Below are 136,308 nucleotides of genomic sequence, written 5' to 3'. Positions count from 1 at the left end.
GCGCTTTTTTTCTAGACTGCATATTTATGCTCTTAAATAAGGTACATATGAGAGTGTGTGGTACGCAATATGCTGCAAAATCTGCTGATTGAACTTAACTTTTATATTGAACCTGGAATATTCCTTCAGTCTTTCCTCTTATTTGTACTAAAGTGCATAGAGAATGACTGTGTATTGCTGTTCTGTAATCATTTTTATATGAAGGGTAAAGTGCATATACAGAGGAGCATCAGTGGCCCAAGGCACCGTAGAGGAAACCCACTTATGCCATCTACTTACTCTGGCAGCTGTGCCCATCAGCTGTTACACAAAGATAAAAAAAAAAAAAAAAAAAATCACAGTGGTTATGTAATATCTGAATCTTACACCAGCCTCAACATGTCCTCCAACAATTCCTTTATATCTTTGTACTGTTTATTATTGGTATTGAGTTTTTTTTATATATATACAGTGGTGTGAAAAAGTGTTGGCCCCCTTCCTGATTTTTTATTTTATTGCATGTTTGTCACACTTTAATGTTTCAGATCATCAAACTAATTTAAATATTAATCAAAGATAACACAAGTAAACACAACATGCAGTTTTTAAATGAAGGGTTTTTTTTATGAAGGGAAAACAAAATCCAAACCCACATGGCCCTGTGTGAAAAAGTGTTTGCCCCCTCCCTGTTAAAACATAACTGTGGTTTATCACACCTGAGTTCAGTTTCTGTAGCCACACCCAGGCCTGATTACTGCCACACCTGTTCACAATCAAGAAATCACTTAAATAGGACCTGCCTGACAAAGTGAAGTAGACCAAAAGATCCTCAAAAGCTACACATCATGTTGAGATCCAAAGAAATTCAGGAACAAATGAGAAAGAAAGTAATTGAGATCTATCAGTCTGGAAAAGGTTATAATGCCATTTCTAAAGCTTTGGGACTCCAGCGAACCACAGTGAGAGCGATTATCCACAAATGGTGAAAACATAGAACAGTGGTGAACCTTCCCAGGAGTGGCCGGCCGACCAAAATTACCCCAAGAGCGCAGCAACGACTAGGCCTGTCACGATAACAAATTTTGCTGGACGATAAATTGTCCAAGAAACTATCGCGATAAACGATAATATTGTCGATCTGAGACCATTTTCATCTACAATAATGATAATGGCATAATAATGCACATACACCTTTCACAATTCAATAAACGTTTATTTCCAAAGACTATTTAACACTGAAAATGGAAAACATTTTACATATCCACAATAACAATGAACAAAACAACCAAAAACAATAAAAGTGTTTTTTAGGTGCATGTGCATGTTTGTTGTGTTACCGGTTTTAGTCGATACTGTTTTAAAACAAATGCGACATGCCGGCTCGCTCAGGTTAAGTGGTTCACCACGGTCATTCAGTTTGAATCCGAAGTGCTCCCACACTGCAGCTGTCGCGTTTGGCTTTGAAACCAATTCCATGTCACAACTTGCGTCTCGTCTTTTCGCTCTTCTCTGCAGTCGCCTCAAGCACTCCCGCCTTCCCACACAAAGTCCATGTGACTGAGAAGCGCCGCCTCCCCACACAAAAGACAATGCAACTGAAAAGAGGGTTCACTTCTACGCTAAGGAAACGAGAGTTGTCATTCAGTCTCGGATAACAAACAAGTATGCAAATGAAATTATCGCGGCCGGAAAAATTATCGAGGTCATTTTTTTTAATTGTGCGATTAATTGATTTATCGACTATCGCGACAGGCCTAGCAACGACTCATCCAAGAGGTCACAAAAGACCCCACAACAACATCTAAAGAACTGCAGGCCTCACTTGCCTCAGTTAAGGTCCGTGTTCATGACTCCACCATAAGAAAGAGACTGGGCAAAAATGGCCTGCATGGCAGAGTTCCAAGACGAAAACTGCTGCTGAGCAAAAACAACATAAAGGCTTGTCTCAGTTTTGCCAGAAAACATCTTGATGATCCCCAAGACTTTTGGGAAAATACTCTGTGGACTGACGAGACAAAAGTTGAACTTTTTGGAAGGTGTGTGTCCCATTACATCTGGCGTAAAAGTAACACAGCATTTCAGAAAAAGAACATCATACCAACAGTAAAATATGGTGGTGGTAGTGTGATGGTCTGGGGCTGTTTTGCTGCTTCAGGACCTGGAAGACTGTGATAAATAGAACCATGAATTCAGCTGTCTACCAAAAAATCCTGAAGGACAATGTCCGCCCATCTGTTCGTGACCTCAAGCTGAAGCGAACTTGGGTTCTGCAGCAGGACAATGATCCAAAACACACTAGCAAATCCACCTCTGAATGGCTGAAGAAAAACAAAATGAAGACTTTGGAGAGGCCTAGTCAAAGTCCTGACCTGAATCCTATTGAGATGCTGTGGCATGACCTTAAAAAGGCGGTTCATGCTCGAAAACCCTCCAATGTGGCTGAATTACAACAATTCTGCCAAGATGAGTGGGCCAAAATTCCTCCACAGCGCTGTAACAGACTCATTGCAAGTTATCACGAATGCTTTATTGCAGTTGTTGCTGCTAAGGGTGGCCCAACCAGTTATTAGGTTTAGGGGGCAAGCATTTTTTCACACAGGGCCATGTAGGTTTGGATTTTGTTTTCCCTTCATAATAAAAAACTTCATTCAAAAACTGCATGTTGTGTTTACTTGTGTTTTCTTTGATTAATATTTAAATTTGTTTGATGATCTGAAACATTAAAGTGTGACAAACATGCAAAAAAATAAAAAATCAGGAAGGGGGCCAACACTTTTTCACACCACTGTACTTTAGAAGAATATTAGACTTTTCCATTTTTCAGTATCCTTTATAAACGTTATATCTGTTTGCATGATTAAACTAGTAAAATGACTTAAAAGAATAATGTGTACAAAATAACCTGCTCCAAAAGTTCTGTTGACCTTAGGTCTGAAGCGCTACCAGCCTTGTTCTTTCAGGGAAACTTTTGAAAAATAATCACGCAGTGCGAACCAGAACCAGCCAAATACCAGCCATACATTTTTAGAATTCAGCAATAGATTAATGTCTGAAGGAGGTAGGTACTAGTTGTCAGGTTTAAAAGACCTGCTTTTGTCAGTGTAACCAGTAGGTTTTATTAAGTTACTTTTACAGTTAAAACTTGGAAAGTTTTAAATGTTCCAGCTGCATGCTACAACAAACGTAGACGTTCATTATTAAGAGGAAGCGACTTTTTAAATGTCTGTGCTTTGTTTGAGTTGTGAGCTGTAAGCTGCTTGCTGGTTTGTGTCAAACAGAAAAAGGGGGATGATGGGGAAAGATCAGGTTGCTGGAAGATAACTTGGAGCACCAACAAAGCCTGAATGGATTTTGTCAATGAAATATAAAGCTATAAATAATACTGGTCCTGGAGATGGAGAAAGAAGGAAATAGGATGCAATAAAATGGAATTCAGTGTGTCAACGATAAACAAACTATTAAAACAATTTGGATTTCCGGTGTTCAACATAGGGTTCAAATTTTTGAATGTGTGCTTATCTCATTTCCTTAATGTTGTAAGAGAAAGAAAACATGCTTTCCATAAATAATAAAAGGTTATTTGTTGACAATATGTTACATGTTACATGTGATTTACCATATTGCTGGTCATATTTGTTTGCTTGGTCAGTGTCATACTTTTCAGGTTTTTTTTTTTTTTTTTTTTTTTTTCCTGTTGTAGGCTGTAAGTTTTCTCTTTCTGCTGGTCTTTCATTCCATGTAATACTAAATATTTCTATTATTTTACTAACTTCCATAAATTGTAGTTTGTCATATAAATACATATAATAAAATGACCCAGTGGAATGCAAAGTTAGAAGAAGATTAGAAGGAGATATAAAATAGCAAATTACATTTGAATGTTTTTATATTCTTGTGTTCGCAAGGGAGTAGGTCTGAAAGTATTAAATAATTCATTCAAATAAACATTGTTGCAGATTATTAGCAATAGTTTGTCATGACACATTTTTCAACTCCAGGCTCCATAAAAGGAATTGCCACTTTAGTAAACTCTGTCTCAAAATATTTGAAATTATTTGCAATGATTGGCAATTAAATTTTGCTACTATGGTGATATTCCAACCACTTTACCTGCCTTCACCTGCTCCCTACCACACAACATGCACCCCGTCCCTTCTCCTGCTTTGAAATTTACTGAATTCATCAGTGGTGACATGATCCCAGCAGTCTTGCCATTTATAAATGGTAATTCCTAAAGAGATAAAGAGAATCCTGCCAGGGCAGATTGAGGATTCATCGAACAACACTGACTAGAATATCAATGTCCTTACTACATGCAGAGTCAATGTCAGAGCCAATTTGTCCACAGCTTTTAGAGCAGTGGTTCTTAACTCCAGTGAAACTTTGGTATGTGTCAGTTTGTATGCCTTATTTAACACACTTGATTCAGGTCATCACCTCGTTAGAAGAGAGCACCGTGAACTCAAATGAGTGTGTCAGATAAAGCCCGAAACACACTGCGTGATTTTCGGTTGTCCCCGACGAAAGATTGGCATCGTGATGAATCAGAAATCGCCACGATTGTTTCACAAAGCCAATCTTTCGTCTGGGACAGTCGAAATTGAGCAGTGTGTCTCGAGCTTAAGAGAGACCTACAAAATGTTCCGAGCAGTAGGTTCCCAGGACCAGAGTTGAGAATAACCGTTCCCTATCTGTCGGTCACTACGAGTTATGTCGTGACGACATAGGGGATTTACTTGGAAGCCCCAATCATCTCTGACTAAAGAGAAAACGCCAATGAAATTGGCTAGTGGATTTTGCATACCTGAGCCACTCCCCGTACATACGGGTATAAAAGGGCGACAGGTGCATCCACTCATCAGATTTTTGCTTCGGAGCCAAGTGGATGAAGACGGTTGTGCCATTCTCCACAAGCCTCATCTTTGTTTTTGTTCCTGGTTGGCGTCACGGTGCAAACAGCGGAGTCCCTTCTCCAGCGATTCCCCTGGGCACTTCAACTAAAAGAGCAAATTCTAAAAGAGCAAAATCACGGACGATCGCGTCTTTTTCAAGATGCCGTTTCGTCCGTGTCCTCTTGGTTGCGGTCGTTTCCTGTCCGTGGATGACGGACACGATCGTTGTCTTCAGTGTCTGGGTCTCCAGCACGCTGAAGCTGCGTTCGTGGATGACTCATGCGCCTGTTGTGGGCGTATGAGCATGACGTCGCTGCGATCTCGCCTTTCCTTTTTGAAAGGATTGGCACCCTCTGCCGCCACCCGCCCCGGTCTCTCTGGCTCGAGCAGAGGACCGCCGGTTGGCGCTCTGGGAGATCTGAGGGTCACAGTAAGAGCCTCTCCGCCGGGTACGTCCCCACGGACCTCTTACTCCTCACGCAGCGAATGTCCCGTCCGGTTCCCGGGTGATTTCGCTGGTCCGTCCCACGGGGCGCCCAGCATTTCATTCGGTGCGCCACCCGAGGATAGGATGTCGATCGCAGCATCGGGGGACGGGTTTACGTCCTCTGAGGATGAAGGTGCAGAGGGGCTGCCCCCTTCGGGTGTGGTCGCCTCCCCTGCACCGGACCCAGAGTTGACGGCCATGCTTGCCCGGGCAGCCTCGAGCATCGGGCTGGAGGTCAACAGACCGCCCAGTCCCGAGTCCTCGCGGCTGGATGATTGGTTTCTCGGAGTGGGTCGTGGCTCACAACCGCAATCTACTCCAGTGCCTTTCTTCCCGGAGGTGCATGAGGAGCTGACGAAGTCGTGGATGGCCCCTTTCACGGCCAGAAGCCGCTCGTCTGCCTCCTCCGTCCTCACTACCCTCGATGGCGGGGCTGCCATGGGGTACGTGGGCATTCCCCAGGTGGAGAGAGCAGTCGCGGTGCACTTGTGCCCGCGAAACGCCGCCACTTGGAGGAATCGCCCGCGTCTCCCGTCCAAAGCCTGTAAGCTGACGGCTGCTCTTGCGGCGAAGGCTTATAGTGCTGCGCGCCAGGCAGCCTCTGCCCTGCATGCCATGGCTATCCTGCAGGTTCACCAAGCCAAGGCACTCAAACAAATGCACGAGGGTAGTTCCGACCCGGGGTTGATGCAGGAGCTGCGCACGGCGACTGACTTCGCTCTACAAGCGACGAAAGTCACGCCGCGGTCCCTCGGGAAGGCGATGTCTACCATGGTGGTCCAAGAGCGCCATATCTGGCTCAACCTGGCGGTGCAGAGGCAGACAGAGGCGATCCAGCACATCCTGCCCCGGCGCGAGGCACCTGCAACAGCTGCCCCCGGGCCCAGGCCTCAGTCTGCTCGCCGCTGTGGGCGCCCCCCTGCGTCCTCCAGAGCTGCTCCGCCCCGTGCCGAATCAACACCTGGGCCGGCGCGTCGAGCCTCTCGCAGGAGGGCGGCGCCCCCCGCGTCCCAGCCGGGCCCCAAGTCGTCCAGGAGAGCGACGAAGCGGCCCTGACGCGGGCAACCTGGAGATGTTGGAATTTGCTCTTTCTCAGGAGACGGCGAGGACAGCGCCGCTCCTTCCCCCGGAGGAGGGCCGGGTGGAGAATCTTGTGTTCCCTTTTGTTTCTGTTCCGCCGTTGGCCCAAGGGCCAGCGGTACCCACAATGTCACAGAAAGAGCAATTTCCTTTTCCTCCAGGTTATCAGGTTCGCGGGTTGACAGTGTGCGACGCGCTGCCTCCTCACTCTCGCCCGCGACCCATCTTGCCAGCGGCCAGGAGAGTGCGGGTTGGGGACGCAGTGCCTCCCCACGCACCTCTAGCCAGTCCCCTTTGGGACCCAGGGAGTTCGGTAAGGGTGCTTCAGAACGCGCTGCCTTCTGTATCATCCAGCCATACTCCTCTGCGCTGCACCACCACAGGTACGTCGATTGTGCCGTTGGAGCCCCTTGCACGACGTCTGGAAGCGTGGCTTGCGCTGCCCAGCCCGTCTCGGTGGCTCACGCGTACAATTCGACTCGGCTATGCGATTCAGTTCGCCAGGCGACCTCCCAAGTTCAGCGGCGTTCTCGAGACCTCAGTGGTACCTCGGAACGCCCCTGTCTTGCGCGAGGAGATTGCTGTCCTCCTGGCAAAGGATGCAATCGAGCCGGTCCCTCCAGCCGAGATGAGGCAGGGGTTTTACAGCCCTTACTTCATCGTACCCAAGAAAGGCGGTGGTCTTCGGCCAATCCTGGATTTGCGAGTCTTGAACCGGGGCCTGCACAGGCTTCCGTTCAAGATGTTGACGCACAGGCGTATGATCAGGTGCATTCAGCCCCAGGATTGGTTCGCAGCGATCGACCTGAAGGATGCTTACTTTCATGTTTCGATCCTTCCGCGACACAGACCGTTCCTACGGTTTGCGTTCGAAGGTCGGGCATGGCAGTACAAGGTCCTCCCCTTCGGGCTCTCCCCTGTCTCCCCGTGTCTTCACGAAGGTCGTAGGAGGCGCCCTTGCCCCGCTACGGGAAGTGGGCGTCAGGATCCTCAACTACCTCGACGACTGGCTCATTCTGGTCCAGTCCCGAGAGCAGTTGTGCGATCACAGGGAACGGGTGTTACGGCACCTCAGCCAGTTGGGGCTTCGGGTCAACTGGGAAAAGAGCAAGCTCTCCCCTGTGCAGAGAATCTCTTTTCTCGGTGTGGAGTTAGACTCGGTGAGTATGACGGCGCGCCTCACGGACGAGCGTGCCCAATCAGTGCTGAACTGCCTGAGTTCCTTCAGGGGCAGGACTGTGGTGCCACTGAAACAGTTTCAGAGGCTCCTGGGGCATATGGCATCCGCAGCTGCGGTCACGCCGCTCGGATTGCTTCATATGAGACCACTCCAGCACTGGTTGCACTCCCGAGTCCCGAGGTGGGCATGGCGCCGCGGTTCACTTCGGGTAAGTATCACACGCGAGTGTCGCCACTCCTTCAGCCCCTGGACGGACCTTGCCTTTCTACGGGCCGGGGTGCCCTTAGAACAAGTGTCCCGGCATGTTGTTGTCAGATGCCTCCAGCACGGCTGGGGCGCTACATGCAACGGGCAGGCAGCCTCGGGGCTCTGGACAGGGCCTCGACTGCTTTGGCATATCAATTGCCTGGAGCTGTTGGCAGTACATCTGGCCTTGCGGCAGTTTCGGCCCCTGCTGCTAGGCAAGCATGTGTTGGTCCGTACGGACAACACTGCGGCTGTGTCGTACATCAACCGGCTGGGAGGTGTACGATCACGCCGCATGTCACAGCTCGCCCGCCATCTCCTCCTCTGCTGTCCACATTCCGGGGGAGCTCAACCGTGCGGCCGACGCGCTCTCACGACAGCTCACTTTTCCCGGAGAGTGGCGACTCCATCCCGAGACGATCCGGCTGATCTGGAGTCGATTCGGGGAAGCTCAGGTAGACCTGTTTGCTTCCCGCGAGTCCTCCCACTGCCAGCTATATTTCTCCCTGACCGAGGGGCCCCTCGGCACGGACGCACTGGCACACAGCTGGCCTCGGGCTTTACGCAAGTATGCATTTCCCCCAGTGAGCCTACTCGCACAGACACTGTGCAAGGTCAGGGAGGACGAGGAGCAGGTCCTGCTGGTCGCGCCGTATTGGCCCACCCGGACCTGGTTTCCGGAACTCATTCTCCTCGCGACAGCCCCTCCCTGGCGTATCCCTCTGAGGAAGGAACTCCTTTCTCAGGGGCTCGGCACCATATGGCACCCGCGTCCAGATCTGTGGAACCTCCATGTGTGGCTCCTGGACGGGACGCGGCAGACTTAAGTGGTCTACCACAGGCCGTGGTAGACACCATCACTCAGGCTAGAGCTCCTTCAACAAGGCAAGCCTATGCTCTGAAGTGGAGTCTGTTCGCGAACTGGTGTTCTTCTCGCCGGGAAGACCCCCGAAGATGCACGATTGGAGTAGTGCTTTCTTTCCTGCAAGAAAGGTTGGAGCGTAGGCTGTCACCCTCCACCTTGAAGGTGTATGTGGCTGCTATCGCGGCCCATCACGATGCAGTGGACGGCCGGTCCGTGGGAAAGCATGATCTCATCGTGAGGTTCCTGAGGGGTGCCAGGAGGTTGAATCCGCCTAGGTCACCCCTGATGCCCTCCTGGGACCTCTCTATCGTCCTGGCGGGACTTCAGAGGGGTCCCTTTGAGCCGCTGGACTCAGTCGAGCTGAAATTCCTGTCGGCTAAGACAGCGCTCCTGACCGCGCTCACTTCCATCAAGAGGGTCGGGGACCTCCAAGCATTTTCGGTGAGCGAAGAGTGCCTTGTGTTCGGGCCGGACTACTCTCACGTTGTCCTGAGACCCCGGCCTGGATACGTGCCCAAGGTTCCCACCACGCCCTTCCGTGATCAGGTGGTGAACCTGCAAGCACTGCCTTCGGAGGAGGCAGATCCAGCCTTGGCGTTGCTGTGTCCCGTAAGAGCATTGCGCATATACGTGGACCGCACCCGGAGCTTCAGAAGCTCTGAGCAGCTCTTTGTCTGCCACGGAGGTCAGCAGAAAGGGAAGGCTGTCTCCAAGCAGAGGTTTGCCCACTGGATAGTGGAGGCCATCGCCTTGACGTACCAATCCCAAGGTGAGCCGTGCCCCCTTGGGGTGAGGGCTCACTCCACACGGAGTGTTGCCTCCTCCTATGCGTTGGCGCACGGCGCCTCTTGGCAGACATCTGTAGAGCTGCGGGCTGGGCGACACCGAACACCTTCGCGAGATTTTACAGTCTCCGCGTGGAGCCAGTCTCTGGCCAGTCCTCCAGCACCCCCGGCAGTCAGACTGGGCGGAGCAGTCTGACGCCAGGCCCAGTACTGGTGCTAGCTCGCCCGGGTCTACGGTCAGCCCCTGTACTCGGCTAGGTGTCCGTATGGCCTGATTCCCTTCGGGTAATCCCACACGTGTATTCGTCCACGGTACGGTTTCCCTCACGGTAAACCCGTGTCTTCCCTTTGGCAGAGTTCTGTCAGGCCCTGCTGGCAGCCCTCCTCCCTACTCCTAGGTAGGATCTGCCCCAGGGTCCAGTCGTATGTAGTACTGCCCCAGGCCTGGGTCAGTCCATATCAGTGTCTCCACATGTTACCTCCCTTCGGGCAGGATGTGGCCTCCGTAGCGCCCTTCTTCGGAAGGCTCGCTTCCCCGTCGTTACTGCCAGGCTGTAACAACAAATAGGAAAGACTTGAAGCAGTCTTTCATAGAAGGTCGAAATCCCTTCCGATTTCTTGGGGAAAGGAACAGCGGCTTGGCTATCTCCAGCAGCAATGTACTCAGTGGTCCCTGCGGGCACCAAGGTTAGCGAATTTGCGCTGGGGCGATGGGAAGGTTGCGACCTTCGCATGGCATTTGTCTGTCACGCACTAGCTTGTCAACATCTGCATGCACAAGGTCGTGACGGGGTTCAGGTTGTGGCGCTTTCCATATGACCCCTATGTCGTCACGACATAACTCGTAGTGACCGACAGATAGGGAACGTCTCGGTTACGTACGTAACCCTCGTTCCCTGATGGAGGGAACGGAGACGTTATGTCCCCATGCCACAATCTTGAACCATCGCTGGTTGCCGAGGACTCGTTCTTGGCTCCTCAGCAGGTAGAAACCTGATGAGTGGATGCACCTGTCGCCCTTTTATACCCGTATGTACGGGGAGTGGCTCAGGTATGCAAAATCCACTAGCCAATTTCATTGGCGTTTTCTCTTTAGTCAGATTTGATTGGGGCTTCCAAGTAAATCCCCTATGTCGTCACGACATAACGTCTCCGTTCCCTCCATCAGGGAACGAGGGTTACGTACGTAACCGAGACGATCTACATGCCTCTCAATTGCTTTGCCATCGGTTGAACCGTATTTTAGACCAGTGGTTTTCAACCATGTGCCTGGAGCACCCAGCAATTCACATTTTGCATGTCTCCTTAATTAAACACATATTATTCAAGTTATTAGCTTAGTATTAGAAATTAGACCTGAAATGTGAAAGAAGGGAGACATTCAAAATATGCACTTTTGGTGGGCTCCAGGAAGATGACTGAACCTAGACCTTTTGAACTATACACAACTTACTCTTTAGAACTTGACTAAGTTAAAGGGATATTTCAGCCAAAAGTGAAAATCATGTCATGCTCACCTTCATGTCGTTCCAAAGCCATAAAACTTTGGTTAGTCTTCGAAACATGAACTAAGGTATTTTTAATGAAATATTTTTAATATTTTTATTCACACATTAACACACATAAACACGGGACAGTATGTGATGTGCTCTGTATGTGTCAGTCATTGTTTAGAAGTAAATAAATGCCTTAACTGAATCCTAAACTCTGAATTACATTAAATTTATAGTGATTAGTTTGCACAGTCATTAATGATAAAGTTTTGATAAAATCATTAGATAGCGATAGCGTGCAAATAGCGAAGTCACCACCACAGTTAACAATATCGACGAAGAAGAACAATATCGTTGGAATCACTTTTTATAAAGATTTTTTCCCAGTTGGTTAACATTAAAACATTGACAGCCAATCAAAATCAATCTGACTTGACCTTTTAAATTGGCAGATGCTTTGGTGCGTTCTTATAGTAAACAATCTTATCATTCATTGGTGTGGATGCTATATAGCCTAATTATCTTTATAGTCATTGTTTTAGTTATTGTTCTTGGTGTGAATGGGTCTTATAGACACAGATATTCTAACACTTCCTGCAATTTCCCATGAAAGTTATTTATAAGGCACACAATATCACATCAAGCCTTTTTCAGATGATTGTCCTGCTGTGAAAAGAGACAGAGTATTATGTCACTGTGTCTGTCACTCTTTCACTCACACAATTTTTGTTTTGATGTGTGTCTGTGTTATGGAATAGAGATAATTATTGTAATTTTAAAATCGGTTTGTAATAGTCTGTTGTCTTCCAAAAGTCAGAATGGAAGATTTTTTTAATGATACGAACATTTATCAAGAAGTATTCTGTTCTCTGGTGCCTCATGTAGCTACTACAATTTTTTGCTCCTAAAGCGCATTCAACTGACAAATACAATTTCCTCTCTAAAAAGACTAAACTGATAAACCTGCTCTGTGGCTCTCCTCATGACCATATGGCACCTCGCAGTTTGCTGGACAAACACTTGTCGTATTTGTGCTTCTAGAGACAGCTGTGTCCACACATAGACTCAGACCATCATGTTTTTTTCTCTCCTGATCTGCAGCCTTGGATCTAAGGCTTCTATTTGGATGTGTAGTTGTCACTCTCCATGTGGTTCCCTTTGCCCTTCTCCTCCAAGTAAACACAGCATCAGTGCTTCAGTCTTAAAAGGTCTGGTCATGGGCTGAACGCTGTGGGAAACCTAAGATTGTTTATCATGGCTACCTTTTAAGAGCAGAGGCTGGCAGCCGTGGGCCTTTTTTTTTTTTTTTTTGGAAACACATGACGTGGGGTTGTAACGTGGTGAAACGAAACTGTAATAAATCCCTCTTCTATATGTGTAAATTTTCCAAGGCATAGTAACAGCGGCACTGTACCATTGTAAAAGGGGGAATTAGCTTACAAGAGGTTTGGTTTATGTTAGAAATGTGTTGCAACTCATAAATGGTGCCTACATGTAACTGATTTGTTAGGGGGAAATGTGTGGTAAAGTAAGCATCATCTGATATATTGATATTCCTCTTCACTGCAGAGTACATTCTTCCATGCTAAGCTCAGGATGACCATATTAGGAGCCAAATTAAACAATGTAGTTTATTCTTTTGTTTAAACTTTGCTTAATTTATTAGAAAAACACTAGATGTTAATTTGTGAATCCTTTACACGGAATGGTGTCAATTTATTTTAGCTGCCCTGAGAAAAAAACAACATAAAAGACAGGTTACAATTGGTTCATTTGTTAACATCTAAATGGTTTTTAGAAAAAGTCAACTATTTTATTTAAAGGGATAGTTCACCCAAAAAAGAAAATTCTGTAATTTCATCATTTTACTCACCCTCATGTTGTTCCAAGCCTGTATACATTTTTTTTCTTCTTCTGCTAAACACTAAATAATTTCTGGATTCGGCGTATTTGAATAGAACTCGGCCTTGAGTGCAACTTGGCCCATTTTGGACTCAGACTTGGACTCAAAATCAAAAAAAAAAATATTTAGTTTTTTTTTATTAAAAAGGCCTAAAGATGGAGAAAGAGCCACTCTGGTCCCCTTCCTCAACTGTCTTTATTATTTAAGCTTTTAAATGTGTTTGTGATGTTTCAGCATCAGGATGCTCTAGAGGAATGTTTCCTGTGATGATCACTGCCAAGTGTCCTCACGTTATCTTCTGGGCTTGCAACTAAGCTGTAAAAATGTATTTTTTGAGGTTGTACATAAAACAAAGATCATTGTAATTTTGCAAAAAAAAAAGCTATTTGAGTCTTTTTTACTTAGAAATTCTAAAATCACACTCTTAATTCAATGTGTAACTTGCCATTCCTTTGCAATTATTTTGTGAAATTACTAAACCAGTTTCTAAACCAGCTGTTTTTCAGTGTGCTGTACAGTCATTTGTTTAAAGGATTAGTTCACTTTTAAAAAAAACTTTTGCTGATAATTTACTCACCCCCATGTCATCCAAGATGTCCATGTCTTTCTTTCTTCAGTCGAAAAGAAATTAAGGTTTTTGATGAAAACATTTCTCCATATAATGGACTTCATTGGGACCCAAACGGTTCAAGGTCCAAATGACAGTTTCAGTGCAGCTTCAAAGGGCTTTAAACGATACCAGACGACGAATAAGGGTCTTATCTTGCGAAACGATCGGTCATTTCAAAAATAAATAAAAAAGTTTAAGTTTTACAAGCACAAATGCTCGCCTTGCTCTGTTCTGTGATGCGCGTTCGTGACGTCACGTAATACACAATGACGTGGAAATGGTCACGGTTGACTTAGGCGGAAGTACCGAGTCAGTGTTTACAAATGTGCGGAAGGAGGACCATATACACATATTCAAATGTCTTTGTGTCAGTTTATCGTTTAAAATGCCCATTTCGTGTCCGTATCCTGGGTGTTTTAATATTAAAAAGCCTACTGACTCGGTACTTCCGCCTACCTCAACCGTGACCTTTTCAACGTCATTGTGTATTACGTGACGTCACGAACGCGCATCACAGAACAGAGCAAGGCGAGCATTTGTGCTTATAAAACTTAAACTTTTTTATTTATTTTTGAAATGACCGATCGTTTCGCTAGATAAGACCCTTATTCATCGTCTGGTATCGTTTAAAGCCCTTTGAAGCTGCACTGAAACTGTCATTTGGACCTTGAACCGTTTGGGTCCCAATGAAGTCCATTTTATGGAGAAATGTTTTCATCAAAAACCTTAATTTCTTTTCGACTGAAGAAAGAAAGACATGGACATCTTGGATGACATGGGGGTGAGTAAATTATCAGCAAAAGTTTTTTTAAAAGTGAACTAATCCTTTAAGGTTTACATATTCAGCACTTTGACTTGGCATTGCAATAAATGGTTTGGTAAAATGATCAAGTAATTTGAGACCTCTACAGTATGGGTGGTGGGAAAAAACAACTAAAAACTGAATTATTTGAATTCTTTTGTGTGTATGTGTGCTTAAACAAAGCTACTTTTACCACTACTACTGGTGCTAAAAATAATAACAGTCACATTGGTGTTATAATAAACTGAGCTGTCAGGGGCCAGTCTGCCTACAGCACATTAATTAAAGTCCTCATCATGCTGTTTTGCTTCTCTGAAGAATAAATGAGCTCCTGCAAAACTGACTGCACCAAGGGGCCCATAAACAGGATCAAAATCCATTAAAGGTATATGACAATATTTTAATGAGTGCTTTCAAAACATCAGTGTGTGATATGTAACATTGTGCCTTGTATACATCTGCACTTTCAAAGATGTGGTCAATCCATGCAATTGTTCTTCATTCCAGTGAACATATAAGCATATAAGAAGGGGGACAATTAGAAAGAGAAAATATTTCCTTGGAGAAAGAATATTTCAGTCATGTTATTGGACAGTCATGTTATTAAACATTTCTCCTGGTGGATGGTGTGTTGCTATGGCATTGAGCTATGACATTCTAGTCACACACATACACAAACTCCCAGTGCTGCTCGAAACCATCATTGCGTTCATAAATGCGTGACAGGATTACATAATGATTCAGGCTCTCTCCCTGGATATTACAGAGACTAATCTTGTGGAAGAGTGGAAGTCTGTAAATAACAGTTTTGCACTCTGTCAGTAAAGTTCAGCCACTGTACACAAATCTCTGATTGATTCTTTAAATAGTTGGTGCTAAAGAGCAAAATATTGACACAAATATACAGTAATCAATAAGATATATGTAACATTCATTATTTTGAAACATTTGAAATGCATTCTTGTTCTGTTACTTCTACAATCATTTCACCCTTAGAGAAGAGCACTAAATATCCTTTTATGCCACAGTGGGTATTCATTTCATTCCATGCTTTCACACAATTTCACACTAGTCCAAGGTCAAAAACACTGTGTTATGTGCTTGCCTGTGCAATCCACTGCTCAGTTTGTGGCTCATTCTCAAGAACGAAGAGATGAAATGAATGAATAAGCACGCTCTATTGGTTTGGAGTACCATTCAGAGTGCTTCATGTTCAGTATTGTTTTCTGTGTCATTATGGGCTCCTAATGGCAAATTCCCTTTCGACATAAATCCTGCTCAGCCATCCACACGACTTCGGATTATGAGATTAACAATCAGTCAGAACAAACATCATTTATGGCTACAAGGACCCTCAGCTGGGTAGAACTGGGAATTGAGGGGCAGAGTGTCGTGTAATTTATGGGTAGGTTGGAAAACAAGTTCAAGGGACTGTGTGAACACCTATGATGTTCTTTGAATAAATTCAGAAGAGGCAGACAGTGCCAGAGGGGTTTTTTATTCATGTTATTACTCAGCAAGTATGCATTAAATTGATCAAAAGGGACAGTAAATGTTACAAAAGATTTCTATTTTTAATAAATTTAGCTTCTTTTTATTCATTAAAGAATCCGGAAAAAAAAAATGTATCATGGTATCCACAAACACAAAAATATTAAGTAGCACAACTGTTTTCCACATTGATGAAAAAAAGTAGAAATGTTTCTTGAGCACTAGATCAAAAATATTACATTAATTTTAGGTCGTTTTGTAAAATGCAATAAAATCAACAATCTGTCATTTTTAACCTTTATTTAAATGGCAAAAGTACAAAGAAAATATTTACATTTTTTCACCGATCAGCTTAAATCTATTTTGTAAATATAAATAAATTTTGATTAGAAGTTGGGACAGAGGCATAATAAAAGTGAAATGATTACAGAATATCCAAGTTAAACCGTTTTAAAACAGTCCACAATAAGCAGATAAATTGGTAATAGGTTAAAGAATTGTGATTGGTTGTGAAAGGGGCATCTCAGTCTTTGCCAAAAAAGATGGGCATGGCTCATTACTTTGTGCAAAAAAAATTAATGAGAGAATTGTCAGACAAATAAAATAAAATAAAAAAAATCACATTTCTCAATGCAAAATTGCAAATAATGTGCAATAATGTTTATGAAATAATGTTTCACCATCTACAGTACATGCATATATTGTGAAAAGATTCAGGGAATCCAGAGAAATCTTAGTATAAGCGTAGGGCCAGGCAAGACAACTCAAATGTGTGACCTTTGAGGCCTCAGATGATATTACATGAGAAACCGTCATGCACATGGGCTCGGGAGTACTATGGAAAACTGTTGTCACTTAACACAGTCTGCAACTGCATCAAGAAATACAACTAGATTCTTTGTTATACAAAGAGAAATCTGTACATCAATTCTAGGCAGAGAAGCCAGCAAGATCTCTGGGGCCGAGTTTATCTTAGATTGTCCATAAGACAGTGAATATGTGCTGTGGTCAGATGACTCCACATTTCAGTTTGTTTTTGGGGAAAATGGACATCAAATTGTCAGTCCCAAAGACGAAAGTGACCATCCAGACTTTAATCAGTTACAGAAGCAAAAGTAAACATTTGTCATGGTATATGGGTGCATCAGCGCAAACGGCATGGTTGATTTGCATGTGTGTGAAGGTACCATTGACATGGAGGCATATATTGGGATTGTATACTGCCATCAAGACGATGTCTTTTTCTGGAAGTCCATGGTTATTTGATCAAGACAAGGCCCCATTCTGCATGTGCCACAACAGTATTCCATAGACATTTATATTTATGCATTTAGCAGACGCTTACAGTGCTTTCAGGCTATACATTTTTTATCAGTATGGGAGTTTCCTGGGAATTGAACCCATGCTAACGCAATGCTCTACCACTGAGCCACAGGAACTACTACATAAACACATGTGGATGTGACTGACTGGCCAGCAGATCTGGCTCCTATTGAAAATGTATGACCAGTCATGAAAAGGATAATTAGACAACAACGACTATATGAACTGTTGAGCAGCTGAAGTCTTGTATCAAGCAAGACCGAGCAAACATATTGCTTGCAAAACTTCAAATGTGTAATTTAAAAAAAAGGTGATTTGACAGTGGTAAACATGCTTCTGTCCCAACATTTTTGGAGTGTGCAATAGCCATCAAAATCTAAATTTTTTAATATTTACAAAATAAAATTTAATTGGCCAGTGGAAACACTATAATTTTTTCTTTGTACTTTAGTCAGTTAAATAAAGGTCAAAGAGAATGGACAAATAACATCACAACATTTCACAAAACGTCCCAACTTTTCTGGAATTGGGGTTATAGAATGATTTCTGAAGGATCATGTAACACTGAAGACTGGTGTAATGGCTTGTTCAAATGGAAAATTCAGCTTTTCCATCACAGGAATAAATGACATATTAAATGACATGTTTTTAAATTGAAATAATCTTTCACATATTAGCCTTTTCTGTATTTTCAATCAAATAAATGCAGGTGAGCAACCAGAGATAACCAGAAACTTTTGAACCATGGTGCTATACATATAACCTTGTAATATACCAGGGGTGTCAAAGTCAATTCCTACAGTGTTACAGCCATGCAGAGTTTAGCTCTAACCCTAATTAAACACACCCGATCCAGCTAATCAGGTCCTTTAGACTTATTTCCTTTAGACAAATAACATAAAGACACACATCTGCTCTCATTGTTCTTTTGACCATCTAAGCTGTAGCGTTGTGTTTCACCAGTTACAGGAGGTTTGTTCCCTCTGCCACCTCTGAGGAATAATTCACGATTTTTGACGATGCATTGCAAACGTAAAAATCAATTCATTGCTCTGTTACATTAGGTACAGATCTAGCAGTGATTCCAGTTCTGCATATGTCTCACAGTACCCATGGAATTTGAATTATTCATGCCTGGCACCACTGGGAAAATAAACAACTTCTACCATCATGACGTACGCTAATGAACTGATGGCACGATTAAATGAGTCATGCTTGTAACAGACATGAAGATTGGAGACTTAATTTAGTTAGTGACATTCTGTGGTAAAATATTTGTATTCATGTGTCGGAGCCCTTTGTAATTACATACAATACATAATTTTATCTGCAACTATTAACATTTATTGAAAAGAAAGTTGAAAAATACATTTGTTTGACAATAAAACTCCTGCTATGACAAATAATCAAACTACTGCTATTCTGGGGCAAAGAGAAGTAAAATCAAACATTGTGCAAAATTGGGTCAAATCTGTCAACAGAGGTTTGGATTGCCAAACATCCCTGTTTTGTTCCAAACTTTAATGGCTTTAAAACCAATGAATTCTTAATGGAGTGCTATTTTAGCATGAGACTGAATATTTGTCAGGTTTATGCATGGTCAGAGAGAAAGAGAGAGAATAAAAGACTGAGATGATTATAGCTGGCGCTGTATGGCTTTTAAAGCATGTGGGCAAAAATAAAGTCAAACCTTGACATCACGCAACCAAGAAGCGCTATCGAAGACAAATGAGGATGAAACTAACAAGAAGGAAACAAATGTCACACTTCCATCTTCTCTGTGCTTCCAGTGAAGCTTGGGCTCCAAGTTGGCAGCTTTAAGCCAAACTCTTTTCTTTTTTTAATACTGATGAGTAGCCAGTGTTTACATAATGATCACATAGATATGATCAAGGCCAATATCACATACACATACACATACAGCATGTACACAGAAAACATAAACAACCACATAAAAAACAACTGGTAGCATATGCATAACTCTAAAACTAAAAAAAAAAAAAAAATACTGGCATGACATAATGTGTAGACACATCTGTGGCCATCAGGCAGACATTAATGTAAATCAGAGGAGCGATCACGGCCCTCTGCAGTATAGCTGCCCATGTGATTCCTCTTGTTTGTTAATCAGTGAGCTCTTATAGAGCTATTTGAGTACAATGAACTGATGATGGATTAAGCGTCTGCAACCTCCAATACATGATGTCTTTTCTTAGTCTTAATTTCAATTAAAGTCTTTATCAAAATGAGGTAATGTCATGAAAGTCATGAATCCTTTCAAAATATTGGGACCTTCTTTTCCTACTTAATTTGAAGATGTCCACCTAATTTGATTTAAATGTGAAAAGAGTGCAATATTAAATATGCATAATATCACTATACAGTAATTTTTCGTTGATTCCTAAATATTGAGAGCAAACTAAGAACTAAGAAAAGTCAATAATTTGAGAAAAATTGTATTGTTTATGTCCATGGATTATGGATTACTTTATTGAAAGCTCTGCAGATTTCCATACAAATGTTAAATCCCATCATTCAAAATCCTTCAGATCCCATTGCCTACTTGTTTGTACTATTTTGATTATGTGTTCAACTACTGATAAGAATAGTAGCGGAGAATGGACGGAGACTGTATGACGCATAACAACCCAAAACAGGTGCAAATAAAAGATTATTTATTTGTTTATTTATTTTTTCCACATACAAGATTCTGTTATTTTGTCTCAGGAGAAATAAATAAATAATTCTAGCACAAGTAGGTTATCATCTCCCCATTTAATTACACTGCTGTCTTGTAGAAGCAATGAGATATTACAGAGATATAATTTTTATATATTTCCTGTGCATAAACAACTAAATTTAAATTAATTACAATTATTTTAGACATTCTAACATGCCAATAATGCAAGGTAACCATGATGTTATAGGGTGATCTCAGAGTCCCTTGTATTCCAAATTATTTCAGAAACATGTCACTGACCAAGTCCAGTGATGAACAAATAATTGAATACTTGATTTCAAGTTTTATTGATCTGTGCACATGTTACTTATCTGTTTTGCACTAGAATATATATATATATATATATGCCTATATGGGTGTTTTAGTTGTTAAATGCATTTTTTTTAATCAAAATAATTAGGCTCATTCAGCTGGAATCATAGTTTAATCTCGTGAACTCGATGGTCCTCATTAGCCTGACAAGTCCTGGCTGCCTGTTCATGGCAAAGAGACCCATGAAAGAATGAAAAGCCTTTAACATCTCGCGCCTTTAATGAGTTGCATTGCAATTTATGTTTGCGCGAAACTGGGCATAGCCTACATCTGAGTGGCCCAAAGCGCAGCATGTGTCCGAATTGTTTGGTCCAAATATGTGACAGATTCAAGTGCAAGTGCATGTTGAGAGCGTTTCCATTTGCGCATCGGATCATTCGGAATCCGAATTAAAAAAAGAAACGTGATGTTGCAAAAGTATCCAACGTTAGGGTTAGACTATAGCCTATGTGACATTTAAATATTTGCTATACGTCACTGAAACCATATATAATAAGATGAGGATCGAGCAAGCACTCGGTGCAGAACAGAAATCCTCTAAAATCACCAGACAGTTCAGTGGATGATGAGCGTGGTACACAGCATCTCCAGGAGAACATCACGCATCTCCAGACGAGCATAATACATCTTTAAGGAGCTCTGCCTGCCGGTGCATCCATTGGCTAGCTGGAGGTTCCACTGGGTCCTGTGATTGGCCATACTTAATGATCCTTGGCTTATCATTTGTCCCTGTAATTTACTATGAATATTGTATGCAGGCGGAAAAGCAGCTGACAAGTTTGAAATAGCTTAGTCCTGGGTAAGACGTGTGTGTGCGGGGAAATTATATTTTCTGGGCTGATATTTTTCCATCACCTAGTGGAAATGCTTCTATCCTGGATTCGGATGGGTAGGAATGGTCTCAGTCGGATATTCACCATGTAGATATTTCTGCTGCATGTTTGGAGAGGACTATTACGCAAAGAATGTTTTGCGCTAAACTGAAGGATCTTAAGATTGCGGGTGAATGCCCGTTTTCTATGGTCGTTGGAAAAGAGGAACCCGCGGACTTTGAGGAAAGCAGTGCTGTGAATGCTGTGCCAGTATCCAGAGAGGTGCAGGGCACAAACACAGACATTCTGCCCAGACGCAAAATAAGCCGGAGCAAAGTTAATCTGCATTCACTGGGCGAGAGCATACGAAAGCTGGTGTGCCCAGAGGTAAATTCATATGTCTGATGTGTCTAATTCACCTGATGATATTTTGCAGCAAATTCTTATACATTGCATTGGAAAAAATAGTTCTATATCTGCGTTATGTCTAGTGTACACATGCAACGCGCGCAAATGGAATATTGTAATTAAGAAAAATGTGCAAGACACACAAACGGCTGTTATCAACTAATATATATATATTGATTACAGCCGTTTGTGTCTTGCACATTTTTCTTAATTGTTTTTATATATATATATTATATATATATATAAACACACAAGCTATGCTATATTTAATGTATTTTCTTTTTCTTTTAGTTCGAAAAATTACGAAATGCGTTGATCAGAGTTATGAAACAGCAGATAGACATGAGTTGGTAAGATGTTCTTTTTCATTATGTGATCTTACAGCAGTGAGAACTTAAAATATCCTTTTATCACATTTCAAATTTTGACAATATGTTCCATACAGAATTATTGTTATAGTTTTCATTCTCATGACAATATGTAATAATTGCACTGCCTCAGTATTTTTCCTCATTGTTTTATACATTACATTACATACACATTTTTTTAATTATATAGCCCATACTGTTGTCAATGTGAATTATTATATAGCTTATATTAGATAATATTAATATTGTTTATGCTGAAATGCAGCCTATGTATTTGTTTCCTCGTTCGACCTCAAATTCAAAAGTGTTCTAATGTTGTTCTCGTTATTCCATTCTCCATATTAATTTATTGACTATGGTTTAATATATGTGTCCAAAGCCCTGTAGCATGCAGTTCTGATGTGTCTCAGACAATGGACAATGCTGAACAATTATCAGATGTTATGATAAACTTCTCCCTTAAAACAGGTAAGAAGAGGCATTAAAAATGTATATTTATATTATCTTATTAGTCATTTAATTTTTTAATGAATTGTACTGATTAAATCCCAGATATCCCCATGGATACGCTAAAGATTTTTCTGGGTCTGGAGGTGTTTCGGGACTGTTATGAGGAGGACGGTCATATTCTCCGTGTGGTGGGGGGAGCCCTCCATGATTTTCTCAACAGCTTCAACGTTCTCTTAAAGCAGAGCACACCGCCCACCCCAGAAGTTCAGCGTTACATCCACCAAGCATCAATCCTCTGCCTGGACAAAGATCCAGGACTCCTAACCGTCTATTTCTTCAATCCCCTCCCCACCACCGAGCTCTTCTTCTCAGGTATCATCCAGGCGGCGGCGTGTTTTCTCTACTTCACACGGGTGGAAGTCAGAATGGATGTTGGGGGTAAAGACAGTGGTGCTCTACAGGCCAATCATCAGCCTCATCTGCTGTACTCAGTAGTAGTGAGAGACGGCAGAAGCCTCACACCAAGCCCCATGAGGACACACTCATCTGGAGACATTCCCCTCTCACTGCTCTACTCTACTTTTCCCTTCCACATTCTCTTAGACCAGGAAATGAGCCTGATGCAGATTGGAGATGGATTGAGGAGGAGGCTCGGGCGATGCAGAGACGGGCAAAGGAGAACTGTTTTCAACGAGCACTTTGCTATTGTTTCACCTGAGATACGAGCCAGCTTCCAGGATATTTTAACCATGCTAAACACCCAGTTTGTGCTACGGGTGAAACAGCATGGAGCGAGCTCTGCTGACAGCCCTGGAAAGGTATTTTTTGTTTTACTGTTTCTCCCTCTGCAATAAGGTTGCCCTTGTGTCCTATGTATTGAAATGCTGATGCTAACAACGGGCCACCTGTAACGTGTGAAACTGCTTACCTGGGAAATTTTAAAACATCAAGCTTATTGCTTAGCTAAGACAGGTCAAACAGAGTGAGGAAAAAAACCACCTAAGTTTGCAGCTTTGAATGCATTCGTATGCTGGTTTGCATTTGAAATGTGAACTTCTGAAGGTCTATGTGTCATTTTATCACACCGACATCAAAGAGAAAGAGGAATCAAAGATTGCCTTGGGTTTCATGTTGATTAGACAATTAAAAAGCGCAACATGATTCAACTAATCAGTGCAAAGTAATTAGTAGGATTTTTCCTCATAGGTTTATCTTCATGCAGATCTGAGATTAGTTTTTATGAGGTGGTCGAGGGGAATTTTTAGTCTCAGTCTAAGTCTCAGTTTCTTGGGTTGCAGATGATCAGTATAATAAGGGCAATGCAATAAAGTCCTGTACCACGCAGATGATGAAATGAACATGGCAGCAAATGTCAAGACGTGGAAGGCCCCTCAAAGCTTCTGTTAATGAGATCTACCCTTACGCTCACACAAAAGGAATAGCATAGCAACCTCATATAGTAGATGAAGTGAAGTGACATACTGCCAAGTATGGTGACCCATACTCGGAATTCGTGCTCTGCATTTAACCCATCCAACGTGCACACACACAGCAGTGAACACACACACACACACCGTGAACACACACCCGGAGCAGTAGATTAATTTAGGAAACATACAGTATACACAATATACATTATTGGTACAGAGGCATTATTATAAGCTTGTGCATTCATTTGGTTCATGTAGAGTTTAATCTTATGTTCTTTCCTTTATTAGTGTTAAAGTGTCTTTTTACAAGTTTTTCTGAAGACCAATGCTGTTAGTTTGATACAGTCACATTGAATTCATTTCATTTTCACTGCTGCAGTCCAACTAAAGATATTTTTAAGCATATTTGATTGTGCTAAAGTAAAAATATTGCAAGTATACTTTAGGTACACTTTAAATTTCTTGCATTTAAAGACGGATATTATTCAAAGATCATACAATCCTCATCAATAGTGACATTAAAAGACATTTTAGGTTTAATATTAAGACATGTGCATTGTGTAGTAGTACTCAAAATAAAGTTTAATTATAATTTTTATATCAGTAAGTCTCGAGTGAAATGTCAATATGTAGATATGTTAATAGATTTGAACTATACTTAGTATGAAATAAATGTATTTTAAATATATTATTATGAACTCAAGCAGGTGGTATAGGATTAGGACGACTTGGCATTCTGGAGCATATCAATGTGCAAACTAAGTGCATATTGAATACCTTTGAGCAAGGTGAATGATATGATGTTATATTCAAAGTGATCTCATGAGAAAACTATTTAACATTTTGGCAAATTGGTGGCAAATTTGTATAAAAATGTACAAAGATTCTTTAGTTGTTGTTTTTAGAAAAATGAAGGTCCACTTGTAATCCCATGCCTAAACCAAACCTTCAATGTGGAAGAAGCAGATAGTATGAAAACGTGAAAAAGATTGTATGAAATTCATTAGAATTTGCCAAAACATAAAATAGTTACAAACTGCGATGAGAGTGTAATTATATATTATATTACAAAAACTATATTAATGTAACCTACACTATAATATGCACATGTGTATATATATTTTTTTCTACATCGGTCTCATTTATGACAAACTAGTTCAAAACTAAACTGAATTCATTCCCATTCTCCCAACCCTCTCATTGTAGCATATGGACCTGAAGGGGCAGATGATCTTCATGTCAGAAATAAGTGCTCTCCTCTTCCTCGGCTCTCCATGTGTGGATAAGCTGGAGGAGTTGACAGGCCGGGGCCTCTACCTCTCTGACATCCCCATCCACAATGCATTACGAGATGTTGTTCTGGTCGGGGAGCAGACCAAGGCACAGGATGGACTAAAAAAACGTCTGGGTAAAGCCAAAGTTGCTCTGGAACAGGCACACCAAGCCCTGGAAGAAGAGAAGAGGCGAACGGTAGAGCTGCTCTTCACGATATTCCCAGGGAACGTCGCTCAGCGTTTGTGGCAGGGACTGCCTGTGCAAGCAAAAAAATTTGATCATGTCACCATGCTGTTCTCAGATATCGTGGGCTTCACTGCGATCTGCTCACGATGTACGCCCATGCAGGTGGTGAACATGCTCAGTGAGCTCTACACTAGGTTTGATCACCACTGCGGTGAGCTGGATGTGTATAAGGTGGGTAAAATTGCTGTATAGCTGTTAGCTCCAAACAAATAAATCTATGTAGAACATTTCACTGCCGCTCACGACTGATAAGTGTTAAATTCCTCATGAATGAATAGTGGTGTTCTTGGTACTGTGCACAGTCTTCCTTTTTAGGTATTTCAGCTTCAAACTAGCAAAAAATGGTGAATAAAATGGCACTGGTTTTTTTGTTTTCTCCTTTAACTTTATCTTGAGGCCCTGGGATTTTTGAACGATCATTCACGTGAAATCTTTAAACCAAACATTAATTAATTTCATAATCTTTGACGTGCTGGCTCATAAACCGCTGGGAGGTTAGCTAATGTAATCTAAAGCAGAATTTCCCATACGCATGCAGCAGAGATGAATTTCATGTAAAAGATGGTGGAGGTAAAGTTTAGCTTAGTGTCTGGCTTTGCTTACATTCTTACAGACAGCTAAATCCTAAAATAGATTCCCCTCTTGTCTTCTCCCAACATATCTCAGCTGGTTCATGATGTGTGTCTCAAACATCTCCAAACTGGATGTGCAATAACAGGGCATTAATGTCTCTCAAGCTGTCATGATGTACTATTTTGTTAACGTAAAGCTTGTTATAGCTGGTTTCAAAATAGCTAACTTTCAACACTGAATCTTGCAAACAGCAAATTCTTTTTTTGTGGTCAGAATTATCAATAGTCAGTTAACGTAAACTGGTGTGTGGATGGGAATGCACTATTGAGCTTTTAGTATTATGCAAAAAATATAATAAAATAATATAATATAAAATAATTATTTAATATTATATAATACTGCTCTGGGTGTGTGTTCATGGTGTGTGTACGCATGTGTATTTGCACTTGGATGGGTGAAATGCATATCACGAATTCCAAGTATGGGACACCATATTGGCTACACGTCACTTTTTCACTTTAAATTAAATGTTAATTGTAATTGTTGTGCAAATGCAGACTGTTCTATTAATTGACTTTAGCTAACACAGGGATATCACATGAGAGGTAAATCAGAATATTATGGCATGAACCTTGAATATACCCAGAGGTGTGTTATGAAATATTTAGCACTCTGGTCTCCTAACCTTTCATATGTCCTCATTTGTGCATTCAAGGTGGAAACCATTGGCGATGCGTACTGTGTAGCTGGAGGCTTGCACAAAGAGAGTCCGACCCATGCTGTCCAGATTGCTCTCATGGCTCTAAAGATGATGGAATTGTCTGATGAGGTCACGACTCCCATGGGGGAGGTTATCAAGGTTAGTGTTTCATCAGGTTTTTTTACATTTTGTGTTGTTATAGCATGAATATGAAAGAGTCAAATGTTCCATATAATTTTTTAACATTTCATGTTTTGCGTGATTTTCTAAATCTTTTCCCATTAGTCATGCAAACCTTTGCTAGACTGCTGAGTTGAAACAAAATAATGTTTCAGCAGTGTTGCTGGTTAGTAAAATCATTAGACTGCTTATATATTTTTGTGCAAACAAACTCCCACTACAAAGGGTGAATAATTTTTGAAAGGTCACATCTAATGTATTCTATTTTAGACTCAAAAATAGGCATGATCAGTTTTTTCTTAACAGTGCAATTGTGAAGTGGAATTAGTTATCAGATTTAGAATTAGATCATGAATACTGCTGCTTTATACAAAACTATGATAATTTTATATAACAAAATGCATTTATGTTTGTTTAAAGATTCGGTTCGAGCTTCTGAATTATCATTGTTTAAATAATAAATATATTTTGGGAAACATTACGGGGGACTAAAAGGGGACTAAAATTTGCAATAAAGAATATAAAAAGAATATTTGAGTAGATAGATGTGAAGAAAACATTTTTTTTTTTTTTAAAGGGAGTCTTTGCTTTGTTTTTTATTCTCAGATGCGTATCGGGATCCACTCTGGCTCGGTTTTGGCTGGTGTAGTCGGTGTTAAAATGCCCCGCTACTGCCTTTTTGGCAATAACGTCACATTAGCCAACAAGTTTGAGTCCTGTAGCCTGCCAAGAAAGATTAACGTCAGTCCCACCACATACAGGTATAAACAACTATCCTGTTTATTAATTCTGTATTCAGAACTTATTGGCAAGTGTGTTTGACTAAATGTTTATTTTATTATTTTACAGTTTTGAATTTTAAGTGAGGGTAAATTTATTTGTACACGTTATCGAGAGCAGCAGTGAATCAGTTATTGTGCAATAAGGTGTGAGTAAAAGCAACTGCATTCATATTAAATGAACAAAGAGCAGGAATATTCCACCAAATGGATCTGTGTTTTTTATGTTTAAGAAAGAATAACACATGAAGATCTTCCTTATTAAATCATTTCTGGATGAGCCAAAACAAGTACAAGTATTTTAAATATATTCCACTCTGTTAGAGGCGATTTAGCACTAACAGTTTTACTGTGTACCTGCATGTGGGTTCTAGGACAATTTGTTACTTCTCTCTCATTTCAGATTGTTAAAAGATTGTCCAGAGTTCACTCTCATCCCCCGGACAAGAGAGGATCTTCCGCCCAACTTCCCTGCCGACATCCCTGGAGTTTGTTACTTCCTCCAGGCTCACGATCAAATGACAAGTGTTGCTTCAACTGGCTGCGCTACAGACGGAACTCAACCCAGTGGATAAACCCCCCCAAAAAACATAAAATCTTTAAGACACAAATGCTGGAAACAGTGGGTTAATACTGCCTGTTACTCTGTGTATCTTTTTAGTTGAGCCAGAGGTAGTTAATCATCCAACTGTTGAATGTTGCCTAAATGCTATCAAATAACACTCATTAGAAGGGTTTTACTGTGCACAGTTTTTGTTGTTGGTTTAAAGCCTCAGATTTTTGTTTGGCAGAACATCTTTTGTTTTAATAAAGTATTTAGTTTATGTTGACTTCCTATATACCAGACTATATACCAAAAATCTAAAAAGCAGAGAATGTCATCCACATTTGTATTTATAATGACTATTTCTTTAAATGCTACAGAACCAAGTGAATCATTTATTGTGTATGGGGCAATTAGTATCAATTCAATAGTCTGAATAGAGCACATGTCATTGTAGTGCACCACACAGTAAAGGGGAAGAAAAGCACATAGTAAAGGTTCACATTAGCAGAGCCCGACCACAGTCATCCTTAAAGTAAACATTGTGACTTTTTTGTATTGTAATAGATCTGTAATAAACATGCTTTACTCAAGGTTTGGTTTGTTTAATGTCTATGTTTCAAAGTGACCTGTTCTTTTCATCAAAAGAGTGAAAGTGAGACCACAAAAAGATATCACTCTTGCATTATTGTAAATTCTGTTGTCTCCTAAGATTTCACATAACTTCACATAACACAAGTCCTAACGATGTTTAAAAATGTTGTTAAACAAAACAGGGGTCATGTGGGTTATTTTTTTTTTCCTAAAATAAGATTAACATGCTTCATAAAAAGTAATAATGTATCAGAAGCACAATACAAAAATGCTTTGATAAACCTGTCTGTGCCTAAAATACCACACTGTGTTGAATTTCATTCAGCTCTTCTCACTAGAGCGTATTATTAAATATAAAATTATTAAATAAGTGAAGAAATTAGTATTTCTTGCTATCACAGATTAAAAAAAAATGTTTTGAATTATAATTACAACATGAATCCATCAGATTTTATTAATTGTTTCAGAATATAAATATAAATATGACATTCAGGTTTAACTGATTTCATTCACTATAAGCGTAACAAATTAGAGATTAATCTGAAATGTATAAATTAAATACATATTAGGCTATATCTTGCAATCAAACTGACTAAGAAAAAGGTGTAAGATTCATGAAAATTTAAACGTCTTCATAAAATAATAAAATCAATAGGGTATGAAATTACGAATTAATTTTCTTAATTTGATATGTTTTCATTAATTAGACTGATTACAATATTAATCTATTTCTAAACAACTCCAGCAACGATGGCATCTCCTGACAGTATTCCGCTTGCTAAAGCTTGGTCGATGAATATTAATAAGGTCATGTCGGCGTTGCTTGGTAACCTTCCCGGAGCTTACAAAACGTAACCTAATTAATATTCATGACCCAGGCCTTCAACCACAGTAGGAATCGTTAATTCGCCAGTTGATTAGCGCCCACCTACTAGCGTCTAACTCGCGGCCAATCAGGTAGCTGTTCTGGACAAACGTCATGTTGCGTAATGAATATTCATGAACCAATCCTTCAACGTAGTATAATTCGTGAATCCGGGATCCAGTGAAACGCAAATAGCGAGAAGCAGCTGTGTGAAGTACTTTTATCATCCCTGCGCTCTCGTTGGCTGCATCCTCTGTCAATAACAATGAGCTCGATTCAGGGATGGTGGTTTCACTCGTAACAGCTGTACGGTTTGTCAGTGCGGGTGTTTAGTGATTAAATCACAAACAGAGGACTGGCGAATTAATGCAATCATGGTATGTACCAACAATAAGAATCCGATTTTACATTTCTATATTTATTAAGTAACGTTACTCCTTATTCTCGTTAATATTTGCTTTGCATCTTACGGTAGCATCGGTGGTATAAAAGCGATGGAAATATGGCATTACTCAAATATGTATTTCTGTATTATAGGTGAACAATATTGCCTCACTGTGTGATAAAATACACTAATGTTCATAACAGCTCATGTCATACGCACAAAAAGCACTGCAACATGTTTGTATAGATGGCACATTGAATATGTAAACAATGAAAAGGCAAATAATGCATTACACTGTATGTAGTGTATAGTGATATTATTCTATCATGTATGAGTTTCCCTCTGTTTTGGCAGTACGGGTTTGTGAACCATGCACTGGAACTTCTGGTGCTGAGAAATTATGGTCCAGATGTGTGGGAGGACATCAAGTGAGTTCAAATAGACTTCTCTATTACATCATGGACAATCTTTCACTGTCATATTCTTATCAAGTAATTTGTTTTTGTGTTTATGTGCACTATTCTATTTGAAAACATGTGTCTGTACATATAATAGATGTTCTCCGATATAAATTCAGGTGATTTAAGGAGAGGTGTGTGTGACTATCAATGTGCTATAATGACACTTACAAAACTTTGGTTTGAAATCTAAATAAAATGTCAGCAAATGCACTTTTTTCTCAATGATATCTATAGCTCAGTATTGTGATTGGCCAGTCTTTACTACCATATGCTCTTTTTCATGAATTCAGAGCATGGGAAATCACGTATAACATGTCATGGGGTGAAGTCACATGCGTACAAATTTTTGCCCTTACACAAACAGTTCAGCTTGATTTAACTTCCTCCATCTCTTTGACATGACTTTTAAGAGCAGTCTTTTCAAGTCACAGCTGTGCTTAATGTAAACAAACGTTTTAGAGCCTGTTTAGGCTCAAGTTGTGAGCTTGAGTCTCACTTGATTTTCTGGCAACATTAAAGTAGTTGGACTCGGTTATTGCAGCATTTTTTTCTGCAAGGTTCAGTATTATCACAAGGTTAGCAGCATCTCGCAGTGCACTGTAGACATGATTAATGATATTTCTATTTTTAGGTTGTGTTTTACAAGTGTTTTCCTTTGTTGATACTATTGTGACTTTTTGGCTGAACTTCTCTTTGGTCATCATTCTTAGTCAAAGCTGTTTTTTTTTCAGCATACAATTTAGCAATATGTCCAAGCAAACCACATTTTGACCTGACTCTAACAATCTTCATGCTTTTATTAAATATTATTTTTCATTTTTCTCAATATTTTTATATATGTAATATATTTTTAGACTCACCTTGGCGTCTAAAAATTCTAATTAAATTTTTTTTAGTTTTTAATTAAGGTTAATGATGGAATAGTAATTACTTGATGTTTTAAATATTTTATATTATATTTTTATTTTAGGAGAGAGGCTCAGGTTGATGTAGAAGGACAGTTTCTGGTCAGAATTATCTATGAAGATGCCAAAACATACGACCTCGTGGCTGCTGCAAGCAAAGTACTAAGTAAGCTTGTTTTTGTTATTGTTGTAGTTTCGGAAATATCCTTTGCTAAATTGATTTATTTATTAAATGGTTTAAAAAAAAAAACTCATTCTTCATCGTTTTCAGGTATTATAATGAAAGTAAATGGGCTATTTTTGGAGGATTTAAAATGAAATATAATTTAATAATTAGCTTATAAGTTTATAAATGCAAGTTTTTCTGTTAAAACTTATTTGAACTGTAAAACTTTTAAAATCATTCAAAACATACGACCTTGTGGCTGCTGCAAGCAAAGTACTAAGTAAGGTTGCTTTTGTTATTGTTGTAGTTTTGGAAATATCATTTGCTAAAACCTAAATTGATTGATTTATTAAATGGTTTATTAAATCAAAAGTGGCCTTTTATAAATGTTCTATTAGTTCACAGGTTGAAGTGACAGAACAACATAAGGATTAACTTATACAATGAAATGTAACAAAATTACTTAGGCTAGTTTAAACATTAAAATCTTCTTGAATTGCCTGTCGACTTTAATGGTTTCTTCTTCTATAGAAATAGATGCTGGAGGCATCTTGCAAATGTTCGGGAAAATGTTTTTTGAGTTCTGTCAGGAATCTGGTTATGACACAATCCTTCGAGTGTTGGGCTCCAATGTCCGTGAATTCTTACAAGTAAGAGGCTACTGTTTTTATCACCCAAAAATCAGCAGCAGCAATGTTGAGAAAGTGACGCACATAACACTGTCTGTTCTCTATTTCACACACTGCATTTACTGCACTTTTAGTGAGATTTTAAAATAGTTTAAAATAATAATAGAGTATTAAATAGTAAAACGTTATGTTAGATTTCACAATGAAATTAGCATGTTCTGTGTTGATGCAGATTATTGACAATAACATCATCAGCTATATTTTGTTTAATTAATCCTCATTGGCTTTCGTTATATATATTGTTCTTTTGAAGAATGTAATTTTTTGCCTCATTTTGTGAAAAATTTCATACGAGAGAAAAGTTTACAATAGCTGGAGCTGATTTCACTAAATATTGTGTAGTATGAAGCTTTACTAAAATCTAGATATTAGATACCCTATTTTCACCCGTTTTCATTGCACTCACTTTGTTTAGCTTAGCAAAAATCTGCTCTTTACATCACCACATTAATATCAACTTGTTCTCTCTTTCAGAATCTGGACGCATTGCATGACCATCTGGGCACCATCTACCCCGGTATGCGCGCGCCCTCCTTCCGCTGCACGGATGCAGAGAAAGGGAACAACCTCATTTTACACTATTACTCAGAGAGAGAAGGTCTTCAGGACATCGTCATAGGGATCATCAAGACAGTTGCACAGCAGATTCACGGAACTGAGATTGAGATGAAGGTGCTGTGCCTGTGCATAGATTGTCTCCCTTATAGATGTTGCTTTGTTCCTTTAATTGTCTTTAGCCTGGCGGATTCAGATTGGCTGCAAATGGTAGAAGAGAATTATTGCACAAAAAAGTGAAGTGAAGTGAAGTGACATACTGCCAAGTATGGTGGTGACCCATACTCGGAATTCGTGCTCTGCATTTAACCCATCCAATGTGCACACACAGTGAACACACACACACACACACACACACACCGTGAACACACACCCGGAGCAGTGGGCAGCCATTTATGCTGCGGCGCCCGGGGAGCAGTTGGGGGTTCGGTGCCTTGCTCAAGGGCACCTCAGTCGTGGTATTGAGGGTGGAGAGAGCGCTGGACATTCACTCCCCCCACCTACAATCCCTGCCGGCCCGAGACTCGAACCAGCAACCTCTGGATTACGAGTCCGACTCTCTAACCATTAAGCCACGACTTCCCCTCAATAAGTAATTTCCCCACAAAAAGTAATATCCACAATAACACAACGATAGATAGATAGATAGATAGATAGATAGATAGATAGATAGATAGATAGATAACTGATTTTTTATGAAATAAATTAGTGCTTTTGTTCAGCAAGGATGCATTAAATTGATAATAATTGAAAGAAAAGACAAAAACAATCCTATGTTAAATAAATGCTGTTTGAACTTTCTATTAATCAAAGAATAATGCTGAAAATTCAGATTGGCCATCACAGGAATAAATTACATTTTAAAATATATTACAATAGAAAACCATGCTTTAAAATTGTAATAATACAGTTGTATACGATATTACTGTTTAATAAATGCAGCCTTGGTGAACAAAAGAGACCTCTTTTAAAAACATAAAACAATTCTTAAGAGTCTTAATTCATATATAATACACACACACACACACACACACACACACACACACACACACACACACACATATATATATATATATAATGGTATTTTTAAACAAACAGTAATGTAAGTGCCAAATTCTGCAATCATCCAAACATGACTGGAGGTAGACCAGAGGTAGATTTACTCTCTTTCTCACTGAGAGAAGCTCATCGATAAACAACATTATGATGAACTCCCTGCGGTTTATCCTTTGTCACCACACTTCAGTCTCTGCCTTATTTTCCAAATAAATCCCCCTCACACAAATAAGAGCTAATCATCCCCCAGACGGCAGACTGCTCTTTCCGCCTCTCTCTCTCTCTCCATCTGGGCTTAGCGTGAAATGAGGGAGTCCAATCGACAGACCCTCGAAATGCAACACCTGACTTGTTGAAAAAAGCCATCGTCGTCATGGTGACGGCAGGCCAAAGAGACAGTGACTTGACGTCAGTAAAATGGGCTCAACTTCAAGCTGAGAGAGAAAAAACAACAGCCTCTCTGCATTCAGACCAGGCTGATATGATGCTACAATATAACAGCTTTTAGGGCCATTTTCAGTGATATTGCTAAAGACAAAACAGAGATATCACAGCAACCAGTGTCTTCACTGTGTAAAAAATTCCAAAAGTTATTCCTGTATTTGACTCGTACTTAAATAAACTAAACATTCTCCTTTATTAAACACTCAGACACACTTGAAACTCTAACTTTCTCTTTGCTTAGTCTACATGCTATGCAACGACTAAAGAATGAGATCCCTGAACCTGGACTCTTAGCACTTAGCAGAAGACACTGTTTGGAATCACAAGAGATCATTAGACACTTTTATTTGTGTTCTTTAAAGGAATATTTCGGGTTCAATGCAACCTATGCTCAGTCAACATCATTTGTGGCATAATGCTGATTATAAAAACAAAAACAAACAAAAAAAACATATCCTTCATTTTCAGGTATTATATTGAAAGTAAATGGGCTATTTTAAGTTTTTCTGTTAAAACTTATTTGATCTGTATTTTTTACTAGAGTTTGTTTTAAAAATTAAACATAAGCAGTGCAGAATATACAGCACGTATGTTTGAAAATAAATAGATAAATAAATACATAAATCAAACAAACATGCATGAAATAATAAATAACCTCAACCATACCTATATAGTTTTTTATTAAGTTTTAGTATATTGAGTTTGTGTTTATTTAGTATTTCAACTTAAATGAAAATGAGAAATGTTGCATGGCACCTGGTTAAAACAAAATAAACGTAAGATTTTTTTATGTTTTATTTTATTTTAGTTAATGTTTGTTTTATTTCAAGTACTGAAAATGTTTTTATGGTTTTAGTTTTGGTTAACAATAATTACCCTGTATCGGTCTGTCTCTTACTTCCACCCTTTCTTCCAGTCATTTCTTTCTGTTTCCTTCACTCTGTGGGTGTCCACATTTAATGTTTGGAAATGCAATCCCCAAGACCCACGAGACTCTAAATCTGTTATTTGTGGGGGTGTACCAGGTCATTCAGCCGAAGAGTGAAGAATGTGATCACATTAAGTTCTTGATTGAGGAGAAGGACTCGGAGGAGGAGGCGTTTTATGAAGACCTGGATGGTTTCGAGGAGAACGGGACTCAAGAGACACGGATCAGTCCGTATACCTTCTGCAAGGCTTTCCCATTCCACCTGATGTTTGACAAGGACCTCATGCTCACACAGTGTGGCAATGCCATCTTCAGAGTTCTGCCACAGGTTCGCCAGCTCAACAATTTATTTTAGAAATGTAAAAGTGGGAGATTTAGAAAGTATATTTAAAGTATGATGGAGAAAAATGTTAAGTTATTTGTGTCATCTTCCAGCTGCAGCCTGGCGTCTGTAACCTGCCCTCAGTGTTCTCTCTGGTGCGGCCACACATAGACTTCAGTTTCCATGGCATCCTGTCTCACATCAACACTGTCTTTGTACTGCGGAGTAAGGTCTGTCTGCCCCAAAACACATTACATACTGTCTGATATAAAACCACCAGAACTCATTAACTAAAATTTTGTTAATAGTTTCTGAAACAAATGATGATTGTTAGTTCTATAGTACATGTCACACACTCATATACAAATACAAGGCTAACCATGTATGTTATAAAAATATGCAAATGGAAACTAAATGATACAAGGTTTTGTTATGGTTTCATGTAGGAGGGCCTATTGAATGTAGAGACTGCGGAGAGTGAAGATGAACTCACAGGAACAGAGATTAGCTGCCTGAGACTGAAGGGCCAGATGATCTCACTTCCTGAGACTGAGAACATCCTTTTCCTGTGCTCACCAAGGTAGATGGATGAGGCTGTTAAATAATACCAATAAAGCAAATTTGGTAATTTTGGTAGAATTTTAAAATAATTGCATCAGTTTGAAATCATTCTACTGCTCTTCACATGAACTTGAGGAGAAGATGGTCAACATACTGCAAGTGGTAACATATAACTGTAACCATAATTACTTCTTTTTACTTGCTCTAAACCTTAAAATTATTTTCATTTTTGTAACCTAATGTAGTCAAGTGGATTTAGTCATATCTATTAAAATATTTAAAAAATCAGTTAAAAATGATCAAAATAGATGTTATTGCAATTTTAAGTTAGATTTTTTTTTTGTTAAAATGGATGAAAATGGTTAAATTAAAATGTGCTTCATGTGGTTACATGTGGTTAAATGAATGTTTTAGGTAAACAATAGTATTTAACTTGACAGAATCAACCTGACTATATTATGTTACACCAACAAAAGTCATTTTAAAGTGGTTTATCAGGCAGAAATAGCTCCTTAAAGTAATTTCACATTTTCCCTTTTTAAAGTGCATTTAGAAAGGCAACCTTTACTCACACTTCATTGATTTATACCTTTAATACAGCTTTTATGAAGGAAATAATATATAAAATAGCATAAAGTGTAATGTAAACATCAGTACTACTTGTTACTTACAAAATAAGTACAGTGCGTTTTGTTCATCGCCTCCTAAATTGAACATAATGGTCAGCAATGTACAGCAGGGGTTGGGCCAGTATCTCATAAATGTTTACATTCCAGTTATTCTGTAGGCCTCTTATAAACCGAATCCTATAATTTTTTTTTTTTCAATCACTTTGTGTGTACTACCTTTTCTCTCGCAAGTGCCCTGTCTGAAATGAGGTGAGACCTCTTACACTAATATGAAGAGGTCACTTGGTTCTGATTTAGATTTAATGTTTTTTTTTGTTTGTTTGTTTTGCAATAATCCTCATGGCATGCACACAAAGGCTTTGATAACTTATTATGTGGTGAAAATATTTTCTAATGGAACTGCTATATTGGTATAAATTAAGGTTATATTTCTAAACTTGAGAGTAACATTTTGTTACTTCACTTTTTGATATCTTAAATTTATGGGGCTGATTAAGTGTTTTGTCATTATGTCAGTGTTATGAATCTGGATGACCTGACAAGGAGAGGTCTGTACCTGAGTGACATTCCTCTTCATGACGCCACCCGAGACCTTGTGTTGCTGGGGGAGCAGTTTCGTGAGGAGTACAAGTTGACCCAGGAGCTGGAGATCCTGACTGACCGTCTGCAGCACACGCTTCGAGCCCTGGAGGATGAGAAGAAGAAGACAGACAGGTCAGTCCTCCAACGTGCCACACTGTGGAAATATTTAATGAATATTTGCTGATTTAAATGAACACTGGATTACCTTGAAAATCCTACATCTATTTGAAAGCAATGGGATGGCACTGTTAACTTTATTTCTTTTATGTTAATTTTGGCCAATTTTAGCTTAGCCCATTTTTCAGTTACACTTATTTGTGTGGAACCCAAATCAATGGTGTTTATTATTATTATTATATTAAAGTACAATTAGGAATCTCAATGTTAACGCTTTAACCCATTGTTTTAAATTAAATGTTTTTGTGAAGCAAGCCAACTTGATTATATATATTATTTTAGGTAAAGCAGGGGATTAAAAAAACAGACGTTTCTTATCCCCTTTTTTATCCCTTGCTTTAACTGAAATATTATAGAGTGCAGACCAATCATTGTAATTATTGAACATACAGTATACAGTATCTCAAAGAAGTGAGTACACCCCTCACATTTTTGTAAATATTTTATTATATCTTTTCATGTGACAACACTGAAGAAATGACACTTTGCTACAATGTAAAGTAGTGAGTGTACAGCTTGTATAACAGTGTAATTTTTGGTCCCCTCAAAATAACTCAACACACAGCCATTAATGTCTAAACCGCTGGCCACAAAAGTGAGTACACCCCTAAGTGAAAATGTCCAAATTGTGCCCAAAGTGTCAATATTTTGTGTGGCCACCATTATTTTCCAGCACTGCCTTAACCCTAACTTGGGCATGGAGTTTACCAGAGCTTCACAGGTTGCCACTGGAGTCCTCTTCCACTCCTCCATGACGACATCACGGAGCTGGTGGATGTTAGAGACCTTGCGCTCCTCCACCTTCCGTTTGAGGATGCCCCACAGATGCTCAATAGTGTTTAGGTCTGGAGACATGCTTGGTCAGTCCATCACCTTTACCCTCAACTTCTTTAGCAAGGCAGTGGTCGTCTTGGAGGTGTGTTTGGGGTTGTTATTATGTTGGAATACTGCCCTGCGGCCCAGTCTCTGCTTTAGTATGTCACAGTACATGTTGGCATTCATGGTTCCCTCAATGAACTGTAGCTCCCCAGTGCCGGCAGCACTCATGCAGCCCCAGACCATGACACTCCCACCACCATGCTTTACTGTAGGCAAGACACACTTGTCTTTGTACTCCTCACCTGGTTGCCGCCACACACGCTTGACACCATCTGAACCAAATAAGTTTATCTTGGTCGCATCAGACCACAGGACATGGTTCCAGTAATCCATGTCCTTAGTCTGCTTGTCTTCAGCAAACTGTTTGTGGGCTTTCTTGTGCATCACCTTTAGAAAAGGCTTCCTTCTGGGACAACAGCCATGCAGACCAGTTTGATGCAGTGTGCGGCGTATGGTCTGAGCACTGACAGGCTGACCCCCCACCCCTTCAACCTCTGCAGCAATGCTGGCAGCACTCATACGTCTATTTCCCAAACACAACCTCTGGATATGACTCTGAGCACGTGCACTCAATTTCTTTGGTCAACCATGGCGAGGCCTGTTCTGAGTGGAACCTGTCCTGTTAAACCGCTGTATGGTCTTGGCCACCGTGCTGCAGCTCAGTTTCAAGGTCTTGGCAATATTCTTATAGCCTACGCTATCTTTATGTAGAGCAACAATTCTTTTTTTCAGATCCTCAGAAAGTTCTTTGCCATGAGGTGCCATGTTGAACTTCCAGTGACCAGTATGAGAGCGTGAGAGCGATAACACCAGATTTAACACACCTGCTCCCCATTCACACCTGAGACCTTGTAACACTAACTAGTCACATGACACCGGGGAGAGAAAATGGCTAATTGGGCCCAATTTGGACATTTTCACTTAGGGGTGTACTCACTTATTTGGCCAGCAGTTTAGACGTTAAAGGCTGTGTGTTGAGTTATTTTGAGGGGACAGCAAATTTACACTTGTAAGGCTCCACCCATCCGGCCCAAAGAAGGTCTCCGATGGTGGATGAAGGTTTCCTGCGTGTTCGGTCTTTCCAGTGTGCACAGTTCTTCAATTTTAATTAAACTTTAATCTGACTCCATTTTATCATTTAATCTGACTCCATGTTATTATGACCTCGTATTTAACTTGAAATACAAATTGATTGCTTGTCCATTTCTAATTTATTATTCTGATATTTGATTATTCTAGTTAACTCTTGACTTTATATTTACTCGTTCATTCGGTTGCTCATGTCTTTAACAAGGATGCAACGTAATCTACTAGAGTCAATAATTACAGAGTAAAACAGAATAAGGTCAAATGTAACAATTTATTATCAGTCAGGTAAATATTGTATGTATTATGTCAATTCCACAGCAATTCAAAGAGATCAAATCATATCAATACAAAACATCGAATTCTCAAAGATAATTCTATGAGTAAAGAATGCATACCTGACTTTATAGAAATACATAGTGTGAGCATTGAGACCCACACTACGGGCGTCTGGTTACAGAAATCGCGCCGACCCTTTTGCCACATTTCTTTAAGTACTTCAGACCAGAATAAACATCCCCCAAACTCGAGACAGGAACTAACAATTTGAATTTGCTTTGATCAAGCCAAGTTGGCACCTTTTGGGACAGAAGGTAATTTGCATGAAAACCACTGGGAATTGACCCACCCTCTATAGTATGCAAAATATCTCTGAACTCTTAGGATTTGTATTACCTTTTAGTTTACTTCTTATAAGAATGAGACCATTGTAACAGTCGCCCTGAGACAATTCAAATGATACCAAACATGACTGTAAATAACATTTGCATTAATGTAGAATATTACATTCTTCTATTGACCATTCTGAGTGAAGGGAAGGATGGGGGAAGGAGGGGGATGAAAAGGAACTGATGCATATGTGAGAGAGGCATTTTCTTGTATTCTCTCTCAGTGGGGTGTGGAGACAGATGTCTATATGTTAATGCACTGTGTGTGTGTGTTGTCCATCTCAGGAGTTCAAAGTGTCTGAGGTTCTGTAATCCTTACACACTGCTATACAAGCTGTACACTCACTACTTTACACTGTAGCAAAGTGTCATTTCTTCAGTGTTGTCACATAAAAAGATATAATAAAATATTTACAAAAATGTGAGGGGTGTACTCACTTCTGTGAGATACTGTATACTGTTTATCTTGGCACCTAACCAGCTGGGAGAGTGCAGTGAAAACACTGATTACAAATGAGATGTTTAAACCCCTTAATAATGTATAAGCAAAGGTGTCTTTGTACAATAAAACCTCTTTATTTAATCTTTTCCATCCCAAAAAAACGTTGTTTTCCCTATCTTAAAAGTGAACGATTAGTGAAGTGAAGATTAACAATAATATATTGCAAATGACCACACTATAGTTTTGTATGAAAATAGGAAGATTTATGCAAATTCATTTGTGATAGATTAATCATGTTCATTACAAAAATATCATGAGATTAATTTATTTTTAATCTATTGACAGATTAAAAATCTGTCAAATCTCGGGTTATGCCAAACATTCTTAAAAGTTATATAGTATTGTTCGATTTCTGACATTATTTTTTTCGCTTCTTCCCTAACCTGCTTTACTGAATGAGCACCTTTGAGAGTCTGTGTGGAGCTTACAGTAATTTCCAGAGAAATAAAATAAGTGGCTCATCTCCTCCTCTGCGTGTCATCATTACCTTTGTACAGTAATCTGTAAATTACATTACATGTCAATCAGACCATCTCTTCCTCTCTAAATGGGTGGTTACACAAGGCAAGCTGGAAATAGACTGCAGTCTTATCCGAGACCATGTGTGAGGATCCAGATCCAGACTACTACACGGAGTAATATGACTAAGGTCAATTTTAGGTCTCACGACTAAGGCTCAAACCCAGATGGCAACCTAAACTCTTATAGTCCTGCTCTGAGTCTATAGTTTGTTGAGACAATGTTGCATAGACTGTCACAAGGCTGTAATGATAAAAAAGTGTGATATTGGTTTCACTTTGTTTCCCCAGCATACAGCTTTTTTAAGATGGCCGTCTCTCTTTTCCTGCTTGGAAAATGAGGCTGTATTTGAGCTCTCCGTGGGGAGCCGGTCTGCCTTGGTCTGTGAGCTCTGTGTTTGTTTATTAAATCTGGTGGAGAACCTTGAACATCACCAGAGACCATCTTTCCCATCCACACAGACAATGAATACGAGCTAGAGCTACACAACTGCCTGTGTACAAGTTTCAAATTTTAATTTAATTTGAATTTAAAACATGACTGTTCGCAGGAATGGTTTAATAATCTTCATAGACATTTAAATATGGACTGGGGTATTTTCTCATTTCTGTCTCAAATTACATTACTGTGAGTTGCTGACTTTTCTTTCTAAACATTTTATAGTTCATTTCAAATTTACATTCTCTTTCTGTCAGTAGTGTAGGTGCACATGCATTTCTTAGAAACCTGGATGTATGTGACTCATTGATAACAGGTGAACAAATTGGCCGTATTCTGACTGTGCTGAGTAGTACAGCCTTATCTTCAATAGCAGGCGTTCTGCACTGAAACTTGTGCAGCTTCTCAATTTAGGACACTGAGATGTGACTGTGCCATTTTCTTTAAGGTTTATGCATATGATTTTAGGATAAAGTTTTTATATGCAGATTAATTCTGTGCTAGGAGGTGTCGCCTCATAGAAAATAGCTGGGGGGGGGGGGGGGGTGGGTTTGTCAATGTGTTGTATTTACTGTGAATCATGCTGTTTATTTATTTATTTACATACAGTGCCAGCATAACGTCTATTATTTATGATGTCTGAGTTATAAGGTAAAATGTATTAATAAAGAGCCTGTTATGTATTCTTGTGAGACCTTGAGCAGACCAAATCATTGAAAGGTGTCTCAAGCCCAGCAATTTTTATCCATAATTTAACACTTTATGAGTTTTGGCCAAAAATTATGCTTAAGGCAGTTACCATAGCAGTACAGTTACCATGTACAGTCATATGTATATGAGAGAGACAATTTTCAAAAATTATTTAGCGGACTAGGAGTCTGAGATGAAGAAAATTTGTTTCCAAAAGCTTAATAATATATTACTGTTCAAAAGTTTGGGGTCGATAAGATTTTTTTTAAAGAAATTAAAACTTTTATTCAACAACAAGGATGCATTAAATTCATTATAAAATTAAATAAAAGAAGTATATAAAGAAGTAATTATATTATAAATATAATATACACACACACACACACATACACACACACACTGTATTTATATATATTCTATATTTATATATATATTCTAAAATGCCTTTTGATTACAGAGGTTAGTATTTGTGTTTTTCCCATTGGCAGTACAGAATAAGAACAGAACAGATGGATGAAAGTCTAAATGTAGAGAGCCGATATTCAAACAGCACTGTGGATAATTAGCACTCAACCTTCAGGGAAAGTACAACGTCTAAAAGAATGAAATGATACGCTTTAACCCATGGTCAGTTGAAGTGAATTTCACAAAAGGATTCATTTTGTATTGGATTAAATCATTTAGGTATTTTTAACAACCTTTCTTAAAAAACTGAAGTAAACAACTGTATTGCTTTGAATGGCTACAACAACTGCTACAACTATATAATTTGACATTAAATACAATGAATGTGTATTGTTCTAGGGTGTACATGATAATGATGATACCTCTTTGTTTCAGGTTGCTGTATTCGGTTCTTCCCCCATCTGTAGCCAATGAGCTTCGGCATAAGCGGCCCGTGCCTGCTAAACGATACGACAACGTGACAATTCTTTTCAGTGGCATTGTTGGGTTCAATGCGTTCTGCAGCAAGCATGCATCAGCAGAGGGAGCCATTAAAATTGTCAATCTGCTCAATGACATCTACACCAGATTTGACATTCTCACTGATTCTCGGAAGAATCCTTATGTTTATAAGGTGAGTGACTTTCAAACCGGACTTTGGAATTCAGATCTTTCTGTAGGCTATCTGTGTTTTTAGTTTATTGATAGACAGATAAAAATACCTTTCACAGACATAAACAGAGATATTTTTGGCCACATCCAGAGATATTCAGCACACAAAGAAAAAAACTGACTGGACTAAAAATATCTTGACAAAAATGCCAACTCTTGACAAATATTTGTGAATGTGCTTGAGAGAAGGCAAGTTAGTCATAATGTAAAGTTAAAGCATTATAGGTACAAAATATGAACATCTGAACATCATTTCAATGTCACTTTGAGCAGACTTAAAGTTATAAAGGTGTCACTTTCAACACAAGTAATAAACCTCCCAGCTTCAAATTTCAGCTACAAAGTTCAAAGACAAAAAAATCTTTATAAGTCTTTTTATGATACATTGTTTTATGATAAATCTTTTATGATGTACCTAATTAGATCAATAAATGAATGACTATATTTAGAGCAGGGTGTGAAGGTTATTTTAGGTCAAGTTCCAGATTGAATCATCTTATGTGGGCTGATTGTTTTTTAATTTTTTTTTATTTATTAAATCTTGCTGTAGGAAACTCAGAGTGTATACAATACATTAACAACACAATACATTAAGTTTCTGCAACATATACATATATTGTGGACACTTAATTTCCTGTAGAGCTGCTTTACAACGATTTGTATCGTAAAAAGCGCTATACAAATAAACTTGGCAGTTGGTAATTAGGGAGTATTAATCAAACAACAGTATTGATATATTTCATAACTGGGAAATTCAACTGAACAGATGCATCACCCACAAATCCATTTTCAGCTGAAAGTGCAAATTCATGCATGAGTACCAGATATTATGTAATTAATACTTCTGTTTTAAAATTTGCTATAATATACACAGCTAGTTTAGCTAAAAATTGAATATGAATTTATCATACCCATAAAATATTTGGATGTGCTTTTTTCAGAATAATTTAACTTTTTCTCTTTCAAATCATTTCACTAGCTGGATTAGACTCCTCTGGTGGCTATATTTGGCCTACAAGCTGTATGTTTGACACACTTGGTTTACATATTGCAAGTGAAATGTGAGTCTTTTGAAATTCCAGAGCAACCAGTCATTTTCTGTAGCTTTAATTTAATTAACTTTCTTTTTATTTTAACTATCTGTCCCTCATAGTCTGTACTATTCCAACTACTCACCATGTACAATGCTCTTTTAAAAACAAGGGCATGAGAACATGTCCTTGATTTACATCCTAGGCATACAGACAAGAATGCACTTCATGGAGCTTTGCTAACTAAACAAAACGGGTGGGTAGAATTTCAAGGCTGGATCACCAAAAAAAGCAATATTTACTTAAAGCCATCCGTATCTATGTGGTCCAAAGGTCTCATAAAGGACTGGGCTCTCTCTTTAGAGTTTGTTGTGATACAATGTAGATACGTGGTTGAAGAATGAAACACGAGGAGTTAAATTGGCAACGTTTGTGTGCATTGTCAAGAAAACTTGGATGAATCAAAAGTGTTCTAAAACTGGAGGATAGTTTCTCCTGATATTTTCATTTTTTATTTTATTTGGCTGTATTCATATCACAAACTAGGACCAGTTATTATCTTAGCATCAAGGCCACAGGATATCTATAACTGTTTTTTAAATTAATTTAATCAATACATGTTGATTAAAAATGTTAAATATATATATATATATATATATATATATATATATATATATATATATATATATATATATATATATATATAGTGCCCTCCATAAGTATTGGAACAGTAAAGACAAAATTGCTCTGTTGGCTGTGGAGTCAAGACATTTGCTAATATCATTAAAAGATGTATATGAGACAAAACTACAGAATGTCACATTTTATTATTAGCCGTTTTAACACATATATGTTTTACCAAATAAAAAGAACAGCACTTTTAGAGTTCATCCCACTCATTGTTGTGAGCATAAGTATTGGGACAGTTGAACATAAGGCAGATGTAAAAAATTAAAAGCTATTATTTAGTTGCAGGTCCCATGCGCACAATCACAGCAGTGAGTCTGTGACCCATAGACATCACCAGATTCTTGGTCTCATCCTTTGAAATGCTTTTCCCAGCCTTTAATGCAGCCAATTCCAATTGTTGCTTGTTTTGGGGAGTTTCTGCCTTTACTCTCCTCTTCAGCTGGTGAAATTCATGTTCAATCAGATTTAAATCTGGAGATTGACTTGGACAATCTAAGACTTTCCATTTCTTTGCCCTTATAAATTCCTTGACTGAACTGGCAGGGTGTTTTGGATCATTGCCCTGATGCAATATGAATCACTTCCTTATGAATCTGGTGGCATTTTCTTGAATATTGGTAGGCAAGATGGTTTTGTACCCTTCCAAATTCATTCTGCTACTGTCATCATACATTAAGTCATCAGTAAAGTTGAGAGGGCCTGTTCCAGAGACAGCCATGCATGCCCATGCCATGACACCACCTCCACCATGCTTTACAGATGAGGCTGTATGCTTGGAATCATTTGCAGTTCCCTTTTTTTCTCCACGTTTGCTTTCCCATCACTTAGATAAAGGGTCATCTTTGTCTCATTGGTCCATAAACACAGTTCCAAAACTCTTTTTTTTTTTTGTGCAAACTCTAATCTTGCCTTTCTATTTTTGGTGCTGGTCAGAGGTTTGCATCTTTCTGTGTAGCATCTGTAATTCTGTGTCAAAGTCTCCTGAGGACAGTAAATTGTCAGAGCATCACCCCAGCTTTCTGGAAGTTGTTGGTGATTTTACAGACACGTATTGTAGGGTTCATTTTCACAGCTTTTATGATTTGTCTGTCATCAACTACTGTTGTTTTCTCAGCCAATCAGGTCGTTGTTGGTTGCTGATGGTTTCCAAACTCTTGATTTCTCCATGCCCTTTGTTTTTGCTAGAGCTCTAATTGACTTCCTCTTTTCTTTTAGCATCCAAATTGCTTGCTTTTCTCTCAAAGTCAGCTCCCTCATCTTCATCCTGGTTTGTGTGTCATCATCGAATACAAGATTCAGAATACAGAAGTAATGGATATAACTGATACGACACATTCCCTGCTTTTAATATCTGAAGAATTAATGCAACAGGACACAGCTGATCACTTAGAAAGACCTGCGAGGCAACTGTTCCAATACTTATGCTCACATCAGATAGAGGGATGAAACTCTAAAAGTGCTGAACTTCTTAGCTGGTAAAACATCTGTGTTGAATCACCCAATAATAAAATGTGACATTCTGTAGTTTTGTCTCATATTCATCTTTTAATCATATTTGTAAATGTCTTGACTCCGCAGCCAACAGAGCAATTTTGTCTTTACTGTTCCAATACTTTTGGAGGGCACTGTATATATATATATATATATATATATATATATATATATATATATATATATATATTTATGTTACAGATATTATTGCATCAAGTAGGTTAATGTGTTAAATATAAAATTGGGGTAGGAAACTTAAAATATCCAAGTGTCCTTTGAGGTTCATCATACCACAGGCACATTAGCTATTTCTAGTCGTCTCGTCAGTTTCTCAAACGTCTCTCTATTCTCTAAAAGGTGGAGACAGTTGGTGATAAGTACATGACTGTGAGTGGTCTTCCGGAGCCCTGCACCCACCATGCAAAATCCATCTGTCATCTGGCCCTGGACATGATGGAGATTGCTGGACAGGTGAAAGTAGACGAGGATCCTGTGCAGGTAATCACTTTTCTTGACCCAGTTACAAGTTCAAACAAAAAAAAAAATTTTTCCACTTTTTTATGCATAGCACATGAGGTTCTGTTAAGGTCTTTTGTTCCAGAACATCTTATCAACTCCAGGATAACGTAGTAACACTTTCAGTCTCTGTCAGAATAGCTGAAATATGTGGAAACAAAATTAGTGTTTGCTCAAATCTTATCATAGCCTGCTGACTGTAAGATTGAATACCAGTTCAAGTATATGTAACATTACAGCAATAACACTTGAACAAGAATGTGTGAGACAGTTGTTTTCCAACGCTGCTTTATTAATTATCACTATTATTGGAATGCTTATGTAAGCAAATTAGATGACTGAAACTAATAGAGAATAGTTCCAATGTACAGCTTATATGAAGATTATTACCATTGGTTTACTCTCAGATACTGGAGGTGTATTTTACCAAGACTGCAGAGGTTGGCATGCTGAGGGTGCTGATGATGAGATACTGTGTACTGTTTAATATATGAAATTCTACATAATATAGTAAGGAATGTTAGCTCTGGTTCTCAGTTTTGGCCGATTTACATTCCTAGAGTGCTACCATTTAGTCCACCAGCACTGACATTCAATGTTTGTATCAAAACGCTGTGTTTGTTGAATTATTCACTCAACTGATTCACTCAGGAACGAACAGTAGCTTTGACTACAATTGGAGCTATTTTAATAGCTTTCAGAAGATGTGCATTAAAGGGATACTCCACCCCAAAATGAAAATTTTGTCAATAGTCACTCACTCCCATGTCGTTCCAAACCCGTAAAAGCTTTGTTCGTCCTCGGAACACAATTTTAGATATTTTGGATGAAAACCGGGAGGCTTGTGACTGTTCCATTGACTGCCAAGTAAATTACACTGTCAAGGCACAGAAAAGTATAAAAAGCATCGTCAAAATACTCTGAATTTTATGAAGCGACGAGAATACTTTTTATACGCAAAGAAAATAAAAATAACGACATTTATTCAGCAATTCGTCTCCTCTCTGTCTCTCTGTCTCAGTAACGCATGGATACGTATTGTACGTTTACTTACGCTTTGATATGAACGGAAACAGCGTATCCATGTGTTACTGATGACAGAGAATAGCGTACGCACTTTGTGTCCATCGGATGCTCTCCAAAATGGTGCTACGCTGACACAGAGAGGAGACAAATTGTTGAATAAATGTTGTTACTTTTATTTTTTTTGCGTATAAAAAGTATTCTCGTTGCTTCATAAAATTCAGATTGAACCACTGATGACAGATGGAGTATTTTGACAATGTTTTTTATACTTTTCTGTGCCTTGACAGTAGGCCTGTGCAATTTGGGGAAAATATCTAATTGCGATTTTTTTGACAGATATTGCGATTTGGATTTGGATTTGATTTGCGATTTTAAATTTGCAAAGTCAAGCTTCAGCTCAATATTGTCACTAATGTGCAGCACAGTATGAGTATCGTTATCCTGCTGAAAAAAATACAAAACAAAACAAAAACAACAGAAACCATCACAGAAATTCTTAGTTTCCATAAAAACCATTACAGAATTCCTTTTTGTTTTGGGCATTATTCCAATAGGAATTACTGTTGTTCTATTGGTTGCCATCTGCTAGATAACATCCCACCAATATAATGCATCAGATACCAGTATAGACACCATTATAGTTTACATTAAAACCAATACAATTGCCATTATAACCCTTAAATCCATTAAATTTTCTATTGTGTTTTGGGAGGGGTTCTATTGTTGTTGTTGTTTTTCTGCAGGGAAGATTATAATGGTATTACTACATTTACAGAATTATTGAATTTCACAGGAAAGATTTGTTTTTGTTTTTTTATAAATAAAGAACTGTATTTCTTTAGTCAATAATTAAAGTATTACATGTTACACGGGCTGATTTATTCATTTTTAAGTATTTGGGATTTTAAGAACAAGTGGGAAATGTGCTGAATGTTTCATTTCATCCAAGTGAAATTGGCAAGGAGTTAGACTTAATTTACATTCGTTTTAAACACGGAGCCAGGTTACACGCATGCATCAGGCTTCGTCCAAATTGCCAGTTGCACTCGTGAGAGGCTTGCGGAGCAGAACTGGGCGCGAGACCGTGAGTATAAAAGAGCATTACGAGACAGGCTGCGTGTGTGCGGCTCGTCCGTGAGACGCGGGAGACGTGCAGCGTGGGGCAGAGCTGAGCGAGTATGAGGAGCATTCAGAGACCCGGGCTGTGTGTGCGGTCTTCTGAATTAGCGAACATGCATTATAAACTTATTTCTAATTAATCTGTTGGGAAATAAAATGTGTAAGATAACGTTCATGTAGCCTAATAATAAAAACATCTAAAAATGTATCTTTTATTCTCCAGTAGGCTACTGAAAGCAGAACCGATAAGGGAGCTCTTGATGTGTGTTGTGACACATGAAGTTACTACATTTTTCTTTAGTTTTAATTTGCTATCGATCTGACCCTTTTTAAATGGTGGGCGTTTACGCAGTTGGCTAGGGCAGTGCTGATCGGGGAGAACGGAGGTGCGCTCACTCTGTTGGTTAGTAAGACCGCCACTCAAGGCTGGCAGTCGTGCATATGATCTGGATCAGAGTAATATCGCGTCCACATTGCAGGCTTTGCGATTAGCAAATCGCAACGTCTCAAATCGCGGTTGCGATTCGATTTCTATTAATCGCACAGCCCTACTTGACAGTGTAATTTACTTGGCAGTCAATGGGACAGTCACAAGCCTCCCGGTTTTCATCCAAAATATCTTAAATTGTGTTCCGAAGACAACTTTGGTTTGGAACGACATGGGGGTAAGTGATTAATGACAACATTTTCGTTTTGGGGAACATACATGTCACTAAAATAATGCAATAAACATTCATTTAACTGCTAAGACATAACAAAACCCGAAAACTAGGAAGAACGTTATTTTAATAAAAAAAAGTTGCTAATTATTCCCACCGGTTTCTGCAGTTAATCATGATTGTGTTTAACAGTAAAATTTGTAATTATATATATTTTCACAGTGAATCTTCAAAATTTTAAATCTCCAGCTTTTTAAATATTTGATATTTGAAATATAGTTGCATCTTTTTATGAATTCATGGGGATAAAGTGAGGATTAATAGCCATTATAATGTAATTGAAATCCAGGACATAACGGCAAATTATCAGTTTGATTGATCATATATTAACAATTAGAGAACATATAACATATACACACAAATTTAACAATAAAAATAACAACCTTCACGTTAACTTAAAACAATATTCACATAAACCCACTATAATAAATGTCACATTTAGCTTTACCAAGGAATATTTTATAAAAGGCAATGTTTCAGAAAAGATGTTTCTGAAGTTTCTTCAGAAAAAAAAAAAAAAACAGTATGTTTAATATAACAATATAATATACAAGTATATACTGGTCATTGTGTATTTATAATTTAATGTGTAAATAAATTCTAAATGTTTAGACTTGTTTAATGCACTGCCTCATAGCATAAATTAAACAAAATACCTTGCATATTTTGTGTACCCGGCTGATGGGCTTACACAAGCACCCACCCACCATGCTGCTTCATAAAAAATAAATAAAAAAAAACCCATCATAAAACATGCTCCTGTGGGGATACATTTTGCCCAGTGTATTAAGGATGTTTTATGTTTTCTAAGAATAGCTCAAGAATATATCTCAAAGGTTTTAGATGTGACGGCAGTAAAGTCTCAGTCCGACCGAGTCAGTCGGGGTCTTTTGTTTAACCAGACAACACAGGTTTGTTATTATATGTGCTACTGTTGAAGATGTGCTGCTGGAACACTAAGAGCATCTAAATTAGAGAGAGGACTGTATTAGGCGAATAGCATGGACATTTTCACACAAAGACACACACCCACGCAAAAGTAAGCACAGTCTGGCAAAGGGAGACACCATCAAATCATCCTTCCTTTCAGTGTTTAAAAATACACCCACATTAACTTTTTTCTGAACCGTTAGCTCAGCTCTGGCACGTACACATTGCAGAGCGTGTCTCGCTCAGAGGAGGAATGTTCTTTGCAATTGCTGGAAAGACAAATGCATGCAATAAATGAAAAAAAGTCCATAATTTCTCCCTTATAAATTGTCTAAATTGTAAAAGACAATGCGAATATTAAGGAGTTATGTGTGAATTTGTTTACGTATTTTCAGGCTTCCCACATTTACTACCTAACTGTTATGTTTTGGAGCAGATCACCATTGGAATCCACACAGGAGAGGTGGTCACAGGAGTCATAGGTCAAAGAATGCCCCGTTACTGCCTGTTTGGAAACACGGTCAACCTAACAAGTCGTACAGAGACCACAGGAGAGAAAGGAAAGATAAATGTGTCAGAGTACACATACAGGTGAAAGAAACCTAAATTACATGAATCTGCACTGTAAAAAAATAATTTCTCGAAGTTGTAAACGATTGGAGTACGTTTTACAAGAAAATGCTATTCCAGTTATCTGATGTGTTAACTGTTTGTGAAATATACTAAGGGCCAGATTTACTAACAGCTTGTGCCAGCGCAAACCATCTTTTGGCTTTAAAATAGTACCGTCAGGATTTACTAAAGACACGCAGTGAAGAATTAGCGTTGAAAAAGCATGGACATAGTTATTTTTGCACCCGTCCTTATTGAATAGGCCAAATTTATGGGAGGAAATTATTGAGATTAAACACGCAACGTGATTTACTAATGTTTGCGCTTGTCAAATTACTGGTATTTGCGCCATTATTTACCACCCAAAAAAAGCATGTCTTAAAGCAGACGGTAATTTGCGCTGCTCTTGGTAGATTGCACTGGTCATTATGGACATGATCTGGCTGCGTGTTTAATATATGCATTGTCAGTAAATCACAAGCGGAATTTGCTTACACTTTATTTCGGTAGTCCACTTTAGACATTCTACTAACTATAAGTAACTTCGTAACTACATGTCAACTAATTCTCATTAATTTGCAACTACATGTCTATTAACTCTCAGAGTAGACTGTTAGGGTAGGTTTAGGGTTAGTAGAATAAGTTGACCTGTACAGGTGCATCTCAATAAATTAGAATGTCGTGAAAAAGTTAATTTTTTCTTGTAAGTTATTTCAAAAAGTGAAACTTTCATATATTTTAGATTCATTGCATGTAAAGTAAAACATTTCAAAAGTTTTTTGTTTTAATTTTGATGATTAGAGCTTACAGCTCATGAAAGTCAAAAATCAGTATCTCAAAATATTAGAATATTTACATTTGAGTTTCAATTAATGACCATCCCTACATCCCTGGGTATCTTTTGTTCTCTGAAACCACAATAATGGAGAACACTGCTGACTTGGCAATGATCCAGAAGACGAATATTGACGCCCTCCACAAAGAGGGTAAGTCACAGAGGGTCATTACTGAAAGGTGTGGCTGTTCACAGAGTGCTGTATCAAAGCATATTAAATGCAAAGTTGACTGGAAGGAAGAATTTGAGTAGGAAAAGGTGCTCAAACAACAGGGATGACTGCAAGCTTGAGAATACTGTCAAGCAAAGCTGATTCAAACACTTGTGAGAGCTTCACAAGGAGTGGACTGAAGCTGGAGTCAGTGCATCAAGAGTCACCACGCTCAGACGTCTTCAGGAAAAGGGCTACCAAGCCACTTCTGAACCAGAGACAAACGTCAGAAACGTCTTACCTGGGCTGTGGAGAAAAAGAACTGGACTGTTGCTCAGTGGTCCAAGGTCCTCTTTTCAGATGAAAGTAAATTTTGCATTTCATTTGGAAATCAAGGTCCCAGAGTCTGGAGGAAGAGAGGAGAGGCACAGAATCCATGATGCTTGAAGTCCAGTGTGAAGTTTCCACAGTCAGTGATGATTTGGGCTGCCATCTACCAGGAAATTTTAGAGCACTTCATGCTTCCTTCTGCTGACAAGCTTTATGGAGATGCTGATTTCATTTTCCAGCAGGACTTGGCACCTGCCCACACTGCTAAAGGTACCAAAAGCTGGTTCAATCACCATGGTTTTACTGTGCTTGATTGGCCAGCAAACTCGCCTGACCTGAACCCCATAGAGAATCTATGGGGTATTGTCAAGAGGAAGATGAGAGACACCAGACCCAACAATGCAGATGACCTGAAGGCCGCTATCAAAGCAACCTGGGCTTCCATACCACCTCAGCAGTGCCACAAACTGATTGAATTAATTGAATACATGAGTTTCACAATTTGAGTTGAATTACTGAAATAAATGAACTTTTCCACGACATTCTAATTTATTAAGATGCACCTGTACTTGCAAAGTTTCTCATAGTCAGTATGTTGTATGTTGTGGACCCATCAAAATAAAGGGTTAGAACATATTAAGCAGACAGTCTACTAATACTCTAATGACTGCTAGTTGACATGTACAAGTTTCTTACTGTTAGTAGAATGTCTAAAGTGGACTATCGAAATAAAGTGTTACCCAGAATTTTCCCCTCCTATTGCGCTTTTTTGGAATTGTGCTCTAACGCTTATTTGCCCTGTTTAGTAAATCTGGCCTTAAGAATTTATGAGTGCAAATTGTTTCTACACCAATTTTGATACCACATAATAATATATATATATATATATATATATATATATATATAATTGAATTGAATTGAATTTGTTAGATTAATTATAATGTAATACAATATAATATAAACAAAGTTTTTTGTGTTTGAATAAATTGAATACCGTTGTTGTGTTGTTTTGTTTCAGGTGTTTGCAGTCTGTGGAGAATGCAGATCCTCAGTTTCATTTGGAGTACAGAGGACCTGTAACCATGAAAGGAAAAAAAGAACCAATGAAAGTGTGGTTTCTCTCACGCAAGACCTAACAGATGCACCGTAGAGCCGCAGCGAAGCAATTTTTATAGTGTTCTCAGCTAATGTGTGTTCTTTCTGAAATCTATGAATAGGAGCATACTTTGCTTTGTTCATCAAGATCATTTTATTCTTCCCCTCTCAAATTAAGAATGTTTTTTAGTGACCCCTGCATTTCATGTGCCAATTATCTCTGATTCACAGATAATGACAAAATAGGGGGAAAAGGGTATTACATAGCTAAAGGTAAACAGAGCTCTACACAGTTTACGTGGAAATATGGAAATGACTGTCCATTTGATATTAATCATACGATTCGAGTGCCAGCTATTGAATAGATTTAATACAGAAACAGAACATGGTATAAATACACTATGCAACGTGCAGACACGCTCATCAAGAGTTTGTTTTCATCTTGGTTTATTTATAGTAAAGAAAGTGACAGTATTTGGATCACTATCAAGTCCAGAATTTGTTTTATTTCATCACTGAGCAAAACAAGTTGTTTTCGCTTTGTATTAAGTCCTATTGTGTGTTAATGTTTAATATTAAGAACACTACAAGTTAGAAATATTATTAACATTTCTTTTTAGTTTAAATTACACACATTAAGAAATAATCCTGATGATGTTCAGAAGCACAGCGCATTTTGTTACTGTATCAATATATTATATTGGAAATACTCAGTTTAACCATAATTAAATTTGCTTATTATTTTTTCATGTTTCAAGAGGATAATGTGCATGCTGTAAATAATAAAAATGCCTGCACATTGGAATCATATTTACAATCTCACATTGCATCAGAGAAGTTGCCAAACATGTACATATAATCTATTTTATGATCACAATTTACTATAGATTTAACACTAATGTTCTTGTGTTACCATGAGTAGTTATTGCATCAATGAATAGACTCTAAAAAAGTTTCTAAGTTATATTAATTATTTAAAAAGTGGATATATTTCATTGGTGTGAGAGTTTGTATTCATTGAATGTCGCAATGCTTTTATGTACACCTCTGTTTGCAGCATATATTTAAGTCTTGTATTAAAATATTATTTAAAATGTTTGCATAATCTGATTTGTTTGTCCGTGTTGCAGGATTAAACAAAAAAATGTATTGCTATTGAGAGTTTTTCTTTTACAAAATAAAAAAAAATCATTCAGTAGCCTTCATGAGTAGTTCATTTTAATGCCCCTAAACATATAAGTCTGTCTTGCTACTTCTAATACAAACATAGTCATATTGTAAATATATATATATATATAAACAAAGTCAAATCTAAAATCATATTGTTTTTAATAAGGTCAGACACAGACCCTCGGGCTCAGTCTCTTTATAGACGGTGTGGTATGAAAAGAAACATTAACAAAAAATATAAATGTCAGGAGTGTACAGATTGTTTAAATATACTGAGAGTTTATTTTGTGGAAATTGTGAAAATGCTTACCATGGATCATAATTTTGACTGCTTAAAATCTCCACAACAATATGAGCAGACTAATGTATTATCATCACCAGAGACAAATATTGCATTTTTGCAGTCAGACATTTACAAATACTAAAGCAGTAAGCCTGCTGCTTACACATGAATGTGAGTCACTCTCTTAATTTGTCTCAAGTCAGTCTACTAATATTAGAGCAACTGTCTCCTTCTTGTGGTAAAAATATGTAACTACTTTGTTGCTTAGATCTGAAAACTAATACAAAATTAACTTTACTGCAATTTATAGTTCACCTTGGACATTGAAGTCACTATAACCCCAATATTTTCTATATTTCCACTTCCCATATTAGAGAAATCAACTTTCATTTTTATATTACATAGTTGATTCTGGACCTTCTGGACATTGACTGTGCTAGCAGTTACTACCCCTCTGTAGTAAAATACAACACCATGCCAAGTACACTACTGATTATGTAATAAAAAAGATTAAAATGTCATAGAAATAGTTTTGAATTGTGTCTAAGCTAAGAGTCAATAGGAAGATAGTTGATGCCCCAGTGATAGAGTTCAAGTTCAAATCACAAGAATATCGGATTACAGCAACCAAGCATGACTTCATCCTGATTAATAAACAACCTTTCATGTTTCATACAATTGTGCAGGAAAAAAGCAGATAATCATACCTACAGTCTATGAACCACAGAGGCACAAGATTTGTAAAACCACATATTATGCAGAATTTGTTTTTTTAATTGAAAGAAATTAATACTTTTATTTTATAAGAAGGCATTAAATCGATCAAAATTAACAAAAAAATATGTATACTATGTTATATAGATATAAAATATATTTCAAATAAATGCTATTTTCCCCCTTTCCGTTAATCAAATGTCCTGTTTGATGGTTTCCATTATAATATTAAGCAGCTCAACTGTTTTTAACATTGATAGTAATAATAATAAATGTTCAATTATAAAAGAATGATTTCTGAAGGATCACATAACTGAAGATAGGAGTAACGGCTGCTGAAAATTCAGCTTTAACTAAATATTTACTAATAATTCATATTTTGCAGACTCTGCAGGTAAACATATGACAATAACTTTGTGAACTTTTTAAAAGTGTAAATATCATAAATTAGTTTAGAGTTTTTCTTATCTTCGCTTTCAATGGGACGATACCAAAGGTATCGTTGAGAGATTAAGACTGAGGTAATGATTAAATAAAGCATTATCAGAGATTATCATATCTCTTTATCTTTTCATGGAGTCTCCAGATGAAACTTCCACCCGACATGTTGCTTTGATTTCATATTTGGCATGTCTTGTAGAATTATTAGTTAAAATGTTTATTATCAGAAAATATGCCACAGCTCTTTCCCCTCAATACTTGAATCATTGTATACAATAACAGCAAATAATTCTCAGTAAGATGGTGAGCCTTTCACAGTTCTCGACATGTTTAATAGATGTCAAACTACGCTTGTTAAAATTCATTATCTAAATAGTTCTTGCTACATAAACCACAGCTAATGAACAGACACACCCTACACTGTTTAAACAGCAAACAATTCAAACAAAAGCAGGACTTTGTGTGCGAACAACAAAGACACTACTGCCATGTGAATATTTGACCACACAATACAAGTGAGCACTTGTTCTCATGGAATGACTTGAAGCCTCCACGCTTTTGCACAATTAATGAAGACACAAGGCATGTTGGTGTGTGTAATGTATAGCCTGGAGGGAGGGTGAGATTTATACTCGGTTGAGCTTTACTCAGCCACATCAGCATGAAGATAATACTTAGATAAGACAGCGTGCTGTCACTCGCACAGGTATAAAAGACAGTCACAGGGTAAAGTTAGGTCACTGTCAGAATCACAGCAGTCTGTCATCATGACCTTCAACGGGAACTGGAAAGTCGACCGCAATGAGAACTATGAGAAGTTCATGGAAGAAATGGGTGAGTGGACAAAATTAAGCATAGCCTGTGAATTGTTGGATCCGAGATCAAACGCTTCAAGATTCTTTGAATTTCAGTCAGTCAGTGCTTCAGTCAGTCATTATTTATAAGGTGCACGTGATCTGCATATCTTCAACAGGCATCAACGTGGTTAAAAGGAAACTAGCTTCTCATGACAACCTGAAGATCACCGTGGAGCAGACTGGAGACAAGTTCCACTTGAAGGAAGTCAGCACTTTCCGCACAGTGGAAATTGACTTTACTCTGGGCGTCACCTTTGACTTTTCTCTTGCAGACGGCACTGAGCTCACAGTAAGCACATTGACCTTAGGTGTTTTTGGTCTTATATACGTCTAAAGGTTCCTTATTTGCAGGTTCCTTATGATTCCATAAAGACCCCATAAAGGGATTCCATAAAGACTCCCTCGCATATAGGCTTTCGATCACAAAATATGTCTTTTAATCAATATATTGTTTTCTGTGAATGAGTAAGCAGAATGATTTTCACATAATTATGAAGTACATATTCTAGCCTACAAGACTGATTAATCAAAAGTCTTATTCAGAACTATTTAATGTGGGTTTTTTGGCCTTATTTCAGCTATATTTTTTCCCCCACCAAAACTTACTAACCACGCATAATATTTTTTTTTCTAAAAAATGCAAACATGTACATCCATCTTGGTCACATATTATTGTAGCACAGTTTGAGCTGAATGCAAAAAATTACATGTTGGTCAATAGTATATTATAAGTAGCTGAAATAAGCACAAATATCAGGGCATGCCAAAACATCTCAAGGACCCCAAAATCACCTTCCATGGATGTTAATCATGGGTTAACATCCATGGAAACTCTTACTGCACAAAAAGGTTCTTTATGGAGGAAAAATGTTATTTATATTATATAAACTGTTCTTCACACTAAATAAAACATGTTCCTTTAAGAGCTTATAGGTTTTTTGGGTGACCGAAAGTGGTTTTTCTATGGCATTGCTGCAAAAAGCTCCTTTGGAAAAAAAGGTACAAACGAAATCACTGAGGCAGTACTAATATGTACACTTTGGATACTAATATGCACCTTCGATGTATACTGAAATAAGGTACAAACATCTTTTGAAAGGGTACCGCCCCAGTGACAGCTTTTGTACCTTTTTTCTGAATGTGTAATGGTCAAAGGCAAAGGTTGAGATGCATGTTGAGCAGTGCTGAATGGTGATGCAAACAATAACATGGAATTGTGATGTTATACATTAACTCTTTTTGCGTTAAATCAGTGTCACACGTCATGTTTACTGAATTTTGCAAGCTGGTTAATTGCTTAATCTATGTGCTTTTCTAACGGGAGTGGAAACTACAAAGTTCACACTTCGAATATTTGAGTGACAGACACGAATATGTAACTTTAATAACACCCTCCATACAAGCCTGCTGAAGAAACAATCAGTTACCGGTGAACTAAGACTTATAACTGCCCAGTTCAAACTGAGTCTGACCATAGACCTTCTGCTTGCAGGGATCCTGGGTCATGGAGGGTGACATGCTTAAGGGGACATTCACACGCAAAGACAACGGAAAGTTGCTAATAGCATCCAGGAAGATTATTGGTGATGAACTTGTACAGGTGAGTTGTTGTTAATTACGAATGAAGACAGAGCCTCAGATCAAAACTTGTGTTGTCTAACATTTTGAGGTTTTTTTTTATTTGATTTGCTTACAGAGCTATACCTATGAAGGAGTTGAGGCCAAGAGGATTTTCAAGAGGGGTTAAAATGACATCAGCATTCCGAACATTTCAAAATTACAATTCTAGGGAACTTTTACATGGATGTAACCATGGATGTTCAACCTGAAAATTAGGGTTTTAACAATTGTCAGCCCTAATGTTTACAAAGCATGTATGTAAATCATGTGTCATTTGCACTGTGAGTTTTGATATTTGTGGTAATAAAGCCATTTTTACATCCTTTAGTGAGCAGTCTTATTACGTGTCATGATTCATGTTGAAGTAACTTATTTCAAATAGAATTACAACGAGTCAGCACAGGTAGAGCATGATCGTGGATTTTCAAGAAGGAAAGTACATTTAGATTGAAAAAATACACATACAGTACAAAGAAACATATTGCACCAGTGATTGAACATTTGAAGTTTATTAAACAAAGAATAAAAATAACTGCATAGACATCTCCAAAAATATATAGTGGATATCATTTTACATTATTCATTTATTTTGTATCAGGTCAGTGTTTTGCATGAAAAAAATCGCAGGAAGGCACTCCACAAACAACCTCTAGGGAGTATATACTAAGGTTCATTTGCAATAAAATTAAAGTCAATAACACAATTGCTATTTTTCTCTTTAAGACTCTGACAATTCTTTGTTATATATATACTCTGTTACCTGTCACAATTCAGTAAAAGACAATCAATTTGATATTCAGCATAAAATGGTCATTCCTTTTCACAAGCAAATACTGATTCAAGCCAAAGTGCATACTGCCCTCCAGTGGATGGCTCTTATAAGATACTGGAACATCACAATTTACAGGAAGAGGGTACAAAAGGACAAGTCTCTCCTATGCTGCCCCTCAAATACAAATACATTTTAATTACAAGTACAAAAACAATCCATATTTTTTCAACTTCTTTGGCAATTCTCTTGCATTACTTCTCACTGGGTCACCAGGACCTGATAAGAAAGAAGACTGGTTGTATTGCATTGTTTTTAAATACATGTGACCCTACAAACAATAAGCAGTTTGGAGAATGGATGGATGAACAGATGTTTATAAATACATAAAGCACCAGTCAGCCTGAACACAACTATTCATTCATTATTATCTCAAAGCGCAATTTCACAAACTATGTGACTTAATTTAGTATTATTTGGCATTTTTATTTATTATTATAGTGCTTATTAATATTATAAATTAGCTTAATGATTTTATGTGATTGTCATTTTTATTAGTTGTTTTATTTGCTTTTTAATTTTATTTTAGTTAGTTGCCAAGGCAACATTTTCAACTAATGTTTATATTTGATTTGATTTCAGCTTTAGTTCAGATAATGAAAATGATTTTAAATAGTTTTAGTTAACACTACTCTCACTATTTTACTATATGTTTATTTGGCAGAAATAGTAAGTCTAGTATGCTAATATGCTGTTCCCAATTCAGTCCCAAATGAAATCACTCAAGGAATTTTATAAAATAGTAGTGCCCATTGTGTTTGTTCATTATTCATTGTTTGCCTTTTCCTTAACAAAGGTATGTTTAAGACAAACAAATTCTACCATCAATCCAGCTAACTATGGTAACAAATTCACCAGCCAGTATCTCTATTATGTTCTCACCACTAGCCCATCTCCTTTCACGTTCTTTATCAAAATAATAGAGCACTGCATGAACCACTGCCTTGTAACAATCTTAGTTTGCTTGGCTCAGCTAAATGTTTGGCTGTCCAAAGCTTGAAAACATTTTCACTGCTTTATGTTCTTTTATGGTGTTTCTAAGCACAATTCTCCGCTGTGTGTTATTTAGATGAAAAATGGCTGATGTTTGCTGTGTTAGCTCATCTCTATTCTAATGAAATGTTACACTGTATATGAGAAAGCAATAAATACAAAGTAACTAGAAAGCTGTAAGTGTAGAAAAGTAAAATGACAAATTATCCTTCTCACTTATCAGTGTAGCTTGTGTGTTTAAAATTATCGATCAATGAGCCTGGTTGTCAGGTTCAGACAAAAATAAACTTTTTGAAAATTTCTGACCGAAACCATAGCATTGTACTGCAGTAAAGTAGAGGATCACAGCCATTGATATAAATAATTAACTTTACAATAAGTATTTGTTAACATAAGATAGTGGGTATCATGAACTAACTATGAACAATTGCATTTAATAATTCACATTCTCTAAATGTACAGTTCATTCTTAGTTTGTGTTACCTAATGCAATATCTAATGAAATCAATAAAGTGTTTAAAGTCAGTACATTGCTAAAAAAAGATTTATATTTTTTTGGGATTTGAGCCAACAGAAAAAAAAAACGTATCTGAAGGTTTAGTGAGAACTTACCATAACTTTCACAAATATCCATGTTCATCTAGCCCTTTTGAAGTGACAGGGTGCCATTTAGCAGTGGGCTTATTGTTGCTATTGCCTGGAAAGGATAATTTAATTTAGTTAAGCTACTAACTACAGTTAGTAAGTTATTAAATACATACATACATTTCTGTTTAATAGTTTGAGATCAGAAAGATGTAAAGAAATTAACTCTTATTCAGCAAGTAAACAAAAGTGACGTGTTACAAACGTAACATTAAAATTACAAAATTACACATTTTAAATAAATGCTGTTGTTTTGCATTTTGTAATAAAAGAATACTGAAAAAATATATTACAGTTTTCACAAAGATATTATGCAGCACAAACATTTTAATAAATGTTTCCTGAGCACCAAATCAGCATATTAGAATGATTTCTGAAGGATCGTGTGACAGTAATAGCTGCTTAAAATTTTGCTTTAAACTTGTATTTTAAAATATATTAAAATAAAAACAGGTTTTATTCTAATATTAATTAATTTTTTTTACTGTATTTTGGTCAAATAAATTTGTCTTGGTGAGAACAAGAGACTTTTCAAAAACATCTTACTGACCCAAACATTTGAATGGTAATGGCAATATAATAATATATCAACGACTGATTGAACAGATCAGCTGAGCTTTAACATACCAGGGTCAGGCTTATTTTTGGCACGCTCAGATTGGCTCTCTATGCGGCTTGAGAGTCCTGGGTCTCTCGCATCCTTGACAGCTCCTCTTGGCTCAGGCATGGAGAGGACCAACGGCCTCTGGTGGTGATACTTTAGTCTGTAGGTGTCTGTCATACAATTATCCACAGAGAAATAAGTAGTCAGCGCCACTCCAGATCCTGGAGACACTGAAGCAGATGGCTTATCCCAACCACAAGTTCTTTCTTCAGGCTCGCTGGACACCTGATCCCCTCTCTCCTGGTCAGAACCTGATTTGGAGCTCACATCTGATGAGCTTGGGCATGTGCCGTTGACTTCCATCCGCCTGTGTACTGCAGTGGTGTGCGATGATGGAATAGCACGACCGGAGGCTCTGGAAGCTGTCTGTGATGGCTCCTGTAAAATTCTGGGACGGAAGGGTGGAGTCTTCATCTCGATGGGCCGCTGTGCATGTTTGGAGTAAGTTGGCATCGATGGAGCTATGGCTGATTCTTCCCTTGGCTGCAACAGGTAACTGTGATTAGGACCCGGTGATTCGTGTGGAGCGACTTCACTGGTGCTGGAACGATAAGCGCTGTCTTCCTGCTCTGAAAGAGGGTTAGTGAGTTCATCAGAACTGTTATACTCTGAACTGCTGATCTTGCCCAGGCGTCGCAGTAGGGGGCTTTCTGGGCTGTGGTGCCATCGCATGGAAACTTCCTGTTGCTCTGCTTGAAGTTCACCAGTCGATGGGTCTTTCTCTGCATTGCCCCCTTTCTTGGCACCACAAGATGAGTATCTCAGCTTCCTTCTGTGAAGAATGAACACATGTATTTAGATGTCACCTTTAGATGACACCATTTCACAACATTTAACATTTTCATCTCCACTCATCAAGTTTCTCCACCTTTACCTTAGATTGTAAACACAAACTAATAAAACTAAATCCAGTTCACCAAAATGGACTGTTATACACTTGACCTATAGATTTCTGCTGTAAAGCTGTCAATGGCATATAGTTGTCCATGATAAATAAAAGGAAAAATTATTTGCAAATCTAGTTTAAAACAAATGCATTCTTGCATTAATGGTGGTTTCATATGGTTCATAAAAACTTTTAAAACATTTTCAAGAAAAAAAATAAATTATGTAATAACAAAGTGTCGTTATAAGTCATGTGGTATAACCATTAAGTAATAACATATGTTCAAATATCTTAAAGCTGCAGTCCATAAGTTTTGCCTCTTTGTCACCATCTCTGTTTGAAAACCTGGAATTGCAGCTGCTTGCGGAATTATCTTCCTTGCGTGGGATGTGCTCTGGCATGAGTCCAGCGCGGATAAATCGGTGTGGATGTTTACTGTACTTTGCAATCACAGATTCTAGCATATGTCTTGGAATATATGACCCAAATAAAACATTTCACCGCATATTGCCATCTGAACAAGTAAGTAACATGTCTGCCACGTTTGTTCTGACCAACTGAGGAAAAAATCATTACAATACATCGCGCTACCAATGGTGATTAAATATAACAATCGGTTAGCTCATATCACATCAAACCGTGCAAATTATTATTATTGTTATACTTTATTCTCAAATTATTAATGTTAACATCAGCATTGCGGGACTATGAGTATAGTGTGTATTAGCGTGTAGATTTCAATTTCTGTACAGTTTAATCTAATTGTCATACCATTAGAATTTCATATTAAGAAATTCTTTTAACCCAAAAATCAAATTATGCTTCATTCGAACTGGTTTTATTTCAAATACATATTTTGTGTAATCCCAGGCTATCTGTAATCAGAAGCACATTTAAAACTGGAATATAATTTAATTTCATTCACATGATTACAATCCACCATCAAAATGATACATTTAATTATTCCAGCTGCTGTGAGAAAAGGCTATAAACGATCTGCCACCTGCAGGATCCTCACATGCGATAGCCTAATAGCTGGGACAACTTCTTTATGTTTACAGACGTGATGTAATGACGCAGTACCATGCTCGAATTTCCTGCGAAAACCTACCTGTACCACTCAAATTAGAAAACATTATTAGAAGCTAACCATTGTGAATCGGGCTAAAGTAAAGCGATAGTTTTGAACACTGGCTGGTTATGTACTGCTCAAATATTGATTTCGGATCATTTTTAACCAAAAAAAGTTACGGACGGCATCTTTAAGTTTACAAAATATTATGTTTTTCATTGTTATGGGGCAGTCACACTACACATTTTAACGCTTTAACACTTTACTGGTAGTGATATGACGTCATGCTCTGCTGTGTCTTTTTTTTTTTTTATTCAAAATATAACAAATGATGATAAATGGTATTCTACTGGTCACACTTCTTTACATAATACAAATTCACAAATCAGAGTTCACCAAAATTAAACTTTGGAACACAACAAAATGCAAAACATCTTTACAAGAGGTTATGTTTCCGGTCTCCAGCATTTGTATGCGTATGAATAGAGGTCAATGAAACAAAAAGTATAGTATGACTGCCCCTTTAGTCAAGACGCAAAACTTTGATATGGTGGCAAATATTCACAATATTTTTAAAACATACTTAATGGAGCAATTTTGTTAAGATATTTGTATAATTTTTCCTTCAATATGATGCCATATCACCTTCACTTTTTTAATTTTGTGCCCCTAAAAAAAATATAATTTTTTATTAATTAATTAAAAACAACAGCGTATTTAAATAATGGTAGGAAATACATTTTTAATATATTAATGAATAAATTAATAGATATAACAAATTGATCATCACATAATTGACCTATATGCATAGCTGTCAAGTACATTACTTTTTTTTTTAGATTTTGTTTATATATTCAAATAATTGTTTTCTTTGATATTCCCTAAGGCAAATTTTGATTGAAATATCACCATGAAATGCTGTTATAAATGTAAAGACAAAGCCTGTAAATACCTTGAACTTGGGCTGCCTTTCATGAGATGTTCTGAGTTCTTTCCCTGAATTTTAACCAAATGTTTACCTGAGGGAACAAATGTGCAATCATTTATTTCATGAGACATCAAACAACAGACAATAAAGCCTAAAAGGTGAATTTTTGCATCTCTGCCATGGGTGTGTAGCGACAGAGGAAAAGAACTGCCAAAATCCTCCTAGCTGGATCGCAGTGGGCACAGACACACTCACTAGGACACATCCTACTCACTTATTTATAAATAGACAGACTATTCATCTCTTTCCTGCCAACCTGCTGTGCTCCATGCGAGGATAAAGCCACGGGATACGACACGTGCTCTAACTAAGTCAAAGATTTGGGCTTCAGTAAGCTTATAGAATACATTTTACAATTTTACAATGATGTTTTTGCATTTTTTACTTTTACAGTGCTCTTGTATTTCAGTCTTTGTGTGCTGTCCTGATGGCTTCTGGTGCTTTTCTCTTTACTAAGAAGGGGCTTTAAAATTCCATGACTTCTGGGAAACCAAGATGGTTCTTAAATAGTGCATGTGGATTTGAAGGACTAGGAGCTACCTGCCACACAAGACTACCACACAAGCCTGATCGACCACAGTGCAATTTAAAATGATAAAGAATTGGTTTTTTATCTCTTTTCTGCCTTCATCTTTGTGTTCCAATGCAATATATATCAGTCTTTAATGGGGCAAAGTGTTTTAAATTTTAAGCTGCTTCTGTCTCTTGCGAAGTAGAAGAAGGGGAGAGAGGGGATTTTCTGTTTTTGGCATGCTTCCATGTGCTACCATGGAATTAGTGAGAATTACAGCTGCGTAAAATCACAAAGTATATAAAAACATGACAAAACTGAAGATGATTCAGTCTTTTGGAACAACTCTCTCTTTTGGGGTTTGATGGAGCTTGATTTCATATATAGCTTAAACTAAAACAGACACAATGAGGTGCCACACATGACCTGAAATGCTCATTCTGTGAATGAGATATGTATTTTGTCAAAACTATGTACAAAATGAGCATGACATGGTGATTCATGAAATAGAATTTACAAGTGCATTTTGTGACACGACGTTACACTTGGTGCCTCTTTCTACACTAAATACGAAATGCTAATTAATTACAAAGCAAAGAAAATAAAACATAGATGTTTTTTGGGCATTTTACCACTTTCTATGACAGAAAGAAAAGAGGTAGAAAGGACAGGAGACAGAAATCATAGACTAGATTCAAACCAACCTCTCCTATATGAGCACCAAAGCTCAACATCGCTAAAGAATATGGGCCACTGGCTGGGCCAGGACTTCTGTTTTAAAATCTTAAAACAAGCAAATTAACTACACAAAAAATATTATACTTTGGACCAACTTAAAAAAATTAAAAATACTCAAATTGCAGGCAAATTTATTAGTTTTCTCAAATGTATTAGTATTCTCACATTATATGTATGGTTTGGTTCAAAAACTTAATTTTTATTTAATATTAATCAAAACTATTTATTTTCCCAAAGACAAAGACATTCATACAAAGTACAAAGATTTTTCATTATAAAGACCATATACTTGATTAATGGGTGTCCTCTGAATAAAGAGGTTAAAACAGGTCTAGTTATTCGATTAATGTGTTGTGAAGCAAAAGATAAGTTTGTAATAAAATGTGCTTGCTTCAGGCTAAAATACAAGTCCTCTATCCATAATATTGCTTTCTCCAGTGAAAAAGTAATCTTGTCTGAATATTAAGAGAAATCTGCACAGATCAAATAATATATTGGTAGCTTTTGATGTGAGAGGACAACAGGGGATGGACTTTTTTTCACTGGATGATGATATATTATTATGCATTACCGACTGGTATTTTAGCCAGAAGCGCTTTAATGATGTATGTGTTTCTCACAAACATGCAGTGTATAACTTAACACGATGTTAATTGATGGACTGGAGTCACGTGGGTTACTTGTGGATCATTTTGATGTTTTTATCAGCTGTTTAAACTCTGATTATGATAGTATGATTTGCTTTTAGGCAAATTGAACAAAACAGGTTTAAACCAGAAACCATGTGGCATGGCGTTTGATTAATACTCACTGTGGTACAGCGGAGAACGCACCGACTCCATTTTTGAGTCACCTTGGTTATTATGGCCTTGATCCCTGAGGAAATACAACACTGAATCAAGAACAAGGAATCCAAAGGACAAATCACACACCTATCATCACTTAATTTCTCCTACCTGAGGTGCTGTGCATCTTGACTGAGTCTGAGCTCTTTGCTTGTGAAGTTCTCAACACCTGGAGAGTCAGGATTGGTGGAACCACTGCTCAACCTATCACTGCTCTCATATCCTGATTCTGTCCTCTGAATCATCCAGTTATCACTCCGCTGTGCTACATTTGCTCCACCTTTAGGCCTTGTCACCATCATCTGTCGCTGAGACTCCTGGGAGCTTTGACTTTCAGTCTCCAAACGTGAGTCATCTTCATAAATAGTCATCAGACCTTTTTGTTTTTCCTTCATCAGTCCTCTCTCGTGGCCAAATCGACGGACACATCGAGGGCTCCCACCCTGCTGCTGACGCCGCTCTAGTTCGCTCAGCACACTGTCTACATTCAGAACCTCTCGCACTGGTCTCCATGATGGCTTGGACTTGCCACGCTCAGCGAGACTTGTATACCCACGATGGCAGAGGGATGATGAATCAACGTGACGACTGGAGCCAGTGGCCATTCCCTGGTTTGAGCGGGTGGACTCCTGGGGTGATACACGAGGGTGTGCTGAAGAATGTGAGGGAAGAGTTCTCTGTCTCTGGTCAGAATGAAACCTCGGCCCATTCTCAGGGGGAGAAGATGATCGAGGATACATCATATCTAAAAAAACAAATAAAGTAAATAATAATAAAAATATTATTTCATTAGTAAGTAATTAAAATTATATATACAAATATACAATGGCCCAAAATATATTTGGAATACTAAGCCAAAATGTAGAAATGTCTTAAATAACAGAATTTAATGGAAAGAATGATTGCCAAAAAAAAAAGGGATATAAGTCCAATGTTAAAGCAGTTGATGCATTGTTCAAAATTAAGACACAATACTTTCCGGTTGTCATATTTTGTGACACTAGAGGAGATTAGACTTTATATGTATGTGTGTGTATATATATATATATATATATATATATATATATATATATATATACAGTGCCCTCCAAAAGGATTGGTACAGTAAGGCCAATTCCTTTATTTTTGCTGTAGACTGTAAACATTTGGGTTTGACATCAAAAGATGGAGATGAGAGATTAACATTTCAGCTTTTATTTACAGGTATTTTCATCTGGATCTGATACACAACTTAGAAGATAGCACCTTTTGTTTGAACCCACCCATTTTTCGTGTTACCAGAAGTATTGGAACAAATAGAATTAACATAAATTAAAGTGAAAAATATTTAGTTGCAAATCCTTTGCTTTCAATAACTGCATCAAGCCTGTGACCCATTGACATCACCAAACGTTTGCATTCTTCTTTTGTGATGCTTTTCCAGGCTTTCACCGCAGCCTCATTCAGTTTTGGGGGGTTACTCCCTTCAGTCTCTTCTTTAGCAGGTAAAATGCATAGATTGACTTGGCCAGTCTAAAACCTTCCACTTCTTGCCCCTGATGAACTCCTTTGTTGTTTTGGCACTATGTTTTGGGTCATTATCTTGCTGCATGATGAAGGATCTCCCAATCAGTTTGGTTGCATCTTTCTGTAAATTGTCAGACAAAATATTTCTGTAGACTTCCGAGTTAATTTTGCTGCTGCCATCATGTGTTGTTACATCATTTATGAAGATTAATGAGCCTGTCCCAGAAGAAGCGATGAAAGCCTAAGCCATTACATTACCTGTGTAATGTGTAATTCATAATAATGTGTTTCAGATGAGCTTGTATGTTTGGGATCATGAGCAGATCCTTTCTTCCTCCAAACTTTAGCCTTTCCATCACTTTGGTCCATAAAATCAGTCCATAAAACCTTGTCCCATAATTTTTGAGGCTCGTCTCCTATTCTTCTTGCTAATGAGTGGTTTACATCTTCTGGTGTAGCCTCTGTACTTTTGTTCATGAAGTCTTCTGCGAACAGTAGATTGTAGGTGGGGGGAGTGAATAACCAGTGCTCTCTCCACCTTCAATACCACGACAGGTGAGACCCTTGAGCAAGGCACCGAACCCCCAACTGCCCCCCGGGCACCGCAGCATTGGCTGCCCACTGCTCTGGGTGTGTGTTCACTACTTACTGCTGTGTGTGTGCACTTGGCTGGGTTAAATACAGAGCACAAATGTATGGTTCGCCACATTTCACTTCATTGTAAATTTAAAATGTTTCGTGCATTTACTTATTTAATAGTTAACTGGGATTTCTGTCAAGTCAGTTGTGGATAATATTTGCATTAAAAAATGTAGCAATATAAAATCTGATGTTATCAAATGTCTGAATTTACTAACACCATCGAAATATATATCTGAAATATTACAATTATTTTTATACTGTCTCAAATATGAAACCTCATTTCAGAGACATGAAGTAGTAAAAAAACACAGGACTATAGTACCAAGCTAAAAGTCTAAAATCAGCTTATGCTAAAAGGGCTCTAGTGCTCATGAAAAGGCAGTTCTGTTTTGGCCTGTGGATGATGTCTCATGACTGATGCATATTACCAGTGGAAACCATATTACATGTTTGACACACAAATCTCCATGAATTACAAAATGCAAAAACTCCAAGGTAAAATGAATGCATGAAGCATAGTCTACTCTATACTAGCACTATAATAAGATTAAAGTCTAAATATCTTATAAGCACATTAGTAAAAAGGTACAATTATTGTATGACACATATTCTGTATGAAACATCATAGGAGCAGTTATTTTGTTGTATTTATTTAATAGAAAAATACAACAAACACTACAAAGGCTACTGTGCACAGGATAATTCATTTTAGAATTAATAACACAAATATTTCATTATAAATTTGTATCTTTTATTAACATACCTTTGTGTTGGAGAGAGTCTGATCTTCGGTAGCTTCTTTCACTCTCTCTTCTCTGTCCTCCTCCTCGATGAGAAAAATCTCTGGAAGACTCTCGGAACCTGCTGGGACTTTCTGGAAGCACTTTAACTGGGACATTGAAAAGGGAGAATTTTTTTTGTGACTTTCATCATATCAGTATGTTTCTAATGCAATTTCTCCAAACATTGTTTGTTTCTTTTAACCGTTTCATGGTAGCATAAAATATTGTGTGGACACGAACAACTAATCATGATGACTTACACCGATTGGCTGAAGACTGCATTGTTTTGTGGGATCCCTGATTTGTTCGTTGGGAACCAGCACTCATATCTCTCACACTGTCCAGTTTCTTAGAGCCTGGCAGCTGAGTATCTGCCAAAGAGAACGAGAGACAGAGAAACACTGAGGTAAACCTACATTAAATTAGACTTTATATATTCTATCTTTGCATTACTCTCTCTACTCATGGTTGCATCCTCTTTCTACTACTGTCTCTACTGTGTCTACATGCCAATACTTTGCAATGTTCTGAATTTAAAAAAATACAATAAAATAAAATATTGACTCATGTCAATCCAAACCTTTAGTTTGGAAGAAAGAAAGAAAGAAAGAAAGAAAGAAAGAAAGAAAGAAAGAAAGAAAGAAAGAAAGAATTCTGAGTTTGAAATGACACAATTATGTCTGGACTTTTGACTGGTGTAATCTTGCAAGTAAAAACAACCTTCATCCATAGCACATGATGATGCAAGGGACATAAAACATGATTATTACCATGTTGCACAATATTTTAATGCTATCTATCATACTGCTGTAGACCGACCTCTTTTAATGTATTTTCAGAGAAAGACTTTTATAAATTGATTCTGTGTAATCAAATAAGGCAGTGCAATCTGTAACTTAACATAAATAATAATCCAGTTAAACTAAAACCATCAAAATAAAACAATAGAAAATTATTTGGATTTAAATCGACATCAATCATAATATAATCTATCTTGAAGAGAAATATAGAATTAAAACTTAAAAAAAAGGAAAATGACCATGAAATACTTTACTTATATAATCTTGACCTGACTGCAAAACAATGAAAAAAAGACTGCAGACTAAAAAAAAGGCAGTTTATTTATAACAATCGATACATTTTATCTTTAATCACAAACTTATATTAACTAATCAAAACATGAAACATGCCCTTGAGAACACAACACACCAATACTAATACAATGATTACTATAATAATACAATGATAACAAAAGTAATACTTTATTTAACTTTTTTGAATTCTTGCTTACTTTTTGTTACGTAATGTTTGGCTTTTTGCCAGTTTTATTTCTAGGGTCGTGAGATCAGCATAAATGATGGAGAGAAAAGGTGGAATGGGATCAGGAGCACAAGCTGTACACATAGGAATAAAATAAAATGTTGACATCATTTAATAAATAGTGTTGTTGCTCTTAAATGGTACTGTCTAAAAGTCTTTGTTAAATATATTAAGCATACAAAAAAAGACCACAACAAATTTTAATGACCAATTTCACTGATGTTCTTTTTTTCTTTTTCACTTCGGAGAAAAACATTATTTTCAAAGCCAAACTTTCTTAGGTAATGTTGTCGTCAAGTCCATCATTTAATGCCAGCAAAAACTTAGCAACTTTGATGAAATCATGGCAGCGTGAGCAGTCTATCACTACTGATAGGTGGTGCCGCTATCTAAGATGGCGCCGCTGTGTTCGGACGCCGTCCAGATCGCTCCGCTAAGATTGTGTTTTTATTTACTTTTTTTACTTAGTTTTACTTTCTCTTTTTACACATCTCACGTCGGCACTGATCACCTATAACAAAGAAACACTTTTGGACATTGGAAACCGCTACACCAACCTGTTCCAGGACACTTTAGCCACGAATCCAGCATGGCCTCTGGAGATTCTTCGGAACGCGGAGATAAACAATAACCCCCCGAGGCGAAGGATCAAGAAACACCGTGGAAAATGCGCTGGGATTCGAGATAGACTCAGGAAAAGGGACATTAGGGACTGTAACAACCTTTGTTTGTCAGAAACATGGCTCACGCGCTCGGTCCCGGACACTGCTGTTATGCCAAGTGATAACTTCTCTGTTTTTCGGACGGACAGAACAGCAGAGGCCGGTAAATCCAGGGGTGGAGGAGTATGTTTCATGATTAACAAGAAATGGTGTGACTCCAGGAATATCTCCATTCTGTCGCGTTCCTGCTCGCCTCATCTGGAACATCTTTCCATTATTTGCTGCCCATTTTATCTGCCCCGGGAGTTTTCATCGATCATAGTACATTCCACCACAGGCAGACACCGGCTTGGCTTTGTCTAAGCTCCACGATGTGCTCAGCGGCTACATTAACAAACATCCTGACGCTGCCTTTATCATCGCGGGGGACTTTAACAAAGCCAACCTCAGGCAGGTCATGCCGAACTTTCATCAACACGTATCCTGTCCAACTAGAGGACCAAATACACTGGATCATTGCTACACTCAGTTCAAGAATGCCTACAAAGCCCGCTCACTACCGGCTTTTGGCAAATCGGACCATGCCGACATTTTCCTCACACCGGAATACAAACAAAGGCTCGTTCAGGATCCTCCGGTGAAGAGAGTAGTGACACGCTGGTCCTCCCACTCAGAGGCTATGACGTCGACTGGGACATGTTCCGGGCGAGTTCTTCTGACGTCAGCGAGTTCACGGATGTAGCATTAAGCTTTGTAAGCACGTTAAACGAGCAAGCTACAGAAACAATAACGATAAGGTTCTGAGGTCCTGCGCCGATCAGCTCGCTGGTTTCTTCCCTTCTATCTTTAATGAGTCCCTTGCTACCTCCATGGTTCCCACCTCATTTAAAAAATCAGTCATAATCCCTGTGCCTAAGAACAATAAACCCTCATGCCTGAATGACTATCGCCCAGTTGCCCTCACTTCTATAGTCATGAAGGTTTTTGAGAGAATTGTAAAGAGCCACATTTGCTCCTCCATACCTGATACTTTGGACCCTCTTCAGTTTGCCCAAACAGATCTACGGACGATGCCATCTCTCGCGTTCTCCACTCTTCCCTCACACACTTGGACAGCAACAATGGGAATTATGTAAGGCTGCTATTCATTGACTATAGCTCAGCTTTCAACACTATAGTCCCCATCAAGCTGGCATCTAAACTCACAGACCTCGGCCTAAACTCTGTGACTGGATTCAAGACTTCCTCACCGGCAGACCTCAAGTGGTGAAAGTTGGCCAGTTCACCTCAAACTCCATCACCCTGAACGTGTCCTGAGTCTCCTGCTCTACTCTCTCTACACGCATGACTGTGTGTCCTCTCACAGCTCCACATCTATTATCAAATTCGCTGATGATACTGTGGTTCTGGGCCTCATCTCCAACAATGATGAGACCGCACACTTGGATGGTAGAGAGACTCACATCATGGTGCCAGGACAACTGTCTCTCTCTGAATGTAAGCAAAACTAAAGAGCTGATCGTGGACTTTAGGAAGAGACAGCAGCAGCCCTACACTCCTCTTATGATCAGTGGGACCCCTGTGGAGAGGGTGAGTAGCTTCAAGTACCTCGGTGTAAACATCTCCGAGAACCTGACTTGAACTACACACATCCAAACACAGGTTAAGAAAGCCAGGCAAAGACTGTACCATCTGCGTCAGCTGAGGAAATTCAGGGTCTCACCAGCAATCCTGAAAACTTTCTATTCAGGGACCATAGAAAGTGTATTGACTCAGTGCATCTCAGTGTGGTATGGAAACAGCTCCAATCAGGACTGCAAAGCACTACAGAGAGTTGTGCGCTTAGCTGAACACATCTCAGGGGCTGCTCTCCCCTCTCTGCAGGACATCTACCTCAAACGCTGCAAAAATAGAGCTGTTAAAATAATCAAGGACTCAAATCACCCTGGTGACCGTCTATTCACTTTGCTTCCATCTGGTAAGCGCTTCCGTAGCCTGATGGCAAAAACTGAGAGACTTAGGGGGAGCTTCTTCCCCCAGGCCATCAGGCTCCTAAACTCTAACTCTGTGCCATAACATCACTTGACTCCATGTAAATATCAATATATCTATAAGCTATTCATAATTTTTTCTACCTCATATTGCTGCTATTTAAATACCCTGTACAACTGTTTTTGCACATTCCTGTTATATTACTATTTATGTCAACAACATACTGACCTGCACATTTATATTTATATTTTTTTATCTTTTATTTTATTTTATTTTATTATTTTATTTTTTTCTACTTTTCTTTTTCTTAATATTTGTATTCTATACAATTGCACTGTCCTTGGAGCGGACCTGACTTACATTTCACTGCTGGTTATACTTTGTATAATTGTGTATGTGACGAATAAAAATTCTTGAATCTTGAATCTTGAATCTACCGAGAAAGCATCTGTGACATTAAACATCCTTCCAAAAGAGGAAAAAATCCAGGAAACACGTAAGACATTTCACAGTCTACAAACGACTGAGCAACTACCAAGAAAACACACAAAGGGCCAGCAGAGGAGAGAAGTTATCGAGTGGACAAATTGCTGCACAACTGCAATAGTTACCCATATAAAACACTGCTCCGTGTTGCATCGCACTGTTGTCAGCTATTGACACAAATAGTATCAAATCAATGAAGCTTACAGGACAAAAGAAAAGAAATACAAGCACTACTTACAGATATTCATGGAAAAATAAGAATGCTTTCCCATTCCAAAAGGACTACGTGAATATGACAGCCAGGGGAGAATATCCATTTAGCACACAAGTTAGAGTAAAGCAAGAAAGGAAGAGAGAATGGAGGGAAAATTCAGTAGAGGGGACAAGAGAATAACAGTGCAATGCAGAGGCCAGAGGGAAAGGATTAGGAAAGACAGAAAGTGAGAGAGAGAGATAAAGTGAAAGGCAGCGAGAGAAAGCGCGTGTGGGTGATAATCCCTGTCCTCGGTAGAGTTCAGAAACACGCAAAGAATCAACTCATCCACCCGGCAAATGCTTGCTGCAAAACTGGGATTTGTACTCAAGGTCACAAATAGAATATAGTAATGAATAAAAGCGCATTTTACATAACTCTCGGGGCCCATTGAAAGTTGATCTGTACCTAATTTCCATACAAAAGATCATTCATAATAATAATTAAAAAAAATATTATGTAGTTTCATATAATCTCATATACTGTCCTTGGACACAACAGCTTAATAAATTGAGAGAAAATTGCATTTTGCTATTACTCATTTTGGAATAAATACCCTCATGCTGACATGATGGTGAAATTTTAAAGGGGTCATCAGATGCAAAATGCACTTTTACATGTTGTTTGAACATATATGTGTGTTGGCAGTGTGTACACTGATACAAATCCACCCAGTGTTTTTTTTAATCCACTAAATTCATTATCCCTTACTCAAATCAAACCGTTCTCAACTTCTTGTCTGTGTGACATCACACAGACCCAGGCCCTCCCACGATTGTTGATTGACAGTAGCGTTTCAGTACAGACTGGACTGGTGTCTTACCTTAGACCTGCCCTGAGTAGCAGGGGTGTGTCTAGAGCATTTTAAATGGGGGGGGGGGGGGGGGGGGGGGGCAGTCTGGGGCACTGCCTTAAAAGAGGGTGGCCGGGGGAGGGGGGGTTGGATACACGATGTTAATAGGCTTATATTATATAGGCTATTAATTGCACAGTGTGAGATTCATTGGTCCTCACAGAACTTTGTGAGATCGCGATGAACAGTGACAGCTTTATTGTGTTCAGCGTTTAACACCATAATTCCCTCCACACTCACCTCCAAGTTGGAGGTCCTTGGTCTCAGCACATCCTTGTGCCAATGGATCTCCAGCTTCCTGAAGGACAGACAGCAAGCCGTACGGATGGGTAAACACACCTCATCCTCCATCACCCTAAGCACTGGAGCCCCTCAAGGTTGTGTTCTGAGCCCCCTGCTGTACTCACTGTACACTTATGACTGCGTGGCCACTTCCAACTCCACCACCATCATCAAGTTTGCTGATGACACTGTTGTGTTGGGCCTGATCTCAGACAATGACGAGACGGCCTACATACAGGAGATTAAGAACCTGGAGAGTTGGTGCCAGGTGAATAGTCTACACCTGAACATCAGCAAAACTAAGGAGCTGATAGTGGACTTCAGTACGAAGCAGGAGCGGTCATACCAGCCGATCACGATCAACGGGACTCCACTGGAGAGAGTGGACAGCTTCAGATACCTGGGTGTTCACATCACGCAGGACTTGACTAGGTCCTGTCATACCAGCACCCTGGTGAAGAAGGCCAGGCAGCGTCTGTACCATCTGAGACGCTTAAAGGACTTTAGACTTCCCTCTCGGGTGCTTAAGACTTTTTACACCTGCACCATCGAGAGCGTCCTGACGGGCAGCATCACTTCCTGGTTCGGGAACTGCACTATGCAGGACAGACGAGCCCTCCAGAGGGTGGTGCGTTCAGCGGAACGTACCATTCACACCGAGCTCCCTGACCTGCAGGACATCTACAGCAAGCGGTGCCTGACCAGGGCCAGGAAGATAGTGAAGGACCTCAGCCATCCCAACAATGGACTCTTTTCTCTGCTGCGTTCAGGGAGGCGCTTCCGCTGCATGAAGGCGAACACAGAGAGAATGAGGAGGAGCTTCTTCCCGCAGGCCATTCGGAGTCTTAACCACTCTCCACTCTAATCACATCACCCCACACTTCCACTTTGCACATTTTTCAAGTACAATCTGCACTAATTTGTAAAAGGTTACGTAAGGATAAATGAGTGGGACTTACATACCATTTGTCTTTTGTCTTTAGTATTCCTTACTCACTTATACACTTTACTGCACTGCACAGCACACGGACACTTTATCACTGACATACACTTTACTTTTTATAGAATCTATATAGAATAATATTCTATTTTATTCCTCATATCTATTTTTATTCTCATATCTATTTGTTATTTTATTTTATTGCTAGTTTATTTCTGTATATATGTTTACTGTACTTTTTCTATTTGTATTTTTGTAAACTTGAGGTTTTTCTTAATTTTGTTGGACAATTTGTTGGACAGTCGTACAATACATTTCACTACATGTCGTACTACGTATGTATATGTATGTGACAAATAATTTTTTTTTTAATTGAATTGGTTATGAGCACTCTTTGCGAGCTTTCTAAGCAATCCATTTAAAATGTAGAACTTTGTTTTTTGCCCACACACACGTTGCAAAGTTTTGGGAATGACATCTGCATATAATAACTAGAGAAGGCTAACTATATTCAGCTTGCTTCCATTTAGTGAGAAAATCCTACTCTTCACTTGAATTAGAAAAAAAAAGCTTTTCTGGTCTTCAGTGATGCGAGGATAACGTTTGAGCATGCACACAACATCTGAGTGAGACCCGAACCAATTCATAAAAGAACAATGTAGATTTAAAAGCACACGTCCAGTTTTGTGCGAGTGACGGAAATCCGCTTGCGAGTGGAAAGATTCGTGCTCGCGCATTACATGATCGCGTAACATTATGCGCTCTCGACATTTGTCATTTAGATCACGCTAAAATGCCTAAAATGAATAAAGAAGAGAAGAAAGCGGCCCTAGGCAGCTGCCTACACATGCCAAGATACGCCAGATGCAGTTAGAAATTAACTAAAAACAAGCCTATCGCAAGACATCTGGTAGGGGGGGGCACCTGGGGTGGCCAGCCAAATTTCAGGGGGGGCCGGTGCCACCCCTGGCCACCACGTAGACACGCCCCTGCTGAGTAGGGTTGCCAACCACCCCGTATTAGCCGAGACATCCCGTATATTGGGCTTAATTTATGTGTCTCGTACGTGACCTCCCTTGTCCCGTTTCTGCTAACCACTGACTGATACAACAGCAGGAACAGGGATTGAAATTAACTTTTTCACTCACCAGCCAATTTGGCTACTAAATTTTTAAGTCCATTCATAAATTCTACTAGCCAAAAAAAAAAAAAAAAAACCCAACAGAAATAAACCAACAGCCCGAGGCTGTCTACACTGGAAGTGACAAAGCGACCGTTGCAAATGATTTTGTGTCAGTAGGGGTGTGCAATACTAACAAAAAAGTCATCTCAACATTTTCTGGGATTTTATCGATAAAGTTAATTAGATGATATTTTGCTGAGTGTGTTATTGTGCTGGTATCTTAAGGACTGCCGTGAACAGCTGGCTCCTAAAGTTTTTGATATTCTTCATATTCTGTGTGGTCAGTTCACAGCAGTGATAGAAATGAATCTTTTCCAGTAAGTTTAAATAGATTTTTACCTTTCATGGGTGTGCATCATCTTTTGAGTCAAATTCTTACATTTAATCAGTCAATTATAATAATACATTTAGGCTGTTACTAAACAAATGAAATCAGTATCAATAAAATTCATCTTTACAGAAGATGCCCATGAAGTGGCATTTATAATGCTCCCGCCTCACAGCAAGCGGCGCTCGCGCTAACACCAATTCCGTCCGTGTTTTGAATACAGTAAATCAGTTTTGGTGAATACAAACAACGTGATTATTTTTCATGAGTCCAACATCCAGCCGCGCAAGAGACGTATTCAGGTGTTCACGGTGTGTGTGTGTTCACTGCTGTGTGTGTGCACGTTGGATGGGTTAAATGCAGAGCACGAATTCCGAGTATGGGTCACCATACTTGGCTGAATGTCACTTCACTTCACTTCAGTAAGTGAAGTCGTCTTTCAATGTTGTTAAATAGAGAAAACATTTTAAATTTTTCTTGAAACACAAAATGACCAATAAAAAAAGTGTCAAGCACCAAAAGCAGCCCATATTAAATCTTTAAACGGTCTTTAATTAAAAAAACCCATGTTCATATATACTAATGTATTTATATACTATATATATATACCTGTATATATATATATACAGTATACTGTATATATATATATATATATATACACACAAACACACACATATATGGTCAAACCTCCCCTTTTTGTAGATTACACCTTTAAGTAGATTACAAATTTAAAAAGGTTACACCAAAGCCACACAGCTAAAACCACTATGTACTATGTGAACATTTTGGTTTATCTCATACAGTGTTAAGCAAGGCAGTTTTACCTGTCCCCTTCCCATTGAGGGGGGAGCTATAACGGGACCACATGGTGGTCTGTCTGGGGGCATCCTCATTGGACACTGCAGTACCATCTGGGTTGGCGTAGAACAAGAGGAGTGGCTGGAAGTGACCCCGGATACATTTAGATGCCACATCTTTCCACTTGGAGCCAATCTAGATATAAAATATTAGACACAAAAATATTTCAGTGAACACCAAGAGTTCAAATATCAGAGTAAAAGCTACCTAACTTAGTACAGCATTATACAAATGTATGGTAGACACTATACTGACCAACTACTAAAAGAGGTGATAGATGTACAGTAGTTTCTGTACATCTATTCAGTCTATTCTAATCACTTCTCGTTAGTTTTTTCCCATTTCCCATTGTCCCTATTAATCCACTTAACAGTTATTAATTCCTGCATCGATAAATCATAACTGTATACTTGTGAATGTATTATTTTCATTCCCGTTTGGTTGCACTTTACAGTATTTGCACTTGCAGTGTCGTTACCCATGAAAGTACTACAAAGGTAACTACAATGAAGTTAACATAGTTTAACATACCTAAATACCAGCATGCTTCTTTGGGGGATGGATTATTCAGTAGAGCTTGTGCTAACTAAAATCTGGAATTCATTTCCCAGGTGCCTCTATAGTATTATTCAATTGTTATTCATTTCCTGCGCTATATCAGTTGTAAACTGTCCTTGCGCTATGGAAAGGTACTATATAATGTAAACATCTTCTTCTTTTGCTTTCTGCACTTTGGCTTCTTCTTTAGAAAATAGTCATCCAACTCCAGAAAAGTCCATTCGATAATCACTATCACTGTGACAATAAATGTATATCAAAGTCATAGTTGTATTTGTTGTAACAGTTCAAATGGCCCTCCATAGAGAAGACCACCTGTCATGTATGATTCCAGAAGGCCAAGTGCTGGACGAATCTGTAGGATAATTTTAGATTTTGAGATATTTTTTTACTATTATATTATATTCCAAATAACATATACAGTGGTACTGTAAATACCAAAGTGAGTGACAGTCAAATTACTAAAGGTCTCCCTGCAGAAAGCTACAGTTAACTGACATGATCAAAGACAAAATGGTGGAATCTCATGGATCAACCCGTGTTTGAACCTATAATCTAAGATCCAACACATTCAAGGAGGAAATGTCAATTAATTTATGAACTCTTTCACTCTTACGGTATGTGCAGATGTGTTTGTGTGTGTTTGTTAAATACCTCTTTCACGGTTGCATCATCAAAAAAGATCCATTTGGAAGACTTGCTGTGAAAAGCGAATGCTAGGTAATGTTGACTAGAGTAACAGATCATTCCCACCAGGTGGAGATCTCTCTTCTTGGCATTTTCATCAGTGACTCTATAGAACAGCTAAAGAATAAATAGAGAGAACAGTCAAACTGACATTTAAAACTCATGGTGAGGATAATGAAAGACTGGAGATATTTTCAAGCATTGTGATTCACAATGTGACACATTTAGTCTACTGCAATATATGCAGGGAAGTCGTGGCCTAATGGTTAGAGAGTCGGACTCGTAATCGAAAGGTTGCGGGTTCGAGTCCCTGGCCGGCAGGGACTGTAGGTGGGTGTACAGCGCTCTCTCCACCCTCAATACCACGACTGAGGAGCCCTTGAGCAAGGCACCGAACCCCCAACTGCTCCCCGGGTGCTGCATGGCTGCCCACTGCTCCCGGTGTGTGTGTGTGTGTGTGTGTGTGCATTTGTTCACTACTCACTGCTGTGTGTGTGCACTTGGATAAACGCAGAGCACCAATTTCGAGTATGGGTCACCATACTTGACAATACGTCACGACTTTACTTTACTTTATATCAGTCTCATCTGTAGACTGTAATCTCTCAAAATCAAAATAAAAGAGTAAACTTTTACTCTAGCTCAGGGAGTTCAAGCCGATATACAGGATGGTTTTGTCATAGTGTGCCAAGGTTCATGATGTCTCCTCTGGTGTAGTGACCTAGACATTATGTGATATTGGCCTGCAGCACTCATATGACTGCTGAGGAGGAAACTGAGGTCTAACAGAGGGGAGTCTGGATGACTCTAGCAACATATAATTGCAAGAAGCCATGTGGCATTTGAATTCCACATTTGATATTTATGCATCTACAGTGAGGCCACAAAGCTGAATTGAATTTCCATTCCAAATTAAATGTAACAATCTATTAAGGTTTTGAAAAATGTAAACAAAAGTTACTAATTTTGTGCAAAAATATATATATATGCCAAAGAAAAAAACAATATGCCATGGTCACAAATTAAGAATGAATTCCCACAATTTATTAATTCAGTCCAACTGTGGCCTTATTGTATTAATTTGTACCACAACTTTAGTTAAATGGCCACGGTGTGAAGTTCCAAACATAGGTTTGGGAGGAACCTAATCAATCAGTCCTGTCAATCATCTCTGCTAACGTATATATGCAGCAGTCATTGCGCCATCCCTCTGCCTTCCCTTCACCACCTCTATTTCCTTCATTTCTCCTTCACACCGTACAATCATCGGGGGGGGGGGGGGGGGGGGGGGGGGGGGGGGGTCTAACTCAGAGCTCGAGAGGACATCAAGCCAAGTTTGTTCACCATTATCTGGAGGACTGAATGGGCAGGCGAACTCATGAAACTAAATTAAAACGAGGGAATAAATTAGTTCAAAATAATAAAATGCGTCCACTAATAATAAGTAGTGGGAACAAATTCTCAATTTGCAACCACAATATCTTTTTTTTTTTTTTTTTATCATGCGCGGACTCCATACTTTTTGAACATTCTCAAAACATGCTGCATCACAAACTTGTGGAGCAAGTTATTTTAGTATCACTGATATACTATTGTGGTGTTTGTTCATACTTTTTATTAGATTTTATTTAAAAAATTTCTGTTTTCATTTAAAAGTTTCATCAAAGTTTTAGTAATTTTGTAGTGTGTGTCATTTTATTATAATTTTTTTAATATGTCTATAGTTTTTATTTTATTTTAAGCTTTAGTTTGTCTTTTTTTTGTTATTTTAGTACAGTACTTCAACTTAAAATAAATTAAACTAAGAAATGTTTTATTTTATTTCAAAAATATTTTTTTTTTTAATGGTTTCATTTTTTTTTAGTTAATCTAATCACAAACATTTAAAGTTCTGAAATAATTTGCACTTAAACATTTTTAAACAAACTAGAAAAATTCAAAACAGATTTTTGCCAAACTTTTGAGAATTTTGGACACCACTCTGCAGTTGTTGTTCCAGACATTATAAGGTTAACTCAGGTAAAAATAGTAATATATATATTTAGTTTTGGACTGGTATATATGCCAGTCTCCCTACATGTTGTTAAATCAATGTTTTTATTTAATAAGCAACACAGAACATGACACACAGTCATTGAATATATACTGAACAATAAAACTGATCCTGAATAAAATGAATGGAGAGTGCAGAGAGATTTGAATCTCACCCCCGAGAGATTGAGGTTTGGGCCCAGAGAGCGGATGACATCTTCAGTGAGGTCGGACTGTTCAGCGTCCCACACAAAGCCAATGGTGACGATCTCTGGGCAGTTCATCAGCACACGGCGGATTTTGATACTCTGCCCACAGTTACTCTGCAATGCACAGATCAAATTACACTGAGCAAAATGTCAAACAAAGACATGCTGATGCAGCATATAATAATAATACTGCTTTATTTGTATAGTGCCTATCAAGACTGGAAAAAAGTACACACAGGAAAAAAGCGTGAACTGAGGTTAATTACAGTAATTAAGTCAAATTGAAACACTATGTGATGAAAATAATGGATAGAGCACTAGGGGTGCAGTTATGATTTACATAAACAATACATATATATATTTTTTTTTATTTTATTTATTTATTTATTTATTTTCTATTTGTCTTCTGAAGACCTTTGAGAAATATATCCAGGTTTAACACATTTACTACAGTTGAATGAAGAGACAAGAGGTTAACAGTGGCTTGACATGATATTTATAAGCACTACATTGACACAACTAAAGCTTCAGGTCATTTCTGATACACTAATAGAATGAACAGCTCTTTCAGGGATATAAGATCATCTGTGCAATCTGTGCACAACTGAAATAAACAATATAAGAAGCCTCTGCTGAATAATATTTAAAATTTGACAGCTGTCAACTTGAGAAGACGCAAGAGCTACTGTACATATAGAACTCGTCATAGAACTTATTTAGGACTAATAATAAAGAAGTTTTAATACAATGTCCATAAAGAGAATATATGTAAAAAAAAAAAAATCATTTAAAGGTATGTTTTTATTTGACTTTCTTTGGTTTGGTTTCACAGGTTATAAACTGTGATTTGAAGTTATCAGACCTGACAAGTAGTCTACAGGTCAAATGGTAGTAAGTAACATTATTACTATTTTACATTTTTTAAAAATAAGACAGTAAACTCAAATATGTCAGAATATGATGTACATGCAGTTAAAATGAAAGAAAAGCTACAGGGCAGTTGCGGAGATCTCCAATGGTGTTGGCTGCCTGCAGCAGTTCACCAAACATGTCTGAACGCAGTCTGTCTGTCTTCTCCAAGATCCGCTCCACTTGTTGACTGACAAAAGAGCAAAGAGCACAAAGAGGATCATTTGTTTCACTGAACCACTCTAGGTAGTAGACATACTGTACTGCCAACCTCTGTTCCACTTTGTTAAAATTAAACTGTAATCCTTCAATGTAAACAGTTCTGTTTTCTGTGAAGCTTTCAGACGCTATCTCTGTCAGAACTGCACTTCTGTCCGTTCAAAATAATGCACGTAGGATGGTTAAAATGGGTCAGTTGGATTCTCACACTGACACTAACAGCTTATACAATAGAGTAGATTATCATTTACAGTAGATTATTTCACTCACCATAGGGCCGTGGAGGACACATAGTGCACAAGCTCAGTAAAGGGAAGAGGGTCTGATGATGCTCCACAACTACGGCAAACAAACTACAGAGGGAAAGAGACTTCTGTGAGGGTGAAAGCGAGGTCTAACCACACCAACAAAAAATACAGAAATCTGCCATTGGATTGCCTTGGAATGACTTCATGTCTCAAAGACTAACACAGAAAACACTGAGAATAAACTGTTATTTCAAGCAGTAGCTGAGTAAGTTTTAGTGAAAATGGAAAAAGAAGGGAAAGCAACATCATAGTACCTGCTCATAGAGAGTCATGGCAAACTTCTGGTGGGTGATGCACGATTTGGAAGTACACATTTCTGTGGCTGAATCAGAAACCAGGTGCATGTGTATCCTTTCTAAAATGTTCTCCTGTAACAGATGGAAAAAGAAAGCAAAAATGAAACAAAGATCAATGATATATCAGACTCTATTGACACAGTTATTCTTAGTGCTAGCCTCAAATTTCTTCATGTTATTTTTGAAAAATCATTGTTATTATTAGAGACATCAACCTATCACAAAGTAGGTCAAACAACACAGAACAGCTACTTAAAATAAAGCACATTACTGGCATCAAACGGATTAAAATTATGCAAAGCAAAGTGAACACTTATATTTGATTGCTCAAAAAATCAAGCAAATTGACCGTTTTAATAAACATATATTACAACACTGTTACCACACAAAAAAAAAAAAAAAGAAGTTGAGCCAACTTTAAAATTTTAAGACAACCAGCTTCAGCAGATGTTTGAGTTCTCTCAACTTATTTTTGTAGGAGCGTCTCAACTTTTTGTTGTATAAACTTAAAACAACAAGTTGAGAAAACTCAAAAATCTGCTGAAGCTGGTTGCCTTAAAAAATTGTTTTTTACAGTGCATAAGAAATAAGGATAATATACTGTATATACAGTCTAATTAGACCTTTCACCATTTAGCTTTTCAAGATTTGTACCACACAAGAGTCAAGCTAGAAATGCTTGAAATAAATGTGAATTATGTCATCATTTACTTACCCCCATGTCATTATAAACCTGTTTATATATTTATTTTTTTCTTTTGAGGAAATTTTTGTTTCCCATAGTGGACTTCACTGACTTTCAAAATATCTTATTTTGTGTCCCACAGAAACAAAAAGAATGTCAATACAGGTTTGGAATTATATGATAGTGAGTAAATAATGACATAATTTTCATTTTTTGGTGAACTATATTTAATCCTGTTGTGCAGCTTTTACAATAAAATGAAAATATTTAGGCAGTACACAGACACTGAAGAGCTCATGAAATCTGGCTTACACCCCTGCACAGTGCACACATAACTGTTTGTGATGGTCACAAGTGAACGTCATTTGGATCAAATGAGATCAGCTGACACAGTGATGATGTATAAACCACTTTAACCTTTCCACTTTAACTTCCCAGAGGTGCATACATTTAAGCACACTGCCATATAACTCCAGCTATAATAAAAGCTTACTGGCCTTAGAAACCAGATACGGGCATTAGCCTTAAATAAGGTCTAAACTTCAGTAGTCTCTTTTGCACCACAGCTAAACAAAAAGTATAAGGGATTTTATCTCAAGTACATTGAAATTCTACATTTACATATACAATATGCATGTTTTCTTTGAGGTCAAACATACAAAACACTCTGCTGCATCATCCATAAGGCCCAGCTGGAAGCGCTGCTCATCTTTAAAGGTCTCAGCCAGAGCATGACGCAGGGTATCTGACGGCAGAGCCCGCTCTCGACTCTGCTGGAACTGACAGAAGATGCTCTATGACAAGAAACAATGCAATAATCCTCACATACAAACTCAGCAATGCAGTGCAATTCAGAAATGCAGTATGCTTCCTTGAGAAACAGTTTTGAAATGTTGTAACTTTGGTTGTGTCTCAGAACCCAGTAAGCCCAGACTCACAGTTTGTTTACTGTCTACAAGAACAGCTTTATACACAGACAACATCTTAAGTGCATAACTGATTTCAGATGTTTTTCATTGGAAGAATCTTCCTTAACAGTCATTGACTCACAGCACATTGTCTTAGTAACTAAGATAATATATGTCTAACAATCATGAGTTAAAATTGTTTTTTAAAAATAAATAATAAATATGTAAAACACACCAATATTGGGTGGCATAATATATTTTAAAGGTGCCATAGAATGCATTGATACAATATTTTAAATTGTTCTCTAATATCTACATAGAAGGTATGTGGCTTAGGTAAGGACAAAAATTCTCCAGAAACGGTTTTACATGTGCATTTACAACCCTAGGATTTCTCCCTAGAATGAAATGGTCTGTTATTACCTTATTTGGAAGGGTCATGAATAATAACGTTGAGCTCTGCTCTGATTGGCTGTTACACAGTGAGGCTCATTTCAGTAGCTCACACAGCAGGAAGGAAACACAGGGAAAATATATATTTCAATACGTGAAGTTATATCGTTGGGTAATTATACTGTAAATAAAATGCGGTCATCAGGGAGCTGCTATTAATATGTTGGGCACTGAAACTGCTTTCAAATGCACGATCGCTTTTTAGCTTCACGTTCCCTTTCGAGATTCGCGACCGCACGCACTGTTTATACTATGGAGCGGCAGAACTTACCACACATTTTACAAGATCAGATGCTTGTCGGTGGTGCTCAGGATCTGTAAATCATTCGCCATCATCCTCAGGCATCTCTCCTTACTCTGTTTTTGTGGTAAGTGAAATCTTATGTGCTGTAATGTAACAGGCTACCACTAGCAAGGAGCTAACCATGTCCCTTTAGTGGCTCATGTTATTTTATTAGAACATGCTATTTGCTTTCCGTGCCTTTCTGAATACAGACACCAACCCATCCCTAAACTTCACATCCCCTGCACAGCCTAGAACATAACATTTATTTCCATGATCTGCCATTTTCGCTGTTCTCCTTGCTTGTTTCTTCACAATACCTGCAGAACTTCTGATGGTTCGGCTGGAGGCTGGCCTAGAACATGGGCGGTTATATGCAAATGTTGGGGGCATAACTATTAGTAATGTTATGTTCTGATACGCCTATTTTTCTGTGGTCTTTTGCACTTACGAAATTTACATAAGAAGGAGGAAGCAATGGTGTTTGAGGCTCACGGTATGTAATTTCCATGGAAAGAACTGTTATTATTCAACTATGCCAAGGTAAATACAGTTTTCCATTCTATGGCACCTTTAAATTACTTTCTATGCCTTTTAGTTCTGAATGAATTATATTGTTTCTTATATCCACAATTTTGAATAAAAACATTTTAAAGAGCTTGTCACAAAGCAGTATAGGACATTTTTTTTCATAAAGGTAACATGCTATGTTTTGGTTGAAATAAGATCTTTAAGTCGCCAAGAAATCAAAATAGACAATTATTTAGACTTATTTTTATGGAATATTGCAGTGTTTATTATAAATGATTTATCTATGCCCATAATTTTTTTTTCCAATTCATGTGTCCTCATAATCTGACGTGCATACAAGGGCTAGTCAATAATCTAGCAATATGTCACTCACATGAGATTACAGCAATTAGCAAATGACAACACTCCAGTTATCTAATCATTTCCAGATGGACAAAATCTAGTTCAGCACAAATCTTTTCTCAAATTTGAGAAGTTGTTTCACTTGGATATACATCACATTTTCTATTGCATGCAAACTTAGTTACTTTAAATTTGCAATTCACAATTTGAAATAATTTTCATATCATAAGCACAGAAATTCAAACAATGAAGCCTACTAGGTTTTGAGACATTTGAATCTTCATGTGTGTACCTTTAAAGCACAGAAAATACAGGCATCACCCAAGCAGAAATGGCCAGAGAGCTGTCGTAGGCTCCTCCTGAAGATGTCAAGCTGCCAAAGAACCTGTAAGAAACAGGTCTTTAGTTTGCATAAAATCAGCCTGCCATAGTGTGCCATGTTGAATCATTTTCCACCCTGTTTTTTCACAACGATTCCATAGAAGAACCTTTTGTGGTTCACCAAAGAACCTTTCAGTGAACAGTTCTTAAAATAATCTTTTGTCTTAGTGTGAAGAACACTTTAAAAATCTAAAGAACTTTTACTATTTGTGCAGTAGGTTTCAAGGATGCTAAAAGTTCTTCAGGGAACCACAGAAGCGAATAAACAACCATTTTGTTTTTAGCAAGTTCCCACCATTTCCTATAATATGTGTGAGTATTTGCAACATTGACTTGCATTAGTATTACACAGAATATTTCACATTCACTATTTGTGAAATCTCACACCTGCACGTTATCAATATTTACCAGAACATCACTCACCTGCACAGCACTGTTGAGGAAGCAGCTGTTCTGGCCTGGCTCATTAAGAAGACCTTTGGTCAAAGCGAGAGAGATCATACTGCCCGGCTGGTAGGACTTGCCAAGCCCTGTCCCACTCCAGGCACCTGTACCAGCCATGTTGCCTCCAGGCTTTTTAAATAGTTTGACCCATGCCATGAGGTTGGAGCCTGGCCCTCTCCAGCAAACAACCAGAGTCAATTACTGAAGCAACTTGAGGTTGATGCATCTGTTTTAGGCAACATTAGTTCTCAGCAGTCCCTGTACCTGGCAGAGAAGACCAACTTCACACTGCCCCACAAAAAGAGCCAAACACACTGCACTGGATTTTTTTTCGATGTGCAGGATTTGACAGCACACCATTTGGATATAAGGAACCATTTAAAACAGTAGCTCTTTATTAAGTGTGAACATGTGACTTTTAGCCACAAGTTGGGGCACGTTGCTTTATCAGTCCAGCAGTTACTATGACAATGATCACACTCTGTCTCCTCAGTATGTGTGGATACATCTGCATCCAGGCACACTGGCAATAAGAGGATGGATGCAGATAGAAGAACAAATCCATTACTCTCTTCAGCATTTCCAGCAAAGTCAATGGAGGTCACTGAAGGGGGTCATTCATAAAGGCTCCTCAGGACAGGCACTGAAGCAGAACATTGGCTAACAAAGAAAGAACTACAGAGAGGGAGAGACACACAGAGAAGGGTTGGGGGTGCAGTAGGTGAGCAATATGAAGAGACAAAATCAATGTTGTTAAATAGAAAGCTATCAGGGTTCTACAGTCATTTTGTACACAGAATTATTACATAAACTCTGATGCTATTTGCAATTAGGAGCTACATATTCTTCTGTACACAAGGTTTACAGATAATCTTCATGACAGGGTGGTTTGTTCTTTAAAACTCTTTGCCACAACACAATTACCTGAATTCTTGTGAGTATACCATACATAATTGGGCATAAAATGTATATAAAATTTGGGCATTCGGTTGTGAATTCAATTGTATTGTACAATCCCATTTGTATATTTTCATCAAATCTGCTTAAAACCCATCTGGAAAATGGATATATGGTCATACTGTCTGTAAATCAATAGTTCATAAAATAGATGTTGACTGCCTGGACCTTTCACTGGTTGAACTCAGAAAGAAAATCCAGGCAAGTCCAAATATTTCATTAGACGTTATCGCTGGTATTCACCTCAGTGTTGAGAGGCACAATGACAACGGCAAGATAAAATATCAAAATAACTGCTCTAATGGTCTTTGGTCAGCAGTGTTTAAGACAGTACTATCTAAAAATCATGAAAGCAAAAAAAAAAAAAAAAACTGAAATATAACTGAAAAATGTAAGCTGCTACTTTAATGAAATACATGAAACAAACTTAGTGACTGTTTAGTCTGTTTATAATTTAGCTCTTTTTTGTGTTTTTGTGTGGTTGACTTTTATCCATTGCCCAAATAAAGTGTTAGCTTATTTTATAAACCATAACACATTTACCATCTGTTTTTTATTTTTATCATTTTTACTGCATCCATGGATCAAACAATTTGATTGTTTCTGAAAACTGCCCAAGTGTAGAATGGCTTGTTCCTTATTTAACGTTCTTCTTTTATTGTGCCAAAAAGAACTGACTGGACAATGCAACCAATCCAGTAAATGAGTTTTCTTTATGTATAAAAAACGCATATCTATCATTCTACTGAGTTTAAATGATAGTATTCAATTTTATGTATAGATTAACTAAAATCTCAACAAATATGTTAAATGAGCAATATATACAAAGAGTTGTACAAGCAATTCACACAGATGCTGCTTAACATATTAAAAGTAGAATTACTTTTGTGGTGTATTTGCAGCACAAAATCACTTTTTCAATGACCTATGTGAAATATTGCAGTTCTGATTTGGGTTTACTTTCGAGAAACTGATCAAAAACTGTTAAATGAAACATTAATAACTTTTGAGGACACTGAAATGATAAAAGAATTAAAGATAAAATTAAACCAGCTACACTGAACTTACTGTAATGACATAAGCTCTTATGAATTTGAATTAGAATTCAAAAGAGAATATCTTTTGAATTCTAGAGAACAGCTCTTTTTTCCTCCAAACTTAAAATCCAGTTCCTTTACTGATGTGCTGTACTGTAATGTACTGATGTCAATTAACAAATAAATATTTGTTTTCTAATATATTTTATTATTCTTGTATTTATTATAAAATGTTAAGCCACCAGCATTTTGTTAGTCAGTTTGAGAAAATTTATGAGCTTGCATTGATATACTTTGTTTCTATGCAACAAAAAAATCTAGCTACTACTTCTTATCTTGTGTTTTTAGTAATCATTTCTCATTTGCAGTACTACATTTTTAAACAGGAATGCACTGCTTGTACTTTGGCACCTCTGAAATGCATTAAACTTGAATGACAGATGCTTGACATATCAGTCCATTCAGAATGAAAAATTATAGTAATAACATGTCTGTACACATGTGGTAGTTATGTCGCTATTTGTTATTATTACAGTGTAGTATTGCAGCTACTGTAGCTTTTTGAGAAGTTTAGCTGTGTCATAATGTCTGAAACTAATGATTCTGTAAGGATATCTAACTGGTGTTCAATGCTAAGGGGCAATCCTCTACCGGAGTCTCTGTGGCCAGGGTCAGGATGAATGTAGAACTTGTTGCCGCAGTGTCGCAGTATATTACTGTTAATGCTGGACCATTGCCATGGCTACCGCATGAAGATGATGGGCTGTAGGCAGCTGCTGCACTGATGCTGAATCCCTGCCTCTTCATACTAAAGTAAAAAAAGTTGTGACGTATTGTCAAGTATGGTGACCCATACTCGAAATTGGTGCTCTGCGTTTAACCCATCCAAGTGCACACACACAGCAGTGAGTAGTGAACAAATGCACACACACACGCACACACACACACACACCGTGAACACACACCCGGAGCAGTGGGCAGCCATGCTGCAGCGCCCGGGGAGCAGTTGGGGGTTCGGTGCCTTGCTCAAGGGCACCTCAGTCGTGGTATTGAGGGTGGAGAGAGCGCTGGACATTCACTCCCCCCACCTCACAAGCACTTGAATATTTGCACTGGAGAATATAATGCTCTTGAGTTTACCAGTGAAAATACTATAACAAGTATGTTAAATTGCTTTGCAGCTGTTCATCATGGAAAACTGTGCTTACTAAAATAACTATTTGTGGTACTGTTATTTTTTGCCTTTTAAAAACGAATACTTAAAATACAGAGACAGAACTATCAGAAAATATTAATACAAAGATTTGGGTGTCTAGCTATATGAGCTCATTTGTCATTAAAAGCGCAGTGAGACTGCTGAATATAACTTACTTTGCGTATAGCCTTTGAAAAACAATGTTTTCGTGTTTTAAGTAGTTATGAAACAGAATCCATTATTATGTTGTCTTGTAACAGTATCTGCATAACATGACATGATAAACAAAAGCACAAATGCGCTCAGCATGCCGTTACACCTGTTTCTACGCATGCGCATCAGGTGACCTGCTCTGTGCCGCATTTTTGGGTATTAGAACGCGCCTATGATGCCCAAAAATACTATCCATGTAGGCAGCTCGCTAGGTTTTGAGACATAGTCCTTAATAAATAAAAACTGCTCACCTACACGTGTCCAGTATATTGGTAGGCCTACTCAAATTCTGCGTTTAAAAGCGTGTTTATCCACGTCTGTACATAAAGAGCTGAGTTCATTACGCACGTCCAGCTCAAGTTACTTGCTGTCGGTATCCTTCATTGCTCAGCGTGTCATAAAGCGCAGTAAATCCATATGGTCAAAGATCCTCTTACAGGCCTAAACACAATAACACCGCAGCGCTGTGTCCATGTTAATGCATTCCTGCTCCTCTACACTCCTCAGCATGAGGGTTTATCCGTTTTGGTCCTGAGCAGGAGATTATTCTGATGGATGTGGAGTTAGACGCGCTGGCTCCGCCCCTCATATACCGCTACACTATATTACTGTTATTCCGCAGGAATAACCCGCGTATGCGGAGGGCGTGGATTCTCACGAGACCCAGCAAAACAACCGATGTGGCATTTCAACACGGTATTTACATTGTTGTACAGTGCTGGGCACTGCAGTGCTTGACGTGTCACAAACTGTCAAAAAAAAAAAAATATATATATATAGGCTATATATATCATGTTTTAGCGTGATTATGTAATAACATTGTTATTATATTACAATTACTGTCGACTTTTATGAAATTAGGCTACTCCCAGGTTTATAACAGTATGACATTCGGGATATGATAAAAAACGTATGCAAAATTAAACCAATTTTAAAGGAAACTGGGGCAAAATAGCCTATGCGAAAAACCACGTGACTCAAAGGTGATGAAATATGTTGTTTTGTTTGAGCAAACTGCAAACAATTTTTATTATGTACACATATTTTTTTTTACATTTGTGACCCTGTACCACAAAACCATTAATAAGGGTATTTTCTTTATTTTATTTTTTATTGAGATTTATACATCATTTATATAGATTTATATACTGGACCTGAATAATGATGTATGGTTTGTTAGGATAGGACAATATTTGGAAAAGACTATAGAACTATTTGAAAATCTGGAATCTGAGGGCGAAAAAAATCAAAAAGTTGTCTTTAAAGTTGTCCAAATGAAGTCCTTAGCAATGCATAGTACTAATCAAATATTAAGTTTTGATATATTTACAGTAGGAAATTTACAAATTATCTTCATGGAACACGATCTTTACTTAATATCCTAATGATTTTTGGCATGACAGGAAAAAATCGACCATTTTGACCCATACAGTGTGTTGTTGGCTAGTGCTACAAATATACATGTGCTACTTCAGAAATGTTTTGTGGTCCAGGGTTTTGTTTTGTTTTGCATCATGATGGCCATGTGAACATTTACAGAGCTGAGTGAAAGCAACTAAAATCACATCCTTGGAAATAAATTCAGTATACTTTAATGAACGTGCTTTTTTGAAGGACAGCACAATATGCTTAATATACTGCCTCACTTTATATAAATCTATCTGACTATAATAAGCATTTGCTGCTCATTGTTGTGTGAATAATAAGGTGGAACCAGGCTGGGGCACGAACTGCTTGAACAGACCAGAACATTTCATCAGCTTTAAAATAGTGTATCAGTCACTGTAATAAGTGATATCAGCCAAGAGAACTGAAGTTTATAGATGGAGCTATTATTTAAAAGGTAATTAGTTTTCAAATCAACAAAATAATGCATAAATTAGGTTTTGAACACTTGGGATAGTAAATTAGGGATACCCTTTATGTTAAAGTGACATTGTTATAGTGTAGGCTAATTATGAAAATAAGTATTGAGTAATATTAATTAACTACAGTAACTATAAAATTGTGCATAATTTACTGTTGTTACTATTGTAAGTACTTGTAACATGTGACATTGTTATAGTGTTTATGAAAATAAGTACCGAGTAATACTTTATTTACTATCAGGCTAAGGATAGGGTTAGGGTTTGGTTTATAGTTACATTTAACTGTACATAAGTTAGTGTTGTTACTATTGTAAGTACTTCTAACATGTATAATGACTTCACCTTAAAATAAATAAATATTAGTTTTGTTTGTTGTTTAGGGTGGTTATAGGTTGTACGTAGTTAATGCTATTTATTATTTAATGGCCTTTAAGTATTCTACTGTAAACTAGCTAATGTTTTTAATTTAATTGCAGCGCTCGAAGGAAGCATTTGCTGACTGTTTGGAAGTCTTTGTGTTTACTGTAACTGTAGCACAGAGAGTGTCAAATTCAAGGCTACTTATGACTCCTGTAAATATAAACAGTGTCAGAGGATATGTCTGTGTGCTATGCCTCAGGGTAACTGAGACAGATTCTTCCAGAGATTGTTGGATGATGATGATTTACTTTGTAGATATATGTGGTGAAAACACCATTCAGAACATTATTAGCATTTTTGGCCATATATCAAAATGATACAAATTTAATAAATCACCAATGACAGAAATTTGAAATAAATATGCATTTTATTTGGACAATTTGTGTACACTATATTTTGAAGCTACAAGCAAAAGTACTAACACTGTGAATATAATGATAAGCATCAGCCAAAAGACAGAAATACATTTCAGAAGACACATTTTCAGAAATATATATTAATAGTATTTTTTACAGTACAAACAAAATTGTAGGCATTCGGAACATTATATTTACATGGCTGTTTCCACCATTGATCTATCCCTGATCAATTTGTGATTTCAGATTTAAAATGATAAAATGATAAAAAAAATGTAAAATTTTACTATTATACTACAAAGCTTTGTGAGTTTGTGTTGAATCTAGAGTGCAAAATATTTCACCAAAAAAAGTAACCTAAAAATTATTTGATGCTGTACTAAATATATTACAGATAAATGTGAACGCAGTCTTAGAAAACTGGTAATGTTTCACAGTATAATCATGCATAATTTTTTTACTCCCTGGATCTATCAATAAATGTACTCAATGTACAATGTATATTCTTATACTTTTTATATGCTTATTGTTTTGCAAAAATGAAGAGTCTTCAACCATAAATAAAAATTAATTTCTGTGTTTGATGGTAATCCACGCTGTATTATTCAGTTTGTGAGTTTGTGGTTACTTCTAATTTTCGGTGATATAACTAAACACATTATAACACATGTAGTATAATGTGCTATGTGGATTTTAACCCAGCAGAAATGGTTCATTCTGATGACGATTATTAATGCTTCCCCACGTTTTGTTAAATAATCTTCAGTTCTGAGGCATTCCTTACAAAAATGATATGTGGTAATTGCTGTCCCAAGAACAGCACTTCAAAATTCACTTCAAAGAATACAAAGAATAGTAAAACACAAACTAGACATCTACACACACCCTATACCGCAATTAGACTCATTGGGATTGGGTAAAAAGTAGGGCTTGAATCTGTGTTACAGATCGTCAGACTCAGGGATCTCGAAAGGCTCCAGAGAGACTGTGGGTAAAATGAGAGGCGTGCCATCGGAGATCCACCCCTGGGCAGTCCTGTTGAAAGTGGGTCGCTTGGCTGTAGGCTCCTGGAGCTCGGGGTATCGAGGAGCATTCAAGTCCACTTCTGGAAGCTTAAAGGTGATCCCTCGTGGGGCTTTTTCGAAACCCCCAAATGGTGTAGCCACCCTAAGAAACAGAGATTTAATTGCTTACACATATGTATTGGTTTCTGTTTTGCTGCCGGAATTTTTGACAGTTCCTTTAAGTTTCTTACATATATGTTTACACACACACACACACACACACACACACACACACACACACACACACACACACACACACACCTATCTATCTATCTATCTATCTATCTATCTATCTATCTATATATATATATATATATATATATAGTTAACATACACACACATACACACACACACACACACACACACATACTCTCCCGACACACATCCCGAGAGGGGAGCGCGTGCGGCCACCAGACTCCGCCCCTTCCCTGGACCCTTCCCTCCTGAGCACTGCCCTCCTTCACAAGCCCCGCAGCACGACGAGGACACCAGATCCCCTGTTTATTTTGGACACTTTTTTCCCCTTGGACACTATTTTTGTTGATTTATTGTTTAATAAAAGTGTCTGTCGTTTGCTCTTCCCGGCACAATATATATATATGTATGTGTATATATATACAGTATCTCACAGAAGTGAGTACACCCCTCACATTTTTGTAAATATTTTATTATACCTCTTTATGTGACAACACTGAAGAAATGACACTTTGCTACAATGTAAAGTAGTGAGTGTACAGCTTGTATAACAGTGTAAATTTGCTGTCCCCTCAAAATAACTCAACACACAGCCATTAATATCTAAACCGCTGGCCACAAAAGTGAGTACACCCCTAAATGAAAATGTCCCAATTGGGCCAAAAATGTTAATATTTTGTGTGGCCACCATTATTTTCCAGCACTGCCTTAACCCTCTTGGGCATGGAGTTCACCAGAGCTTCACAGGTTGCCACTGGAGTCCTCTTCCACTCCTCCATGACGACATCACGGAGCTGGTGGATGTTAGAGACCTTGCGCTCCTCCACCCTCCGTTTGAGGATGCCCCACAGATGTAGTGTTTAGGTCTGGAGACATGCTTGGTCAGTCCATCACCTTTACCCTCTTCTTTAGCTTCTTTAGCAAGGCAGTGGTCGTCTTGGAGGTGTGTTTGGGGTTGTTATCATGTTGGAATACTGCCCTGCGGCCCAGTCTCTGCTTCAGTATGTCACAGTACATGTTGGCATTCATGGTTCCCTCAATGAACTGTAGCTCCCTAGTGCCGGCAGCACTCATGCAGCCCCAGACCATGACACTCCCACCACCATGCTCGACTGTAGGCAAGACACACTTGTCTTTGTACGCCTCACCTGGTTGCCGCCGCACATGCTTGACACCATCTGAACCAAATAAGTTTGTTTTGGTGATTTCTCATGAGACCACAGGACATGGTTCCAGTAATCCATATCCTTAGTCTGCTTGTTTTCTGTTCTGAGTGGAACCTGTCCTGTTAAACCGCTGTATGGTCTTGGCCACCGTGCTGCAGCTCAGTTTCAGGGTCTTGGCAATATTCTTATAGCCTACGCCATCTTTATGTAGAGCAACAATTATTTTTTTCAGATCCTCAGAAAGTTCTTTGCCATGAGGTGCCATGTTGAACTTCCAGTGACCAGTATGAGAGAGTAAGAGCGATAACACCAAATTTAACACACCTGCTCCCCATTCACACCTGAGACATTGTAACACTAACGAGTCACATGACACCGGGGAGAGAAAATGACTAATTGGGCCCAATTTGGACATTTTCACTTAGGGGTGTACTCACTTTTGTGGCCAGCGGTTTAAAGGCTGCGTGTTGAGTTATTTTGAGGGAACAGCAAATTTACACTGTTATACAAGCAGTACACTCACTACTTTACACTGTAGCAAAGTGTCATTTCTTCAGTGTTGTCACATAAAAAGATATAATAAAATATTTACAAAAATGTGAGGGGTGTACTCACTTCTGTGAGATACTATATATATATATATATATATATATATATGTATGTATATGTATGTGTGTGTGTGTGTGTGTGTATGTGTGTTTATATATATATATATATATGTGTGTGTGTGTGTGTTAACTATTTTTAATGATAGATATGATAACTTTTAAAATAAACAAACATAACCTTTAAAACACTGTATTTGCATTTCCAAGAGTTTTTCTTATTTTCTTGTTATTTTGTTGTTTTCATTCTTTTTTTATTTTGTGATGAAATCTAGCATAAAAGTAAATTCAATAATTTATATCAATTCCATTTTAAATCAATGCCAATTTCTGGGATCAAAGTTCATATGAATAACTCAGTTTTAGAGCATTAACAGATATTTCAGATTTTAATTATTGGTTATATGGATATTGAGACTGCACCTCCTGTTTATCTCCTCATGATGGTGCTGTGTTGTGCAGATACATTATTGCAGAACTGAATATATCCACTTTGTGCAATAGATCAACAGTGCACTATGCATAAAAATGGTAACTATGCTAACTATCATTAATCTTTATTTGATGATAAATATGTTAACTTAAAAATAAACCAACATAACCTAATACATTGTATTTGATTTTTCTAAAATTAAAATGAAACTAAATATAATGCCTTTGTTGAGATTAGTATTCACATGCATGTTGCATGATTTGCCGATAAGAAAAAAAATGCAATACCTATTAAAGCTTTTGTAGTCAGGCAGCTCTGTTTTAGGCTCAGGCAGTGGCATGTGTCGGCCAGCTTTAAGTGTGTCGGCCAGCATGGGGTCATTGATGATGGCCTCTTCCCATGGGGAGTGGTAGGATTTTGGCAGAGCTGTGGCATTGAACCTCTCTGGAGGAATGTTTGTCAGTGGACCTCCATATCCTGCAAATAAACAAGAGTTTGCTGCATGTTTCATTTTTTAGTTTGATGATCTGGAGTTCTTGATAGTGTAGCCTCTGTAAAGAATATCTTATGTAGAACACACCAAATAAACTGACAGGCACTGACCTAAATTAAGATGAAAGGCATATTAAACCGAATCAGGCATATTAAAACTGAACTGTAACAAAATGAACTGCACCACAATAGAACCTATAAAACCTATTAGTAGTGCAATATGGTCTTAAGGTTTTTTTTACAAAGCAAAAGCAGCATGCATTTATTGAACATTCCAAGAGTAAAACCGACACACATGCAGTACCCTTTTAACCTGTTTAAAGTCATTGAGAGTGATTCACTCAGCTAGAAATAGAAGGTGAGTTGGGGGGTGTGCTGTCACTATCATATTCTCTCTCCAGTCTCTCTGATATCAATTGCACTTATACTTTCACAGATGATACAATGCTTTGTAAGCATCTTACAAGCTAGTCAGGGTGGATAACAAGAGTAAAGCATGAGTAGTGCAATCCTCCTGACTCATCCGCCATTATGACATCCATTAAGAATTCATAAAAAACATGTTATTCAAACTGTTAAAATGAAGCACATTTGAAATAAAATTAGTTCTAAAACACAATTCTTGTTTTTTTTTATGTTTAATTCAATGTGTTACTTCATGTTTCTTTGTAATTATTTGTGAAATCTCATAGCAATTTCTTAGTGAAAATATCAAAGCCATAGACATACCTGGTGCAATGTCCTGAGGGTTTGCTGGATTTCTGGGATCTGGTGTGTTTGGGGGTGTTTTTGATGCAACTCCTTTATTTGCTGAGTTTTCTGCATTGGCTTGATTTTCATTCTAAAATGAAATGTCAGTTTCAACTTGGACATATACCTCATTGTGCATGTGCAGCAAGATATAAAAAAACTTTACAAACAATTTTATAAATAATTTCAGATTATGGACAAAGTGGCCTTAAAGTGACTTTGTTCCACTGTTAAAATGGTGTTGTGAAAGCACAATATATCATTGACAGCAGCTTCTCCAAAAAGGCAGAGGGGAGTTGGGTAAATTGAGCCACGTTTGACACAGATTAATCTCTGTGCACATAATGCTTGATTCTCCCAAAGTGCACTTTTGTGTTGAAAGTAGTCTGTTCTATCACTCCATGTTAAACATATTAAACAAAAAAAGTTCAGTGGAGGATGTCAACACCACTATTTCCAGACAAAATGGTTAGGATGTCAGTCCAGATGTCAGGGCCTGGACTTCAACAAAATCATTATATCAAGAGCACTTTTATACTACGATTGTGCCACAGCTCTGCAATTCTTTTCTTTCACAAGTTATGATTGAAACATAATTTCCGATTTATTACAACTACTTTAAAATAATTCACTTCACAATACCCTTGACCTTGGACTGTTTTAGTAGTATCAGATTACTAAATATGCTCCATTTAAGAGATAGAGTGGTTTCTTGTGCATTAATTTCATTATGTATACATTTACAGTTATATATAGTTATAGTGTACATTATAATTCCTTTGATTGAAACAGATTAACAAGCTATCACTTATGTTTAAATGCATTTTGGTACACAGTAGTGAGAACAAGCACACACACACACACACACACACACTTGAACAGTGATAAATGAAGTAGGTTGTCCGGGATGCATTTCAGTGCTGACCCTAAAGAAGGAACATTGGGAAGGACAGGGGCACGTGGCATTTGCTATCTTCCATGTGTGGCTGCCATTCATTCAGCTGAGCACATGCTTGCTTTACAAAGTAACCACACATATAGTAGTTTGACAAGCAAATCACAATTATATAACAGAACAGTTTAGTCTTTCTAGGCTCCGTGTCAGTGATTACATGACAAGATTAACATCAGATTAGATTTCTAAGATCACATCAGAAGTAGGTTAGATATAATTGGTAATCTTATACAATCTTATACAATATAAGCAAATAGCAATATAAGCCAATAGACTTTTGTTATGCATGTAGGTTCAAGCCAATGTAGATGCTACTTACATTAAACATGGCATTGGCTTCATTCTGAATGCTTTCAAACGTGTATTTCTCAGATCTGCGCTGTCTCATCTTAAAAAGACGTGATCCTCGGTTTGACAAGAGAGACAGTTCCTCCAGCATGATGTCTTTTGGAGTGGAAAGTTTCTTTCCCAGGTCCATAGTAAAACCTGTATTAATATCACATGATTTTTTGTTATTACTAAATAATTCAACAGAGCCATTTATAAAACCTTGGATAATGCTTTATAATAATTTACATGATCAATGACCATTTATATAGAAAATAATTAATGATTCATGAAGACATTACTACAATATATCATGTAATAATGTCTGTTAATGACTTAACAGTGAATGATATGAAAGTTATTATGACGTGAACTTATGATATAAAGAAACCAAAAATACAAAAAGTTATGGATACCTGTGTTAGATACACGTTCTATGAAAGGTCACAGGAAAAATCATTCAACCTTAATAGAAACTGGTGAATTCATTATTAAAAGGTTAAATATGAAGGTTATGAAAGTTTTATTAAAGGGAAATTAACAAGGTGCACGTCATATGCTATTGCTGCAGGAGTTTTTCAGCCATGCTGATGATATTATTCTGAAGATTTCCAAAATGATTCCAAACATAACTTGATATTTAAAATAGAAATCATTCATTTTGTGTGTCAATGTTTACTGTTGATGTTTCTATATAAAATGTTTAATGTTAATTAAAATTGTACTTAATCTAAAAAGATGTACCAAAAGGACCGTGAAAGGTTCGGTGTTTGATTAAACAGGAGAAGCTCTCTTGTTCTCCATGATCTTTATTCTGTTCTCATTTCAGCTCCAACACAGCTGTCCTACCCCATCCTCCCAACTTTAGCCTCTGCAGAAATAGCCTGTGACAATGACAGAGTGAATCCACTGCTACAGTGGAATCTCCTCTGCTGCAGCAGAACATCCACACAAAATTATTTATGGCTGAGGCTGTGGCCCTGAAACACATTCTAAATGTTGGTGTTTCTCTCTGCGATTGGCAGCTACGTTCAGTGCTGTGCTCTGTAATCATTCAGTGCTGATCTGAGAGCAGGTTTTGATAGAAGGTTATACCGTTGGCACCACCATGGACCTCATGGCAAAGGGCAGCTGCCTGCTTCTTCCTCTCACGCACTGAAAGAGTGCTGAACTGTGACATGTTGGTTTAAAAGAGAATCCCAGTAGTGCTGTAATACATAAAGGACACAGATACTTGTAGTAGAACTATCTAAAGTCAAATTATAGGATAATGTAATGAAAAGTCCCCAGAGAACCTGTCTGGAAAAAAAGTTTATACAATAAGGATATTGCTTTTTAAATGAGATTGATTTGTCTATTATTATAACTACAGTATTCTGTGTTTTAATTATATATATTGAAAAAAGGTGTTGTCTATGTCAATTTAACTGAAATAAAATCTATAAATCTCCAGAATATAAATTAGGACTTCTGTGTAAAAATGTTGAGGATTGCTATGGGGTTTTTGACCCTGAAAATTTTAACATATAAGACTGGTATTATAGTTACAGAATAAAATGGAATAATACATTTAGTTGTATTAAATGCCATATTTAGGCTTTCTATACCACCGGAAATACCCTTCCATGACTGTCATTAAAGTGTAAAGGTGAAACTTACCTGACCACAAGCCAACTCTTTATACAGAGCAAGATGTCATATGTCATGAAGTGATATAAATCATGGATATGCATGAGCTGGTGACGGAACATTGTGTCCAGGGTGTAGACTGGGTTACTGAGACTGATCAAAGCCAAAAGAAACTTGGTACGGTTTGCAAGGCCTTGCCATTCAATCCTTTACTTGCTGCTCTCATTGAAAAGTTCAAAAACACCAGTCTCTGAATTCTCTCTTTGTTGGTAACATTGCCAGTAATGCTTATATTGATTTGTAGGTAAACTATTCCTCATGAAAAGTTTTTTGAATGGTTGCATAATATTATCAGTATCTATTTGAATGCTTTATATTGCTTGCTAAATAAAAAAAAAAAAAAAATCATATGGTTGCACAATTCAGAAAGAAATTCCTAAGCAATCATTTTCATATTTATGTTCATTTGTTAGGGCTTCTGTTTTAGTTCATTCCATTATCTTGTGCACATTTATCCAATATCAGTCTTCTAAGTGAGCCATCTAAAATACAACTCTGAGTATCTATGTTTTGTTACCACAGTTTAACCGTCAAAACTGTCCACAAAACACAACCCACAACTCCCAACACTGTTATAACACATGTCTGTTATCATTATGTCCACACTGCACACAGTCTCTCAAGGAAGGCCATCTTCTTACCTGTTAGATCTGCGTGTGTCTTGAGTTCTACCTGTACAAAGGAAGAGGTTACTTTAGGTAGATCGATCCGGCCTGATTTGTCTTTGTCTCGCACTCTGTTCTTGACTTGCACTGGGGTGGGGGTGTGTGCGGGTGTTAGTGGAACGCCAGCTTACATCAATAGGCTAATTTTAGCTGTGTTCAGCACTCAAACCTCTCACAATGGTATAAGATGGTATGGAGGGGGAGGGAGGTGAACTGTATGCATGAGAATAAAGTGTACAAAGTCTGTGAGTGAGTACGTTTTGTGTGTAAAAGGCGATGGAGGTTTTAGTCTGTGTAATTTTTAGCTTCAGAGGCTGGGATCTTCTTGATTGTCATTTATGGCTGTCCTTCCAGAAGTGTGAAGATCCTGGTCCTGCATTGTTACATAATACATCATTTTACAGGACTCAGCACTGAGATGGTTGTCTGCTCCAAGAGAAAATCAAATAGGCCTAATCTATTTTGCAGTTTTATTGTCTGTAAAAATATCTGACAGAATCAAATGGTAGTATAGTAAACATTGGTGAATAGAAGAGTAAAAGCATTTTTAGTCATCGTGCTTTAATAAAATGCTCTTTATTGTACAACTTGATACATGTTATGATAGACAAGAATTCAAATTGTTTGTAGTGAGTTCAGATTTCAAAAGATTATCAGGCTTAATAAACAATATCGTTTAAACAATGTGCATATTTAAATAAATGAAGTTGCAGATGTTCATTTAGATAGAAAAAGGTTATTGATTCACACATTGACTTACACAGTATAGAAATAGAAAATTTTAAATTAAATATTTTGTTTTGGCATTACAAATTGCACACTGAACATTAGTTCCACAAGCAGTAATGCAATTTTGAACTATGAACTATGAAGTGTGAGCCTATCCATGACCATGATGAAGAACTGTACAATCAATGACCTGTTCAATGTGCCTCAATATTACCCAGAAATATAATTATGAGCATTCAAGTTGAACACAAATAGCCTATTCTCAGAGATATAATCAGAGATTAAGAACAACACAGTGAAAACATCACACTTCTATCACTTCTGACATGGTTGAAAATCATTGATGATTCATTAAAAATGTAAAAATGTTGTTCTGGAGGCTTGACCTTAACTGCCATGTTTTTAATGGGTGAACTAAATCGCATCAGTAGTTCAGATTAATCATTTTTGCAAACTGACTGCATTTGTCACAGCTAAAAAGATGAATTGTACAAGGTTAAAGCTCACCTGGAAAAAAATAAAATAAAATAAAATAAAAAACTTGCCTTCCCTTAATTTTTGATCTTGATCTTCCTTTGATAGTGTAAAAGATGTAATGTGTATGAATATAATAATGATATATAAATACACTATAATGAGCACTCACAAATAATCCAGTCCAGCAGTTCTCAACAAGGGGGGCTCAGCAAAGAGGGCTGCAAAATAATTTAAACTTCTTTAGGTTATTTAATAAATAAAGTTATATAAAAATAATACTGTTCAAAAGTTTGGGATCAGTAAGATTTGTAAAGTTTTTTAAAGTAGTCTCTTCTGCTCATCAAAGCTGCATTTATTTGATCCAAAATACCGAAAAAAACTGTAATATTGTGAAATATTATTCTAATTTTAAAAAATGGGTTTCTATTTTAATATACTCTAAAATATAATTTATTTCTGTGATGCAAAGAGGAATTTTCAGCATCATTACTCCAGTCTTCAGTGTCACCCAGATCCTTCAGAAATCATTATAATATGCTGATTTATTATTAATGTTGGAAACAGTTGTGCTGCTTAATATTTTTTTGGAACCTATCAATTCTTTTTCAGGATTCTTTGATGAATAAAAAGTTAAAAAGAACAGCATTTATTTAAAATAGAAATACAATACTATACAATATACTGTTCAAACGTTTGGGGTCAGTACATTTTTTTCTTTTTTAAAAGAAATGAACACTTATATTCAGCAAGGATGTGTTAAATTGATAAAAAAAAATTATAGTAAAGACTTATATTCTTTAAAAAAAAAACTTAAATTCTCTTAAAAAAAATCCTACTGATCCCAAACTTTTGAACAGTACTGTACTTTAAATGCTAGAATATTAGGCCTGTAACATACTGTAAACTAATGACATAATGTATGCGCCACTAAGCTTTAACCTGGACATTTTTCTTCCCACCAAAAAGTCTGCAAAAACTTTTTTCTTTTTCTTTTCACTACTGTGAGTTTCATTCCACACCCATCCAATCCAAATCTTACAGAGTATGTACACAGAATTCAGCATTAAAATGTCTCTACAAGTAATGCTCAGTTTCCCTAAAGCGCTTTTTTCTTTTTTTTTATTAAATCTGGTGTCTTTTGTCATTCATTGTTTAAAAATGTTGGGTTATTTTTGGTCTCTTGGAGTGGCAAATGAAAGATTTTTCATGTTAAGGGTAAGTTATTTTTTAAACATTCTTTTTTTTAAATCAGTATGGATAGATCAACAAACTTGACTGGAAAATGGATTGCTATAACTGTTGGTTTATGTTCAAAGATATGGAAATAAAACAAACTATAACAATACGGCCCTTGTTTTGTAATATATATTGCATATGCTATGAGACATATAGCTACTGTGATTTAATTTAATCACTCAGAATATTTAATTACAGTTTCCAACTGACTCTGTGCAATTGTGGACAGTTTGTGTGAAATTTCTGGGCAGAAAACTACCCCTGCTATACCTGTTCCTGGTCACCAGAGGCTGTGCAGGACGGAAAGGTGGCCCATATGTTGGTTCTTTTGGCACTGAAGAAAAGCTGTTTGTAGGGGACGTAACAGCTATTACAGTCTCCATCTCTTGTGGGCCACCGACAGACTCGTAGAGAACTCTTTGCTTCCATTCTGCTGGTGTTTCTGGTAATGATTTTCTATGAGTAGCAGACATTTTGAACTCATCAGGACCAAAGGGACTTTGAGAAACTGCTTCCACAGAGGAGAGTGTTTTTTTGGGCTGTTCCACCCATGAATATTGCCTGTTCAATGTTGAATGGACACCTGGAGTGGACACAGGGGGAGCAAGAGACACAGAGGGCAGTCTCTGGGGGAAAGATAAGGAACGGCTCCTGCTGAATCCCTACAAAGAGAAAGAAAGGTAGACGTTCACAATTTTTTCAGTAGTAAATCAATTGTACACAAGTTTTTCTTACAGCACTTTTTTACATCAAACAAATAAAAGAAAACATGCATTTTGTCTGCCCTCTCCTGGACTATGGCTATTTAAATGCTACACACCACTTCCAATACTTATGCTCACATCAGATAGAGGGATGAAACCCTAAAAGTGCTGAACTTCTTAGCTGGTAAAACATCTGTGTTGAATCACCCAATAATAAAATGTGACATTCTGTAGTTTTGTCTCATATTCATCTTTTAATCATATTTGTAAATGTCTTGAGTCCACAGCCAACAGAGCAATTTTGTCTTTACTGTTCCAATACTTTTGGAGGGCACTGTATATATATATGTATATATATATATATATATATATATATATATATATATATATATATATATATATATAGTTATATATATATATAGTTATAGTTATATATATATAACTATAACTATAACTATAGTTATATAGTGCACAGCATAAATGAGTACGCCACAAATTTGGCAATTACTCTTTACTTAGAAGACATGTAAGGGTTCTTTGGATATATGATGTTCCAACAAGTCTGCTTGATCAATTACCAAAGAAGAATGTCAAAATTATTCTTAATACTTAATGCTGGCAACTATATGGAATCACTTGGAAGAGAACTGCCAGGAGACGTAGTGCGTTGCACAAAAGAGGACAATGGTACTAGAGGAATACCAAATCATTGTTTTAAGTGTGGAAAATATACAACCCGATATCATGAAAGCGCATATAAATAGTACGCCAAATAAAAATGAAAACTCGTGGTATTGATACGCAAAAATGGACTTTGGCATGTATATGCTACGCGATGGTAGGATTAGGGTCGTGGGGTAAATGCGTATGACATGTACGCGAAAACTGTGTTTTATATGCACGCCAAACAGGTTCGTATGCCAAAGTCCATTTTTGCGTATAAATACCACAAGTTTTCATTTTTATTTGGCGTAGGCTACTATTTATACGCATTTTCAGCAAAAGTAACAATGGACTTGTGACAAGGCCCCTGAAATAATCAGGCCTTCACTTTAAGTTTTCATTTAGTGATGAGTGATTTTTTTGCTAGAAAAAAGAGCAGGAGAAATAACATTCAAGTGTCTCAGAGCCAGCATAATCTATGAAAAGAGTGACTGTTTATCTCACAGAGTTAAGATGCAGCCTGCAGAAGTGACATGCATGGTTGTTGTCACCACAGGAACTGTCTACAGCCAAAGCACAATAAACTCATTTAACATTTTCCAAGGCCCATGTTTACAAAATATAGACTTCTGGGAATTCATACTCTGGTCTCAAAAGCATCCAAAATGTTCTGGTGTTGCTCGTACAGTGAGAAGTGTCTGGTTCCCACAGTGAAGTTCAGTGGAAGTAAAGCTCTTCTATAGGGATGAATGATTGCAGAGGGAGTTGTGCTTTACCATTGCTGTCATAATTTCACAAATCACTGTGTGATGAAACAGAAGATAATACCCTCTCCTCATTCCCTGAGTTGTTGGCCATTTTTTCAACATAACAACGATGAGATGCATTTTTACGAAGCATAAATCATTTAGTAGACATGTATTTTACCCAAGCTTAAGATTCTTTAGCACCTGTGGGGGACTGAGACGAATTGAGCAACACTCCCCATTAAAGACCAGAGCATTCAAGGAGGTCATCCTCCAGGAGTTAAACAGGACAGATGTGGCAAATTTGTCATGTACGCTCAGTGCCAAGAAGGATGGAGTTTAGATAATTTTATACTAAATGTTTACACAATTTTTCCCTAAAAAAGTTTATACTCTTTCAATTTGGGAAGTTGGGGGAACTTCATTGAAAAAAAAACAAAGTGATGTACAATCATAGAGTAAGCTCTCAACTCATTTTGCTGTAGGGTTGTCATTAAAATAGTTTTTTTTGTTTGGTATTGAGTTGCGGGGGAGGTTATTTCAGCACTTACACTCTTAAAAATAAAGGTGCTTCAAAAGGTTCTTCAAGCGATGCCACAGAAGAACCATTTTTGGTTCCACAAAGAAACATTAAGTCAAAGGTTCTTTAAAGAACCATCTCTTTCTTACCTTTTTATAATCTGAAGAACCTTCTTTTGCCACAAAGAACCTTTTGTCAAACATAAAGTTTCTTCAGATGTTAAGGGTTCTTTATGGAACCATTTAGACAAAAAGGTTCTTCTATGGCATCGTGAAGCACCTTTATTTTTAAGAGTGTACCTCTGGTTAGAGGCACCTGACTAGTTAAGAAGTGTAAGACCAGTAAGATCAGATTGCTAAGCAGAAGTGGTTTTAGGGTTTGTGTGTTTCAAACATGGTGGAGCAAGAGCTATTTTTTAAATGAGCTATGTGCAGACTTAGGAAAACCACTGCCCCAGCCCACTACAAGCTACCCATAGTATATAAACAATCTGTGAAGAACAAAATAAATCTGTTCAAATGATGGTATACCAATGGAAAATCTTATCATTTGTTTGTTTAAAGACTTTTGTGTAATTAATATGTAGTATTTGTTAACCCAGTATAGGACTCTATGACTCAAAGTGTTGTTGTTTTTTACACTGAAGGACAATATTTTGCTTTTTTCATTTATGGACTGGTCTTTGCAGGACATTACCAGATAGAAAGCAGAGTAACATGAGGGGAATACCAGAAAGAGAACTGTGGTACAATTGGCAAGCAATTAGAGAGCACAGAAAGCACTGGAATGCAAATAGAGAGCACAGAAAGCATTGAGTGAAACAGAGCTGATGGAAATTTTTATTAAACAGAAGAATCAGGAAGTGCAATAGTTTTGAAATGACAAGAGAAAATAACAACAGAAGTAACAGTTCATAGTGATATTTGAATTAGTACAAATAAATATGCTAAGAGTATTCTGTACAGCCATTCTTTGTTCACTGTATCTGAACAGCAGTGTCTGCTAAATGCATAACTATTTAATTAAAAAAATATATAACACAAATAAAGTATTCTGAATTATATTATTAGATTAACTTCAAATGTCCAAAAACAAAACAAAAAAAAACAATGTCTTAAAACCTGTGAAAGGGTTTCCTCACTATACCAACAACTGATTTGGAGGTCTGACGAAATTGCAAAAGAGGCTCAATCTAAGAGAGCTCTTCAGTAGTATATTGGCCTGAGCACTGCATTTAGCTTTTAACACAGATTATTTCATTGGTGCTTTGCCTTGCCAGTCAACGAGGCTGACAAATAAGTTAACATTCCTTTTCATCATCCAGGAACACTGGGCATAATGTGGTAAATGTGTTGTGTTGCTACACACAAGACAAAGAGAAAATGTTTAACAGTTTTTCTCTAAAAAAATAAATAAATAAACTTAACTGTCAAAAATGTGGAAACGTATCACAATAAAAAAATTAATCTAATATATATATGCTATAAATAGTACATCTGTTAGATAATGTATGAAATTCTTATCTTGTGCATTGATCTAGAAAGAGTCGTTTAAAGGGTTATGACTTCAGGAAATTTTCTTGGATTTTTTAAAGTTGATTGTACTATATAAAAATAAACTTGAACTAATGAAACTGCAAAAAAGCACTTATTGAATCTGCCAAAACATATTGTTTTGAATATATGCTAAAAAACAAACAAACAAAAAACACTCAATTAATGTTGCAAAATTACTGGTTTCCATTTCTTGCCTCCAGTGTTTGACATTTTGGCTGAAAACTTTGGTCTTGGAGCCACTGGTAATGCACACCGTGAAGCATATTCATTATTCACGGGTAAAGACCCTGCACAGACATTGCCCCCAGAGATACCAGGAGGCAGGGAGGAGTTTGAGAAGCCTTTGTTTCTAGGGCCATCATGCATGGCTAGTTTTTTCCCATGTATCTGTTGTGGAATAATGGCAGCTTCATTTGATGTAGACTGATGAACAAAGGGGTGTGGAACACTTACCTCTCCAGTGGCTTTAGATGGATTATGCTTAACTGACTGCAAACTATTTGGGGAGGGGGAGAATGCTGTAGAGGGCTCATAAGCAAGGGACTGGGTCTGGAAACTGGTAGGTGTTTGAGCAGAAGTTTGCTTAGACTCTGTAGGGGGAACTGCTTGCTTGGCCTCTGGAGTGGAGTTGTAGGTGAAAAGCGAGGAATTCAACTGGTAAGGCTGATGTTTCATAACATCCAGAACATTGAGATGTTTGGGTGGTGGATTCTTCTTCTCCTTATTTGCTTTAGACTTTATTTTTGGACTAGTTGGAGGTTGTTTAACCGCTGCAAGGGGATAAAAAGGGGACAAAATAGGATTGTAGGAGACTGGAGGTGGGGCACGGACATTAGAAGAGAATTTCCAGGTACTTGGCATTGAAAGTGTTGGCGATGAGGATCTGGGTTTGTTGGCTCTCACAGTCTCATCGTCCACCACAAATTTTTCCATGCGGGACTGTCTTCGAGCAAACAGTTCAGCTCCTTTTCCTTTAAGATTCAGTCCCTCAGAAGCACCTGCATCTGATGAGTACCCTTTAGGAGAAGATGATGGAGCCTTAGATCCCTGAAAGTATGTTCTCAGGTGTTGGGGTGGGCAGGAAGCAACAGAGTTACCATCACTTGATCTAATCCATGATGTTTTAGACTGGGAAGGACCAGCACGGACTGAATCTGGTTTATGTTTTGCCTGATGTGGTTCTGGAGTCCAGGCTGGTTGATGCAGATCTGGTGTGTGGGATGGAACCAAAGCAGGTGATGCCTCCTGTGGTATCGGTTGAGATGACAATGGGGGCCAGGCTTTTCCAGCAGGCTGCTTTGGTGGGTTTTGTTGGGGTACGGCCTGCATCTGGGTGTGCCCCATAGCTGGAACTGAGCTTGATGCTGCAAGGGGACTCTGAGAAATGGCACGACCCTCTGCAGTCCAAGGAGGGTGAGCTGGGTTGATGGCAGGTTTGGGTAGGACAGGTGGAGGGTTTTTCTGTTTGATCGTTGGAGCTTGCATGAAATTGCATGCTTCTGCACCCAGACTGAGAAAGTCTTCTTCTGGAACTGACTCTGTTAAGGACTTCTGATCACCTTTTTTCTGAAGCAGAGGCATCTCTTTTGAGTTTGTCTTGTTTGCTCCTCTCCTTTTAGTTTCTGGCAGGATACCTGTTTTAATTGCAGGTATAGCAATACGTTCATCACGTGAAGCAATGATGTCTGATGTGGGGGACCAAACCTGTGGGGTTGCGTTTACTAGAACAGGAACCTTGAATATGTTTTCAGGTTTCCTAGATGTTGGGCTTGAGACACCGCTGACTGGTGAAAAAGTTTTTTGTTCTTGATTTTGGCCACCCAGAAAAGGCTTAGCAGTTCTGTTGGAGACAAGGGATCTGGAAACAGCCAAACCTTGATATGGATCAAGACCATTCATACCGTTGGCTGATTGTGGTAACATCTGTTGCTGAAATGGTTGGTCTTGATACTGTTGTTGTTGCCTTACATAGATATCTTGTTGGGCTTGTGTACTTTCTTCCTGCGGAGGAGGTTTAACAGTTTTGCTTTCTGGTTCAACAAATGCATCCACTGGTATGCCTTTTCGTCTCATTTCCTCTTGTTCTGCGGAAAGCTCATCCATCCTTTGGCGCCTCTTGGCAAACATCAAGACTCCCTTTCCTTTCGTCTGCGGAAGATGCTCCATTGTTTCCCAGTTTGATTTGGTCTGTACTTTGAAATACTGTTGTAGCTCAAATCAGTCCTGTGGTTCTAAGCATTAAAGGAGCAGGATTCTTCTCAGAATCAGTGGCAATCTGCCCTGACTTACTTTGTAGTGTACAATCTCATTCTCGTCATGAAATCTGTCTTTGAGAAGCTGTACTGGTAGCTAACCAGCTTGCACCTCCTGACACTTTTTTGATGCCCTTCTTTTTGGCAGCAGAAAATGCAAAGTGTTATGTTTACATTTAGAGTTGGCTTTTTTCAGCTGTCTGACTGACTGTGCCTCACTCCATCTTAGTCCTGTGAAAGAAAAAATAGAACAAGGAAATATAGAAGAATGGAATTACACAACTCAGTACAGGAATTATTTTAAAATTTGACCAGATTCATACATTAACAACATGATGCAACATGAATTTTGCATATAGGTCATCTCATAATAACCATGGTTAATACCTTAATCATTAATAGTATTATTAAGCAATTTTGATATTATATAATTTTTTATTGAAGTGGCATTTAGATAACAAGATTTAAATTGAACGCCATCACACAAGCCCCATTGGAATATTGTTAGCTGGGTTAGTTGAAACACATTAAAGCTTTAACCATTTTTAATTGACTAATTTAATTCCACCAATCTGGTCTCTTGTCAGATACATTAACATCAAAACATTTCCAACTGCATGAATTATATCCTAATTATATTTTCTCGAACAACTGATCTATTGCTATTTATCTATTTTAGAATACAGTTGTTTATTTCCTAAATTTAAGTATATTCAAATGCAGCTTTAAATAAGAAACAAGCATGATGGAATCCCTCATATTATTCTGAAGAAAATGAGCACACACTTACACTAAAGCCAAGCAATCTAACTTCACAACAAACAAACTAAATGATAATAATAATTTTCTAAGGCTTACTCTTGGCTTTCTAACAGTCAGCCTAGTCCAAAGCACCCTGACTTACTGAAAGCTTTTTTAGGTGAACAAACATTGCGAGAGGTCATAAACCCCCTTGGCTAAAGTGGGTATCTGTGCAAACTGTGTCAGTGCTCATGTGGTGGGGTGGCAGGACTGTGAAAGACAGAGAGAGAAGGAGAGAGAGAGAGAGAGAGAGAGAGAGAGAGAGAGAGAGAGAGGTGGTGTCCACTATTTAACGGAGTCAGGTCTCATCACCAAGGGATCATATGACAAATCTCTAATGACACATGCTGGTGCCTGTCAAACCAGTGGCCTGAGGAAGACTGCAGGGACACACTTTAATTTAGGTATCTCTCAAATGTTGGTTTAGCATATGACTTGCCTCATCCATCCTAAGCCATTACTAATATTGACAAATGATCAGCAATTTTTAAATTTTTAATTTCTATTTTACATGTAGATGCCATTGCTTCTAATTGCATATTAAACCAGCTATTCAGACCTACAGTAATAGCAAAACAATTCTTGATGTTTCAATCATTCATGCAAGATGTAAAGACATTCATGCAAGTTTATAGCATATCATTACAGAGGATGCATTGCCTAGTACAGCAACAGAAACCCCTACTTCAGAATTGGTTGGTTATTTCTGTCCAGACACTCTAACCGTCAAGACATGCTCATGCAAGCAACCAGCCAAATGATGAAATCTTAAAATAAAATGTATAGTTTTTTTATATTATATTTTATATTGTTATAATTCACCCTTTTAGGTATAAAATGAAGTATATAAGGTATTAGTATTTAATGTATTCCAATTTACATATCTTTTATTAGATAACAGCAGAATACTGACCATCACTGAGGAGGTAAAGAAAAAAAGAAAGAAAAAAAAAGAGACAGATATAGGCAAAGACAGCCACTGAAGGACAGATTTGGAGAAGGTTTTTGTCTTACGTGCCTGTCTTGCTTGGTGTCTGCGGAGTCTGATCAGTTCCGTCAAGGAGGCAGTGGGACACTACTCTGCCTGCTCAGTACCCTGGACTTGAATTCCACTTGACACACAGAAGGTCCCACACCTCTCTCTCCTCCTTCTCTTCCGTCTCCTCCTCTTCTTCTGCCTTTTTTCACTTCTTCAGTTTCCAAGAAATTAAAATGTTTCTGCTTCAAGTTCTTGCTGGGTTCTAGTGAGAACTACACTAGAAGAGCTGTCCACTGAACTCTGTTGTGTTGTTCAGATATAGGGAGACAGGTTCTTTAAGGAGGGTCCATATATGTTTTTCTGAGTGGGAATGGGGAGTTGCCCTCTCATCCTGGAGAGGGTTTTAGAACTGGTGTCAAAGCACGCTGATAGAACCATCCTTTAAGTGACCAGAGGTGATTGATAACACTTTCTGTTTCTCCACAATGGAAATGGAAAGATGCAGTGGGGCTGTCTGACCTTGTCCATGTGTCTGAGTTGCCCAGGAGAACTTAAGGCCATTCAAAACAAAATACATGAACACAAAAAACTTTGGTAACACTTTTGACACTATTAAGAGATCTCCCTCAATAAACTCCTAATTTGCGGTTTACTGAAAGTAAGATAGTTGTTTGTAGTAGTTATGTTTAGGTATTGGGTACACTCTTAAAAGTGCTGGGTTATTTCTGTAAACACTGTTGGGTTAATTGTGCTGGGTCATAATTCTGGGTTGTTTGAGGGACTATAAACACAGTTGGGTTGTTAATGCTGGGTCAAATGGACTGCAAGGGGTTCTTTCACCACTGAACACCTGTTGGGTTATTTTGACCCAGCCGGTTTGTTTATTTTTCCTCTTCATCGAATTTTTTGGATTCTTCACTCATCTCCTCGTCAGACGGTCAAGCAACTCGCAGCAAGCAGGATTATAAGGTAAATTAATATGATGATATAATTATTTACCTCTATTTTTAATAAACTGAAGTAAGAGCAGACTGATTTCACGGTTAATGTGATATTTGATCTGTCTCTGTGCGAGTAAACGTTAGTATTATTCTGTGAATCAAGTAGCCGCCTACATTTTTTTTGTTGTTGACAAAAAAAGGCCTCAACAATCTATTGTTATAAAAGTTATATATGTATGTGTGTGTGTGTGTGTGTGTGTGTGCGCGTGAGTGTGTGCGCCTGCAAAGTTTTATATACTTATTTTAACACATTTTTGTGATTTAAAACGGATCTACAAAAACAGCAGTTTTGTTTGTGTCTGTAGGGGGTTGGATGTAATGTGAATATAATGTTTAAAAAATGTCATGTTTAAAAAGAAATGTGAAAACTCATTAAATTGATATTTACAGTTGCATTTTTTGTGTTGTGTAATTGTATTAAAGAAAAATAATAATTTTACATTCCTTTATATGATTGCTATTTATTATTATTGGTAATATCGGTAAATATAAAGGTAGCAAGGCAATGAGACAACAAATAACCCAATGTTTAGGTAATGTTTAACCCAGCGACACTGTTAACCTGACCCACTGGTTGGGTCAAATGGTTCAACCCAGCACTTGGGTCAAAACAACCCAGCGCACGTTCTGTCCCATAGTTACCCAGCGGCTCGGTTAAGGTTGGGTTATTTTTTAAACCAATATTTTTAGAGTGTAGGTTTAAAGGGAAATAGAATATGGTCACGCAGAATAAGGCATTAATATGTGCTTTATAAGTACTAACAAACAGCCAATATGCTAGTAATGTACTCTACATTCTATCTAATTTAAGTTTTACCATAACTTCCATTGTAGAGCACACATGGACATACAGAGATAAAAAAAAAACATGGAATACACAATATAAATGACTAATGACATCCGTTTAATTACAAAATTTGCTCATCTGTATTTAAGCCGGTGAATAGACATTTACAGAGAACAATAACTATGATATAAAAAGCATTTAAAGAATTTCTTGGCACAAAATCCTTTGCTGTTCCAGACACTTAACCGCAAAGTAAAGTTGTGCTGCAAATAAGCACAACCTGCTGTAACACGGCCCTAATATAGGCAAGTGAATCAAATGGCTTCTGGGATATTACAAACTGATTGTGAGCCATGAAACTCAGAAACTTAACTTGCACAGAAATGCATTCTCTGACTCTCGGACTCTTTTTGTTATTGTATAGAAATGACTGAACAATATATCCATTGAGCAACAGTATTGAGCAACACATTCTTCTTGATGCACATCTTACTGTCAGAGAACAGAAAAACTACAATATCGATCAAGTATGGTTATAAAAAAGATCTAAAAAAAAAAAACGAATAAAAGACTCAGTGTTGTCTAAAGTACTATGAACACCTAAAATTATGCACACATGTATTTGGTGAAGGGACAGTAAGTCTATTGGAGTGAATTCATTCCTCTTCCTCAATAGGGAGTCTTCAGTACTGTTTGGAAAGCAATCAGCTCTCCTGGCCTCTCTAGAAGGAATGGTATTCACTGTTTGTGTCTAAATGTTAAACTAGCATTCGTGTCCTGGAAGCCAAACATAACAGTGTGGTGGCTGTTTTCCATACTGTGTGCTCTGTAGGCCATATTTTGTCCTCACAAAGTCTCATTGCCATTTATGTCTCAAAACACATATACAACATGGACAGGGATAAAAGGATAAGAATGGGGGGGGTTTGCGCCATGTGATGACATTTTACTTCATATGACCAGTGTACAGTTTACTGTACAGTCCATACAATGCATTTGCTTATTGTTTTTTATGCTGCAATATTGATCATAGAATGTTGCTTGTATATAGCCTCTAGATACAGATAATAAGTACAGCCTGCAGGAACTAGGGATGACAAATCATAAATAGTTATCATACAGTACATGGCGTGACAAAAAAACATGATGTCATTCTTATCTTTGACAGACAGCTGTTTCAGCATCAGTTTTATTAGGCTGACCTTTAACCTTTAGCTGACAGCACACCTGCTCATTAAGTAAATATTTCAGCTGGACAAAATGGCTTTGATATGCGATAGCCTGATATGAGTCAACACATCATCTCTTATCAGGGCCCAGGGCCACTGCTAATAAGATACTGTTAATAATTGAAATATATCAAATCAAGATATTTAATTGTAGGTCAGTTGTAGAGCACCAGCTCAGTTTTCCCACTTTAGCGTCTGAAATAGAAAGCTTTTGTAACATTTACACTATGGTTCAAAAGTTGGGGTCTGTGAGATTTTTTTTCCCTTTTTTGGGTGGGAAAGAAATTAATACTTTTATTGAACAGTAAAGTGAACAGTACATACAAAATGTCATGAATGCTTTCTATTTCAGCTAAATGCTTTCTATTCATCTGAAAAAAAAATAGTTTTCAACAATAATAATGATTTCTGAAGGATCATGTGATACTTAAGGCTGAAAATTCAGCTTTGCCAACAAAGGAATGAATTGCATTTTAAAACATATTCTCTACAGAAAACAGTTGTTCAAAATTGTAAAAGAGTAATATATAATAATAATATAATTACAATATTACAATTACATATTATTGTTTTTGCTGTATTTTGGATTTAAAAAATGCAGCTAAATTGTAAGTAGAAGAAACTTCTTTTAAAAACTTTTCAAAAATCTTACCGATCTAAAACATTTGAACAGTAGTGTAGAAATCAGGGAATTATTGCATGGTTCTCACTGGCTATGCAATGTAGTTCAAACTCCTGAGGGCAACTGGATGATTCTGTCACACCAGTCTCAAGTATAGTGTTCATGTGTTATGGATATACTTCTGAAACTGTGATAGTTAAAAAAAAAAAAATGGTGGGGACTGAGTAAGGATTTAAAGTGGTTACATTTTTTTAAGGGAATGAAGAGAATTTCTGCATCTTTTGTTGCGGAATTTCTGCATCCTAATCCTAACCAATACTTAAACTTTACTTTAATTTATTTACTATTAATAAGCAGTAAATTAGTATTATATTGAGGCAAAAGTCATAGTTAGTGGTTTGATAATAGAGAGAAATGGGCCTTAAAATAAAGTGTGACTGTTTGAATAATGCATAATGCCGAAGATCACAGTAACCCACTAGCAATTACTCAAGTATTACCAAATCCTTCTGAAGGGATTAATAATTATTTGGAACACTGTATTCCAAACTGAAAAGCATGTTCAGGGGGCTGGGTGGTCCGATTTGGTCCGATCTTGGACCACGATTTCTGTGCCCTCATAATGTTATTTCTCCCCTGCAATTTCTCTCTGCATGCTGCATTATTTTATGTAACAACTTTAACATGGATGTCTGAGATTGTTGTAATCTGAATTTCCCCACTGAATTATAACTAAAGATGCGCTGAAGAAAGAAATAGTCTCTGACAGATTAAAAATTGACAGGAAACAAAATGCTATACATTTGCTTAAATCGAGGCAGCTGGCATTTATTATTTTATTACAAGAGAATAAAACACTTACAATAAACAATAATAAATCTTTTCAATTTCAGATCTTCCAAAAATGTCATTTCTACTGAAAAAAGCAGAATGAACAAAGAGAGAGAGAGAGAGAGAGAGAGAGAGGAGGCAATCTGGCTTAGAGGCTCTACTCTTTTTTGTAAATATTCTTACAGATTGATATTACAATTTATCAAGGCCTAATTCCCTTAGCACTGGTATATTTTACATTCTTGACATTAAAAATATACAAAACAGCAAAATACATGTACACTGTCAGTTAGTTAAATATATTTTAAAGTCCTATATCATTACTAGTTAGCATTAATTAATGTTCATTATTGACTTATTATCAGAGATATACTAGGTCTACATCATTAAACTAAGTTTCAGTGTATTTGTGTTTCTAGTTTCTCTACCCAAGTACACCAAAAGTTCAGATGTGAAAGGGTTCAGTATGAAACAAAATGTGTGATACAGTGAGTATGAAACAGCTAGGCTGTGCCAAAAATGAGCCATGTCAGTAACAAGAACATTATAATACAAACCTAACCCTAACACTGATGTTGTGTTTTACAAGTAGTTGCTGTTTTACCACTAACATTGCACTTACTTTTGCATGACATGAGAGTCCCAAATTTCTACCAAGGTATGTATACATTCAGCAGTCAGTTCACAAAAGACAATCTGGGGCAGTCCAGAGTATTCCAGAGCAGTCCTGAGCTGCCAAGAGCAGTCCAGAACAGCAGCATAGAAAAGCTGGCATTACAACAATGAGTGTTACTTATCTAGAAATGCCCAAGTGCTTAGGGTGGATTTCCTGAAATCTAGACTGCATTGTCAAAAATCTTAAGAGACTGCATTATATTTTCATCCTGCAAAACAAAAGCATCAACAGTGGTATTATTATGCATATCTGCTTTAGGAAATAAAGGTTTAGATAAAGATAAAATGAGTCATACTTTCTGGCAGCAGTCAATGAATTCATCAAAAGTTACTACACCATCCTGGTTTATGTCCATTTTCTTAGGGGATGAAAAAAAAAAGTGATTACAATGTATTTTTGCTTTCAAATGCATCAGCGAGGTGTAATCTAGTAATGCATATTGAGAGGTTTTAATAAATATTTCTAATGCATAACCAGCGTGACCTCATTAAAATTTGAATAATTTATAATAACAGATTTAATGGTTGCTATTTTCACTACTGTTTCCAGATGAAATGCCCGCTGCCAAAATATTTATTTTATTCTAAACTTTAAACTTAATTTTAAATAACAAATCCAGTATATATATTTGAATCCATAAGTACAATATTTCAGGAACTCACAGTGCACTGAAGGTACTGTTTTTCAGTGTTTCCTGGCATTTGAAGCCATGTCTTTGATTGAATGTAGGGCTAAATGGCACTTAACATTACATAATTTACTGTAGAACTGACACTAAATTAAATTTTTGTTTTACTATGCTCAGGTTACTGTTCTCAAGACAACCTGGGCACAATTTAAGTGTTATGAAGCCATACAAAAGGTTTGTATGAAAAACTGTGTGATATTTAAGGTGCTATTAAAAACTAAATTGTTCACCCAAAAATGAAAATTCTGTCATCATTTGCTCACCTTCATATATTTCCAAATCTGTATGACTTTCTTTCCTCTGCAGAACACAGAGGATTTTTGTGAAGACTGCTGGTAACTAAATAGTTTTGGTTACCAGTGGTGTTTATTGTTAGCACATTTCTCAAAACATCTTATTTCATGTTCCACAGAAGACAGATAGTCATACAGGTTTGGAAGACATGAGTGATTGAACAAGTGTGAATTTTATAGGTACCATATTCAAATTGGATTAAAAGTCATAATGCTTCTAGCGCCACCCTGTGGACATTTTTCACAAAAACTTCTATAATATAAAGCAAAATGGTAGGTCCTACAGATTTTCCAAAAACTGTATGCATAGTCACTTTTTCTAAAAATAATAGTGCATAGAGGTATTACTTGGAAGAACATTCTGACGTGTTGCCTTACTGCCTCCTCTTTAAGTCGTGGATGGATAGATTTCCCCATCAAATCATAAATAGACTTCAATATATCTAACATTTCCTGAAAAAAAAAGATCATATGCAGTCTTTGCATTCAATACTTCACAGAACAAACTACATTTTTTGACATGAATCAAAATTGAAGATGTAGTTCAGACATAATCTTGAGAGCTACATATTCAGATTAAAATGTTTTCAGACCTCTCTAGTAATCTGTCCATCTTTGTTGATGTCATATAGATTGAAGGCCCAGTCCAGCTTCTCTACTGTAGTGCCTCTCAACAAAACTGAGAGATCACAGACTAACTCCTGAAATAAATAAATCACAGTAAAACTATTGAATAGATCAAACATTTGACATAATAAAATGCCTGAACATTCCTGCTATTTTTATATAGAGTTACATGATTTAAAATTTGAAAACATTATTGTGGCAAACGTTTGGATGGCATTCACATCAGAAAAAGCATAATTAATAATGATATTGTATCCAAACTAATTAAGTTAAAAATACTTACCTCAAAACTAAGAGAGCCATTCTTATCTTTATCAAATGCATTGAAAAGAAACTGAGCATATTTAGATGAATCTAAGAAAATAAAAACAATAAATATAATTATATTTCTGCATGTAAAAGAAGTCTCTGTGACATATGTAAATATCTAAACATTTTCAAAGAAATATTATGATGGCAGTCAGTTTTATTATACATTTAAATGTAGCTTTTACTGAATTGTTACGTAATAAAAGCAGGATTTCGATTTGAACTGCATCTGGTCATTACATGGCACACTCTATTTTCCAAAGGGATGAAAAGTTACACTGGATTCATTATATATAAATTATTATATTTTGGGAAAAATCTCACATCATACCACAAGGAGGAGACACTGACTGGAGTGTGCAGTAAATGTGATCTGTTCTTTAAACTCTCTCATTACAAAGCATTTTTATGTGATTTGCCTAGTTTCTATTATGAACTTTACCAAAGGTGGCATCATATTGTTAGGTTAAACATATTTAATCATCTATAAAACAAATTTAAGTGGACCAACCTCCCAGTGGGAAGAACAGAGCATAGATGTTTTTAAATGTGTCCTCATTCACAACTCCACTTGGACAATCCTAGCAAAAAACAGGACCAGACAAGAAAGCAATATTTAAGAGACTGGAATATCTCCAAAGAGAGCAGGAGCCCTAAAATGACAACATCATTTTTAATTTCTACACCCAGCAGGTGGGGTTTAACTGAACTCTCACATTCTTGAATCCTCTGTAGAGTAACTGCAGCTCTTGTCTGGAGAAATGGGTCTGCGACTGCAGTTGCTCCAGATTTTCCGGGTGATACCGCACCGTTGTGCTCTCTTGTTCTTCGTCCTCATTATCTACAACACAGCACACACAGCTGCCATCATTTGTTCAAGTTTATTTGTATGGGCAAAACAGCTTCAGAATCAAAGAATCAGTCTTTTTTTATTTACTCTGATACATGCAGGAGTTCAGACGCACCCTCACTTGCTTGCAAACTGCCCAATGGCGCTTAGAGCTTTACCTTTAATTAAGAATCCTGGCACTAGCAGGTCCAGTGACACTAATCACACAAACACTTGCCTTTTTGATGAATAATGAAAAGAGAGTGACATGTACTGATGGCTTTGTCAAGGCCATGTTTCCTTTTACATGCCATTATCTGTGATTTGAGAAACTACATTAGGGTCAAAACAGATTTGGTGTCGGAGATCTGAGACAAGTGTTTAACTGTTGTTGGTAAGAGGGGTCAATATTTGCAGCAACATACAAGTGTTTATTTATGCTGTATTTCATATTGCTTTTACACCTTCAATTTTTTTATAACTCCTCTGGCTGTTTTGTTATTTAAAGCTGTTCGTAAAATACTATTTAGAAGCTATTATGTATGTGTGTGGGGGTCGGCTTAAAGGGTCTGCTGGCCTGTTTCTGTGAATTTTATTAAATATTCACTACTTTGCCTTAGCAGGTCAGGTAACTAAAGACACTGAGCGGTGTCTCCTTTAGGACACGCATAATACCTCTGTCCCAGATTCTCATGAAGAACGTCCTGGTGCATAGGTTGATGCTCGCAGAGAAGCACTGGTTTAGATACTGTGCTTAAAAAAGTTCTACTTCTAGCCTAATTTTTCGATTTCATTGTCCATGTATGAGAAATATACCATATCTGAGGAAATGCAGAAGAAAATGAAAGAAAAAACATTGAAGATAACACAATTATAATCACGTATAGTGATCTTTAAAACATTCATTCCTGATTGAACTATTTGCTATTTGTAGGTCAAAATGTTCTTGTTAAGCATTTGTTTTGTATGAGGGGATTAATCCATGCTAAAATTGGAGTACCAGAATAACCCACTTAAAGATTGGTCAAGATGTTACAAGCTGCTCCTCAAACATAATTTATCAAGTCACAGCACCCACCAATGGTCACATTTCACTGCACAGGTGGTGCTACAAATACAGTTGCATTTGTCTAGTTCTAGATCTGCAATCAGTTGAAAGGGAATTTTTTTAAGCAGCAAACATCAATTAACTAAATAAAATACAATTATAATATTTAAATTAATATGTGTTATAGGCACTGTTAAAAAGTGGCAACCTTCAGATGTTACCTTAATTTTTACATGAACCGCCTTAAAAATTATGATTGCCTTATAACAAAATTTGTTTTGTTGGTATGTTTTTTTAAGCTGAAAGGTACATATCTGTACCCTATTTACCTCTAAATTGTACACGCTAGAACCTTAAATATACATATTAATACTTCAAAAGTATATATTAGTACTTTTTAAAAAGGTACCGCCCGAGTGCACATATTGGTGAATTACGCACTGGATTTTTAATAGAGCATCTCATCATTAATTGAACACCAGTTTTTTTAATGAGAATTCCTCATTTTAATAGAGTGCCTCAAATGTTTAGATAGGTTTATTTTTATATAGATATGTATAGTATTTGCAAAAAGAAAATCATCTAAACTTCTAAAGGTGTTCTATTAAACTCTCTGTGCAGGATGTGGAAATGATGTATGTGAAATCACTGGCTTTAAATTTAATTTACGAGAGAGAAAATGGTATTTCACTCTATTTTAGGACTGAGAATACAGTTGTGAGAAAACCTTCATCATTGCACACACACACACACACACACACACACAAACAGTCAGAACAACATTACCAACCAAAAAAAAAGAAAAAAGAAAAAAAAAAACAGCTTCAGCTCAGATGAAAGAGTAAATTGAAAACGAATGGTGGCTGATAGAAGAAAACTATAAAAAGGAGCTATTTTAGTAATCTGTATATAAACAATGACCCATTTTGCTACGTCTTCATCAGCAAACCATGTCTGTTAATTTCAGTAGGGCTTAGTTTAGTGTAATTTCTTTCATTTTTCCACTTATTGCCATAGTGTGCCATGAAGAATGTGGTAATTATTCTTTTCCTGTCGAGTGGCAATATGACAGTATCACTTTCATAAATGCCTTCTTTGGCCTGTTTTTGGAGTAGAAAGGGGAAAAAGATTGAATGGCTTGTAGTTGTTTTTTATCTTATGATGCTTTTAAGGCAAAAGCAGGTGCTGGGCAGTGAATCCCCAGTAGGAAAACAATCAAATGCTTTAATGAATCATGTTCTAAATGTATCCTGCATGCATGAATTTCAAATAGGCACAAAACCTTCTCAAATGCAGAAAAAAATCAAGCCAAAATCCAGTAGAAATGTGGCAGACAAAATTACCTGAAAAAGATACCAGTGTCTGCAATACTTAATTTATGGCATTATTAAGGGATCATCAGTGTCTTATGGCCGGCTATGGAATGATGGAGTGTGTAATTATATTTAGTCCCACAAGGATATGAAGCACAGCCAAGGGAAAGATGAAATTAATTAGAACTCTCATCCACAAAGTTAAGACCGTTAATGATTAGCACTGTAATTTCAATAATAACCTATATAGGGAGTGGTAAGAGATTATTTATATTATTATTTTTATTACACCTAAATAATAGACAGTGATGACTGAATACAAACAGAATACACTACACAGTCTAATTTACTAACTACACTGTGTCGATGAATTATTCAATTTGATGAAAGAACAGTGTACATTAAAACTTTAGCTGATGCAACTTTGGCACATTTACATCGTGTTGTACTTGCCAGTGTTATTTTCAGACTAAAAGATGTTAGGTATTACAGTGAAACATGGCTCTGTATTAACTTGGCAAGATATTTGATCTACAACTCTGTCATTAAATATTAAGAATTTCAGTAAAATGTGTAATTTCACCCTTGAAGAGTCATAGAAAAAGAGGGTGTATAGCATGAATTTATCACAAGACTGTCTGGAAGAAGAGTTACAACACCTGTTGATTAGCTTAGTAATAATATTATATTAATTTTATTGTGACTTGTAAAGTTTCTCACTGCACAATAATAAAAATGTTTTTTAAAGAAATAGCTTGTACTGACAGTTGAACATTGAAAAAAAGTTATTCGCTGCTATTGTGATGCATTTTTTTGGTCTTTCTAACATAATTCATTATCGATGAATTATCTTATTTTTTCTAATCTTGCAAGAATGGTCTGTGCCATTCTGAATACCTTTTAGTTGATCTATTGTAACTGTATGATATGATAATTGCATTTTTATTTTAGCGTGATTAATTCTTACCTGATGTCATGATTTTTAAAATAGAAAAATTATTTATTGTTGAATGGGATAAAAACATTATATATGCATGGGAAACCAAGGAAGATGTGTATAAATATGTATATATTATGTATATGTATATATATCAGTCGGACACTGATTTGAGATAAATACATTGTAATATAAAATCCTATCTTTAAAAAAAAAGAAAGAAAAAGGAAAGCATATCTCTCTATTTTGAAAGCATTACACTGAATTTTTTTTTTTTTTATTTGAAACACTGAATTTACTAAATCTATTTAAGGCAAGTGGTTGCAATCAATTTATTTTAGCTACATTTAAATATTATTATTTTTTATTTTATTTTTAATGTAGCTCAAATAAATTGTTTGCAACCAAATACCTTAAAATTTAGTATCATTTTTTTCAGTGCACATGGTATGTTTTTTGGGGGGTTTTTTTAGAAAAATGTAAACAGTAAAACAACTGGATTAACCAACTGTAATTGTTACATCGATCTACACCTATTTATTTATATATTTATTTATTCACTCATTCATTCATTGTCAAACATTAGTGCATTATCTCAAACATTATTTCTCAGTCAAAGGCACACTTTGTATTTTTTATTTATTTATTTTATTTTATTTTATTTTTTATCAATAAAGGGAATTGGTATTGTTAATTGCAGATCATTAGTTCAGGATTAGCCAACTGTGTGTGAAAATATATGTTTAACTTTAATGACGTTTCAACTTAAATGTAGCCTACATTAACAAACATATAACATTAATAGTAACCGTTATGAACAAAAGCTGAACATGACAAAAGATGTAATGAACTTCAGGACAACAAAGCGACCGTCAAACGATGAAATGTGCCAATTAAATGATCTTTTTAGTCTCATACAGAGCGGTAACTAATCAGAAAGAGACAGTTACACACTGGTTGACTTTACCTGAGTTCAGAGTTCCTGTGATTAATCGAGCAATATGCTGAGTAAATTTGATCAACTGACGCTTGCATCGCCGCCGTCGACTGCTCATTTTCAATTACAGAGAAGGAATGGATCCAAAAGCAAGTCCTCTGGTTTATTCCAATGTTCTGTCAGCTTGAATTCCGCTGGTTTCAGTTTCCTGTCAGGTATACGAATGAACAGTGACTCCGAAAGGTGTGAAACCGTGTCAGCGTTACAAATAGCGAATCAGCCCACCTCTCTCTCTCTCTCTCTCTCTCTCTCTCTCTCTCTCTCTCACACACACACACACACCTCGATACATCATGGAGTTCTCTGACTTCCTATAATGTTTAGATTGTGAAGCATGATATAGGTTCACCATAGACACCAGAACTTATTCTCAAGCTGAATAAATGAGTCGAAAACTGGAGGCTTTACTGTAGTCACAGTAATATTCTTCCACCCTGTTCCTGACATAATGATTAACAACTTGTTTCTACCAAAGGTATCATCTTATTTGGAGGTCCTTGGGATAAGAATCATTACAACAGTTCTGTAACAGTGCCCCATGACAACTTTTTTTCTGAGAGTGCATGTCTGGTAATTGTAACACTGAAGGCATTGACAACAGACCAAGTAAAGTGACCAATTTCCTCTAATTTGAGTGGAATTGTATCCCATTAGCCAAATATAAATATGTGACCATGGACCACAAAGCCAGTCTTAAGTGTAAATTTTTCAAAACTGAGATACATGATCTGAATGATGAATAAATAAGCTTTCCATTGATGTATGGTTTGTTAGGATAGGACAATATTTGGCCGAGATACAACTATTTGAAAATCTGGAATCTGAGGGTGCAAAAATATCTAAATATTGAGAAAATTGCCTTTAAAGTTGTCCAAATGAAGTTCTTAGCAATGCATGTTACTAATCAAAAATGAAGTTGATATATTTACGGTAGGAAATTTACAAAATATATTCATGGAACATGATCTTTTTTTAATAGCCTAATGATTTTTTGCATAAAAGACACATCTATAATTTTGACCCATACAATGTATTTTTGGCTATTGCTACAAATATCTCCGTGCAACTTAAGACTGGTTTTGTGGTTCAGGGTCACATATATGAATTTTCAACACGACAAAAATGACAAAAATGACAAATAATAAATAAATAAAAATTAAATAGGGACATTGCAATGGCGCCCTCTGGTGGTATGAGATGTGGTTCATGTAAAATCATACCTTGAGAGTGTCTTCAATAGGTACTTAATGGAATTAGTGGATGTTTTTGCAACGCTTGGGTAAGAACACTACAGTTTAGGGTGTTTTAAGGTTTAAGTGGTCTATTAAAATGAGAACAAAGAAAATGCATTAAAACAAAGTAATTTATTGATAAATTCTTCCTAATAAGTCAAGAACTCTGCATGTGTTATAACATTTTTGTGAACATACAGAGTATAGTGTCTCAACTGTACCCACTATACCACCTTGTATATTTCTTAAAATGCTATGTAATCTTTTTAACATTCATGTTTGAAAATATGTCCATTATTAATAGACAGTTGAAATATCACAAATATCTTTTTTTTTTTAAACAGAATTTGTGTAGCATATGTGTAAATGTGACTTTTATCCTATTATCATATTAGCCTTAACGTCGCAGAAAAACTATGGAAAGGAAAGTAACTGAGAGACATATCTGTAGATGGCAACCCCTTTTCCACACAATTACCTGCTTTGTTAAAAGCAGACACTTTATCCAAAGCGACTTACAAATGAGGACAATGGAAATGTGTGTGTGTGTGTTTTGTTGCAAATATGATTTATTCTAATGTAATATTCTCATCGGTTTACTATCAGCTGTGACATAGGCTATAAATGTTTTTTTTATATATATATATATATATTGTTTTACCTTTATAGGGGGCATTTTCCCACTAATCTCATTAACTTTCATTTCAATTGTTACATTTTATCTATAAATTCAATAATAATAATGTGATTGTCATTATCTATATATGTTATCAAATCAAAGAATTTACACTGAAAAAATATAACTACATTAAATTATGAGATTCTTTAAAAAAAATGTTGAATATACAAACAAGAAATTATGGTGGAAATGATACTTTTCAACGAAATGAAAACGCACAAGTAATTGCCGGTAGTGAGCGTTTAATGAGTGAGTCATTGAGTCGTTCATTCAAACGATTCGTTCAAACAGCAGATTCATCATAGATATATCTATGCAGATTCATCAGATGCATGGGCTAATGAAACTAGACTCAGAACACTGAATCATCCAGCAATGAATCGGATGGTATAGCTTTGAGATGCGCTGTGGTTCCGCCAAAAATGTAAGTCACCTAATATTATTGTATTTGCTCATTGAACTGTTTGTAGAACTATTAAACAGTCGTAATGGTGAAAACGTTGAGTGACTGTATTTTAAATATAAAAACTTTCCATTTTGATTTTTTACCTCAGTATGCTGAGTTTGTTGCGTGTTTTGATTTCTCCTGGAGACCTTATATGTAGCAGATATAGCCACTATTCGCCACTTACTATAAATGTAATAAAATCAGAATAATACTTGCGTTTGGGTGTTTACATAGTTATATTTTGGTTAGTGATGTTTTAATGAAGTTACTTGTCTGGCATTATGAAGCATTAATGTCGAGCCCTGGAGTCTGAGCTCAGCCCCAGACGGCCCCGGCCCAATTTAAACCCTGCTTTTAAGTATACTTTAAGTATAGTATAACAGTAGTAAACTTTGCGTACACAACTAGTTTACATAAATGTTTTTAGCTTGTACTGCAACTATACTAAAAGTGAACTTATAGGTAAACTGATAGTTTACTAATTAAATATAGCAGTACCATTTTTAGTACACTTTGAAGTATATTCTCAGTAAACTATTAGTTTAGTAGTTTTATACTGCAAGTATACTCGTAAGGTTTCTTTTAGTGGACTTAAAATCCTCATAAAATCATCAAAACATCATACTTTAAGTATACTACTATGTCCCTATTTAGGTCATTTGTAGGCTATAGGGTAAACGTACCTATTAAGCTCACCAAAATCTACATTTAGACATTTTTAGTGCAAAAGATATTGGTTTCAGTACAAAAAGTTCTGTTAAAATGAAATATTAATCTCTCACACAAAAATATTTACTTTTATTTTAAATGACAAAAGCCTTTCAATTAAGATATACATCATTAAATTCAAAAAGTCTGGTTGTGCTTAATGGGTACATTTCTGTACCCTTTAAGCACACCCCTGTTCCCATTAAGCCCACATCATGTTTTATTAAAAATTCTTGTTTATTTTAAGGAAAAGTTTTAAAGAATAATTGTAAAAATATTTTTTTGAAGGTATAAAGTCAATCACAAAAAATCAAGCAACAAGGCATTCAAGTCGATCAGTTATACTGTATATTCATAATGAAGTGTCATCTAAGCACATTGCAACATCCATTCTAGTCCACATTCAGCTAAGTAACACGTTCAAAAATCAAATAAAATACACCAATAAAGCATTTAATTCGTGGGGATGAACACAGAAACTAGCCTCTTATTAAATGGATGTCAACTTATCTATAGTCGCTTAAGGCTGGAATACACTACTATTTGTACTGATTTTTGCCCCCGATTTCCCACAGATTTACAGTCTGGAGAAGCTGATGCTTAATTGTTGGCAAAGATCAGAGCCAGTCTGCAGATTTGAGTTGATGAATCCATAGAAAATCGATTAATGAGACAACCATCAGTTTATATGTAAAGTCTGTTTATGAAGTATTTGATTTTATTATTAACAATATCTATGAAATTATACTTTTTCTTATTGATGTGACACTGAAGCTGTGTGATTTTTATAGTAGTGCACCCTATAAGCTCACCTTAAAATAATATGAAAAAATTACAGCACTGTAAAACCACAGACCAGCAATAAACTGTTAATTTATAATATTATGGATGTAAAAGTACAAGCCAGTAATGTCTGTGAAGTAATATATTAGCGTAGCACACAATCTTATACAGCTAGTCAGCTAACTGTGTTCTGTAGCATCTGCGCTGTGTTGCTAAAACTATCTTTTGGATCTAATGTAATTATTTCCCACATCCAAGTTCCAGGATATAATATGCTAAAGTCTGAACATTAATCTCTTAATTTTCCAATAAGTAGTGAAATTTACCCAAAATGAAGTCTTAAAGATCTAAAAAACACACATTTAAAGGGCTCCTCTTTTGGTGAAAGTTTTTAGACAGCTTTCAAAATGGCCGCCAGACAGTGTGAACACATGGAGACCCGTATCTCAGCGTGCAATGATCTGATTGACTTGAAATTACAGGAGGTATATAGTAACAAACATATCAATTCAAATATATGTCTCTGCGGAACAACAAGAAGGTGTTTCCCAATTATTGGGCGTTTTCAAACCGGTCTAGGCATTTTCCAACCATCCAATCAAAACCGTACGGAAGCCCTTTCAGAAGCGGAAATGCGTTATTATTATTTCTCGTTTTTTCTTGATTTTTACTATTATGTCGATATCGCGACAACATTTATATCAAAAATAAAATATGTGTATGAAATACAGGCTACAGTACCTATATTCTTAAAAAAAAAAAAAAGTGTTACATTAAACTACTGAGGGATCTTTAATATGGAATTCTTTCATAAACCAAATTTCCCGTTCTTATGTTATAAGATACAGATCTTGTATATAATAACCTGTGAGTGTGTATTATATTTTATAATATTCTCTCCTACCTGCATGCAATTTTTCTCTAAATGTAAACCTTAAAAGCTAAAAGTATTAAAAATTACTTTATTACTCAACTATTTATAATTACATTACTGTTTTATTTTCGTTTTGTGTGTGTGTGTGAACAACACAACATAAATCAAGTTGTAACGGTGATTAACAAGGAAAATTAATAGCAATTTCCAATAAAGTTACCAAATCCTACTGTAAAGCAATGGTGAAAATGATTGTATTGGTCTTTCTCACCTGTATTTTTCAAAATATGATATTTATATGTAATGACTGATATTTAACATTTGACATTTGTAGCTTACATTAAATTATATATAAAGTAAAACGTATTGACCTTTAAATTAAGGTAAAATGTGTTAACTTAGAATAATGACTCTGAAAACCTTAAATATTAGCATCACTTTATTGATATACTGTAACCAATATGATGAAAAACTATATTGATAAATGAAGCATTATTGGATTCTCTCTTTTTTACTATTACATTAATGTAATAGTAAAAAAGAGAGAATCCAATAAAATAAAATAAGCAATAAATGTGGCAAGCTCAACATGAGGAACACATTGCATGAAACATTAGATGCTTCCTCCAGCCCCATAGAAACAGTCGCTTCCACAGTATCCTTGGAAGTCATCAGAGCCAAAGAACCCCTGCATCACACCTCTTTGCCCTCTTCCTCTGTAGCCTTCACCACAGTCTTTGTATGTAGTCTCACAATGGAGACATCTGGATAGACTGTATGGAACCCTGTACAGGTTTGTGAAATTTTCACTGAATGCCTTCCAGTTCACGACACCTGAAAAAAAAAAAGCATTTGTCAGCTGACCTCATCATTGTCTTAATATTCAACCATACATAACTGAGAAAAACAGAGAGAGAGCTGTGATTAACCAAACAGTGACACTAATAAAACTTACTGTCCAACCACCGAAAGTGAGCCTCTCGGCGGACACTTTCCATGCTCACAATGCTGTTGAAGCACCTGCAGGTGAGGAACATCACCATCTTGAAGCACAACCTCCAGTAAGATTTCACGAAGGACCAGCGGAGGAAGCTATACATGAACAAAACATAATCTGAACTTCTTGTGGTTATAATGATTCCCTTGCATTTTATAAATTGAGTAATAACAAATACATGCCTCCTGTTTGTTCAGGGGTTGGTCAACGGTTGCCACTATGAAGGGACAAATGAAGAACATCAGTAAATGACAGTCAACATTTACTATAAATAATAGAGCACCTCAAACAAAATAAATCATACCAGTTTTGTGTGGCTTGTCAATCCGCCTTCTCTTTCTTTGCTGGATTTCCATGACCGATCTTGATAAATTTATGACATAAAAACACATTAATAATACAGTATATCAAGTTCCATTGCATGAAGATATGACAACTAAAAGTCCCACTAACTGTAAAGGCATTTTGCCATCCTTGTCATTATTTTTTAGAAAAGGACTAATAACAAGGAAAATGAAAGAAAGAAAGAAAGAAAGAAAGAAAGAAAGAAAGAAAGAAAGAAAGAAAGAAAGAGTCAAACACCTTGGTGGGAATTTCTCCAGCAAAAGGACAGACCACCATCTTCTTATACTTGGTATGTCTGACCATAGTTGGAAAAAGCACAAGTTTATCAAAACAATTCTTAAACTTACAGAATGTTTTTTTAATGAGCTTGGAAAACCCACCTCTGAAAAGTCAAATGTTCCCCCCAAGATGACATAGAGAGCATACTGCAACATGAATTATGTATTAATAACTGCACATGGGTTTAATTCTGACATGGCACCTGCAGAACCAATAGTAGCCATTGATCCTACCATTAGAATGAAGACTCCACAGCTGCAAGACATCTCTTGTCGAGGTATTTCCTAGATATAAGTAAATTACATATGATATCATTTTTAACTAGTACCACTAAATTCCTAATTCATTAAAAATTTCAATCACATTTGGTGTAAAATGAAACATACCCCAAGGTCCTCAGAATAGAATTCTGTCCATGTCCCAGGACACAGGCTCTGAGCAATTTCTCTGTCAAAATAAATGAATGCCCCCCAGCAAAAAAAAAAAAAACCCAACACATTAAGATATACACTACAAACAGCCAATCAAACAGGGTTTTTAAAATATAACTACCCTGCAATACTACACATGATTACCAAGTAAATTTGAAATAGAACAGAAAATAATAAAGGCAGAGTTTAACAGGAACGGTCCCGCCTTTATTTTTCCCATGGATTTCTTCTTAATGCAGGGATGCACAAAATTAATTAATATATGACCCTAAAATTAAAGTGTGTTGCAAGTAAAGTGTTTCTTAAATTGTATGCAATGAGAAAAAAGCCAATGGAAAAAGAAAAAAAAAAAGAACTGAACATAGTACAAGAGAACACAAAATTCTGTAGGAAAACCTGTATATGGCAATGTAAGTGCCATCTCCAAAACCTGGAGTCTTCAGGGAATTGAGAAAATACAATTCACGCAATTTTGGCTTCATGATCTGAAAAAATGTTTTCAGCCTGTGTTAGTTGTTAGGAAACGCATAATATCAAGGAAATAATCCGAAATATGCCGCTGATTTCAGTTTCCACAACAATTGGTATTGTATGTTTATGTATCGCAACATTAAAGCAGACTCACAGCATCCAATGCCCTGGCACCCAAGATGGGAAGACCACAGCATCCTTGCTCATAATTTCAGGCTACATGTATATTAAAAAATATTTGATAGTATAGTATGTTTAATGTTTAAAGACATTACAAATGTCAGTGATCCTTACAGGTAAGTGGTCCATGGGATGTGCACAAATCGGTGGCAATCATGTCACTATGGCATGGCTGTCAACTGGATAGATGTCCACATTCTGGCCGCAAAAAGAAAATTGTTAGTTGAAGTATTTGAGGTACTTTTCCTCATCGTATTTTTCTTGTGGTGGATCAGGTGCAGCGGGTGGAAACTGCAAAGATGCCTTTTTATAGCAGCTTTATTTATGTAGTTCTGTGGACACTGACAGCAGTGAAAATGCTTGGCCTTTTGGCCACAGCCAAGGCCACAGCTGTATATAACAATCTAAAGCAAAATTGAAAATAGCCATGTTAGTAGACGTAAAAAAATGTTTAATACACATTTATAATATATGCATATACACTCACCTCCATATTCAATTGCTCTTATTTTATGCCCAGCTATATGGGCCACTATTTGATGATACTGTCTGGGCTTACATATTTGAGATGTGCAGAAGGGGCATATGAATAAATTAGTATCTGCAAGGTACCGCTGTGGTTGAGGCTCTTGTCCTCTCCGCTGAATTGTGATGTGCTGAATAGACAACAAATTCATACATTTTAATTTAAAACAAGTTTCCTCCTCTGTACATAATCATTTTACATTTCAACATTCATCCATTATGTTAGTCTATAGGTTTGACTACACATGTGAGGTATTAAAGCCTGCACTGATATAACGAAGAGTGTTGAACATTGACTAGTGAGCTGATCTCACTGCTAAAAAAGGTCAAATCATATTTCTATTTAAATCTAGTGGTCTGCAGAGGGTTTTGTTAGGGTTATGTTTAGGGGTACATAATGGGTTATGAGATATAATATAAATAACAGAAAAATTATAAATATTACATTAAAATTGATATTACAAATAATAAACTTAACAAGCAATGCTTTATGAGCTTTTCTTGTTTTCTTACAGCGCACCTCACACTCAAACACCATTTCATATATGAAGGGAGTGTGTTCTGGACTGAATGAAAACGTAATTTATCCAAAATATTATAGTTTTTAATTTTTTTTTAATTAGATAAAATTTGCAGTTAGATTAATGTGCACAACACTTTCCTTAAAATGTATTTATAGTTATTTTTTGTACATATTAGTACCTATACCCCCCGGTTTCACAAACAATTTTAAAGCCTAGTCCTAGACTAAAATGTAAGTCTGAGCTGTTCCAACTGAAATAAACTTGCACTGACTGATCTTAAAATATATCAGTGCCTTTGTTTTGTCTCAAGATGAACACCAGTAATGTTTTTTTCTAAGCATGTTTATGAAAATTATTTAAATGTCCTAATTGAACTATGGACTAATCCTGGTTTAGGCTAAACCCTGTCTGTGAAACCGGGCCATAATGTCCTGGGGACATAAATGGCACCTATTCGGTGGAATAGCCCATTAACATTTGTTTACAACTATTTATTAACTTATTTATGTAGTGTTTTCTAGTCTGACAAGCTAACTATTCATTTTTATATTAGAATATGCCGACAGGAAAAAAATAAGTAAAATGAAAGTAAAATTACTCAAATTTGGATTTTAACTTTATTCAAGTACAATTTATTGCAAGTAAAATTACTCAAGTATTATGTTGGGGGATTTTTACTTTATTCAAGTACAATTTAAACTGACTACTTGTACTTTTACTTGATTACATTTGAAGCATGTTGAGGTAGCAAAGTTGTGTTTTCCCCCAAAAAAGTTTATTCATTATTCTTTCTGTTTTGATAGAGCCATTAGCTGTGTAATATATTGGCTGAATGCACAAGATTGAGTGCAAAATCAGTGATGAAAATTTAAATATAATTAATATTTTTGTGGGAATTATTATATATTATGTTACAAATCTCCAAAAAAGTGTTTAAATGAACATTGTATGTTTACTTAATTGTAATTCATGATGTGATGTTCTTACCAGGTAGTGGATAAGTTGTTTTAATAATGTCATTATGTGACACATTGAGTAGGAATTTGGACTGTCAATGAATTTTTTTTTAATCTTAATAATCACATGATTTGCTCATTAATATAATCATATAATTAGTCACTAATAATTATGTAGCAATACTTGCTGAGAGAAAGCCCAAATAAAAATGCCCCAAATAAACAATTAAAAGATAAATTATCCTTTTAGACAGTGACATAGAAAACACACAAGAAAAGTGGCCTTTCAAAACGTTAATGTGGTATGTTTTAGTTCTATGACTCTCCTCATTTATTCAGCCCATTCTTGCATTCTCTCTGGAATATGTTTCTAAGCTCGTCATCATCACAAGATTCTCATGTCGTCCCAAATGTTTATGACTTTCTTTCTTCAGATGAACACAAGCAAATATTTTTAGTCCATGTAATGCAAGAGGACAAGACCACTTCAGAAACCACACAAAGTGAACACGACGGACAAGTTTAAAATATCGATTCATTAACAGGGGTTGTATGAGTCACTGTCATGTTCGCCTTTTTTTGAAGTGTCATTTTTGGACATCTCATACTTGTCTTATAAGAAGAGAGATGATTTAGATCTTAGTTTGTGTTCATCTGATAAATAAAAGTCATATACATAAATATACATATGCATATATATATTGTGACGAGCGTCCCGAAGCTTCATCAGCGTCGCCCTGGAAACGAGCGAGGAACACCAGCCCATGCTCATCACAGGCTGATCGTTCACAGCTGCGGCTCATCACACGGCGGCTACATAAGCCACGCAAGCCCAACACACAGGGTGTAAGGTCCAAACATTTGGCCCAAAGAAGGTATACAATGGTGGATGAAGGTTTCCTGCGTGTTCGGTCTGTTCAATGTGCAAAGTTCTTCAATTTAAATTAAACTCTAATCTGACTCCATTTTATTATTTAATCTGACTCCATTTTATTATGACCTCGTATTTAGCTTGAAATACAAATTGATTGTCTATTTCTAATTAGTATTATTCTGATATTTGATTATTCTAGTTAACTCTTGACTTTATATTTACTCGTTCATTCGGTTGCTCATGTTGCTAACAAGAATACAACGTAATCTACTAGAGTCAATAATTACAGAGTAAAACAGAATAAGGTCAAATGTAACAATTTATTATCAGTCAGGTACTGTATGTGTTATGTCAATTACATAGCCAATTCAAAGAGATCAAAACATTGAATTGTCAAAGATAAATCTACGAGTAAAGGATGCATACCTGACTTTATAGAAATACATAGTGTGAAGTATTGAGA

At 37.1% G+C, this 136,308-nt stretch overlaps 7 protein-coding genes across 8 annotated transcripts; 3 read left to right on the top strand and 4 right to left on the bottom strand.

Moving 5' to 3' along the window:
- Positions 1-20,963: 20,963 nt before the first annotated feature.
- On the top strand, positions 20,964-27,984 carry LOC306873472 (guanylate cyclase soluble subunit alpha-1-like; the record flags this gene model as incomplete). The annotated part of the gene is made up of 8 exons (XM_079422793.1): positions 20,964-21,387; positions 21,700-21,758; positions 22,156-22,244; positions 22,329-23,044; positions 24,863-25,348; positions 26,466-26,609; positions 27,237-27,391; positions 27,813-27,984. Exons 1-8 carry the CDS (start codon positions 21,154-21,156, stop codon positions 27,982-27,984), a joined length of 2,055 nt encoding a protein of 684 aa, XP_079278919.1. The 5' UTR covers positions 20,964-21,153.
- Positions 27,985-29,599: 1,615 nt separating this feature from the next.
- LOC306874238 (guanylate cyclase soluble subunit beta-1) lies at positions 29,600-54,915 on the top strand. The gene is made up of 13 exons (XM_079424135.1): positions 29,600-29,789; positions 30,152-30,225; positions 31,229-31,329; positions 31,861-31,979; positions 32,493-32,690; positions 35,099-35,329; positions 35,437-35,553; positions 35,770-35,903; positions 37,030-37,227; positions 42,895-43,132; positions 46,740-46,880; positions 51,129-51,283; positions 53,639-54,915. Exons 1-13 carry the CDS (start codon positions 29,787-29,789, stop codon positions 53,754-53,756), a joined length of 1,827 nt encoding a protein of 608 aa, XP_079280261.1. The 5' UTR covers positions 29,600-29,786; the 3' UTR covers positions 53,757-54,915.
- A 1,914-nt stretch (positions 54,916-56,829) lies between these two features.
- LOC306874415 (fatty acid-binding protein, intestinal-like) lies at positions 56,830-59,837 on the top strand. The gene is made up of 4 exons (XM_079424450.1): positions 56,830-57,157; positions 57,297-57,469; positions 58,673-58,780; positions 58,877-59,837. The coding sequence occupies exons 1-4, from the start codon at positions 57,091-57,093 to the stop codon at positions 58,925-58,927; spliced, it is 399 nt and encodes a 132-aa protein (XP_079280576.1). The 5' UTR covers positions 56,830-57,090; the 3' UTR covers positions 58,928-59,837.
- LOC306874414 (inactive ubiquitin carboxyl-terminal hydrolase 53-like) lies at positions 59,284-92,263 on the bottom strand. The gene is made up of 18 exons (XM_079424449.1): positions 91,956-92,263; positions 88,282-88,977; positions 87,770-87,862; positions 85,620-85,754; positions 84,234-84,347; positions 83,942-84,024; positions 83,537-83,642; positions 82,511-82,657; positions 80,271-80,420; positions 79,025-79,193; positions 70,162-70,272; positions 69,883-70,008; positions 67,083-67,716; positions 66,938-67,002; positions 64,842-64,908; positions 61,895-62,703; positions 61,235-61,319; positions 59,284-59,848 (listed from the first exon to the last, which is right to left on the bottom strand). The coding sequence occupies exons 2-17, from the start codon at positions 88,456-88,458 to the stop codon at positions 61,243-61,245; spliced, it is 3,063 nt and encodes a 1,020-aa protein (XP_079280575.1). The 5' UTR covers positions 88,459-88,977; positions 91,956-92,263; the 3' UTR covers positions 59,284-59,848; positions 61,235-61,242.
- Positions 92,264-94,336: 2,073 nt separating this feature from the next.
- Positions 94,337-102,826, bottom strand: LOC306873599 (myozenin-2-like). Of its 2 annotated transcripts, XM_079423015.1 has the most exons (6): positions 102,666-102,826; positions 101,431-101,543; positions 100,328-100,494; positions 99,033-99,144; positions 98,099-98,288; positions 94,337-95,515 (listed from the first exon to the last, which is right to left on the bottom strand). In XM_079423015.1, the coding sequence occupies exons 2-6, from the start codon at positions 101,513-101,515 to the stop codon at positions 95,290-95,292; spliced, it is 780 nt and encodes a 259-aa protein (XP_079279141.1). In that variant the 5' UTR covers positions 101,516-101,543; positions 102,666-102,826; the 3' UTR covers positions 94,337-95,289. The 2 variants fall into 2 exon arrangements, with proteins under 2 accessions (XP_079279141.1, XP_079279142.1); XM_079423016.1 differs by lacking the exon at positions 101,431-101,543 and having other exon boundaries at positions 94,344-95,515; positions 102,666-102,772.
- On the bottom strand, positions 102,538-111,486 carry LOC306874310 (synaptopodin-2-like; the record flags this gene model as incomplete). The annotated part of the gene is made up of 5 exons (XM_079424285.1): positions 102,538-102,560; positions 102,666-102,776; positions 102,859-102,902; positions 105,402-105,793; positions 109,774-111,486. The coding sequence occupies 5 exons, from the start codon at positions 111,484-111,486 to the stop codon at positions 102,538-102,540; spliced, it is 2,283 nt and encodes a 760-aa protein (XP_079280411.1).
- Positions 111,487-118,658: 7,172 nt separating this feature from the next.
- LOC306873533 (Kv channel-interacting protein 4-like) lies at positions 118,659-125,597 on the bottom strand (the record flags this gene model as incomplete). Its single annotated transcript, XM_079422885.1, has 8 exons — positions 118,659-118,706; positions 118,794-118,856; positions 119,828-119,932; positions 120,073-120,180; positions 120,390-120,460; positions 120,927-120,996; positions 121,132-121,256; positions 125,510-125,597. 8 exons carry the CDS (start codon positions 125,595-125,597, stop codon positions 118,659-118,661), a joined length of 678 nt encoding a protein of 225 aa, XP_079279011.1.
- Between the last annotated feature and the right edge of the window lie 10,711 nt (positions 125,598-136,308).

Source organism: Barbus barbus (assembly GCF_936440315.1).
Source record: "Barbus barbus genome assembly, chromosome: 8".
Classification (NCBI taxonomy): Eukaryota; Metazoa; Chordata; class Actinopteri; order Cypriniformes; family Cyprinidae; genus Barbus; species Barbus barbus.
Note: the sequence above shows the minus strand (reverse complement) of the source record. Positions and strands in the feature narration are given on the sequence as shown.

Bases quoted from the DNA above. Each gene is read 5' to 3' on its own strand.
- LOC306874238 (XM_079424135.1), top strand. The intron at 35,554-35,769 runs GTCTGTCTGCCC...GGTTTCATGTAG, and splicing joins TCTTTGTACTGCGGAGTAAG to GAGGGCCTATTGAATGTAGA. The intron at 46,881-51,128 runs GTAATCACTTTT...GTTTTGGAGCAG, and splicing joins TAGACGAGGATCCTGTGCAG to ATCACCATTGGAATCCACAC.
- LOC306874415 (XM_079424450.1), top strand. From the start codon at position 57,091: ATGACCTTCAACGGGAACTGGAAAGTCGACCGCAATGAGAACTATGAG. The intron at 57,158-57,296 runs GTGAGTGGACAA...TATCTTCAACAG, and splicing joins GAAGTTCATGGAAGAAATGG to GCATCAACGTGGTTAAAAGG. The intron at 58,781-58,876 runs GTGAGTTGTTGT...ATTTGCTTACAG, and splicing joins TTGGTGATGAACTTGTACAG to AGCTATACCTATGAAGGAGT.
- LOC306874414 (XM_079424449.1), bottom strand. From the start codon at position 88,458: ATGGCATGGGTCAAACTATTTAAAAAGCCTGGAGGCAACATGGCTGGT. The intron at 82,658-83,536 runs GTAGCTTTTCTT...TGTGCATTGCAG, and splicing joins GAGATCTCCGCAACTGCCCT to AGTAACTGTGGGCAGAGTAT. The intron at 67,717-69,882 runs GTATGTTAATAA...TTGTTTTTTTAG, and splicing joins AGACTCTCTCCAACACAAAG to ATATGATGTATCCTCGATCA.
- LOC306873599 (XM_079423015.1), bottom strand. From the start codon at position 101,515: ATGTCACAGTTCAGCACTCTTTCAGTGCGTGAGAGGAAGAAGCAGGCA. The intron at 100,495-101,430 runs GTATAACCTTCT...ATATTAATACAG, and splicing joins GGTCCATGGTGGTGCCAACG to GTTTTACTATGGACCTGGGA. The intron at 98,289-99,032 runs GTATGTCTATGG...GTTTATTTGCAG, and splicing joins CCCTCAGGACATTGCACCAG to GATATGGAGGTCCACTGACA.